This window comes from Fringilla coelebs (assembly GCF_963513975.1).
Source record: "Fringilla coelebs genome assembly, chromosome: 2".
Classification (NCBI taxonomy): Eukaryota; Metazoa; Chordata; class Aves; order Passeriformes; family Fringillidae; genus Fringilla; species Fringilla coelebs.
Window position 1 is genome coordinate 16,592,566 of NC_140029.1, and position 144,179 is coordinate 16,736,744.

Genomic DNA, 144,179 nt, shown 5'->3' on the forward strand with positions numbered 1-144,179 from the left:
TAATACTGAGTAAGTATTGATTCCATTACCTGTCTAAAATTTGTGCTTAAGTGCAGCTTTACTTGAGAGAATGTGAAGAAAATCTAAGCAAACATAGATAGCTGCTTGTACCTGTTGTACATAGGTGTCTATTTTTGTTTTCTTGATATTCCAATGGGATTGTGAGCTGTGAGTGAGTCCTGTTTACTCCCTTTGCTGAGTGAATGTACGGGGACAAATGAAGTCTTCAGCAATTATCCACTGCCACTAAATAGTGTCACTAACAGGAAATGACATTTGTCATTAACTGTTCAGGACACTGCAGCTGGCTTTCTTATTTGTCTGGATACATCTACCTCAAAGAAGGGTGAGTAATACATAGTTATTCTTTTCATGTTTTAAGGAAATCTTTAGACATATAATTTGATGGTCTATTGTGATATTTTTTAAGTGTAAATAATACCTGTAATTTCTTTAAGAAGAAATTACAGGTAGGGACCGGGATACTGCTTCAAGGAGTCTAGACAAGGGAGATTGTTAACCAATTTTGTGAGCTCCACATCTGCAGGGCATTTAAAGTTTTGTTCATTCCCATTTGAAAGAAATAGCCTTAGGCACCCAGCCCTAGTGCTGATTGCTTTTTTCAAAGATTAAAATCTTAAATGTAAAGGACTATACTGTTTGTATTCTTGAAAGTGGAAGACATGCAACATAAATTGCTCAGAATGAGATTTTTCTAGCGTGTTGGAAGAGCCAGAAAAGCCCATATAAAATTGTCAAAGCATAATAGAGCAGTGGGTAAATAAGAAGCAATGTTAAATTTAAGTGTTAATTTAATAAGAAAATAAAATAAGAAGCAATGTTAAATTTAAAGTTCCAGAATAATTCTTTTTTTACTGTGATTTGTGCTTTTGGTATATGAGGGTGCTTTTCCTGGAAAATTTGTACATCTTCTTTGGAGATTTCTTATAAGGGCAACTGCTCTATTATTAAGTCTTAGGAAGCTTTAATATTAGTTATATTCAGTTAAGTTTATTTTTGCATTGTAATGATGACTGATAATGTGTGCATAGAGCAGCTTTCCTTAAAATGTCCAAGTGGAGGGGCAATTAATTTGTTGGGGGTAAAGTCGCTGAAAAGTGAGGCAGTTGAGTACTTAAGTGAACTGTAGAGCTTTTTAAGAGTATGCTTCTGTGTAAGTACTATTTTTGTACCTTTATGCACCTGCTGGGTGTCTTTGATGTGTGTGGGCAATGAGGGCTGAGGGTGTGCACCCAGCTCCTGCTGCAGTGCTGGCCATGGAGCAGCAATGCTGCCTCGCTCCTGGGAGCAGCAGCAGATCATCTGGTGAGTCACCTGCTCAGTCCAGGTGTGTTTCTGTAAACTGAGCACATTGCCAAAAACTTGTGTTCTGTATCTGTGATCTCTTCAAGTAGATTACTGTCATTTGGGATGGGAGGGTGGCTTCAGGTACCTGAGCCAACAGTGAGCTGGCTCCCCTTTTATCTGCAGCAGATCTATACAAAAGAGTAACTAGTGCATAAATGGTGCTGATGACCATCAGAGGTACTTTTATCTCGTCCTTGTTGGTCTTTCTGCTTGGTCAACAATGGTGTAGGTCTGGAGGAAAGTCAGGAGCTGCTTCATAACCATTCAGAAAGCAGCAGCTGCCTCTATTACCCAAGTTATCACTTTTATTTATTTGGTCTTGCTCTGATAGTTTCTTTTATATACAGTGGACATTTGACCTAAGTGCACACAGCGAAGCCATTTGTCGTAGAGGGTATATAATGTGTTACACCCTTAGAAGTGTGTGTCTGCAGGATGTGCTGTGTACGTGCCCTTAGCAACTCTCTGCCCAAGATCCCTGTCAGAAGAAGCTTTAGTTTTTATGTCTTTTGGATAGGACCGAAAATTCAGTATTTTCTTATGTTGGATCTAAATGAAGTATGGATTTCTTCGTTGTGATGTTAAGTTCCATGTCTCTCTTGTTTCAGCAGTCTTCTTTCAAGACTGGCTCATACTAAGGCACTAAGGCAACTTCAGCTAAGGCACCAGCTTTCTGGGTAGTGGTTGATCAGTTTGGATCCAAGCTGGTGCAGTACTGTTGGTGTGCTTATTGGGGTTCTTATGTGTGCTCTCTTCCTGCTCTTCTGAATTTCTTACAGCACCTAATATCAAAGTGTTTCTGAAATACTACACCTTTAGCAGAATTTTAGTGCTCTTTCATGTGTTTTAGCAGGGTGATAGCCTTTCTGCTTCACAGGTAGGATACTGTCTAGATATCTTATGTCCCAACTAATCCTAAAGTGCATTTTCCTTTTTGGCTTTGTAAGAATAATGCTGTATCCAGTTTAAGCATGAGCAGTGTTTTGGACAGATTACTGTTGTTTTTTTTTTAACCCAGAAGTGGTTTATATTCTTAATATTTGTATATTGTCATCTGTAACCAAGTAAAACATTGTATTAAAGGTAGATGTGCTGTTTTGATCATTTTATTCTTGGTCTTCAACTTCACAAATCAGGTCAAATTCAATTTAAGATACCAAGGGAATTCTGTCATTTTCCTTTCCATCAATTTTCATAAAAGGGATGAACTTCTTTGATGGAAATCTAAGTCAGTTGTCCTCTCGAGGAAATACGAGACTCCTTTTAGTGTAGGGCGAAGATGAGGTTGAGCCTTTCATCCTCTACCATACATTAGTTCAGGGAGCAGCTGAAGTTTATAAAACCTGTAAGAGAGTAGCACCATTTTAATGAGGTGCATACCTAAAATGAAGCATGTACCATTATTTATGTACTGTGTGGAATCTATCAGAGATTAACGCAGGCAGGTTCAGTGGAAGGAGTGCAGTTTGTGGGGCACTTTAAAAAGCCCACTTTAAAAGGGGAGTTTGTAAAAGTGAGTCTTGTGCATAGAGGAATGTGAAAGGGTATCAGAGCTGCTAAATTTGGTGGAACTCTTTATTGTCACTAACGTCTGTCAGGGGCTCAGAGATTAAAAGGGCTGCTGCATGTTTGATGGCACTTCCCCTACCAAATCTCTTGTATGTGTACCCTGCGCTGGAGCGGTGTAAAGAGGTAGACAGTGGTTTTTTTGGATGGTCAGATGATATGAACTGGTTTTAATCCCAAAATAAGCAGTGTTATGGTTAGATGGAAAACTCTGAATATGGTTTGTAATTATTTTTCAGCTTGTTGTAGGAAAATACTACCTAGTCTGAATATTTCTAGTGCTCAATAGTGTAAGCACTCAGTGGAGGAAAGAGGGGAGAAAGCAGAAACAGCAGAAAGGAGATACTCTGCCAGTGTCCTGGGCCTGAGCCACATACAACCAATGACACAGATGTGCTGCCATGCTGAGGAGGAGGTGGAGGAGCTTGCCCTGTTATGGCTTGCTTCACCATGGTATTTTTTTTTTAATACGATGGGGAAGTTGTCATAGAAAGTGGGAAGAGAGATATAGATTTGCTGCAAATTTTCCTGATGCTTTGAGTCTTTAGTCATCTTCTGTTTTTGAAGAGTGAGGCAAATAGTACAGCGGAGTATTTGCAGCTGTCTAGTCCTTTGAGCATTTAGGAGTTGTTATGTCTTTTATGACCTGTTAGTGCTTTGTTAGCTGTAGAAATGTCTAGCAGCACTGAATGGTCCTTTGGAATGGCATTTGGTGTGATTCTTGTGATTGTCCTGTCCAGGGACAGGAGTTGGACCTTGGTGATCCTTGTGGGTCCATTCCAACTCACAATATTCTGTGATTCAATGATAATATTTGTCCAACAGATGGACAAATATTTTTTGTGGCATTTGCATGAAGATCCCTTGTTTAGGGGACTTTTTGAGCTGGGGAAACAGCGCAGCACCAGCAACAGGTGAGTCCAGTGCCTGGAAACTACAAACAGCTCTCTGGGTTTTGTTTTTTTCCTGCAGAAACATTGTCTCCACAGAGGAGCTATCAGGAAATTGCTTGAGGGTTGTTTAGTTCTGGTTGGTTTGGTTTTGTTCACTGACTGGACACCAGTACATGGCATCAGTGTAGTTATTCCATTAAATAAACCAGGCTACACTCTGGAGTGTTGCAGCAGCAGAAAAATGAGTTGAGGCAAATTGTGTCTTTGTTAATATATAGTGGCAGGGAATCCCAGTCAGCATTATGTTATTTGGATTCTCAAGTGGGAGAGAGAAACAGGTATTTTATGCACTGGAAGAGGATGGTAGCAGAAGTATGTTGCTGCTGGTGTTGAGTAGGAGGGAGGGGAGACAAACACGTTGTTCTGAAGCTCTTCTCATGCCTTCAATGAAAAAAAAAAATTGTGCATGCTGTTTGACTTCTGTATATTTCTTCATCAGACTACAAGTAGATGTGTTTCTCTGGATACTCTGTTGTGAATAAAAAATCTGGACTTTGGGGATGAATTTGCTGACTGTGCGCTGTGTGGACAGAGCTCTGTTGGATCATAGCTGAAACAAGCTTTTACAGTCCTTTTCCAGTGTGAAGGCAGTGTAAAAGGGAGGAAGGCAAAGTTGCCTAGAAGGGTGAAAAATTCCCTTTGCCATTGGGCCTCTGTCTGTCTTTTTCCCCCTTGTTTCCTTATGCATTACACTCTGACTACTGCTGGTGCTGTTGCTTCTTGTCTGCTAAAGACAAGTGCAGAAAAGCTGTACAGGATTCTTTAGCACTTGCTATGTTTGCAACAGCAATTTCTGTTCTCCTTTGCCTGCTGTATTTACACGGTGCTAAAAGTAAGCTCAGTGCCTTGCAGAATGAATAGTTTGAGACCTCTCTTCTGTGTCAAGGGAGGCTGAGCTGAAGACAGAGGAGATGTATCTGAGTGTAGAGACAATTTCCTGCAGGTATGTAGCTCTTAATGCTAATCCTGCAGGTTTGGTTTTTGTTTTTTTTTCTTTCCCACAATTTAATTAGTTTACTTTATGAAAAAAAAATGAGTTAGTTATTTGGACAAAGCCAGGTTGAATAATGATGGTGAATGTTTTCAGGAAGAGTACTCCAGGCTTGAAGGGGGAAGTAGAAAACAGCACAGAGGTTTTGGTGTGCTGAATTCACCAAAATGTTTAAACAAATTGTCAAAATCTTGTGCTACTGTAAATATGTACTAGTAAACTACTAAAACTGGCAGTTTTGTTTAAGATAGAAATGTAAGCTATGTTTTTAAGTCTATTTTAATAAATAAAATTTTTATTTATTTTAATATAACATTAAAATACCCTTTCATGTGGGAAGGTTGGCATTTTAAGAATATTTAAAGCTGTTAATGGCCAGCCGCTTTGCTGAACTGCTGACTTCACACATACCATTTCCTTTTTCAGGTTTTTACAACCCCACATCTTCTGAGTTTTAAAGCAGGATGGGGAGGGAGGGAAGGAGAAGAAAAGCTTTTTCATTTTTTGTTGGTAGCCATAGAGCAGCTCTAAACTGCAATTTAAAAAATTACTGTCAATTTAGTAAATGTTATATCTCCATGACATTAATTGTTTCTGTTGTGCATTAATACAAGCTGTGCTGTTTAATTTGGAGACCTTACTTCTCTGATGTTCTCATGTATAAGTATTATTTCATGTTTCAGGATTTTTTTGGGACAAATCATTGATCCAAACCCTGTTAGTGTTTCTTTTAAAAATATGCAGTGCCTTACTCTACTGAATAACACAGTAGGGTTTGAGAGTTTAGAGAGAGTTTTGCATTCTTGAAATGTATGACTTACTGTAATTGCAGTTGCTCATATTCTAAAGCAGGTCGTAAACTTACCTGGAGAGAGAGCAGAACATTTACAGGCAATATTTTACTGCTGACAGCTTAAAAGTTTGTTTATGCTAATCACTTCATAAATAGTGAGCAGTACACCACTGGTGACTTACCGAACAGTTTTGCAAGTGCAGAAAATTTCTGCTTGATGTTAAAGAAAATGACATTACAAAAATATATTTGTAAAGCACTAAGTACTCACTGGCTTTCTTTAACAACTTAAGAAATACTCAAGCTTAGTTGTTGTAATGATATATATGGCTAGTTAATATTTGCTGGTTTGAAAGCCTGTGAATTTGATTAAAGTCTATCTGTCTAGCTTTGCTTTTAGTGACTAGAGGAGGTGTTCAGATATATCAGTTTATTGAAAGTTGAGCTGTATGAAAATATAGAAGTTTAATTTCCTTTCCTTGAAAGAATTTAACTTTTTTTTTTTTTTTTTTTTTTTTTAATACAAAGAATGTGAACTAAGAGGGATTCCATCTTGGATCAAATTTCCTGTCAGAACACCAACTGATTACGTATTTGTGTGCATAAATGAAAGAAGACCTGATTTTTAATGTTTGGTTCAAAGTCATATGTGTGTGATGCTGAATAATACTGAGTTTATAAATGTGAGGCTTTTGTTACATTCTCTAAAGTTCTGATACATTTGTGTAATTTTTTCTTCCTTTAGCCTTTGAGATATTACTTCTCCATAATGATGCCACAGTATGCACTGAGAGGTAAACTGGCTATCTCTATTAGAGAAATAAGGAAGTATGCTGTTGTGTCTTCAAGTATACTGGATGAGTCTATATGCTGGGTAGTTTGCAGGAAATTATTTTTAAGTATTTCAAATTTTATTTAATACTGTATATTATTTTAAAAATCCTTTTAAGTTTTTAGTCCCTTAAAGACTTTTAAAAATGGTATGAAGTAGGGTTTTATGTAAGAGACAACAGATGAGTAGACAGATGATTAGGTTTAAGGAAAAGATGTTCCAGATTCATGAAGGATAGCTTTGAACTAATGCAGTAAGGTCACACTGGTTTGGGAAGTGACTGGTGCCTGTAGGTACACATTCCCCATGTGTGGAGCCTGGAGTGGGAGCTGTGGCTGCTGGACTGTGTGTCCATGGAGGAGGCTGCACAGATCCTTTCCTTGAAGGGCTCTGTAGCACTGGCAGTGGCAAACAGCAGGGAAGAGAGGAGCAGGGAGCGAGGCCAGCAGTTGTAGCTGATGTCTTGTGTGTTTCTAAACGTAATAGCACATGAATGCTGATGGGGAATGCAAGCGTAAGACTTGTATAAATGACAGCATTGGCTGGGGGAAATATTTCTTAGCTTACACTCTACCTATTTTCTGTCTATAACTGGTTTTGCTGTTCAAACTATGTGTAATTCTTTTTCACCCTTGCATATGGAATTTTAATCTTGAAGCATTTGTAGAAGAAAAAAGGGGCAAATACAACTCCTTGTTCACATTAAGCTTGAAAAATGTCTGCCTTTATTTCAAGCTAAAACTGAGAACTTCATTGATGCTTCCAAGTGGCTGTTTTGTTAGATTCCTCCTCAGTGCAGTGTATCTGTGTAAAAGAATAGTCTCAGTCCTTATCCAGCAGAGATTGCCCATTGATGACTGTGCCACCCATGAAGATGCCAATGGTGAGGTCTGAGTTACTGCATTTGTACCATTGGTAGGGTCAAAAAAGCTAATGGGCTTTAAAATTGCTGGCTCTTTCCTGCCTTAGATGCATACTCATTGAGAGAAAAACCTGAATCTTTTTTGTGTGGACTGAACCCACAACCTCCTCTTTGCTTAGGCTTCTTTTAAATGTTACATTTATCTTCATAGTTCTGTTGTGTGTTTTTATGAGCAAGCATGCTCTCCAGATAAACTTGCACTGGGAAGCCCTAGATAGGAATGCATATTTTTTTTCAGGACATTTGGCGTACTTGAGTGCCTGGCTAACAGAAGGATAATGGAGATGCATGGCAGGCAAAATAAGGAGCAATTTTGACATTTTCTGTAGAATGCTACCTTCTTGGAAATGCAGCAATGAGTGCCCTTTGAGTAATTCTTTCAAAACAGAAAAGTTAGGCAGGAAAAATGTTTTCCACCCTGTTTTCTGACACCTGGTATTATGTACTAGCAATGCAGAGAAGGTAAAGACTTAGGCTTGTCTACTAATATAATGCTTTCTGACAAAGGGCTTGCACAGTGGGAGGTGGCTAGTAGAAGTGATTTGGGGATTAACAATAAAAACTTCAGTAAGGAATTAAAGGCAGATAAATGCTTTCTGTCAGATTTTTTAAAAAGGAATTCATGTAAGGGATGGAAATCAGAGAAAGACTGAAACTTGGTTTACAGAATGAATTGAGACATAAGTGATGTAAATAATACACTTTAGGAGTGTGGATATCCTTTGAGTGCTCTTTGGATTGAAGACATTTTGATGATTAATTCAATAGTATCCTAGGTTTGTGGACTTTTTTTTCCCTTGTTTTTTCCTTAATTTGCAGCAAGTGATTTCTCACTGGATTCTGTACTGACAGTCCCCTAAATACTTTGGTCATTTTCTGTCTGTGACTGACAACCTCTGTGCTCATCTCAGTCTTTATAACTTTGGTTTTCATTCTGGTGTTTTGTGCACTCTAATGCCATTGCACTTCAGCCTTGCCATTGCATTTCTTTGTTTGCTCATATATTCCTAACCTTTTTTTGTTTCATTTTCCCCTTTATTTCTAGAAGCTGCTCTATTAATTTCTTAACCCCATCTTTCTTATTCAGCTTGCTTCCTAAGGCACATGTACAAGAATGCCTTGAGATCTGTCCTCGCTGTGTAATTTTACCAGAATGTGCCCTGGAGGCGTTTGCCCTGTGTTTGCTGGTGGTTTTCTTTTCTATGTTGGGTGTGCTGTGGGTTGAGCCAGGCTGGGGATGGTGAGTGCGACATAAGGGACTCTGTCTTGGTTAGCAAAGGGCACAACTGCCTTGCTTAGGTTTGCCACTTAAGTATGTGAGGTGATGGAAAATAGTTCCTAGATCTGCCCCTGCAGAAGAAGTTCCTCTTTGTTTCAGTTTGGCCCTGCCCTGTGTTTGAGGTAACTGGTTTTAAGTTTGCTGTGGTTCAGCAACATGTAGTGGTTGTTAGATAGAGGCTCAGAAATACCATTCTTGAATGTTTTCTGTGACAAACAGTACAATCAATGAGCTAATTTGATAGAAGCTTTAAATTGAATCCTTAGGTGTAACTGAGTTCTAAGTAGCACCTCTTTGAAACAGTAATATATTGTGTTCCTGCAGTTGGATTTGCCTCATTTCAAAGAAGCTCTTTCAGAACTTTCAGTTGTCTTATATTTTTAACAGGCTGGTGGGCATGCTGTAAAACAGCCTATCTGGTACAACACAAGCTAATGAAAAGCTGGAATCCTTTTTATGTTCTCACAGACGCTCCGGTTGTGCTAAACTTGATGACTATCACTGCAGGGTTGGAATCTTTATTACTGCACCAAGTGCAATCTGGTACTTGGAACAAAAAGATAAAAACCATTCGCTGTTCTAAAGTAATCTGTAAAACCAGTTACTTTGACTCTGCATCACCTTCCATGATTTATTGCTTGCAGTGGAAAAGCTTTGAATTTTTGGGGGAGTCTGTGAAAGTATAAAGTAGTTCAAATTTATTTGATGGCTTAAAAGGATTTCTATTCTTAATCTTGATGATCACTTATACTATGAATGCTATTGTGTAGCAAAATCTGCTTATTTTATGGTAGTATTCAGTTTATTTATAACTCCTTTCAAGTCTCAGCCTTGAGTTTTTGTAATAACTGTCCAGCATGTTCACAGACAACACACACATGAAATAAATTAATCAGTCACTGGCATTTTAAAAACCTTTTAATTAGCTTTAGCCATGGTCTTGCACTGTATAAAGTTTTCATCATCTAGTCCATCATCATAGTGCTTTGAAGTTTCAATAAAGGATCACAGTTTCAGGAAAATAGTCAGCTGTATGATACGTCTCTTTTTATAAGTGTTATATATGAGTATTTTAATTTTATTTTTTTTTTTTGCATGTGAGTAGAAGAGTCAAGAAATTCCAAGTAGATAACCTGCTTTTCAACTGTTATTTCTTTTGTGTCACAGTGGAAAGATGTATCTTCTAAAAATGTTACCTTTGACAAAATTAATTGTGGAAAGAGTATGCACATACTTAAATTTAAAAAACTCCTCAAGGTTTTGGCGATGTCAGCTTTAAATATCATGGAAGTTGCTTGAAAAGAAATTATCCAAGAACATAATTCAGAAATTTGAATATCCAAGAATATAATTCAGAAATTCAGTAATAATTTACCCATTATTACTTGAAAAGTTAATGGAGAAGGATAACAAACTTGCTGGCTTTGTTGCTTCAAGGCTAGATGCTTTAAATGAGTTTGACTTGAACACAGTCAAAGTTCAAAATACTAGATGCTGGAGTAGAAAATCACAGTAATACACACAAAAAAGAAAGTTTGTTTTTGCTGATTTACACTAGTTTAACCAATCTGCCTCTTCCAGTTTCTAAACCCTACAAGAATGTGGCTCATTGCTTTTATCTGCAGTTAGCATTTCCCTAACACTTCTCTGTGCGCTGTTACACGTCTGTTACAAATCATAGGGCAGGGCTATCAGTGAGCACTTGGGTCTTGTACAGATTTTTTACATTAGTGTTTTGTTCCCTCTTCAGCTGTAGTTGTGCAAGATAATGTGTTTTACCCAGAGGTGTTGAAGCTGATGATTGTTTAACTCTGTGCAAGTGAGGCAGGGTGAGTAGGTTATGTATAAAGAATCTTCCATTTTTCAGTAATGTTTCTTGGGGGGGGTGAAGGAATAAAGCACATTTTATATCTTGCTTTGTTTTAGAAATCCACAGAAAATGCAAATCATTAGAGAATGAACTGTCTAAAACAGGGAAATGAAAGTTTGCATTGGTATTTTTGCTACTTTTATTTGACTGTTGTTTCCACACTACTCTCCTACAGGTAGTTTGTTAAACACTTGCAATTTAAAACCAGCAAGATAATTATATACCAATACAAAAAAGTCATCCTTTCCAAAAAAAAAAAAAAGAAAACCCAAATGCCAACAACAACCTCCCCCCCTAACTTGTATTACTGCTCCACAGGAAACTGTTGTGCTGAAAGGAAGAATTAACTGGTCTTTCAACTTCAGCCTTTTTATTGTGAGAGGGGAGATCACAGAAGTGTTACCATGGGGAGAACAGCAGCGAAAGGTAAGGCCTGGTAGCTTTAATCCAAGAGAAAGAAAGTGGGAAACCTGTTAAATTCTGTTTTTGGAACTGGTGGGATATAACATGACAATTTACCATACTGTTAGATTAAGGAAGACAGTTTGTAATATCTTCTGAATATAGGTAAGTTCAAACTTCACATTGTTTTAGAATACATATGCTAAATTTGGCTGTCTTATGTTCTACAAGTTTAGTGAAAAGAATTCTGTCCTGTGACAGCCTTGAAATCATAACTGCACTCTGAAATTGAGGAATGTGTCTTGATGTGCTGTTAAATAAAACGTAGGGCTTTATTCTGGAGTTGCCTATAATTTAGCAGGATAATAACTAAGTACTGCAAAGAATCAAATTTTATCACAATGAATGGCATTAGCAACTGTCTTTGAAGATAAAATTAACATCTTAAAAGAAATTCATCCACAAGTACACGGTGTGCTGCAGAGGTGTGATTTCTGCTGTGTCATGTCTGCAGATGTTAATTGTGAGTTCAGAGCTAAAATAAAGAGTGAGACTTAAGAGGAAACAAGAGTGTTTTGGCTGGTGAAACAAAAAAATATATGGAGAGCAAAAGATCCACTCTCTGAAACCATGTTGTTGCTGCTTTGGAAGCTTCCAGATTGGTAATCCTCCTCCATAAAAGGCTACTAGCACTTCTGTACTTTCCTTAAGCTTACCACCTTCAACCCAAGCTGCTTTATGTGCTTGTGTGTTCCCTTGGTAAATAATTGTCTTTTGCTAGAATAGATTTTCTGTAATGGCAGGAGTCATCTGTTTAATTGTTGCACCAGGAGTTTATGGAGGAAGTCTGACCCCTTCTCTTGTAGGTTTTCTGCATGGCTGTTGTCTAAATATAGTCAAAGAGACTGGCTGTTCCAAACAGATAAGATAAGAATCCTGCTAGGGAAGCACAAAAAGAAAGGAAAGGAGAAATTTTCATATTCAGTCTGTCTGGATATCCTCAACTGTGTGCACTGAGGCTTGGTGAAAGGTGCTCACAACCCTGTGTAGTAGGCAGTGAGAAGAAGGCCCCTTCCTGAGCAATGGTAAGTCTTGGGCTTGTTTTAGTAAACTTCATTTCAGGGTGAATGTGTGGCATGGGAAGAGCAAAAGTTTTTGTCACCCAAAGGTATTTCACATACATCAGGAAAAGACAAGGGGTTTGTTTGAGAAGAGTGGTATCCTGCCATGTTTTGATGACCCAGAAGAGTTGAAGACATTGAGGTGGCTGAGAGATAGCTGCAGAAGTCTTGAAAGCATGACTATGAACGTCATTTTCCCCACAGTGGACAATGAACAAATAACAAGCCTTAGAAGACACACACACATGCCTTCCCTACATGTAGCGCACTATTCTGGGATGAAAACTACTGCTGTTAAAAAACATGATGTTTGCCATCCTTTAGACAAAACAACCATCTAGTTTGCTGAAAGCTTAAGTCTTGTAGAAAGAAGTTGTAAAGTTGTAAAGCTTCTCAGGCAAGAAACTGGAGTTCAGTATGGGAGGAAATACACCAGGATTATCTTTGCCCAGAGCTTTACCACTGCCTTCTCTGATTTTTTTTTTTTTTTTTTTTTTTGTCTTCACAAGTTAGTCAGGAGTCAGGATAGCTTTGTCCTTTTTTTTCCCTTTGTCTCTAACTTCTTAAGTGATAGATGTGGTTGCTCTTGCCTGTCTTCTGTTGAGTAATCTTATCAGCAAAATTCTGTGGTTACAGATAGGATGGAAGTAGTGTAAACACGTGGAGTTTTGAATCAGTAAGCAGAAAGCACTATGTTAAATAATCTTACTCTAATCTTGGCTTGTATCTAAAGCTTTAGCTTATGAAGTTCACTATAGAAAAGAAATTGTTGGTGAACAATATAACATGTTGCTTTTAAAATTCTAGTATATGCTGTACTCTTATCTTGCTGCCCTAAAAGAAAAATTTTTCATAGGGTATTTAGCCTTTGTATGTCATAGGCTAAATATTTATAGATACATAACAAATATAAAAATGCTATTACTTATAAGTAATACTTTATTTTCAAAGCTTTTTTTGAAATAGGTATCCTGTTCTTCATTGTTCTTTTAGAGAACTGAGTAGCATTTGATTAAGTCCATTTGATTAAGCAAAATTTCATTCTAGCTCTTGTTTTGGCAAATGATCTAACACATACTGTGTTTTACATTGAGAAATAAACTGAAACTTTTCCCTTTAGAAATGGATGGGGAAGATAGATGATGAATTAAGCTGACCTATTTTTTTTTGTTAGCATGAGCTTCAAGACTGTAGGACTAATAAGTCTCTTCTGTCTCCAATATATAAATAGAGTTCCTATTTTCAAGTAATTTTTTCAGGTTTCAAGGAATTAGCCATTGAATGTGGCAAGGAGCTGAATGTGCAACGGGATAAAAAGAAAATACTCTTTGTACATTACATTTATTTACAGGTACATATTCTGTCTTTCATTACCTCATTTTTTGAGGTTTGACCTCAAAGTTTGACCAAGATGAGGATCATGTACAGAGAGAATCATCTTGTTCAGCCCAATGATTTGAATAATAGCCTTCTGTCTAAATTTTTTTCTGTTACCTTTGGAAACTACATTTGTTAAAATATAGAATATTAAAATTTCAAATATTGATTGGCATGCATTAAAAAACTCCATGTGTTTTTAAAATATTAATATTTATAAAATTGGTTTTTAATAAAGTATTACTTTATTTATAGTTTTTTAAGAAATAAGCCATATTTTTTTATCCAGCCTAACTGCCAACATTGGAAAAAACATAGCTGAAAAAGGCTGGGAAGTATAGACTGTGAAGTAGTGACTGTGAAATGCAGACTGGGGAAAGTTTTCTGGGGTGGCAATAGATAGATAGAGGGTGTCTGATGTGGAAACAGGTTGCTGATTCTTCCTGCTAGTAACTTTGCATCTGTTTTTGCAGAACACTCCATCTTTGTAATGGTATTCCCAGCTTCCCACTGATGAAGGTTGGAATGCATAAAAGCAAGGGGATCCTTTGAAAGCAATCTTGGTTTTATTCAGGCTTATTCTTGGATGCTTCTGCATATGCTGGGTTTATTTGTGAGATTTATTTGTGCATTTTAAAGAGGAGATTTCTTACCATCAAAAACCAGCGATAGTGGCAGTGCTTTGTGTTTCCTGTGAATGAAAATGCCTCCACCTCAAATGAAATAGTTGTTTAAAATGCTATTGAGAAATCCACTTAATAATAGAATCATCTCTTCTTTTCTTGTATTTTTCTAATGGCTGATAAGAAAAATACATTTCCAGGAGTGTTTTGTTTCCACTTTCATATTTGCTATGATATTTTTGAAAGAGGCACTAAAGCTAGCTGGTACAGGGAATAAATAATTCATGTAGTGATTGTCAGCAAGAACACATGTGCTGTCCAGGCTACAGTTTTTTCACATTCTTTCACCTGTTCTTGATGTCTCTCATCATGAAAAGCTGTCATCTTGTTTTTAATCTGGCACTGTTTGGTAGATACTCTTTCACGACTCTGTCCTTTCAAGCTTTGGGTGTTTGCAGGAAGCAATTATTCTCTTCTTTCAGCGGAGTTCCACTTGACAGACTTACTGATTTCCTTTTTGGACATAGTCAGATTGGGAAGTTACTTGTTCTGCAAGCTGACAGCCTGATGTCTGCCTTAGTACTGTGACTGTTTGTGGGCAATACTGACTGAGGTTATAGAATGTGGCAAAAGGCCCTGCCATTGATCGCTACCTCCCAGTAGAAAATTAGCTGGATGCAGCTCAATCCCAAAGAGGCTGGATGAAATATATTTTCATAGGATGTAGGATGGAGAAGGTGAACGTTAGCCTTGCATCTTTTCAATGTTATTGAACTAGTTTTAGCTTTATCCCTTCTGAGATTCCCACAGGTAGTTGTAGGGTATCCACTTGTATGGATTAAAGCCCTGCTGCTGAGGAGGTACTGGGGTTAGAGCTCTGTAGGCCCTGTCCCAAATAATTTCAGCAGTTCCATCTGAAGTTGACCTTCATAAGCATTTTTTTTTTCAGGAACCTATATAATAGAAAATTTTCCAAAGCAAACTTCTTCCAAAAGAAAGAGCATGCAAATCAAGAAAAAAGATGAAGTCAAGGAGTAAACGTAGCATTTTGTTTCCTTTTCAAAGGACTTGGAGTTCTGCCCATGTCTGCTTTAGGAGAAAAGGGTGATATTTTTGCAGTATATTTTGAGCAGTTATGTAAGCTGTGCATTGATTTTGTAGGACTGTGAGATCTGGATTATTCTTGGAAGGTGTCGTGGTCCTGAGTACACTCACAGGCTTTAATGACCCTGACTCACGTGGGGCCTCCACTTCCCTGCCCAGGCCCCCATGTCAGCCCCTGCCCCAGTGATGCTCCAGCAGGGCCAGTCTCCACAGCCCTGGCCCCATGTCCCATCCCAGCCCCAGCCTGTCTCCTGGGACAGCACCCACTGCTCGGGCTGTCCCCAGTGCCACCCCCCAGTAGCTCCTGGACAGAGTGATGGGGTGGCTCTGGATGGCAAGGCCCTGCCAGGCTACCCCCCAAGGGTACCCTGGCCATTGCTGTGCTCTGACCAAAGGAGCATCACATCCTACCAAGCACAGAGCGAAGTGGATGGCTTATCCTCTCCTCACTGAGTGGTAGGGCAGGATTTTGGGACTGGTGACAGAGGACTGTCATGACTCAGCTCTTGCATTATTTGGCAATTTCCTGATAATGAAAGATGTGAGATGGAAGTGCTGAACACCACACGCTGCTTCTCAGTAATGGCAAGCAAGAAATTATTTACTTACAGAAAAGAAACTGTTAGGGCTTAGTTTTTTCTCCTGAACAACTCATTGTATTTCAAGTGTTTCTGTCACCAAATGCTTCACATTCTAGGTCAGGAGTGCTTTTATTTCAAGAGCAAGCCAATCAGTAACTGTATACTTAAAAGTGAGTGAATACAGCTACTAATAATTGACTACTAATGCAATATTGCAGAAAAAGTGAGCTTTCCCTTCACTTGTACCAGTTCAGGCTCAGTGGGATAACCCAAGGTGTGAGCTTGGCACAAGCCTTACAAGAGGAGCAGCCCCATTCTCAGTAGTGAGGCATTTGCAGACCAAGAGAGTTATTCTCCTATGCAGATCTTGATAAAAACAAAAAAGCTTTTTAGAGCTGAAAATGTACTTGCATTTTTGTAGTGGGGTCAGTATCGTATTTGAATTGCACTCAAGTCCAGGAGTGTCAAAAGCAGGTCACCAAACAATGTATTTTAGAAGGAATGAGTGGAACTGTCTCTCTCAGTCTTCTCCATTATAGCTGCCCAGCTCTCCTGCATCTCCCATCCATGCTGAAATCCATCAAAAATGAAATATGGCAGACTGGCCAAGATTAATGATAGAGAAGGTAGATTCTTCTGAGTGATTCTTTTAAATAACTGATGTGTGCTGAGATAGCTGCTTTTACTATTTGAGAATTTTATATTGAGGATATTGAGTATTAAAGGATCTCAATATAGAATGAAATCTTTAACTCAGAAATATGGTTTTAGGATGGGTTTGGGTTTTTTTCTTTGTTTCTCAGTTCACAGTGATCTGTGTATAACCAGATGCATAAAGATACCCAGTGATCTTTAGGATCTCAAATTTTGTGTAGGTTGAAGTAAAACTGTTTAAAAATAGGACATGATTGCTCTCTATGGAGCTGATACTCTGTATTCTGCAGCTAGATTTATTCTAATAATTGATATAAAGTAGTCAAAAGCTCTGCTTTTTCATGCTGTACTTTTCAATATATTTTGAAGGGAAAATAGTGTGGTGATTAAATTTACATACCATTTTGATTATGTACTGAAATTAATAAGATAAGTCAACAAGATATTCTGTATTGTTTGAAAGAATTCTGTGCTGTGTTGGACATAGTTATGATGTGAATATTACATTTATTATGTAATGGAATCTTGTCTTTTAGATTCAAAGAATATTAGAAAAGAGAAAGATGGAAAGAATCAGCAGGCAAACAACCCATCTTTAAAAAGTGGTAGGTATTGCAGCTGTCAGGTTCTTAGTTAAGGTACTCTTAAAAGAAAAAGTGTGTCTTTGAATTGCACTATTTTCTGACTTCTTTTTTTTGTTGGAATCTCTTGGGTTATTATGGTGGGTAGTTAAAAACATACCTTTGCTTTTGTCTAGCTGTTAGGAAAGTATGTTTTGATATAGAAAGTGATGGTTGAAACTGCTTGAGTTGAACCTGCTAGTTTTACTAGCCAAATAAGTACTCTTTGTATGTATAATCAAAGATGCTGTGGGAACTTCATTAATTTTAAACTGTTACTGATTTGTCTGTTCTTCTCCTCATGTATTTCTCAGCTCATGCCTTTTCTGCTGCAGTTACCTGTTGTTTCCTGGTGCCAAAAGAAGGATTTTCAGTTTAACAGTCTTGAGTTCTTAGGGTTGCTGACTGGATTAAATTTCCTGGGATTCTAATTTTACTTTAAATAATTGATGTGCAAGCAGAATTTGTGGGGTTTTTTTAGTAAACTGAGGAAAAGTGCACACTTACCAGAAATGATATGAATTCTTGGCTAACTTAGCCTCTGCAATGCACAGCAGGTGCCATGAGGCAGTGTATACATGAGATTGCTGTCAGGGTAGCTTCTGTGGTGGGCTGCAGTGAGACAACAGCAACATCCTTAGATATGCTTTGCATGTTCACGTTGTTTGTTTGAATTTGGACAGTGAGAAATGTCATGAGCAGTATTGACTAAAGTACAAAATCTCTTCAGGCGTTCTTAAAAAATGACACTGAATTATTTAAACTCTCACTCTGCTCACTTTTCTGTGCCCTCTGACTCCTGATAGATGGTCTGGTTCTTCTTGGGTCCCTGATCAAACATGCCAGGATACTGACACATTGGGTGGGTAGTTGAGGTAATGACTTTGCATAAAGATACAATAGCAGTCATAGAGCAGCCTTCAGCTGTCACATTTGCCAGAGCTAATTTTTTCATTTATTGGGATTCTGGCCATCACAGAATGGGTAAGGTTGGAAGCAAGCACTGGAGGTCATCTTAGTCCAACCTACTGCTCAAGCAGGATGCCCTAGAGCACATTGCTCGGGAAAACTGTCCAGAAAACTTATGAGTATCTCCAGAGGAGGAGAATCCACAACCTGTGCAGGCAACCTGTCATCTTTATTTGTCCCTGTTACTTTGAGCCAGAAAAGGAAGCATATTTGTCTCTTTTTCTCTCTTCTGCAATGTAAAATGAGGTCCAGTCAAACTGGACTCAGTGTGTCTGTTTTAAATAATGTTGTCTGACATGACAGAGTGCTGTAAGACACCACCAGCAAAGTGCTCTTCATATGTGGATAAGATAACCATATTTCATGAGTCACTGGAAAATGTCCATGCCTCCTCCTGCAGTTGAGAGCAAGGTGTTGAAAAAGCTTTGTGGAGAAGCAGTGCTAAGCAGACAAACCTCATTCTGTGTTCCATGTTCTTGACTTGGTTTGTGTTGTTATCCTAGTGTCTGGGAACTGAACTTCTCATGAAATCTAGGCTCAGCTTTGTCAGACAGACAGGAGTTTCTTGCAAGATCTCTGATTTTCTGCAGATGAAATAATTTTTATTCTGTGTTGTTGCTTGTTGGTGGCAAAGGAGCAGAAAGAGCCTCTTGATGCTAGATGAAGATGCCATACAATGCTTTGGGCTAGCAACTAGGAAGTCTCCAGAGTTTCCAGGGGAATGTGTGATAGGAAAAGTCAAAGAGGAGATACAGAGGTGTGAGAAGAATGGGTTAAAAAAAATAGGCTGAAGCAAGTAGAGAAGGACATGAGGAGGAGAAAAATTTTAATTGAAGGATCACAATATATACAAGAGGTACAATGTATAAAGCAGAGTATGAAATACCTTACATGTAAACTGCTGCATTTGAAAGAGTGTGTGAACAAAAATTATAAGGAAATCTCATCTTTGAAGAAGAAAGATTATGGGATGAAGACTAGAAAAGAGGCATCTCCATGTCCAAAGTCTCATATGGGTGCCAAGGGAACCTAGGGGTGATCTGAGAAGACATGACTTGTTCCATCTGCCCAAACAGTATTAGGCTATGGTGATACTGTATTATATTAACCTGAATAAACCACGACCTTAAACCTTCTACCAATCTGCAAGTGACAATTCATAGTTTAAATCTTTAGTTAAAATTTTGTAAAACTTTTTACTTTCACTAAACTAGAGAATTACATATGGTGAAAAAAGATGGGGAGCACTTCAGCGAACCGGGCATTCACTTATTCGTGGCAGCAGATGTGACACGTCCAGGGGTGCTGAGGCAGGGGACTGATGTCACAAGGAGGCTTCTCGCTTCTTTTGGAGAACTTGTAGTGATTGAGGAAGTTTCACCATGGCTGGAGAATGTCAAATAGTACACACTTGTCAAGAAGGACAAGATGGGAGCACTTGGGGGGAATTACAGACTGGCCTGCCCAATCTGTCTTCAGGAAGACTATAAAGAAAATATTTCTGGAAGCCATTTCCAAGCAAATAAAGGACAACAATGAGGTTAGGAACAGTGGAGGTGGATTTGTCAAGTGTGTGAACTGTGCATGCCATTTGTGCTTAGTTACTCTGGAAACAATAGAGAGCAATGAATGTTCATGTCAACTTTAGCAAAGCTTTCTCTACAGTTTCTGTAGCATCCCTTCAGCCAAACTGGTGAGATGTGATTTGGATAGGTGGATGAAAAATTGACTTGACTGTCAAGCTGTGCAAGGACCACCTGTCAGATAGCAGCTAGTGGCATTTCTTAGAGGTCAGTACTAGGCTGATGCTGTTAAAGCCTTACTGTCAGATGGGGACGATTGGACAGAGCGCACTGGCAGAGCAGTTTGTGGGTAACATCTAATGGGGAGGAGTAACCAGTAGGCTGGAAGGCAGGACTGCCCTTCAGATGGACTTGCCAGTGCCGGGGAAATGGCATGGCAGGACCGGTGAATGCCGAGTCCTTCTCGGCCGCGGGCAGAGCGGAGCCGTGCAGCAGCCCGGGCGGGAAGCGGCTGCCTGGGAAGGAATTTCGCGGGAGAGGCGCCGAGCCCGGCGGGCAGGCGGAGAGCGTGGGCCGGCAGCGCGCCCTTGTGGCCAAAGGGCTGCACTGCAAAGGGACCCTGCGGCAGCGGGCCGGGAGGAGGCGTCCGCGCTGCTTTGGGAATTTGGGAGACTGTCTGCAGAGCTCTCTTCAGTTTCGAGCTGCACAGTACAAGGAAGGCGCTGCTGTACTGGAATAGGCTGGCTTGAAGTCCTGCAAAAAATTAAAGGAGCCGGAATGCAAAAAACTGGTGCTGAAACCAGAAGGAATGTTTCTTTTTCAGCTGAAAGAAAACAAAGCTTATGGGAGAAGGCCATGCTGTCTTCAACTACCCATCAGTGGATTGAAAGGGGACGGAGCCAGGCTCCTCTCAGAGCCACTGTGGAAGGAGAAGTGACAAATACTGGCTGGAGCATAAGAGATTCCTCCTTGGTGCAGAAATCTTCGCATTGAGTCTGGTGGACCCTGGAAGAGCTGGAGGTCTCCTGAGGCCCCTTCTAGCTTGAGTTACTTTGAGATTGGCAGGTTTGACAAGAAGTGATAGGGTATTGATACAGCATTGAAGAGAGCATCAAGGGTCATTGACCCGTGGGTCAGTGCCAGTAATGCAAACAACTGTGACATGAACTCAGTCCCTTCATTTTTAAATTAGTCAGTCTTTCTACCATTGTTTCTTGCTTTGAATCACTGTTTAAGAGCCTCACTCCTATGTGGGTTTTAAACTAATATTTTTTTTCATTTACGAAAGGTTCTAGTGACCTTCTAGTTTGGGTTTTGTTTTGTTCCATTTCCAGTATATGCTGGTTTGCTCTTCAGCATAAAATTTTCTAGTTTTTACTTTCCTGGTGGGTTATAAAGTTGTGGCTGTTGCATAACGGTCTTTTCTTAAGCTGTTTTATTCAGCCTGCAGATTTGAGTGTGAAAAGAAATGCAAATTAAATTATTTAGTATGAGCTAATTTTCTTAAGGATTTCTAGTTGTCAGAAGCTGCATGTTTTCAGGTCTTTAGAATTAGAAATACGTATAATACAATTGCTTCTTTACCTGTGCACACTGAGAATATGGAGAAGCTTTCATGTAGATATTTTTTCAATGTGCTTATCTTTCTAGAGATGTATCTTACATGTTGCAAACATACATGTGTTTCCTTTTTCTATAACTGCAGTAATTAAATGATAATTAGCCCCATCTCTGAGAGCTTGGCTATAATTTAATACAGTGTATCTTCACAGGTGGAGAGCTTCTAATTTTAACTCCAGGACATTTCTGCTTGATGCAAGAGCTTTTGATAGCCAGGATTTAAAGCAAAGAGCTAGGCAATGTTTTTTTCTCTTGGCTTTATGTGTAGTTGGCTGCTTACCTTCTCTTTCTAGTAAATGTTCTGTTACCTTCTGTGTTTTTCTAGTAAATGTTCCCTTGAAAAAAATAAAATTGTTTCTTTCCCTCTGTATTTTTGGTCACATCACAAAATTTACCATCCTGTTATTCAGATAATTTGGGAAATGTTCCTATATAATTTTTTGGAGGAGGTGAATGACGGTTTGTCCTGGTAAATGCGGTTTCACTGAAGTATTTATATTTGTACAGTCCTTAATGAGGCTGTGCATGACTTCAGCTTTTACATCATGTTAGATCTGAGACAGCTGGGACACAACTAATGTTTTCTTTTGTCTAGATTTAATTACATAGACTTAGGTACTTTACTAAGGTAAACTCTGATTAGTTTTTTTTTTCTAAATCAGAAGGCGACCTGAAGTGGCAGCTTTATTATTGGAATCCAAGAAGAATTTTTATAAGATAAAACCTTGCTATCAGTTCATAAAATTTAATTTTTGCACCCTCCTTGGCTTGTTAATGAAAAGAGTGACGAATCTGGAGGCTGCTTTCTGGGGAAAGCTCTGAAGAGCTATTTCTGCCTTCCTGAAATACAAATATATGCTTAAGTTAATGTATCCTGCCTTTTGTAAGTAATACAAGATCAGTTTTACTAAGTAAATGTGTGAATAAAATTTTCATTCCAAAATAGGTGGAATTCCAAGATGTTATGTAAAAGTGTCTTTGTTACCAGCCTGCATATATTCCAGACCACAAATTAACAGCTTTTGACATTTTACTGACTTATTACTGACTTCTCACATTGCTGACAAACACATGGCTTCTGCGGTGGCAAGGACAAAGGACTCTTACACTTGAGTCTGTTTCACGAAAACCCAGGATCTCAGCAGGCTGAGGGGATGTTCCCTTTTGCTTGAGGCACTTGATATTGTCAGCAGAATGCTGTCCTACTGCAGGAAGACTGGGTTTGAGCCACCACACATCTTTAAGAGAAGCTGTGTGCAAGTGATGGAAAATGCTGCCAGTTTCTGGTTGTTTCTCTGTTTCTCCTCTCTCCTGAAAACTGCAGACATGTATTTAAGTGTCTGTGCCCAGTGGTGTTTTTGGAAAAATTACTGGCACACCTGGAGCAAGCTCTCCATTATCTCCAAGGCTTTTGCATTAGGCCTTGTGAGTGGCTGTTGCTGAGCCGCTGGGTGGCATCACTGCATCATTTTGGGTTCATCAGTGCTTTATTCTTCAGGAACATCAGAAAGATGCCAGCTGCCCAAACAAGAAAAATAAGCAAAAGAGCTCACTCAGATAATTTAGTAACAAAAATATTACTTGTGCCATTGCAGCTTTTCTCTTACACTTTAGATTAAAATAATTAATATGCTTGCTTGTATCTTTGATGTTGATCCTTCATATTTTTCCATTCATGCAAAACTGGTAACAATAATTAAATGCAGAATCCACTTGCCCATATACATAAACAATGACACTATTAACACTGGAAAACATCCCATGATTTTATTACTTAACATTGCCATAATGTTTACCTATCTATGCCATATTGCATGATATTCTAGAAAAAGAAACCTTTATGTGACTTCAGATAAAAAGAGACAAAGATGCAGTTGGAAAGCTGTGCTAATCTTCTTGATTTCTAGTGGATTGTGTTCATAATATATATTTCATAATATATATGTTCATAATATATATTTCAGCAGTATCCATATGTCTGTGTTTTTCAATGTATATCCTCTCAGTACTCATATGAGGTTATCATATCAACCCTGCTGTAAGGGGAACTATAATATAGCAAGGCTAATGTGATTTATAAGAACACTTGGGAGATCCTTATGCAAAGAACTGAATTTAGATATTCTGACCTACATCATTTTGCATGTGGAGCACAAAAAAAAGAAGGAAGTTTTATATTAATTTTGCCTGTTGTGTGTTCACCCCTATAAATTAACATTATTTTTGAAGCTCCTTCAAGGTCTGTATGTATTTCAAAGGTGGAGTTTTCATTTGAGAATGATTCTGCTCTTCAAAAACATGTATTCTACAAGATCTGTTCCTTTCTTTCCTCAAATTTTCATTTAATGTAAATTCCTTTTTTTGTGTGTATATATATTTTTTTATCTTGTGTCTTCCAGAACAGTTTAATTGGGATGATTATCTGAAAGAGACTGAATCAGTAGCTGCTCCGCTGCATTGTTTCAGACAGGTATGCCAGATACTGTTTTGCAAGTGTGTGTCTATTGTATGCCTTTTGCAGGGTGATCCTAGAAAAACTTTCACATTTAGACTGCTTGCAGACTTCCCATTTGACTTCTTTTGATCTGTACTTATCAGTAGCTTACAGTTTTGGCAGTTACTAGCTACGGAAGTTTTTTCATTCTTGGTTTCTGCCTCAAGCCAAATTTTGAGGGTTTCATTAAAATTGTTTCTTTGAACTCTGTTTTCCTTAAAAAAAAAAAGACTAGCTAATGAAAACAGATAGCCTTGTCAGTGTTCAAAAATGTTTTCTACTTTTTTCAATAATCTTAGCTCTACCATGGTTTTATTGAGAATTAAAAAATTGGCTGATTGTCAGAGGAGTCTTTGCCCCATTTTTGAAAGACTTCTTTCAATTCTGTTTAGCTATAAGATGTGTATTGAGTCACCACTTTTTTCTTGGGTCTCTAATATGTTTAATGTTGTGTCTTTCTGAACAGAGTGCTTTCTACTTAGGGGTAACAGATACTAAAATTTTAAAAAATCAGGTGGAATATATGGGAATACAAAGAAAATACTGGATTTATGATGAAGGGTGTTTAATGTCCTATTTTGTATTACTCTATACCCTATAAGTTTGATCCCCCCTACCTGATGGTTTAGTATGTATTTGCACATGCAGTTTAAATCTGTTACCTTGTGTAAGCTAATGACCTCCAGTTGTTCAGTGCTCTGGAGATTGAATCGATCTTTTTAGGCATCTTTCTGTCTGTTTTCCCAAGCTGAGGTGTATCTTGTCTGTGTAAAGTTGAATAGGATTCATTTTGGTCTGTGTGCCCTCACTGTGTTAGGAAAATAGTTGCTAAGGAATTGGATTGTTCAGGTTCATAGAAGTGTAATAGGTGTGACAGGCAGTGCATGTCTAGTTTAGTGGCTTGGGCATGTTCTGAAATTGTTTTCTAGGGTCTGTTGGTGGTCTGATTGTACTGTGAATGATACTGGCCTCCAGTGGGGGCCCAAATAAAAAGCAGCACGAATTGAATAGTCTGAGGAGAGGAACCATCACTCAGTGAGTCTGAAGCAGTTGCAGGAATGGAGAATTAGGAGAGAGAAACACAGGTGGTTGGATTTCCTCCTGCTAGATCTTAAATCTCAGCTTGCTCTTTGCAGACGAGGATGAAGGGCAAGGAACCCCTCTCATGCTGCTTTCAGTGAGAGGTGGCTAAAAACACTGATGTCCATAGCTCTGAGTGGAGCTGCAGAAATTAATTTCACAGTATGTGTTTTTCACAGGGCAGACATCTCAAACTCCTCCTGGGTAGAGGCAGGGGGTGGTGTGTTGTCCCTGGATCTTTCTGAGGTTGATGCCATACTCACAGACCATAAACCACCATGACCAGAGTGTATGCTCCCAAGGAGTGTAACTACTGCAGAAAGCTGCTCAAAAGCCTTTCCATGTGCCTTTCTTGCGTCTTCCTCTCCCCTAGTAATGTTCAAGAAGTCTGAACTGAGCAACCAAATGCCTTGAATAGAAGTGCTTAGGTGACAGAGATAAATCCATGTGACCTGGATTGCTTAAGTAGTGTGTGAGTTGGAAAGAAGAGCTTTAATTTATGTGCGCAGCAAATTTCAAAACAATTTCTATATGCAGATTTTGATTTTTTTTAAGAGTCGATCTTTAGGTAGAAATTGACGTGCAATGGTGATAGGTGCAGAGCTAGATCCTCTCACTACATAATGTGTGCAGATTTTAGAACCTCAAGTGCTTGTGCTTTACCTAGGACTAATTTGACTTTTATTGGGTTACACATGAATTGTACATGTCGTTATTACTCTGTGTAATGCAAAGAAATACACTGCTGTGGCCAGCCAGAAAATAAAGTGCAGCAAGAAAATTAATTTGACAATTACATCCAGAATTTGTGACCTGTGGGAATTTTAAAAGTTTAAATTCTGTAGTAATTAAAAATTACCTGGGGAACAATAAATTAAAGCTTCTACCATAAATTAAGACACCGACAGATAATGGAAATTGATTAAAGTACTTATCTTAATTTAGAAGGTATATTATCTGTTGCTTTAAGTTGTTTTTAATAACTACTTAAAATTTCAATGCACTTGATATTCCTTTTTATTGCCCTAAAACTTTTTTCCCAAGAAGTTGAAAATTTTAATTGTAAAAGCTCAGTCCCTTGTGGTTTGAGCAGAACTTAAAGCAAAACTCTTACCAAGTGAGGGTTTGTTATTTTATTTAAAGACAAACTAGCATGGAGGACTTACCTTTTTAGTAGAATGAGCTGTTGTCTTGAGTTGTTGGTATTTAAACAAGCTCACCTTTTCCACAAACAAAGAAGCAGATTCCCCACTTTCTCAATTTCTGTTGCTTTTCCTGGTTGTACAAAATAACAGCTTGACAAGCAATATCCTGAAATTGAATTGCCCTTTAAATTTAATATGCTCAGGCTTCCCTTTCAGCCAGCCTGCTGTCTGAGTTCAGCACTGGCAGATGCTCACTGAATTTTGCTCGCCTCTTTGGCTTTTGGGCCCAGGCTCCTCCAGGGCTCCTGCTGTTGATCTAGGGTGTGTTGTAAACAGTGCACCTGCCCAATATAGCTATTAGAGCAAGGTGTATTTTAGACATTTAAATGTGGTGGAGAAAAAAAATATCACTAGGACTTGTTGCAGGAGCAGATTTCTCCTGTCTTTTCCTGTGCCCACAGACAGCTAAGTGCACTGTGCCTGCTGTGGGACCCCCCCCTGCCCTGGTCAGGCAGGAACAAGGGGACGCAGGAGTCCTGTGAGTGTGAATGCCTATGGTTTTGGGTATTCTAATGTGCCTCCTATATTAGATGTCAGACTGTGTTAATCTGGATAGGGTAGCTACTGGGGAAGGCTGCTTGCACTTCTGGGTGTCTGTATTCAAAAACAGCTTTGTACTGAAAAGTTGCTGGAAAGAGTTTCCAGGGTGATAGGAAAATAGTCATTATCTCCTAAGAGAAATTTCAGTACTTTACTTATTTACATTGTTGAAAAGGTACTGAAAAAGGATAAGTTGTAGCTTTTGGTTTTATTTGCTAAAGTGCAAAAATAAATTAAATTATAATGTTGACCAAAAATTCCATCAATAAAATTTAGGCTGGAAATGAGGAGACAAATGAAGAGAATAGTGAGAGTCATTCCATCCCAGTTAGTGTTCATACAAAGTTTTAAACATCATTACATGTCATTGGCCTGCAATATGACAGAAGGCAAGTAATCAGACTGCAATCCAGTCAATCTCTGCCTGTAGTGTGTTGGTACATGAGTAAAAAATGCCCTCTTTCGTTCATCTTTAGCAGGTGACAGAAAGTTATTCCTAACAACCAAATCGCATTTTTCACATTTCTTTTCCCTTTGCTAATTAAATTGGCATTACATTGTATGTTTGTGATTATATTCAGTTCTTTACGAATAAGCACAAGCTACAGTTTTTGTCTTAGTATGGAAGTTTTATGCATCTTTAGAACTGTTTTCTTTCTTAAAAATGTTAACACTAACTCCTTTTTCTGTCTAATTTCTTTGTAAGCTTTTTTTGATACAGAAGGGTCCAAATTTGGTTTAGATTTCCAAAATATTATTACAATGAGGATAATTATTTCTTTTGAATTGGAAGCTAATAAACCTTGTGGTTGGGATTTTCTTTTGGATGTGTCCATTGGTTTGTGTTTTGGTTTTTGGGCTTTTTTGAGTTGAACGTCATGTTTCCTAATGTCCTTGTATTCTGTTCACTTCACTCTTGGGTTCATATCTTCATAAAGATTCCCATGTTACCCTACTTTGCATCCTTATATTTTTAGAAATCAATTATGCTTATGCAGTTGGTAGGTTATCCAGTTGCCTTTTCTGAGTTGCTGCTAGACACTCAAAAGTTTAAAAGCTTCTTCGTATTTATCATTTTGATGCCAAGCTTGGAGGGAATAAAGCTGTCTATTGATCTGGCTGGTAAATTTAGCAGTATTAACAACTACAAGAAAAAGTGTTTTACCTTTCATTGTAGTCTAGAATTCCGCCTACGAACGATTTCAAAGTTGGTATGAAACTGGAAGCGCACGATCCTCGCAACGTTACCTCAGTTTGTATCGCTACAGTCATTGGAATCACTGGTGCCAGGCTAAGGTTGCGGCTCGATGGAAGTGACAACAAAAATGATTTCTGGAGGCTTGTGGATTCCTCAGACATACAGCCCATCGGGACCTGTGAGAAGAAAGGGGGCATGCTCCAGCCTCCGCTTGGTAAGTAACAAAGCTGCTCAACAAATGTGTGTGGAGTATTGCTTTCAAAAAGTCAAATTTACCCTTTCATCTTGGCAAATTCAATGGTATGATCAGCTCACCAAGCCATTATTTAATTGAAAAAGAGGTAAGTAAACTAATTCTGGCTAAGTGAATTGTGGCTTTTTCTTATTTTTCCATTCTTCTGACATAAGAATGAGCAGTTTTGTTTGTTGTTGGTTTTTCTTAATAGGCCTTTAATATTAAATGTGCCCATTCTGTAAATGTTCCCTCACACACAGCCTGCCTTGTGTATGTGTATACAGTGTTTTGTTGCATGATGCCATGCATGCTTCTTTTGGGAGCCCTTGGAAAGAACTGGAGAAAGCCAAATTGCCCCTTTACTCTTCATCAGTGCATCCGAGCAGCTCACAAGAGGGCACTGGCTGCTGCAGGCCTGGGAAGCTTCGGCGGGGCTGCTGAAAACACGCCCCTGCAGGGCAGTCAGGATGTTTCCTTGGGCAACGAGCAAATTGATTTGTGTTCTAGGACAGGCAGCATAAGGTGGGTTAGTGCAGAATTGCAGCCTTCTGCTCTGAATTTTTAAACTGAGGTAGTAAAAGCAGCACTCCAGAGCTCTAGCAAACTGCAGGCTTAGACTGCCTGATATTCTTACTGCCTCAGATCAACATATGTTCAGGAATGTCAGATCAGTTTGTCATGGCTGGTTTGTGAGTACAGTGAATGCTTGTGAACAATGTATAGCTTTCTTAGGCTTAGAAATATCATGCAGAACTTCTTTTGCCTTCCATGAGCAATATGAGTGACAACATTGTGTCTCCTTAGTGAGGAAGTTTATAAAATTGGGAATTCTACAAAGCAATTCCTTGTTACCTGGTGAATGGTCAGAGGTAACTTTGACTAAACTGCTGGAGGTAGTAAAAACGTGACATTGCCTTTCTTTGCTGTGATTAACTTGTATATTTAAATCTGCATTCTTATACCATATTTGTCAATAGCTTAAACTCCTATGTATGAAATATTTGAAGATTTCACAATGATCTGCAAATAGTTTTGCTTTTAAAAAAGAGGAAGAATAATGATCAAAATTTACCCGAACACTCTCTATCCTTTTATCTTATTATCTTCTGTGATTTTTAGAAGATGCAAGAAATAATAAAAGTAATAAACTGTAAAATAATAAAAAATTTCTAATACAGAAATTGGTTGCTGCTGTTTTTCCATCTTACACTTATGAACCTACTTCTGGTTTGGTGCCATCAGTAATTCTTAGAGAATTCTTACTGGAGGTTTCGTGAGGATAGGTATGTATGCCTTCTCTCAGTAGCCTCTCAAAAAGCTTGTCATCCTGCTTTGGAAGCAACTTCAGTTTTTCTGTTTGAAAGATGAAGAGAAAAGTATAATTTCACTACAGTATGAATCTGGATTTGCTTGTAGAGAAACAGACACAGGGACAGTTGACAGAACCATTAAGACACTTCACATAGATTATAAGGGCAGATTTTTGTGCTGTTGTGGTCCTTCAGGAGCACAAGAAAATGAATTCAACCAGAGTGCCAGTCTTGAAGAATATTGCTTATGATAGATACAGTTTGAGCCAGAAGGGCTTTCCCCCCCCCCCCCTTCTTTCAATGAATATATAGAGGTTTTGATTGAATACACTAGAAATTCCTGACATCAGGGAAAATGTTGGGTTTTTTCCTAAGAACTTTCTCAGTTTAACCTCTCAGAAGTTCTTGATATAACCTTCTAGAATGAATGAAGTGATACCAGTATAAAAAATGGAAGAGTATGGTGGTTCCTTCAGCTGCACACATGCACAGGGTTAAAAAACACAGCTTCAGGAGCACAACAGTTTTTAAAATGTGTTTCTAAGGCAGAGTGATGAATGGAACAACTCTGGTTATGTGTGATGGGGGCAGTTGATTCATTAAGAGAAGAAACTTTCCATGGCCATCAGTAGAAAGGTTGATGCCTTCTCCTCAGATACTGTTTCTTATTCTTATGTGGTCAGGCTGCCTGCAGTGCAGCACCTAACAAGCAGCTGTTTCCCTGCGTTCAGGCATGTAAGTTTACCTGCCCTCTGAACAATTGCTGATTATTCAGAAAAGAATGTGAGTGCCACTATTTTGGCCCTCCTGCCCTAGATTTTTCTAGAGATAGGCTGAGTTCCAGCAATCAAACATTCTAGCATACCTAGATAAATTTTTGAAAAAGCCTTTTTGGCAGTTTTACAGCATCCTGTTCCTGGGTAAAGCTGGGAGCTAATTGGGTGTATAATTACCTCCTGTTAGACATTTAACCAAAGGATTTTTTTTTCCCTTAGTAGTAGGGAACCTTCTGGATAGTAATGTTCCACTTCTATCATAATAACTAACTAAAATAGTCCCTCCTACCTGATTTTTACATGGCTTTAATTATGCATGTTACATAAGGGTTTTGAGAAAGTGATTATTGCAGCAAAGTGTTTCTGTTCCAGCCTTTGTTTTCCATAGCTTTTCCACAGCTTTTTGTTGTAGAGAGCTTAACTTCCTGAGCAAATTACAATGCAGATAGCAGTTTCTCTGGTTTTACCAGGACAACTTAAAGGCCAAATGAAGTTAATTGAAACTGTTGCTTAGTTGTCACTCCTCTGTCTTGCTTGTATATATTTTCTGAGCTACCTAGTTGGAAACTACTGTGTTTCAGTAACCACACATGTTCAGGTTTCATGAAGACTCTAGTATGAAACCAGGCCTGACAATCAGCTCAGTGGTCCCTGAGTTATGACACCATTTATCAAATGGGAGCTCTGCATTAATTTAGGTGTTGAATAGGAAGTTCTGGCTAGTAAACTGTTTATTCTACTGAAGAGCTCATAGCTTAAAGCTATGAGCTCAAGAACCACTATAGCATATAATCAAATTTTAAATGAGTGAATTATTTAACTGATCAAGAATTGCAGATATGGTCCACCTTTCTGGTTACAGATTTTTAAGACAATTCTTAAAGATCAGTTAGGAGGGAACTCATGAGCTCTTGGCAGATTATGGTACTATTTGCTTTGTGGAAAAAATTCCAATTTGCTGTATTATGTCTGTTTCTCTGCAGAACTGTTCCAGACATCTAACTGCTAAAGAAGCAGAAAAAAATGTACAGTATGTCTGTTATCTTACTCATTACTTTAAAACATTCATTTGGAAAGCAAAGAAGGCAAAAGGATTTTTTGTTTCCTTTGTTTTATCTTTTAACTGGAAAGTGGTTGATTGGAGGGAAGATTATCTGGAATAAGAAGGTTTTCAGACAAACCTTTGTTCTGTTTGAAAAAGGTAGTTAATCTAAACAAATTTGGTTGTTGTTTATGATTTTTATTCACTAGTTAATGAAGAATAATGAAATAGAAAGACCATCTGGTTATGTTTTTCAATATGATACATGATTTATTACATTTTTTTTGGTTCACTCTTCGGTATGCTTTGTTTTATGGCTACTTATGTACTTATTTTAATGAGAGAAGGAGAAAAACAATTGCACTGTTTTTTTTGGCTGTGGTTTGGTGAAACAAGATTCTCAAAACTCAAAAAGTATCTTCTCAATAAATGAGCTAGAACACAAGCTAGGTGCTTGTGCCAGGGAAGTTCCACGGGACCAGAGACTCTGTGGGACAACCTAATGGTCTTCTGTACTAGAACTTGCATATCACTGAATCCTAGAAATTAATCTGTAGTGCCTAATGTTATGATGAGTGATTTTGCAGGTAAGTCACTCAGAATGGAAATGAATTGCACAGCTTTCTGCAGTGACAGTGACCAGTTCATTTCTTCTTAGCTGCTTCTATTTTGGCCAAGTCTGAAATACAGGGAATGAGGCATTAGTGAAACAGACTTTTTATTTTGTATTTATTTTGTATAATGTATTTTACAAACTGAAAGTAAGGCTGTTTGTTTGGTTTTTTGTTTGTCCTCAGGGTTCCAGATGAATGCATCTTCTTGGCCAATGTTTCTCTTAAGAACTCTCAATGGAGCTGAAATGGCACCTGCAGCATTCTTTAAAAAGGTAAGAAGAAAAGCTTTTCTACTAAACAACTTCCTATCAATTGGTCCATGGTTACATTTTTTAATCAGGATACTAAGATATGACCCTGTTGTCTGCAGCAAACAGGGGGAAGGCAAGACTATTATTTAAAATTTCTTTGAACTGGATTGACATGCTATGGAACCAGACAGAAAGGAATCTGCTTTTAGTCCTTAGAGAGGGCTGTTTCTTTTCCTGAGCTGAGACTTCAAAGTATGGTGTGTTACTTAGAAAAATTGTGTTTGCTCATTTTTTGTCTCATGGATTTTAGATAAAATGCATATCACATTTCTTAACAGCGCTGTAGTCTTGTGAATGTGCACAGGAGTAAAAAATATTAATGGGGAATGAGACCCATTGGAATACAGTAGTGCTTTGAAAGGTTTTGTTATTCATTGGGCACACACTCATCATTTAAAATGTAGTGAGAAAGTAGTTGAAAATAGAAGAAAAAGCCATTCAGTTTTTTGACTCTTGAGTAAGTTACTGTGAAATATGGAAAAATTATATAAAAATAACAATAATATTAAAATATTTCGGTTTTTTGTTGAGATGATAAAACCTGTTGTCATACTGAGTGTGTTCTTTTTGGATACTGAGATGTATGTCAGCAAATCAAACAGTTGGGTTTAGGCCTGCAATCACATCACTTGGTGTTAATATAATTATAATTTTTTTTTAGATAAGGTAATATACATTTTTTGAGGCATGATGAGCCATGCTTCTCTGTGCTAGCCTGCAGCAGATCTGAGATGGGCTTGGATAATAAGGTACTTGAGGCTAAGGTGGTAATTTGTGTTCTGTCAGATCACAATTCCTGCTGTGGAGGAACACTTCTACCAGTTACATTCACTTGATTTTTGTTTTTCTTTTGTCCTCTTGGAATTGGTCTAAGGCCAAGTGATTTAACAGAGGCCTATAAATAATGTCCAATGCTAATGAATTTTTCATGGATTAATTGAGAGGTAAAGCTTTTACCAGACAGTTATCAGTCCCCAGAAATATCCATGCTCTGCAAACCTCTTCTTTATTAGCATGTAATAATTTCATTTTAGTGTCTTAGCTGTCTTGCTGCCCAGACATAATGTATTGGTTGCAACCTATTGCTTATGTAAATACTTTTATCAGGGTCTTTCTGTCATGGAGAATTTTGCTAATTATCCCAGCTGTGTTTTGGGGGAATAGAATGAAGATTTTTGTAGTACAGAAGAGCAAAGGCAAATTTGAAATACGACTAAGTTTCCTTGAATGTGTTTCTATAACTTCCTGAGAGTAGTGACTGTAAGTAGTAAGAGTGTTGTAAGTAGTAAGAGTGTTGAGGGAATAAAAAAAGGGCTGTTACTTAGTTTTGTTTTTTTTCAAGAGGTCATAGAAATACAAATATTCTACCGTGTTTATTTTTGTAGGAACCACCAAAACCTGTGCCAAACTGCTTTAAAGTTGGAATGAAACTTGAAGCTATAGATAGGAAGAACCCATACCTGATTTGCCCAGCAACCATTGGAGATGTTAAAGGAGATGAAGTGTTTGTTACATTTGATGGTTGGAGAGGAGCATTTGACTATTGGTGCAGGTGTGACTCTCGAGATATTTTCCCAGTCGGATGGTGTAGCTTGACAGGAGATGCATTACAACCACCAGGGAACAATGGTAAGATGACTAATAATATTGCTTAATTGTTTTTCTCCTCAATTACAGCAGAATTTTAAAAACCAGCTGGCTATATGCAGATAAGACTGAAGATTTGATTTGTGAGTAGCAGACAAGGATGAAATGTTGTTGAGTTTTCTTTATGCAGCTTAAAGCTAATAGAAATTGCTGGGAAACCGTTTTTGCCTGTTCATAGTATCTCTGGGAGCAGGTTTTATTTAATACTGTTAGGAGGACTTCTGATGACCTCTAATTTTTGTGTGCTTGTAAAGAATCTTGAACTAGATTTGCTGTTTGTATTATTGATAGATACATGCTCCTGTTTAGTGATACTAATATATTGGCTGCTGCAGCACTTTGTTATGCTAACTGCTAAGTAAAGTAGCCTTTGCTTCTGTGATAATTGCAGGTCTAAACTATATATTTAATATTTCTTCTTTCATACTCACAAAATTCTGTCTTGCAGCTTCCTATTCTGAATGCTTTGTCATCCTCTTGCCTTTAGGGATGTTTGTTGATCAGGTGATAGTGTCTCTTTAACTAATGGCTGCTTTATAATGAGTAACTCTCTGCCTTAGAAAGAAGGGAAATAGCATGAAGAGGGATATCCCTCAGTGTAATCCCTTTGCTCCTCTGGAACTGCTTGTTAGGTTTCTGTAGTGTAAGGCTTTTCTGTCAAACTGTTTGAGCTTTTCTATCCTCACCCCATAAAAAATGTCAGGAAGAGAGGTTTTGAAGGAGGGGAATAATATTTTAATTAATTTCTTTATTAACCAGAATTATTTGTTCTCAGTGAGAATTTTCATAGCTGGTGTTAGGTGAGTAAGGGACAAATAGATTGGTGTCACAGAACTCTCACTTGGAAGTAGGAAAGGAACAGAAGCAAGAAGGCAAGAAATCAGTAATGTTTCCTGGCCTTTTCCATCATTTTTCTCAGTCTTTTGCTAGCAGATCAAGAACTCTATGGAAAATCTAACTGGAATTACCTAAAGGCACCTCTGCATCCTTGCTCTCACCTGGCTGTCTGAAGTTGCTGCCAGGGGTCATAGTACCTGGAATCACATTTAGTCCATTCTGGCAGATTTCAGCAAAGAAGTAACTCTGTACTGTCCAAATGATCTGCTGGTACAGACCTGCAGTGAGAGGGAAGGGGAAAGGCAGGTGAGGATGATGGACATTGGATCAGAAGTCATCTAATAGGTACCACACTGACCTTAGTCTTACTGTTTCTGTGCTCCCAGTCTCTAAAGTGTCTTTCTCAGCTTCTTCAGCAGGGTGACCTTGTCTTGAGAGATCATGAATGAGATGTGTTATTACACTTAAGTTAATTATTTCTTTACTGTGGGGGTGACTGAGCACTGGAACAGATTGCCCAGAGAAGTTGCAGAGTCTCCCTCACTGGAGATATTCCGGAGCTGTCTGGACACAGCGCTGTGCCATGTGCTCTGGGATGACCTTGCCTGAGCAGGGAGGTGGGACCAGATGACCCACTGTGGTCCCTTCCCACCTGACCCATTCTGTGATACACAAGAGGGGCTGTGTAAATAAGTGGCATAGAATTTTTAAAACTTATTTTTGTCATAGTTTAGATTACTGAGTCCAATTTCATCTTCTGGAAAGAATATTATTAAATTGTTTAGTCTACTCCAATTTCATGCTGGAAAGCCAGCATATTTTGAGGTAAGACATCCAGAATTTTTTCTTGCCTGACTAGTGCTTGATAGAGCTCAAGGTTGTTTGACAATGAGTAAAGCTGGTTATGTAATCCAGTTCTTCAGGTAATAAGCCAAACAAATTTCAGACTTGAAATACCTATCCAGTTAGGATACTATTGCTTTGTAATGAGAAACAAAAACACTCCAGGCATTAATAAAATCTGAAGCAGGGTTCTTACAGATTTGTAGTTAAAATTGAGAATTTTGGACATGTAATAGAAACTGAGTGCAGAGAGGTGCAGGCTGGAGTGATTTTTATTTGTGTTTCCAGAAGTGAGGCCACAGTTAACTGCAGTTTTCTTGAAATTGTGTATTCATTTTTTCCCCATTCTGAGCATAAATAATTTGTTATTTCTATTTTGCTTTGTGTTGTTATTTTTATTTATGTTTTATGTTTGTATGTGTTATACATACTTGTTGAATTTACATATCTGGATGAAATATTTTTTGCTCTCAGGTTAGGTTTTTCATTGTTATTTGATTGCTGTTGAGCCATTAAATAACTGCAATGACAATCCTTTATTAAGATTTAAATAATAGCTTCAAGAACAGTATAATCAAGTAATTTGAATTCAGAAATATGATGATGTTGTCAGAATTCTTCATTACGTCACACTAACATTAACTACTCCTGTTAAGGGAGAAAATATTACAGGTACTACATTGTAGGAATTTCCTTGGAGTATTGAAGTGTTATTCTGGTCTGGACTTTTTTCCTGCTGGCTACCTCAGTGTTTCTGGCTTGAATTTCTGCAATAGAAAGTGAAAAATAATTGACTTAAGAGTGGCTTGAATTCCAGAGTGAACATGAAAAGTATTCTTGATTTTTGTAAAGCTGAAAGCATTTAAAGGTGTTAAATCACTATTTAGAGGGCTGAAACAAAAAGCCTCAGATTTTAGTGACCATGCAAAGCCAGTATCCTGCAATCTAAGTATAAAAGTGATAAATGATGCTTTAAATTTCACTCGTACCTAGGACAACTATTTTCTGCCATGAGATGTATTTTGGCGTCTAATTTAACCTTTGAACGAGAGATTAAATGCAGTAAGGGAGACAGTATGCAAATTAAGGAAGATTGTATTTCAACTGTCTACTCTCTTAGCCTTTTAGGACACCCAGAGAGAATGTAGGACCTCTGCTGAAAGCAGATGTCTGAAGAAAAGCGTAAGCACATAGGAGACAGGTTTGCTCAAGTCTTCCTAGTATCTGTCCATCTGCAGCCAAGGTCCTTCCAAGCCCAGAATAATGCTTTTATGCTGATTACCTTCTCAGGTACTTAGTAGAAAAGAGGAGGAACTTGATCTAACCTGTTCAATTATATACTGGAGCCATCTGAACTTTAAGCACCTACAACATCCTTTTTAGCACCTATAACATAAGGCATTCTCTACTTGAGTATAGTTTTTGTGGAAAAGGAGAAATTCCTTTTCCTTGCTGGTTCTTTCATTTGTTGTCCTTGGTTTCTTGTACTTCAGTACTTGCACAGGAAGATTTTGGTTTTGTTCTTCAGGGATCAGTTTTATTCCTCTAGTCACCCTTGTTCTTTTGCCCTGTTTCCTTTTCACTTATGGCATTTTTGAGCTACTGGATTGATGTCACCTTAGACAGCACGAGTTCTAACGCCATTATAGTGCAACGATTGCACATCACCAGGGCTTCATACCTCCTTGAAGTTTCTGGCAATGCAGCTCCTCTATGCACTTCCTACTCCTTGTAGCAGTCATCTGACTCCTCTTATTCCAGGTCCCACCAATCCACTCTTTTATACCACTTGTTCTTATGGGCTACAGGTGTGGCCTGTTGAGATCAGTCTGCTTCTAATCTTTAGTAATTGGTCCAGCTGCAACTCATTGGGGGGATAAGATTACCTTCTATACCACCTTCATTTACCCATACTGTATCCCCCTATAGATCCAGAAGTGCACAAAATATGGGAACTTAGTGACCTAGTGGTGCCTTCTGTTATGTTTGCTGTTCCTTCCATGATTATTCATAAATTGGTATTTGGGATTTTTGGACTTAGACTGATATTGTGTGCTTCCTTGGAGTGAGTACGAATGCAAAATAAATTCAGTCTTGTTGTTTTAGTGTTGCCTTCTGCATTTGCTCATTCTAAAATTTGGTCATCTCTTGGGTGCGTGTAACTTATGCTTTTGATATACTTTAAGAAGGATTTTAAAGTTTTATGTCTTCTGCATGTTTTTTTATTCACTCTTTTTCTAGGCCAAATGTATTGTACTTTTCTCTTTAACCCCAATAGATTGTAATTTTTACTTTACTCTGTTGAATAATAGAAATCTGTTACTATACCCAAGAATATTCTTGATATTCATGTGTTGCTTTGTAGCTTGTTGTATTTTGAGGCTTATGATTGAAGTAAGCAGCAGGTGACTGGAGATTGTCCAAACAATTTCTATTTGCTGTTTCTGTATAAATTCATTTTACTGTTTAGTTATTACATGTAAATGTCAGTTACTTAGGCAACCCACCTTTTTATTTATAATAGAAGTAAAACCTTTTTCATAAAAGAGAGAAAACAAAAGAACAACTGGGGACAAGCCATGTGGGAAACAATAAGTAGTTTCACCTGCAAAGATTGATTTCAGTATTAAGTACTGTCTATCATTTAGATGTGAACAGAAAGAGGAGGATCAGTTTCTACATATCCATAAATCCCCCCAGCCTTATGAAGCTGGATTTTTGAAGAAGAACTCAAAAAGTTGGAACTGCTCTCTGTGCTCTAAAAATTTGGGAGGCCAAAGGAAGATGATAAAATGATTTTAAAAAACCAACCAAAACCATGATACACTGTAGCTTTTACCATTAGTCATATTCTTTCTTTCACCCTCCTGTGTCTCCCCCTTTTCCACACCCTGTGTCCCATCGTTGCTTTTCTCCTAATTTAGTGCATTTATTGGCAGTGAGAGCAATCTTCTTTCATTATGCTAATCAGCATGTTGATGTTAAAGGTTTCCTTCTAAAACTGTCTGCAGCAAAAGAGCAATACAGGCCCAAGCACAGATTTAAAAATATCTTATTTGCCTGTTTTATGATTTCTTAGTTTTATTTAATTTTCAGTCATTTTCTCAATGTTTACTTTGTGCAGATTTTACTGAGCTAGATACTAGAGATGGTCTTCTCTGTTGTTGATGAAATTATGTGAAAATAAGCTCTGTTATGTTTTCAGCTGAGTTGTGCACAAATGTGCAACATCACTACAAATTTAAGTATTTGCCCTGTTTGCAGATGAAACAAAAGAAGTGTTGAAACTTTATACAGAGCTATAGTAAGATCTGTGAAGATTCTGTGATGTTTGGAGTAGCCAAAAAAAAAATTCAGATGAGCATGGTAATTAAGTTTCATTAAAGAAAAAAAAAGTGAAGTGGTAAAATTTCATGCTGCTGGAGGTTTTATTTTTCTGTCAGTGCAGCCAGCCTCTTTTCATGAGCAGATCACAGTAGTTAGGCACACACAGTAAGCAGATTTATGCTGTCTTCAGAATTGTGCATTAAAATCTCTTCGGTGCTTTAGGCTAAAACCTGATTTGCCACATTCTCTCAAATGTTAAGCTTTTTTTATTTGGTATTAATGTTTCTTGACATCTTGCAGCAAGGCTTGGGTTGTGCTGCTACAGGGCAGTAATCACTTAAGAAAGAATAAAGGTTTTGCCTTTCCCAAAGATGTGACCTTATTGTAAGTCTGCATTCCCTGTCATCTTACCATGTTTATTTATAAGGTAATTGTAATTTTCTTGTAAATTGGAAGTACTCCAACACATGTATTTTGACTGTTACATGGACTTTTTTTTTTTTTTTTTTTGATGTGCACTTGTTTGGGTCTTATTGACATTGCAGGTATTTCATTATAGTCTAAACAGAAAGTTGTACTACTGTACAGACCTCCCACCTGCAGCTTGAGTAATAAAAGACCCTATTCCTGTGGGGACTAAGCAGAAAAGGGTGTGCCAAGCCACAGCCAATGGTTGTGGTGCCCTTCTAGTGGATGTGATTGAGTAGATATTTTCCAAATCTGTGTTAGTAACTATAAGCTATGTCCAGAGTATCAGTGCTGTCATTCACATGCTGAGACAAAACAAGTTGTTGCATTGCACTACCTGTGCTCTGTGGTGGTGTTCGCAGGGGTCCCAGGATGAGAGAAGAGATGAGGATCTGACTCTATGTTTCAGAAGGCTTGTTTATTATTTTATGATATATATTATGTTAAAACTATACTAAAAGAATAGAAGAAAGGATTTCATCAGAAGGCTTGAAAAGAATAAGAGTGGAATGATAATAAAATCTTGTGACTGTCTGCACAGTCCGAGACAGGTGGACTGTGATTGGCCATTAATTAGAAACCACCACGTAAGACCAATCACAGATCCACCTGTTGCATTCCACAGCAGCAGACAATCATTGTTTACATTCTGTTCCTGAGGCCTCTCAGCTTCTCAGGAGAAAAAATCTTAAAGAAAAGATTTTTCATAAAATGTGTCTGTGACAGTGCTCTGTGTGTCTTTTTTCTTCCCTAGAAGCTTGTTGCATTGTATTGTGTCATTTTGGGCTCGCCTTTCATCCTGTTTATGCTGTTTGGGGAAAAATAATGGTTAAACCAAGGCAGAATCAGTAATGATTGGGTGAAAAGTCAGGTTGTTAAATTTGTACCCAGTTTGTAGAGCTGTGCCTTGCTGGGCTTATTGACAGGTTCATCACCAGCACATCTAAGTTCACTTCAGGTAACTCAAGTTGATGCCGTTTTGATAGTTCAAGCTATTTGCTTGCTCTCTTCCTTGTCTTCCTTCCTTCCAGATTATCAACAAAATGTAGGGATTTTTTTTGTTGGGGTTTGTCTGGTTTAGGTATTTTTGCTAATGTGGTTGCAATGGCCATGCTTGTTGAAAGATGAGTCTAGAAGCTGGCTTTTCACAGTTCTTGGTTTCTGGGGGCTAACTGAAAAGATCTTCCAGGAGTCTTCCTTCTGTTTTGCCTGTAACCCCCCAAATCCCACATATTCCATGCCCTATCTTACCTGAGAGAACTTGGTTTTTTTGGTGATGTGTGAAGTGATGAGTGTTAGTTTGGTTAGCAGCAGGGTTTGATGGATCTTAAACAGTGTTTTCAGTGGTTGCTTCTATAGGGGCTGGCTTGCCTACCTCTTGAAAATGTGGTGGACTGGGAATGGGGGTGAAGGACTGAGGGACTGAAGGTGCTACAGTGCTGCCTGGGGAGGTCACTGGCATAGGAATGCTTTTTTTTTTTTTTTTTTTTTTTTTTTAATTCATTTCTGTCTTACATTGCTTGGCAGCCTCCATTTTACCTTTCAGTCCTGTGTAAGGTAGGCTAAAAATTTTCCCAGAGACTTTTTTTATTTCTTTTATTATATTGGTAACAGAAACTAAAATCTAAAAAGAAGAAAGTTTCAAGCTGTAGTGTCCCTGTCTTGCCAAGGTGGTTGTTGAAGTTTCCAAGTGTGATGTTGCTTTTTAGATAGCAGAATAATGACTTATACCTGATTTTGTATCATAGCAACATATCAATTAGTATCTCACAGCTACCTCATAACCAGAAGTCATCCAAACACAGATAGGAAGAGGTGGAATGTATTACAGATAGTTATGCTTTTGTATGGCTCTGTTGTTCAATTGAGACATAAGGACATAAATTTTTATAATCCTTGGCAGTAAGCTGTTTTGAAAAAATTGCTAATCTTTTCCACTTCCTTTGCCAGTTGTCAAAACTCTCATGATAATAACTGACTGTATTAAAGAAGGTTAGTTTTATAGTTAAAACTCCAGGCTAGAACTCAGCAGATATGTTTCCATTACTTTTCCTGTGGAATGCTCACATGGATTTAGAGTAAGTTGCTAAACCTCTTTGCCTCTTCTTTTTTTTTTTTTTGTCTGTACATGACAGAAGGACCAAGCTTTTATATTCTCAGAAGAACTGTGTTTATATATTCGTGGGGCATAGGAAACAATACTACAGTACAAATAGAATAATTTATCTCTTGAAAGAAAACCTGATTTTCAAAGTGAACTACGTTTTTTAGTGGCATAATTGGCACCTTCACCTCAGGTAGCAATTCTGTGTTCACAGAATGCACAGCAGTGAGCCCCTACCTTGCTTTGAGTAATTTCCCATCAGTTGTTTTAAGTCTTGTCTTGTAATTGCTGTTCTGTGGCACTAACCGAATGGGAGATTTATAATGCTTAAATATTACAAATCTGAACCCTTTTTTCCCCCTGCTTTTCATAAAAACATGGAGTGAAACTGTCACTGCTGATTATTTGAGGGAATTTTACTAATTAGAATTGCATGAGAATTCAGGCTTTTGAGCTGTCATCTGTTCCATCCCCTTCCCAAATACTGGAGGTTTCAGTAGCTTCAGAATTCGCAGTTGTCTTAAATATGTTACTTATTCTGGCAAGAGATCTTGGAGATAACATTCTGGGGTCAATTTTGCAGTTCTACCTGTGTCTGGGAAGTTCTTCTGCTTCTGCAAGCAGAATTTGGCCCTTGTGAGGTGTAACCTTTTGAGTCCTTTTCATGCAAATGGGCTCAGTTGATTGCAGTGGGTCTGCTTGTTTCAGCGAGGGACTGAGTTGCAGCCGTGCATCTCCCGGTTGTTTTGTGAGTTCCAAAATACAGGATCTGGGGTTTCTCTTCTATTAAATGCAGAGTTCCCAGGTGTTGGGATTCTCACAGAACCGTTTGGGGGAGGAAAGAAAGAATGTTTTGAAAGAGAAGTAATTTGAAATCTTGAAAGCTGTGGGTTGCATGAAGGGCTAGGTACCTATAGCTCACACAAACGTGGCAGTATGACTGGAGCTCTGTGAACTCTGAAAGTGCTGCTTAGTTGCTAACATTTCTATACTAAAGTGTATCTGTGTAGTGTGACCTCCGTTCTTCAGTTATTAAGGGTGTCTGTACAGGTTTTGGCTCTAAATGAGATATTTGGGAAGAAAAGCCATGCAATGCATCCCATTCCTGAAAGTGGAGCGGTGGATATTTCTGTAGATGAGCAGCATGACACAAATGCTTGATTTTGTTTGTGCAAATGAGAGGGCCTTTGTGATGCAAAGCAGCATCCTCAAAAGGCAAATGTGCTTTTTTGGTTGTAAATATCCCAGCTAAATACTGCAGTAATTGCAAGCAGAGCTTGGCATTTTTCCTCTCTATTCTCTTCATCGTTATATTTTAACAAGTTCTCATGAGACTATTAAAATGTCTTAGTTTTTGGAACATGTGGCCTAGTGGGGATAACTCTGTCTACAGATGCAGTGGGTTGGCAGCTTGATTTTGCATGTCTTTTCATTTCCCTCCAGATCCTGTGACCCAGTGTAACCTTTGGTCTCCCTCTGAAGGCCGGGGTGAGGGAAGTAAGAGCAGGTGACTGATGATCACTGTCAATACAGCCTGCAGACAATATGGGAATTACTTCAGCAGTCTCCCACTCCCTTGTGCTCCCCCCATCTTCTCTTAAATCAACAAATGCAAATAGCAGCTTCCTCATTTGCTGCTATCTCTGGGATGCTGCCCAGGCAGCATGGGCTTTGTTGTAGTCCTGCCTATTAAAAAAAGCAGCTTCAGCCCTAGGCAGAAGGAAGAATACCAAGTGGGACCTGATTCCCCCCACCCCCTTAATGGTTAATGCTGCTCATATTTGGTCCTCTGGCATATACAGGTAGGAAGATGCTGAGATAAGTTAGTGCTTGATGTGTGTGGTTCAAGAGGGCAGCAGGAAGTGGCTAGAGCTGTTTGCATTGTTACTCTTTGTCTGGTAAATGTCCTTCTGGAAGGGAATAGGGATTGCCCAGTGTCCAAAACTGATACCTGTGCCTCCTAGAACCTGTTGACTTGAAAGTAACGTGTATTTAACAACAGCTATGTCTTTACTGTGGGAGACTAGAAATGCATTTGCTAGATTTCAGCATAGGCAGAAGCACAAAGAATTTGTAAAACAACATTTCTTTACAAGGTCATGATTGTTTTGTTCTATGCATAGTTGTGTGGCACAAATAAATAAAATAGCTGCATTTATATTGTTGTAAGTATAATATGTAGTGTACTGTACAGGATACAGTTGATATTGTTCTGCTTTCCAGATATATACAGCTTAACGTGAATTATCATTCAGCAACTTAGGAACATAAGAGTAATGCTGTGCCAGCATTTGGTTAGAATTCTGTTCATCTTATTTTGTCATTGCATATGAAAATATGTTTTGGCATACATAAATAAAAGGAAAGTGATTGCTTTGTACATCCAGAAGGTGGCCCTTCTCAGATACCTCGGGATATCACGTCTGCATTTGATGTATTAGGATTGTGACCAGCCATAATGAAGAGATTTCTTCTGAACTGCCATTAAGGAATATTAGATTAGTAAGTGAATCAGGCAAATAGCAATGTATGTAAATGCTCTTACTGCTTTAGAAATGTGTGTCAGTAGTACTTGTATTTTATAAGAAGTCTGTGTGCAGTGTGTATTTAATCTTAGTGAATTTGGAAATAGTGACATTTTCTATTGCAAATACTGAGTAACAGTTAACTCCTGAATAAAAATACAGGGTTAAAGAAACAGTTATAAAGCAAGGTGCTGGACTGTTAAGTTGAATATGATTCATAGAGCTAGACACTAAAATTGTTACTCAATCTTTAAATATTTTATTTTCTCAATCTGTCATTTCAAAAGTATCTATGTGTTTTATTTTTTGTTTTACTTGCTTACCAGAAAGCTTCAACATACTAATATTTTCAGGGAAGAAAGGTTCCAAATTCACAAAAATCCAGAATTAACAGCCCCCTATGCTCCATTTCGAGTATGAATTAGTGCTTTGAGCCAGGCACTGATGACCAACACAGTCAAAGCCTGCTTCAACTCCAACTTGCAATACTTCTCTAAGTTATGTCACATTAAATTTATGGTATTTAAGGTTGGGGTGAATCACATGAATTCACGATCAGCAAGATGCAAAAGGCTGTGATGGGGGCAGTTTGACACTAGAAAGCTGTCTGATTTTAGTATAAAGGTTTCACATTATTTCAAATATGTTGTGTGTTTCTTTCCCATACCTCTCAGCAGAGGTGGTTTGATGTCAAAATATTTCCCTGTTTCATTTCCCTTCTACTTAGCTGTCCTGCAATTTATGCATCTGCCTGCCAGTGGTTGGGCCAACAGAATGGAGTATTTGTCAGCCACAGGGACTTAATAGTTGCTTTTTGTTGGCCACAGGTGCTGCTGTAGCTGGTTTATTGAGGGTATCTCCTCATGTTCTGTTTGGCAGCCTTTTGGTGGTCTAATCTGTCCATTGGGAAGGGAATTGTTAAAATAAAACCATCATTATTTCAGAGAAGAGCGAGTTGGGTGGAAAAGACCTGTTCACTAGGAAATTTTAGTTTAATGAAATCTGGTTACATTGTGGAGCCTCACACCAGATTATAATGCTATCACAGCATATGCATATTGGAACATATCCAAGTGGATATCTGTTGGGATCCCATATTGAATTGGAATGGGAGATTAACCCATCTCATGGGAGAAAATCACTTCAGTGTTAAGAATGAAGAAAAATTATACTTTCTGTTTGATTTTTGGAATCTTGTCTTCAGAATGGCACCAGGTAGAAAAATCTGGGTATGGTTATGTGAGCTTACCTTTTTAAACCAGCATCTCAGACAAATATTCATTAGAGACATTTTGCCTGTCACCAGTTTCTTCTTGTCACTGGGATGATTTTCTTTGATGCTCAAAGTTGTTTTGTAGCTCCCTAGAAGTAGTTTGCATGTCTTGTAGTTGTGGAAGCCGCTCTTAGCGGAAAAGGGATGTAATATAAGCTCTATAATTGATGAAGTATTTTTGAAAGCCTTCTTGATGAATGGCACTTTATAAATATTGTAATGAAATTATGGGAAGCATTTATAAGGTGAGTGGATTAATTCTTGGGTTTTTTCCCAATTTTTATTTGAATGTTTTTCTCTTAGGAAAGTCCCTGTAAAAGAATGGGTACAAAGAGTTCTCTCTTTGGCGTCAATGAAGTTCTGTAGTTTCATGCCAGCTACTTAAGTTCAAAGTAAAAAGTATATTCATTTTACAATGTAAATTGTGCAGTACACTTTTATTTTTTTAAGCCTTTGTTAGAAAAGTTGCTTTCCATTGTTCATTTTGAGGTTTTCCCCCCCTTCCCTTTTGTTTTTGTTTTTCCTCAGTTTCCATTACAAAGAGCAGTGCAAAAATGCAATCTTCCCCTTCCAAAGTGACCCGGCGTTCAATGCAGTCTCCACAGAAATCTGCTCCAGTACCAGCGCAGCGGGGCAGGAAACCAGGTCGGGGCAAACCCCCTGGACAGTCTGCAGTTCCCAAGAAGGGCAGGTCTCCTAAAAATATTCCCCTGACAAAAAGCACCTCTCATACTGAAAATCTTAAAACAAGGAAAAAAAGTTTAAAACCTGGAAAAAAGGTTAGTCCTTATCTACTACTTTACTTTTTATTGCAAAATTTTGCAGTGAGATTTTTTAATTATTATTACTTAATTTTCTATCTTCTCTTCAGCCTTCAGGGCTTTACTGTTTTTAGCAACTGATTACAAGAAAAAGTTTAGAATAGCTCTTCTGGAATATTTTAGTATAAGATCCTGTGGATTATTTTATTCCCAACAAGATTACTGTTTTATTTATGGGTGAGTAATTGGTGTTGAAAAATGCTATTCTGAAATAGAGAAACAGGGAAACATTTAAGCTTTTTAGTTTGGGTTAGTTTGTTACTGAACCATATATAGAGCTTGCATTTTTGGTTTGGTTTTTTTTTCAGGTTTAGAAATAAAGAATTTATAACAGTGAGGACTTTATTGTGTAATTTAGGCTTTTTAAGCATACAGCTGGATTGGCCAAATGAATCTTGTGGAGACTCCTTAATCCTGGAGCTTCTACTAGCATGAAGCAGGAAGCTTCTTTTTCTCTAGATGTGGGCCTAATTCTGCCCTTGTCTAAAAGGCATGATGCCTTTCTCCCTGCCCAGCTGAGTCAGACCTGGAGTGTTGGCAGCTGCCTCCAGCTTCAGCTCTGGTGGAGCTCTTTGGTCAGGTACCCACTGGAGCTCTTTGATCAGGTACACACTGTCCCCTCACCCCACTGACAGCAGCACTGGCAGATGAACAATCTTCAGGGAGCTCATCTGGTAGACAGCTAGCACAGCATCCATCCCTCCTACTTCCTTTTTTGTTTGCTCCACCCCAAAAAAAGCACAAATGCTACATCTGCTGCAAGGAAGAACAGGATCACAGCAGGGCAGACTTAGGGCAATTTGAATTGCCATGGAAGTACAGTCTATTTTCTGAGGTTTGCTCATGCACAGCAGGCTGTCCAAGAAGAGTAGCAATCCTGCAATGTCTTTCCTCAGGCAATTTGAGTCTGTCCTTGTGCTCCTTCCTGCTTTGCATTAGCACTCGTGTGGAGGTGGGGGGCAGTGCTTTTTCCTGGTGTTTTTGGGTTTTATTTTTTGTGTTCATTCCCCTTTCCTCTGAACAAGAATCACAAAGTAGAAGTTTTGGGGCTTTTCTCCTCCAGTCTGTATTGGTGTGGGCTGTGGGATCTGTTCCTAATAATGCATGGGAAGAGCTGGAGTAATGGCAAGGTGGCGATTCTCCCTTCCAGTGACTGTGCTGATCAGTGTGAAGTGCTAGTGAAGTAACATTACTAGAGCATAGCTGGAAGCTCTAGTATGAAACTGGAAGCAGCACTTCATTGAAATGATGATCACAAGATAAGGAATTAGTTTGGGGACCAAAAATTGAAAGCTGAGCAATCTTCTCTGCTGCCTGCCCCTTGCCTCTTACTTGCTGTATAAAAATGCACAGCGCCAGGGATTAAAGAGGAGAAAGGTGCTCCTATCCAGGCTTAGCTGGTGGGCAGGGTGCTCTTTGTAAGTCTGGACAGGGCTTTAAGGGACACCATGGAACACAGGACTGTCCTATCTTAAGGTCTTATTCAGGTGTGGCAGGATGTGCACTTACATGTAAGAATTCTAGCTCTCATTAAAAAGAAATGGAGAGGCTTTATCTATGTTTTGAAACAGTAGTTGGAGGCCTTGCCTTTAGAAGAGGCTTCTGGGCCCTGGGTGTCTGAAGGTGTCTGCATGGAGCATTGACACCTGGTTTGTGTGAAGTGCTTGGAGGTACTGTTTGGGGAATGGGTGTTAGTGCTGACATACCCTGTCCTGGGGCAGCAAATCTGAGGTACCTCCTGATTTCCTCTCTGAGACCAGGCAACAGAGAGGTTTTGCAAAATCTAGGTTTGATACATTTAATTTGGGATTTTTGCTTTGTTAACTTCAGCATTAAAAACTTGAAAAACTAGCTCCTTTCGAGAATTCACAGAAGGCTGTTATTGCTTTGGTAAGTGGTTAAATTGCCAAGATGTTATACATGTGTGCAAACTTTTCTTTGGACTATTACACCTGTTACCATAAGGGTAAAGAGAGGAAATGGGGCTTTGTGGGAGTTCTGCTGACAGGGTGTGTCTGACATGAAGTCCAGCCATACAGCCTGTACACCTCACAGTATGTATGCAAATATGCAAGTGGTATGTGCCTAGAGGCTTGAAAGTGCTTTTTTTCTTCCATTCACCCCCACCCCCTTCCCCCCAGACTGATGCAAAAAAAAACCCCTCTCCAGATGTTGCACTAAATGGTTGTGCTTCAAGTGTGAGCTGGCTATTTGGTGTATTTAGGGACATTGGTATCTGCCTGTCTCTCTGCTGAGTTTGAATTTCTTTGCCCCTTTAGGTTTGTTATGTTGCAGTATTTATCATTTTGCAGATACTAACTTTTGTTATACAGCTAGAAATGTTGAGCTGTTGCATCATTTTTCTCCTTTATTTAAATTTTTTCTAAGCTCTGTGAGTAGGAGATGCATGTTGGATTTTGTTTTCATTTGTTTCTCACAGCTTGCACTGTATGTTTTTACTCTTCCATAATAAAGAAGGAACCTGTGTACATCTTTCTTTATATTTTAAAAGTACACTTTGCAAAACAGTGCAAAGAATTCCTTTCAGAATTTCTTGAAGAAACCCCTTGGTCTGAGTGTGGGTACCAGCCCTAAATTCAGCTCCCCAAAAAGAGTTTTTAAGCATGAGGATGAAGCTGCTGGTATTGTCCTGGTGGTAGAAGCTGTGAGCCCTGCACTCTGCAGGCAGACAGAGCTGGTGTGCCCTCCCAGCTGGCAGGGGCCAGCCAGAGGAAACCATGGTGCCCAGCCCTGCTGGGATTGTGGCCTGTCTCATGAAATAACACTGCCCATCATGGGGGGGCTGCAAAATGAGAGCTTCAGCTGAGCAGGCATGGCGTGCTATATTCCCTTCTGAGGGAGAAGGTAGGAAACAGCCAGCTAGTCTTACCACATGTGTGCATTGGTGTGGAGAGTGGATGGTTCCTCTTATTGTAGTGTTTGAATTTTGTTTTCATTCCTACATTTTTTCCCATTTCCTTCATCTTTTCCCTCAATTTGACCAATATCAATACCAAAAATGAGTATTTTTTTTTAGCATGGTAAAAGAAAACTGCCCCCCCGGCAAGAATCCCTGCTAGAGGAGGCCTTCAGGAATGTTGGACTTGAGATCAAAACCTCAATCTTCCCAAGTGCATTTTTTTTCTCTGTATTAATGATGGAGACCTTTCTGTCACCCAGTGTTAAGATAAATGGTCAGTTCCTGACAAGTACATCACTACTTGGTTCTGCGCCCCCTCATCTCATTCACAATGCAATGCCGAGCCTTGGCAGTCTAGTTCTTATGTTCATGGTGATTCCACCCAGTGCCATAATGTCAGGTACTTCCCCCAGCCAAACCTCTCTTCTCCGAACTGTAAGTGGCACAGAATTTTTTTTTAAGTGCCCTGGATTTCAGAAGAAAGTTACTTTCTTCTTTCTAGGTTTTGTGAAGAAGTTAAACACTGCTTCTTTTAGGAAGGTGTACATTATGATTGCTTTCTGCATGGTTTTCAATACATGAAAAATAGGCTGCTTCTAAAAGTGTAGAGGATGAATACTGCGAAATGGAAGAGGGCTTAGCCTTCCTTAGCTGAAATTTTACTTCACTGCGTATCAGTTTTCATGGTAAATCCTTACTACATTGCCAAAGTCTCTGCTGCATTCAGCAGTGTCAAGACCTTGGGTAGTCTCTTACATTCCTAATTTTTGCTAGGTAAGAGAGTCAAAAAGTAATCTGTTCTCAGGCAGGAATAAGTGGTGAAGGGAAAAGTGATGAACTCCGATTTATTTTTTCTTTTATTTCTATGTATTTTCATAGCATGTCAAAACACATCACTGATCTCCTCTCTGGTGACCAGTGACAGGACACAAGGGAATAGCCTGAAGTTGTGTCAGGAGAGGTTTAGGTTGGATATCAGGGAAAGGTTCTTCACCCAGAGGGTGGCTGGGCACTGGAAAAGCCTACTCAGTGAAGTGATCACAGCACCAAGTCTGATAGAGCTTGAGAAGTGTTTGGACACTCTCAGGCACGTGGTGTGACTCTTAGGGTGTCCTGTGCAGGGCCAGGAGTTGACTCAATGATCCTTTTGGGTCCCTTCCAACTCAGGGCATTCTGTGATTCTGTGAAATGTCTTCCATGTGCACATTTCTTTTCTAAACCCCAGTCCAAGCCAAATTACAACAAAATTCTCTTCTCCTCAGGTAGAGAAAGTAATGCACATGTAATTTTGCCTCTAAATCTGTAAATTGCTGTGCTCTGAACTCTGGTTATCTGTCGTATGATAAGCTGCAAATAAGTTTGCTTTGGGAAAGGAAAGGGTATTGGCAACCAGCATGACTAGATTGTAACTATAGGCTTGTTTGATATTTTGCATGAAGCACCTGAAAATTCCTGAAAGTGGTTACTTGAGAATTTCAACGCCTTTGAAACAAGCTGAGGAAAAATACAGGTGCATTGTAATGCCGATGCCTAGCTGTGACTTAGGTTTTTAATGGCAGTACATAGACAGCCCAGCTAACTTACTTGAGCTGAGGTAAACCCAGCTGGAAGGGCATGGACAGGAAAATACTCCAAAATACCTCTTCCTAAGATTTTTAGGAGAGTAGTGAAGTAGTATATAAAGCTCTTTCTTTTCCCACTTTCTAAGTAAAGGTGGGTTCTTTTTTAATTCATTTGTCTTCCACTGCATTACTAAAGTAGCTGTAACTGCAAACTGACAGTTTCTGGTCTTCCTTTCCTGAACCTTCCCTTCTCTGCTGTGTGTGGTACTTTTCTAATAAGGAACCACACACATTCATTAAGATGGTAACTGATAGCAGGAAGGTTGTACAGACTCCTTAAAAAACATTAAATATTTTGACTCTGATTATTTTTTTTTCTCTTAACAGAAAAAAATCTTGCCTGAACAACTGACTCCTACATCTCTTTCTCCTCAGTCATCTCCTGAGGGGGAAAATGGCACTGCACAGATACATAAAGATGGAATCAGTTTGTCTGGTGCAACTGCAGCAGTTATATCCACAGGTAAAAAACAAAGAAGTGTGTGAAATGGCTTCCATGTCAAGCAGTTTCATTTTTATGAAGAATGTGCTGCAAACTTATTACTGTAAATCATTATCCAGCTGCCTTATTTTTAAAGATATTTATAGGAGCCAGAGTTACTTTTCAGAACTGGTATTTTGATGCCCACATTATAGCAGTAAGTGCTGGGGCATAGGGATTTTTGATAGATCTGCTAGACCTGGCAGTTTGTTCCTGTGTGAAGAAGGAAACTGTACAGTTCTTTCATGTCTGTCCTACTCCTTGTATGAAATGGGAATAGATGTACCTAAAAGCCCATACGATATTCTGATCCAATACAAGCTGTACTGTAATGTTACAAAATGGAGATTTTATCTCTGTATAGCCTTACATGAAAAGAAACAACTCTGTTAAAACCCAGAAATGGCAATCAGAGGAAATACATTCCTCTTTCCTCATGTTTGATTTTTTTTGCCTCTAAATATAATGAAATGTGTCTTGAAAAGAATTGGCAGAAAAGAAATAAGCCAGTAAATGAACTAACCCATTGAGGGACTGGTAACCATATAGTGAAACAATTCATATATTGTCAGCCAAAATCTCAGAACTTTCTAAAAACTCCATAAATTACCATCATTTTGCTTGTGTTGCTTTTTTACATTCAAAATCTGTTTTTACAATAGAAGTTGTCAGGCTCTTCTCACGCCCAGTTTCAGTCATGGATGAGGGGAAAACAAGTACCTTTTTCCTAGGAAAATAAACCTTTTGCAAGACAGTTGTTGCTGAGCCCAGACAGAAAATGCCAATCTATTACTGTTGATTTGTAGCTTTGATTATTTGTACAAATAAGTTTCCTTCAATTTGCAGACATCAGAGAGTAAACAGATATGCACGAAGACATTACATCATTAAAACTCTTGTAGAAATACTTTATTTTTAAATACTTAGGGTTTTTATCTAAAATCAAACTACAGTTCAGAAAATATGTCAGTCCTTTGTGTAATAGACTGTTTAGATTGCTCAATCACCACAGAGGCACATATTTTCATTAAGCTGTAATAATGTCTTGGGTGCATTCATGGTCATGTGGCAACCAGGATGAACAGGGAAAAAAAAAATCATCATTTACATGTTTCCCATGTTCTTCTGCCTTGTTTTGGAGGACAGTTTCACATTGTCCCTTTAAAAAGGAGTTACAAAAGTACTATATGATTGTTTTGTGCTACGCTTTAAATCACCTTAGTGTTTGTAAAGCAGTGTTTATTTAGCAGACAAGCCACATTGTGGTGTGGAAATTCTGCGAGTGGTTCAGGTCTTCTGAAGCTACAGGCCTTCAGTAGCCACTCTGTGTGATGTATGTGTTAGTGCCATATGGGTGCTGCAGGATGAGCATCAGTGGAAGGTATATAATATAGGGTTCTCTTTGTTGCAGCTTCTCAAATAGGAAAAAAATTAGGCAGTAACTTGTTTGTAGAATTGTGACTTGGTAGTTCGGAGTACTTGCCAGTAATTTGTACTTTACTGGGACTAGTGTGTGAGCAGAGATTAGTCAAAACACAAGCACAGATCATGTCAGCTTTGCTACATTAGTGTGGTAGAAGAGGGCTTCAGAAAGCAGGAAAAAAAGTGATTTTAGGATTCAGTCAGGAGAACCTTGGTAGATGAGCACTTTCTGCAGGCTCTGAAAATGTGTGCATGCTCAGCTTCTTGAGTTGACCAGTATAACTTTTCTGCAGGATTAAAACTAAAATGACAATTTGCAGTTCTAACTTGGAAATGTCTTGGTTCCTTGGCATTAAATATGGCTTGTACCTTTTCAGTGTGTGTTTATGTGAACAAACATGGAAATTCTGGGCCTCACCTGGATAAGAAGAAGGTTCAGCAGCTTCCAGACCATTTTGGACCTGGTCCTGTAAATGTGGTACTTCAGCAGGCTGTACAGGCTTGTGTGGATTGTGCCTATCAAGCCAAAACAGTCTTTGGATTTCTGAAATCTGGCCATCATGGAGGGGAAATGATAACTGGTATGTGAAGATGCTCTGTTTCTTTTGTTTCTTTACTTGTTGAACTTGAGGTGGGGCAGAATAACTGAAGTAGCTGCAATGAATTTATATCACTTTTGTAGCTGTGTAAACACAGGTGTGAACATTGATGTATGATTTATCTTACTCTGAGTTCAGAGTGATTTGAACAATTCTTTAAATTTAAATTAATATATAGCAATAGCAGTGTTTAAATTACAAATGCACAATACATTTAGTTTCTTACACTAAGTAGAGCTTGTGTACCTCATTTAGCAGCTGTAGCCAAACATTTGTCAAATAAACTTGCTACAAGTGAAATAATCTGCTTTATTAATTCAAGTCATTCGCATAATCTTATCCATGCATGGCATTTGTGATCTTAAAGCTTAACCAAGTGGGTGACAAGTCTCAAACTAATCTGTTTAGCTTCCAGGCAAGTGATTCCACATGTTAAAGTTGCTGCTGCTTCCCTTGCCCCATTCTCAGAGCTGCAGCAGTATCTTAGGTCACTCTTCATCCACCTATGTCACCTATTATGGAATAGGTTTATTTCTCTTACATATTGATGGCAGGTCTGTAGATAAATTATCTCTATGTCTCAATCTGAATAGCTGCTGCTTGATATTTTTTCCTTCTAGACTAGGAAATATTCTATCTATAACAGTTAGCACATCAATTCATAATTCCATCAGTGGTGGTAAAAGGCCTGGTATTACTTTAATCTCTTTATATTAACACCAGATATGGAAGATGATTAGTAGAAGAGAGGATCAGTTAAGTAGTCATAAAGATGTTGCTGTCTAACTGTATTTAAAGAGCAGCACCCCAGCCTGTGTGTGGCAGAGCTACAGTGAGCCTTGTCAGGCATTCCCCTGAGTTCGTGCACAAGATGGATGCTGCTTCTCCTCTGTGTAGGAGAGGTTTAATGGCATCATATATATGTGGTTTTGAAACTGGAACTGCTTTATTTTTTCAATATATATGAACATTTGTTATATTATTAATACCTTGCTGTACCTATTTCAGACAAGTCAGTTTTCTGGAGCAAAATGCCCTGAGACGTTCATTGCCAGTATTCTGTTTGTGATCAAGGGCTAAATCACAGGCCAGTGGCATCTCTGGGCTGTGACTGAGTAATTGAAAATAATAATTTCAAACAGGAGAGAGAAATTTCAGATTCCTTATGTAGTTGTGGCTTGTTTGCATTCAAAAATTCTGTACAAAAAGGATTTACTGTTGTGCACCTGGCTTCACCCCAAGGCCAGTGATCTGGATTTGAGGAACCTGGCGATGTGGACTGCTCTGGAAGCAAGAGTCCTGGTCTGGCTGATAGTAAGCCACAAGCCACCGGTGGGTTTCTACCGTTCTTGAGCTCTTGCTTCTCCTTGGCTTGTCAAACAGGTAGCTGAGAAGTGGCTGAGCAAACACTCCTTGTCATTTTATCAAAAATTTGTATGTGATAAGTTTTGTGAAGCGTAAAATATGACTTAGATTAATGTAGCACATTACACCTAGCTGTGCACATGAATAGCAAGGAATAAGAGGGAAGCAACGGTAGAATAAAATAAGGAAATACAGTTGTAGCCTGGGATTAGAGGGTGGCTTGTTCAGGATTGGATTGGGTTTTTTTTTAAACTGTCAAGAAAATAAAATGCTGTGGAGAGAATAAGCAAAGAAATCTAAGTCTTTTGTGAACTGATTCTTTTATAGAAAGTATTATACCTTCCATAGGAGGCAACGGTGTGCCGATGAGGACATGGATAAAATAATCTTGCTAGAATACATGGAATAATTAGTGGGTTCTTTTGCTTCAGCTACCAAAGAAAATAATTGTTTTTAATAACATTAAATTTAGGATTTTTCCATCTTTTCTTTCTCAAACAAAAGCACAAGCTATGTTATTTTTGCTTAATGCATAAGCATTCAATTCAGGCAAATTAAACAGAAAGGAAATTAAAGGCTTGATTAGCAAGCCCACTAATGGTGGTGGTTTCAGCCCCTCTCTTCTCTTTGTAGCACAGAGACTATGGTGTTTCATGGGATGAAAAAGATTGAGGCTCAGATAAATTTTCTCAAGCAGCAAATTAAAATCAGACTCTAGGATGAGTGTCATCACTATCAGAAAAACACATTTTTCTTGATTATTTTGTTCTCAGTCTTTTTCCCAGTTTGAACCTGGTATGTAAAACATATTTAAAGAATGGAAGGTGAAGAAATGAGTATGACTCTTCATCCTGAGGGCTGGGGTTGCACATGCAAGCTCCAGTCCCTGTTTATATATCATTAAAATTGAGGTTATTGTACCTCAGAGGTACTCCTTTTTATTTTTTCCCCTAGCATTTATCTGGGAATGCTTATGTTTTTCCCAAGAAGAGTAGACAGTTGAGCCTGTGGATCTGGATCTCACACCCTTGGTTGGAGTTTGTGTGGGTGCCCTCAGGTGTTAAGAGTCTGGGGGAGCTGTGTTTGCGCTGAATCTTTATTTGTGGATTTTCCTCATGGAATGTTTTGCTGGAGCAGTCACAACACCTCAGCTGTTTCTTGATTTATCCTCTTGACAACTCTGAGGAACATTGTTCTTTTCAGTGTGTTTTTTCAAAATGAGAAATTAAGGGGTATAGAATAAGTCATTTCCCCAAAGGCCGTATAGGAAGATCCATAAGGCTATTATAGAACATTTTAAATTTCTGCTGTAGCTGACTTCTACCTTACAGTTAATTTGTCAGGAGGTCAAGCTATGGTAGGTCTCACAGCCCATTTGCTCTTCAGAACTGGTTGAGTTCCAAGCAAAAATTTGCCTTTGGAGACCCCTTTCCCAAACAGGATGTAGAGGACCTTGTGTCTGAGCTACACGTGGGACTGTTAATCATTAGCATTTCATTTGGACACTGGAGTCTGGAAAAAACCTAATAGGCCATGGAAGCACTCAGTGTTGTAGTACTGACTCTTAAACTTCAAGCACTTGCACTGGTCAGTTTGTCATGAAAGCAGTGGGAGAGGCAGCACACTGTTGTTGATGCTGGCTGGTTAACTTGCATTAACTCTAATCAGAAGCTTCCTTGCATCAACAGTGTAAGTAATTGACACTTCAGGTTTCCTAAAGAAGCCTAAAATATGCTAGACTTAGGCATTTTCTTTGGTTTTGTGTATATCATCTGTCTTTTTTGTAACACAATATGGAAATATTCCTGAATTCAGATCTGTGAGTAAAGGCTTTCTTGTCATTTCTGGCTTTTTTTTTTTTTTTAAGCATCTGCCACCAACAAAATGTGATCCTTTAAAGCTCTGCTTATCATTTGGAAACTTATGTTAACAACAGAAAGCTGCATGACAGGCTGAAAACCAAAAAGACAAATTGATGCATAAACCTGGTGTTTATGCCTCCTCTTTTCAGCCCTAAGCTTAAGTTGCAAGTTTGTTCCTGCTTTGTTCTAAAGTCTTCCTAATCACAAGTAACTAAAAGTTTCAGCTGATGTAATGGTAATTATTTATCCATGTATCTAGAGTATTGATTCTTTTCCAAACCTTACTAATTTTCACAAAAAAGAAAAATATCCTCAGCTGCCACACTGTTTGAGGGCAAGGAAAGAGATAACAAGGAAAAGACATAGGCACATGTCCAGGCTCTTTGTAATCACTCTGTTTAAAAGACAACAGATCCATTTGTGGCTGCTGTGGTATCTCTGCCACCTAACTCCTGTTGAAATAAATGGGTGCTTGACCACTGTAGTGTTGACAGCAGGATAGATTTCTCTAGGGATAAAATAGCAAATGGCAAAACAATTTGAGTCAGAATTTCAATGGTAATGGATGCCAGCACCTTACCACAAGTATTCTCCATTCAGTTAGAAACTGAGAAAAAAAATACTAAAATTGTTTGTTTCATTTCTTTAGGGATTTTTTTTGGCTTTTGGTTTTTTTCTTTTTTTTTTTAATAAGTGTTTGGGCTTTTTGTTGATTTTTTCTTGGAGGATTGTGGGGTATTTTTTTAGCAAGTATTGTAAAAGGTCTTTCTTGTGCTATCTCCTGTGGTGTGATAGGTGGTGGAGAGCTTGCTACTTTATAAGTGATGGAAATTCCACATAGAGTTTCAGGGGTGAGGGAGTTGTAATTTTTGTTATACTGGTGTGAATCCAAAATTATTTTATTAAAATAAGTTCCCATAGAGCAAATTTAAACTGACATGGATCCCATGGAAGGTGAAATCATTGGATAGAAATTTTTTAAACTATCAGAATGATTGTTTACTCCTCTCATGTCTTGCATGGTTTAAATCAAGTCTGGTTGTCTTCTCCTTTAGGTTAATGATGGTGTTTTACTATACTTCATGATGCTTGGGGGGTGTTTGACATAATCTTCTTATTCACAGCTTCCTTTGATGGGGAAAAGCATGCCATCAATCTTCCTTCTGTAAACAGTGCATCGTTTGTCCTACGCTTCTTGGAGAAGCTGTGCCACAGTCTGCAGTGTGATAATCTCTTCAGTAGCCAGCCTTTCAGCCCTTACATGGGATGTGCCCACAGTCCTATGGAATATGATAGGAATAAGCCAGGTACTGTTAAACACTTGTTATTTTCAGGTGCTGATATTTCTGAGAAATTTGGTGACTTCATGAAATGCAACTTTTTGGTCTTTCTGTGACATGAATTGCTTAAAATTTATACACTTCAGTGAATTGGTTCCAGTGTGGAAGTGGTTTGACAGTAATGGATAGGTCATACCACATGTGCAGAAATAATTTTCTTCAACAAACTTCTCCTGCTATGCAAGCCAGAAAACATATGTACCTTACCACTGTGATGCTGCTAAAAAGACAAGCTCAAAACTTCACATTTCATTTGTTAAATTTATGTTCGGCTTATAAACTGAATTTACCAAGTGCCTGTCTGTGAGAAGGTACTTCCCCTGAAAGTACAAACAACACAAGTACAAAGTCTTTTCTCTCTCTTTTTACCTTACTTAGGAGTGGCTCAAAAATTTTACATTCTACTATGTACAGTCCAGTGATCTAGTAGAAAAACTTGTGAAATTGGCTGCTTGTGAAATTTTGTGTGAGTCCAGTACCTTTGCTGCACCAGGAATGCAGAGTGAAGGGGAGATGCAATTACTTGCCTAAGATCTCCTAACAGGTTGTTTGTAGGATCTGGTATTACAAGTCCCAGGTGAAGCCAGGAGTCACAGCTGAGATAGCTTTGTTGTCAAGACAATTTCACAAGATTTATATTGGGAATGAAGCTTCCTCAGAGCTCTTTGATACCTGAGTCTGTGTTCTGGGTGCTGCTGTAGAATTTTTTTTCCCTCTTTCCAATGCAGAAATTATGTTTATAATTCTATCTATTGTATGAAATTTGTTAGTTTTAACTATTCAGGAAGCTAGACAGGGTCAAGGTTATTCAGCTTTGAAATTTTGTATTGAAGTAACTGAGTCTGTGTGACACAAGAAATGGAACTCTAACCTGGTGAATGGCTGATGTCTGTCTTTGCTTCTGTCTCTGGACTTCGGCCATGAGCAGCTTTATGCTAGAGTAACAGGTAGTGACTTTTCCTCTTCACAGCCAAAGAAGAAATACCTGAAAACAGGAGTGCTAAACGATACCCTCAGGACTCTCCACCATACACTGCTCCTCTTTCCCCTAAGCTTCCCAGAAATGATGCTCATCCATCTGAAGGTAATTACATTATTTCAGAATTATATATGAGGATTATTTATGGTTTCAGTATTTCCAGTCAAGAAAGGACTGAGTACAACATATGTATCTGGTTTGTCTCTAGCCTTTCACAGGTCAGGGTGGAAGTATGTTAATTATTGATCACTGACACAGATTTTGCACTTAAGGAAGATCTACTGCAAGTTCCAGCAGTGCTTCTCCTAAACCGACAGCCTTTTCTGTGAAGGGGCTCAGGCGCACAGGTGACAGATGAAGCCTCCTGCTCCATGTAGGGCTACTGAGCAGGAAACTAATTGTCTTGAAATGGGTTAGGAGGTAAATTGGAAGCAACTCTTAACTCCAGGCTGGGTGCATTAGGTGAGTAAGGGCTTGATGATACAATTCAGCTGAGTTTATGGCTGGCTAGCTGCCAGTGGAAGTTGTGCTGCTCCTGCTTTCCTTGCCTCCTTGTCCCTGCACCGAGTCCTAGCCCACCCCCTGCTCCTTTTCCCTGGCTGGGTAGTGAGCTGAAGCAGTGAGCAAATGCACAGAAAACAGTGCATTTGCATTTCTGTGCAAATGCACAGAAAACAGTCTTGTTTTACTTCTCTGGAGTGACTCTCTGTGGACTTGGATGAGCACAGGGAAGGACTGAGTGGAAGGCAGCCATGGCCAGGGGAGCAGTGTGGCCCCCCTGTGACAGCTCACTCTTAGGTTGGTGTAGTTCACAAATGAAATAACACTTCTTTCTGTGCTGCAGCTCAGCTGCAGTAACTGAGCACTTGTCTAGTCTTAGTCTGCTTCAGATGTGAAGTAAAGCATCTAGGTTTAAAGTCAGTGTGAGAGACACAGTAAAATGGTTGAGTATTTGCTATTCAACTGGTTAAAACATGGTAAGCTGATGATACTGACTTATCCCATCTGATACATACTTTCTCTTGCAGCAAGATACATGCACATCATTTCCAAGGGCTTTTTTGAAGTATAATGGGGATTAGTATTTTTTTCCTCCTTTTTTTCTTTCTTTTTGTTTGTGACCTTGAAATGATTTTGTATCTATTGCCCTGAGTGAAGGCAGGATATCTCTTCTGTGCATATCAAAAAGCCATAAGACTACAGTTAAAGCAGAAAAGGATGTAAAATTGAAATGTTCCAAATGATAACTTATTTAAAATTATATGTCTTATTATTTTGTATATATATAACATATTCACATCTTTACATTTCCTGTAGCTGTTATTATACACAGTTCTGCATTGATTACTGACTTCCGTGTCTTCACAAAAGAAGTTCAGGTTTAATTCCAGAGATACATTATATATCTAAGTTATATTTCTGGTACTAACATAATAAGTGTGGAGCACTTAATAATGCTCACATGAAGTTGTTTCATTTGGAGCAAACCAAATGTTTAAGTAGATCTGCAGTATCTTGTAAGAAATCTTACTCAAGTAAACATGAGTGCACATACTGCTTTTTATTCCTTGTTTGCTAGCGAATCTTCTACAGATGGAGTCAGGGTACCCTTTAAAATACTTTTTAAGATCACTAGTTCATTTTTAAATGCAGTTACTTAAATAAAAAGTAATTAAAGTAAGTGTTTTTCCATACTTTCAGAAGTTTGAATTTGTACTCTGTGTATTTTAACAGGCAGAGTGTTCTCTAGTATTGTGTGTTTCCCATTAGGACAATGTCCTCTGCTGAAAATCTGGAGGCAATTTTGTAGCGGTCGGTCATGGCTTGGTTAACAAGAAAGATCTGCCCCCAAAACGTTCTGGTTCCATTGAGACAGTTGTCTTAAAACAGTTGTTTTGAAATATCATTTGAAGGCAAAATGGAGTCATTGTGGGAAAGTCTTTCAAACAGCTCGTTTTCCTTCTGATCTGCTCAGGGATATGCTTTGCAGGTTTTGCTGCCTTTCTTGCTCACTAACAGTTTCTTCTTAAAGTTACGAAAGATAAAGAAGGAGGGAGTGGGGAATAACTCAGACTTCCTTCCCCTGAAAACAGAGTGTTCCTACTACTGTGTCCAATTACATCATTTTGTTATGTATGAGACAGAACAACTGGCTTCTAATTCCCAGAAGAGCCTCAAAAAAACAAAACATCCAGTTCCTGCTAAGGCTTCAGTGCCTAAACAGTCTGCTGTCATCCCTACATTTGAAACTTAAGGCCCCTTACTGGCCTTTCAGTAATCTGCCCAGAGGTCAGGCATTCTGCAGTGGAACCTCCCATCTCCTTCCATACCCCAGCAGCTCAAAATGCCGAGGTAGGAGAACTGTGTCCCTCCGTGAATTGCAATGCTCCCTGTCCTAGATGCCAATTTGGCTGCATTTTGTTTGTAGAGAAGCTGGATGGATGGATTAGAAAGTGCATTGGATACTATAGCTAATGAACAGAAAACCTTACCTAAAAAATGAGGGGAAATATGCCAGCTTTTCCACCTTGTGTATGAGTTTAGAATTCACAGTAAGATAAATTCAGATGCTGATATCTTGGAGGAAAAAAAGCAGAATGGATCTTTCCCAAACCACGTATTTCCTTCAGGATATTTAACATCAGAGAGAAACCTGGAATATAACTGGAATGAATACAATTAAGTTCTTTTGCAATACAGTCAATTTTTAACATTTTTTTTCTACAGAAATCTTGACAAATATAATGTAAACCAATTATTAAAAAAAACCCCAAAACCCAACCTACTACCAGATTCCTGCTAGTTTACCATGGAAACTTTAAAAATCTTTTTCCTTATTATGTTACATGGAGTTGGTACATGCTATAATACTCCAGTTGAAACTATCTGCTGGGGAGTGTTGTCTCAATTGTTCCATCCTACCTTTCAAGACTTCTGAAATCTGAATGTACAGATTCAGTCAGTTAGACCTTATGCTCCTTCATACAACTTTGCTGTGACAAGATAAGGTATCAGCTCTGCTTTTCGGCCTTGGACTGAGATGTGGTTTCATTCTCTACAGCTCTAATTTTCCTTTGGTTGGCTACTTTTTCATTTTATAGTGTGCATCATTTACTTCATCTTTTAAAGTCTCTCTGAAATTCTGTGGAATGATACCTTTTGGTTTTAATCTTGATAAGTTGCTGAGTACTTCTGAGAAATATAGAGGCTTTTATTTTCTTGTTTGTTTTCTTCAAACAAACTCAGTAGCTTCTTTGCTTTTTTTGTCATTCAGGTCTGACAAACTAGAAAGTTTTGCAGTGGTTATTTTGAAAGTCAGTTGTATGAAAGAGAAGGACTTGTATCCATAAAAGCTCCTTTATTCCATGACTATCAAATTTAGTAAAAGATGTTACATCACCTAGCAGATAAGGAGTCCAGGAAGGCTGTACATAAAGATGCAGGAGCAGGCTGTCCTCACATGCTGAAGGACAAGCTTGCACAGAAGAAGACTGTCCTGGCTGAACAGAAAAGTTTGACTGGACCTCAGGCTAAAAAAGGACTTCAGAAGAAGGGGAAGGAAAATTAAAAGGACTACAAGAATGATATTAGGTTGTTTGGGGCAAAAACTAGAAAGGTTAAAGCCCAAATAGAACTTAATCTGGCTACTGCCATAAAAGACCAGAAAAGTTTTGTCTCATTTTTCTCAGCAATCAGGGGAAGGCTAAGGAGAATCTCAAGCCTTTATTGGATGTGGGGGGAAACAAAGTGATTAAGTTTTAGGAAAGCTGTCTGAAGTACTTTGTGCCTCCTTTTCTTCTGTCTTCAGTACTAAGATCAGTTGTTCTCCATGTACCCAGCACCCTGAACTGAAGGGTAGAGCTGGGAAGCAGATTGAAGCCCCCACAATCCAAGCGAAAATGGTCACCACTTGTGCACAAGTCTCTAGGACCATGTAGGATCTGCCCAGGAGTACTGAGGGAGCTGGTGGAAGTGCTCACCTCCTTGCACTCACCTTACTGTGCTCTACAGTTACGTGACAGGAGGTTATTGGGAGGTGGGAATTCATATCTTCTCCCAACTAACACTTCTCCCCAGCGATAGGACAAGAGGAAATGGCCTCAAGTTGCACATGAAGAAGTTCAAATTGGGTATTAGGAAAAGTTTCTTCACTAAAGTCTTGTGAAGCACTGGAACAGGCTGCCCAGGGTTGAGTCACCATCCCTGGGAGTATTTAGAAGACGTGTAGATGTGGCTCAGTGGTGAACACAGTGCTACTGGGTTAACAATGGTCATCGTGGCTCTTTCCAGCCGAAAGGATTCTGAGGTTCCATTCTGTGATTCTGTGGTCTTGCCTTACCGAATTCACTAAGCAGGGAGCTGACTCTCTGAGAGCCTTTAACTCCCTTTCAGGGTTGTGGTGTTTGAAGGTCAACATAGGCAAAACAGTTCTTCACTGTACACACTTTAAACAGGATTCAGAAAGAGAACCTGAAAGAAGAACCTCAAGCAAGAGGTTCAGAAGAGAACCTCAAGCAAGCTGAAAGCATGCTTGAAAAGGTCACTGGGTTTTTTAGGAAAATACTCTTCCTTTGGTTTTAATTGGGCATTTGACCCATAAATTCTTGAAAGTTTTCATATAAGAAGGGTAGTAAAAAGGCTTATTTCAGGACTTGTTTTGCAGAACATACCAGTTCTTATTCCAAAGAATATGCTGCCTCAGTAGCATATGTTTTATAACATCAGTAGAGTTATTTTCAAGATGGTAGTGTGGGGCTTACACTTCTGTGAACCTGTTAGCTATATTTTTCCAGCTCTTAACTCTCCTGCCAAAGCAGCATTTGCTTCATACAGATTTGTACATCATGCTTCCAACTTTTTTCTTATGCTAGATACTGGTCTGATGGAAACAGAGGGGAATATCTATGATTGCTGGAGAATGGAGTGGTGTTCCTGTTGATTAGGGTTTTTTCCCCTTACACAGCATGCTTCTCTCAAACAGACCTGAATTGGGCTGAATGGGAGTGGAATTTTCAGTAATCAAGCAAACCTGGCTCCTATCTCATGGCCCAGGGAAAGGGACATGCTGAACTACATTCAAGTTGCTTCAAATCAGTATTGACAGACTTTAAAAAGTTCACAAGTCTTCTGAGTGGATGTTGTTTTTCTTTCGTGGAGTATAAATTCGCTGAAAAGACATAAGAACTAGAATTTTGTTACACTCCCTCCTGAGACTTCACTTCTTTTTTTATACTTGCTCTGCAGGTTCAGTAATTTACCTGTATCTGTAGCTTTCCAGAGTCTGCAGTTAGAGACCTTGAAACCCTGCCCTGTGCAAAGAGCTGTGTGAAGATAAAGCAGGGTGGTCAAAACATGTTACATTAGTGTGCCATGCCAGACACTCAGCCTTCTGTGGCTTTGTCTGTAACCTCTTCCCTTTTTAATAACGGCACCTCTGTCTGCACCTGTTGGGGTCCAGAGATATTAATTGTCCACTTGTTTTCTTTATGAAGTTGGTAATTCCCTCTTGCTGTTTAGAACTTACTAAACAATTGTTAGTTAACCTGAGGGGTTTTTTTTGCATTAATAATGTCTTGCAAAATAAATGCTACAGAATATTAATGGTTGCCTTTTAATGATATGTTTAAAAAGCAATGAAAATTCTTGACTAAAATTATTTGATGTGTCAATATTTACTGCAGACAATTTTATAAAAAAAAAATTCCTCTGTCATTTCCCTGCTCATAGCTTTCAGTAAGTACAACTTGATTAATGGAAGAATGTCTCAAACTTGACATATTAAATCTTTTGCTACTAAAATAATGTTTGAAAATACAGTAAGAGCCCAATGATTAGTTGAGGAAAAGGTACAAACATTCAGAGTCAGTGACTATCTCACAAGAGATTGTTAAAAGGATTATAATCTGGTAGTACCTTCAAGAGAACACAGCTAGGCCTTAAGTAACAAAGGTGTAATGTCCATCACTTTGAACATATTGGTTCTTGCTTTTTCTGTAGCAGAAACATTGCCTATAGAGGAAAACAGCACTTCCAAAGAACACCGATTTTCTGAGGATTCTATGGATTCTGCACTTAATTCTGTAAATCCCTCAAACCCCGCCTGTCGAAATTCCACGGAGTACCGCCCTTCAGGAAATGCTGCATATTACAGAAATTCCCATCAGCCAGCAACTGCTACCTCAAATTCAGCCCCAGTCCTGCGCAGGCTGTCCCTGAGCTCAGCTGGGAGCAGTGGTTACTATGAAGTCAGTAGGAATCGGATACAGAGGCGGATTGAAGGTATGCTGTTACACAAAACCTTCCAGAATATGTAACTGCTTCAATTAACAGGCAAAGTTATGAATAAAGAAGTTCTTTGCTATTGGAGAGCTTGCATATGGAGTGAAATGTGCTGTTGCCAAGCGTGTCAGGCTTGCTAACATAACTGCAAATAGAGAACTTAAGCCTTTTAGTATTAATAGTGTAGTGCAAGCCAGGGAAGGTCTTTGCTGCTGCAGCTTCTTCTTGCTGTTGTGATGGACCCTGCAGCAAGCCAGAGCAGACAGGGGATAGCTATATGCAGCTCCTAAGCATCTTATCAAATATTGCCATGTTGCTGAAATACAGGGATAGGGTTTCCTACTGTCTCTCCCTCTGTCTGCACAGCTTCACTTGCCTTTGCCTCATTCCCAGTTAATAGCACCTTGGGACCCAAGAGCCAAGTACAAGTAAAACTAATCCCTCTAGGTATGTCACAGTGCTAATTTGTGCTGCTGTAAATATTTGCAGTTATAGAAGTCATTTAAAGACAAAAGGAACAGTTCAGTATTAGTAGAAGGGAAATAAAGCATCTTTTCATTTTAATGTATTGCAAACAATGCATAATAAATGTCATAAGGTAATATTAAAGTGTCTTATGTGAAATGAAATGTGTTATCCCTGTACAAACTAGTGATACTTCTTCCTTTCACAATATTTTTGTATTAAAAGCTGCAAGTTCCACAACTGGACCGGATTTGAATTCACTAAAAAGGGAACCTTCAAGAATTTTGAATAAGGATCCTTCCACTTGGTCAATAGAGGAAGTAGTGCGTTTTGTGAAAGAAGCTGATCCACGGGCACTGGCTCCACATGCAGAACTCTTCAGGAGACATGTATGATGCTTGTCCCTTCTGTTCTAGTAGATTGTATCATTTAATCTCTTAAGATACAACTTTCATGTCTATCAGTCTATTTGCAGCTGCAGGTGGAACAGACTCTCCTGATATATTAGAGAGGGGTAGAAAATTACTTTTCTACCTGAAACCCCTCCTGCAGTATATTTTTTCTGTCTTTCAGTCTTGCTAGACTAACATAACTAGCCACCTCTTTCCAGTATATGTGGAATAATGCCAACCTGGAAGTGCCCAAGTTCTAATGGCCAACATCTGTGGTACCCCTGTCCTCCCTGGTGCCTCTAGAGACAATGGCATCTCATGTACAGTGCGGGGCATTCAGTCCCCCTCTTTTGGAGACTCAATCTTCTAGAGCAAAGATGATGTTACCCATTGTTAGCTAGGCACTTGGTCATTGATACTAAAATTCAGAGAACTGAAATATTTAATTAATCTGTATGAGAAAACAAGGGTTTCATAGGTCTGACTAGATATTATCTTTAGAGACAGAAACTGTTATCAGTTTGCGGTAGGTTTGATCTCCCTTATTTCTTGCTGTGCCTTTCTGTGGTAGGTTGCCCAGAAAAGAGCTGCTTTCTTATTTTATTGCATATGTGGCCCTCCAAAAAGAGATTGGCTTTCTCTGTAGTAGTATTTCACCTAATGTTCTGCTCCAGCTCCTCCTAACAGTTTAATCTCTGAGTAAGCTGGATTAGAATGAAAAATCAAAATAACCTCTGATGTAGATTCCTGTCTTATATTTTATTCTTAGTTGTATAACAGCAGTAAATGTCAGTTGTTTTGTCAGGTTTATGTTTTAAAAAGTAAGACAGAGTGTTTCTCTTTATGGTGCTTTATGAAGCTAATTGCCTATCTGTGGTGTGTAATGATACTAAGAGCTTAGGACTGTCATATTTCAGCAGCTTCTCAGTCAGACAGTTGAAATCTGACTAGGTTGTCCTTGGTCTTGATCCTGACAATCTCTGTGGTTCAACGCGGAAATAGATCTAATTTCCCATATTTAGATGGTCTCTAGCCCTTTCCTCCATGTGACCATTTGCACACACATGCCAAAATCCTCCCACAGCTGTTTTCAAGGTTCAGTGCAAGGCCTCAGTGCTTGGATCATTTAATCTCTAACTGCACAGACCTTCCTTTGCAGCTTCTTTTTATTTTTTCCCTTGACCCGTTCACTTTTTTTTCCTGGTTGGAAACTCTAATTCTGAGGGCTGTTTGGTCAGTTTCGTTTATTTACTATAACTTTCTTTCTTTGACATCTCAAACACTTAATCACACATTAAAAAGCACTAAAACAAATTAAATTTCAGTGGTCATCTGTAAATTCAAACTTACAGTTGCTGTTTTATATATACTACATATATTTTTACTACAGTATCAACAACTGAAATGTACTTTCCCGTTTTACCGTGCAGCTTGTTAAAGTAGTTGTGTGTTGTGTTTATTCTCTTCCTTCTGCAGGAAATTGATGGGAAAGCACTACTCCTACTGAGGAGTGATATGATAATGAAATATATGGGACTGAAGCTAGGGCCTGCCCTAAAGTTGTGCTACCACATTGAACGACTTAAGCAAGGGAAGTTCTAGCCAGTGGGGATACCGCAGACGTGAGTTCGGATCACACCAAGCTCTCAGGTTCGCAGCCATCGCCTTGATTTGAAATGCTTTTGCTGATATAAACCTCTATTTTTTGAAAGTGGCCTCGAATTGTAAAAGAGACATTCAGGATAAAGGGGGGAGGGATTTGTATTGCATTCTAGTATTTTTTGCAAAGTCTTTCACAGAAAGTTGGCAGGGAAGGACAATTGATCATACTGGGTGTGGGCAGGTCTGGTAACAATGCTCTCCGAATCCTGAAAAGTGTGTTCTGTGTTACAGGCTTCAGCCAACGTGTTCATATCCAGAACCAAAACAGCTGAATCCCAAAGGGAAATAATAAATTAAACCAGCATCAGGTGTTAATATTTTTTACAGGGGTGGCTGTAAACTTTTATATTGCAAGAAAATCTTAGAAGATTTCATCTCTGTAGTGAATATTCTGGTCTTTCAGAAGAGAGGAAGGGTAATAGAAGAGAGGGCTTAATACAAGTATAAGCTTTTATAAAGTGTGATTATCAGTCCTTTGGGAAGTTATGAGGACAAATGTATCATATATTGTCAGTTTAGGCAGGCAGTAAATATTTCTGTTTCATGGAAGGCCATATTGGCTGTATAAACAGCCATTTCTGAGACAGACTGATTTCACTGGAACAATGCATCCACATATTAAACATTCCATCTTTTTGCTAAGTTTGGCATGGATGTGTTCATGCTTTTTATATGTACACGTGTATGTGTCAGGGAAATACATACTATATAAAAATATACATACACACTGTACATATATTTTCAGTTTTTTAATGTGTACTTTGCACTGTGCCAGAGAGAACTGTACAATTTATTGGGGTTTTTTTACCAGTAATTTTAGTTGTGTATTACTTTCATTAGCACCTGTTTAATTTGTTCTTGGAGTCAGAAGGTGACAAACAATCAAAAGGTGTTTTTATTCATACAGGCAAGATCCCTGTACTATGCAATACTCCTGGTTATTCATCCCTTAACTCTGAGCCTTATATTCTGATATATATTTGGAAAGACACATTTGGTTCCAATGTTTTGGGTTTATATTTCCTGTGAGGAAGTGCTACTATGTAACTGATAAACCTTTTTTTGGGTAAAATTGGTGCTGTTTGTATAAGCTGCAAGAATGAGTGGTGGTAATAAAACAGTTTGTTGTCACTGCCAGTTGTAAAATACATCAGGGACAAGAAAATATACTTTCTGTTTAGGAAACTGAATGTACTGTATGTAATAGTCAAGTGATAAAACTGTTTGTTAGGGAAGGTGTAGACCTAAAATGGTAGGATTTATTATATTTCTTAATGCCTTTTTATATGAAAGCATATAGTATAAATGTATTTTTTACAAATTCCTTTTTTGAAAATGACTTTCTTTACCCATAGACTGATACTCATCAGATTTCAGCAGAGGTACTGCTAGAAAACAGTGAATTTTGTGACTCACAAGTCCAAGTATTTTGTTATTTTAAGTGACTGCAATACAATTTCAATTCAGAAAGTCATTTGGGCCCTGAGAATTGTTTTTGTTATTACATCATTAGACATTTGACACTAAAGTTTATCTGTACGATTTGTTTTGCATATCTTTTGTGGTGCATGTATGCTTAGGTGATACAATACAGGCATGCTCTTTATAGTAAGAAAACGTCAAGAGCATTGATTGAAGAAACAGAGTATTTTCTCTTGGTGTTAGAAAAATACTGGCTTCACTTTCATATGGTTACCCCAAAAATTATATATTAATGAAAACATCCTGCTCCACATGTTCAGTATGTTGTTTATACATAGGAAGAATTGTAAACTACTTCTTCTATGCTTTATTATGCTGAATTTGGGTACTTCAGCATAAAAAGATGCCATACAATTTAAGTGAAGATAATTGACTGAAAACAATTTTCATTTTTTTACATTACCCTTGACATAAGAAAAACAAAGATGTTTGAATTTTCTGCTTGGTCTTTTGTACATGGCACTATTATGGGTATAAATATTTGTTCAAGGCTCTCTGTGTACCCATGTGCACAAAGATAACTGTGATGTTGCTGTACCAGAATTTCTCTGTGTGCTGTTGCGTGAGTTTCAAGCATTCAGAGTCTTACAACAGAATATATTTTTTATTCTTTATTTTCAGCGGGATGTTCTTATCTAGCAAGAAAAATAAAATAGTTTGTTCATTGTTGTAACTGTCTGTTCTGTTTGATGCCATGTGGATGGATGAGTGTTCTCTGCAAGGCAGGGGTGACTGTCTGATCTGGCATTTGGCTGTTCTTGACAGTTCATGGAAACATCTGATATAAGGAGGTTTTAATGAAAAGGGTAAGATCATTCCAACCTTGTTCATCTGAAGCAATTACTGCTTGAATTTGGGTTGTTCTATGCTTTTAAAGTAAGAACTTAGCTAGTTATTCAGCTATTTTGTTCTGTATATCTCATTATCCAACTTAAAGCTTATAGAATTCTCATATAACCACTGAGGGAAAGAGGCTGTGCTGTGTTCAGATAAAGATATGAAGTATTTAAAATCAAAGCAGTTAATGGCAGTAAGTTTGAACTTTGTAGACTTCAGGCTTTCTTATTTCTGTGATACAGGAGTCTCTTGTTCCAGTGACTGTTATCAGCAATCAGCCAGTGCCTGAGAAGGAACTTGGATTGGGTTAATGGTAACCGCACAACTGTCACTAGCAGTTGATGAAAATTGGAAGTTGGCAGTACCAGTAGTCCAGAGGCATTTTGCATCTGATCTCTCTCAGAACATACTTAGTATCTTTTTGGTGTGTATTTGATATACAAGACAATATTATTTAGTCTCTCTGTTTCTCCAAGTTCCCTTTCTATCAACATGGATTCATCTGTTTATCTGCTTCTGTGACTTTTGGTCACCTTGGAAGACAGTGCCATAACTCCTCAGTGCATTGTGGGAGTATTAGAAATTAAGATGCTGCTGCCTGGGAGGACTAGCAGCTCTAAAAATTATTTTTGCAGAACACCTATGCAGCGGTGGAATTGAAGAAGGCTGGAGGGTAGTGGGTGGCAGTATACATATTGTAAGACTTTTTCACACATCTGTAGGAATGACGGTGAAAGACAGCAATATCGTGTTACCAATGTTGGATTGAAGGATGGAGCATCTTCCCCTTTTTTGTTGCTTTGCATAAAGATACACCACTTTTTATTTCAGGTGGTAGACACAGGCACAAAGATGTTCATCTTATTACTCATTATATTGGTATAAACTCTTCCTCTGCAGTCAGGGATATAATTTGCAAAAAGTGGTGTTAGCCTTCTCTGGAGCTCTGACAGTTTTATGTGAATCTGTGGATGTGATTATATAAGCCCTGAACATGATACAAAAATTCTAAATTTGAGTATCTCAGGTATTTTTGTAGGGGAAAAATGAGCCCTGGGTGGGGATGACTAAAATCTTAAACTTTTAACCTAATCAGATAAAAGTTTCTTTGTGCTAGTCTTTAATTTAAGCTGAAATTCAGAGAATTGAAATACGGGTACACTGAGGCAAAGTTGCTATTCAGTAATTCAGCCTTTTCCATGCTCTATGTAATGAGGTCCCCCACCTCATTCAGCAACGGGCCCAAGTTTTCCCCAGTTTTCTTTTGTTAGTTATACAATGTTGTCTATTTTAATGCAGTATCATGGAGAGAAACACATTTTAAAAGGGAATGATAGCAGTATTTTTTTCTTTGATTGGCCAGCTAGTTACTTAATAGAGTAAAATGAATGAAGAGGTGTGAACCTCTTCTGAGTAATGAGCGTCATCATCTTTTTGTCGCTCTTTCTGCCGAGTTGAGGCTGTGTAGATTTACACTGGCTTGGCTTGAAGAGGAAAAAAGAAAAAAGAGAGACCTCATTGAGATCAATTTCAAAGGTCATATATTCCTCCTCTCTATCTTTATTACATGTAAAACCGTGGGAGTGAGTAAAAAGTGCTCATTTGGAACTGCGTAAGAGTGATGCAGGGAGGCAGAAGCTGATTTCATGTCCGTTTTAGTGGCGAAATGATTGCTGCTTTTTTTCAAGCCTTGATTATAATCTTTCACTCTGTAAAGCTTACTAACTAGCCCATAATCCTGGGATTGTGTTCCCCGACTGTCAGTGTTCCTGTTGTTTCAAAGGTCATGCAGAGCCATTTTGAGACTTGTTAAAATCTGAAGAGTCTGTTGTAAACTCAGTGTTGTGAGTCTGCAACTGTATACGTAACATCTTGTATATATATTTAGTTTTTTAGTGTGAAAACTGCAGATAGGGTTGGGGGTTATTTAATGGTGAAGTATTTTGCTACTTAGTTCTCTGATGGTTGGTTCTAAATAAATCCTCATTATTGTGGCTGTGGTAGATGATGGGAGTCCTGTGAGTACTTAAAATATGCCATTACAGTGATCCAGCGGGCTTTTAAATTCCTCGCTTACATAATCATCCATCCCTGTCCTAGCAGATAATTTTGATTAGCTGTAATTTGTCCCATTTGAATCAGAATTAGCTTCTATCAGCTCCAGAATCTCCCAGTCCTGCTGTACATGCTGAGAGTCCTGTGCAAGCTGCTTCTCCTCACAGCTTTATGGACCACTGCTAGTTTTATTTCAGCTTTCATTAACTGCAGGGGAATTGTTTAGCGCTGACAGGGAAGGCTGCACATCTCTACTTATTTTCTTTTTAAAATGCACGAAAGCATTTTCATCTACAGAGATTTAATTTCCAGCTTCCAAAATCTAAGGCCTTTGAGGACAAACAGCACAAGCAAGCAGATGCTAGCACAAGGGAAGGGGAGATTGCATCCCATGTTGTCTGAACAGACAAGCGTGAACAGATGTACAGCTTGAAGCTGGCTGAATCCCTCTCTGCCAATGGTTCCTTTCTATTTGTGACAGCTGGAAGAAAATGAATATGCCACAAAAATACCATGACAATTGCCATTACCCTGTGTTGGCTGTCCCAGCTCTGTGGTCCAGATCTGGAAAGACAGACTCATCTACCCTCCCAGGCGGATGCTGAGGCAATTGGCAAGGCAGTGGGAAAAAAACGTAATGAATGGTGGTACACCTTAGAAAGTCTGGTGTTCAAATGCAAGAGGTCATGATTTTACTGAATTTTTTTCCCTTTCTCATACTTTGTTTTTTTCAGTAGTTATGGAGGCACTCTGTTTCCCTAAGCAATTGGGCTAATGCTGTCTAGTTTTCCAAGAGTGAGGTTTTCAAACAGGTCTGAACTCTTCCACAACTTCCATCTCTCCATACTAGTGCTGCAGAACATGTTTCCTTTTGTTGAAGGCCCTTTTGAGGGAAGGATCTTCCCATGTGCTGCTTAATCCTGCATATTATGAAAAGTAAGGGGAGAAGTCTGCAGCTTTTGCTTGCTTTATCTCTGATGTACCAGTGATTGCTGCTGATTTCAGCCCTTGCCTGGGGATGTGCATGGTACTCTGTTATGAACAGATGCCTCTCACCTGCACAATGTTACTCAAGATACGATCTACAAAGTGCTTTTCTTTTTAAGTCCCTGTGCTTATATAAGCAAAATTGTGGGGAGGGAGAAATTAATAAATAAATGCTCAGATTTAGTCTACCCGTGGTTTCTGCTTGTACTTTAGGGGTGAGGTGGAACATAATTGCTAATAATTGCTATATTGGAACATAATTGCTTATTAGGTTCAGTGGGTAATGGGACAGGGGGCAGCTTTAGTTGGTTGATTTGTTTTAGTTTGGGGTTTTGTTTTTTTTTTTTTTTTTGTTTGTTGTTTGTCTGGGTTTTTGTTTTTTGGGTTTTTTTTTTTTACCTGACTGCTATATGCTGTTCATTTGTTTTCAAAAGGACAGCTCAGCAGAAGGGAGCATATTACTTTCATACATCTTTGCATTCACTGTAATATACTAATTATAATTGCCTGGGTGGTGTTTGGCTACAGGAAATGAACAGGTTGGGGAAAGTTTAAATGTTTTGAAAGAAAACAGAAATGCAAGGCTGGGATGAGTGATAGGATTTGCTTGCAATAAACATGGGAAGGAAAATACATGGAGAATGAAGTAATGGAAAATTAGGAAGGAGAAAACCAGGTGGATATATCAAGATAAACTGTTTCAGATTCACAGATGACTTGTGCCTTTGACTGTTCATGTTAAGCTGGGATTTTTAAGGGGAAAGTTAGGAATAAACATTTTTAACCATGTCAGAGATGTGAAGTCTTATCCTGACATCCTTTTATCTGAAAACAAGGGAGGACTCCTTGTAATTCCCATCCCAGTTTTTGGGACATGCACGCTCTGTCCTTAAATTGTTTCTTAGATGCTGCTAACAACTCACTCTTGGTATGACTTCTTTTAAAGCCAAACCCGTTGAGGAGCCAAAACCTGGGAACACAGGCTTGGGTTTGACTTAATGTAACTTCATTTCTTGACATCACAGTTGTCCAGACTCTTTGTGAATTTAGTCCATGGGGGTTGAGGGTATGAGTGATCTGACCAAATACCAACATCTGCTTTAAGAGACTTCTTGACTCTACTGGTTTTATTAGCCAGTTTCTATCGTGGGAGTCTCAATACCCATTTCAACTTTAGCACATTACCTAATTCCCCACCTAAAGTGCTCTTCATTGCAAGTAAGCTGGAACAATCCTCTTACTTGAGTCCTTCAGTGGAAGACCTAGTTGGCATTGAGAAGCAAATGTTCAGGTGCACATTACAGTAACCAAGCAATGTTGGCCAGGCCCCATGTTCTACCACACAAAAGGTCTGACTTTAAAGTCCAGCTGTTCTGAATATCTAGCCACAAATCTATCCATAGAGATTTTTTGTGCTTTCTTAGATCTTTGTTGTTGCACAGAATGCTGTGGCAAAAAGCAGACAGCAAGCACTTAAATATTTTGTTGGTGTCTTTAAACTCCACTCTGACCCCCGTGTACACAACTACAGGTGGTTCTAGGTGAGTGTGGCATATGCATCACTGGGCTGTAAGGTTGAGTGTGGTGGCTTTGTGCCATCATGGCTGAGCTGTGGAGGGTCCCTGAAGGGTAGGTACATGCTCTCTTATGCTGGATTGTGCTCTGTGGGCTGAAAAAAGACTTGTTTTGAAACATTTGTTTAAAAAAAAAAAAATCTACTTGTTACCTTTATAACTTTGAATGCAGGTAAGGTTGGGTTGGGGTTTTATTCCTCCATAAGCGAGAAATTACTTGTGTGTCAGAAAGCTCAAGAATCAATAGCTTTCCCATGCTTATTGGTGGTACTTCTAGGGGTTTCACTGGGTACATAAGCTCCACAAAGAAGCACCTCTTTGTTTTGTGTCCAGTGGACTATCCTTGGTCTGTGAGACGCCAGTCTGGGACAAATAATGGCCTAACTTTGTTCCTAAGCAAAGAAAGATGGGTACTCCGTTGATGAGGATGTGGTGGGAAGGATGATATTGAAGCAATGCAAAAAATGTGACCGTTTTGAAACAGCTGTGGCCTAAGGAACATTAGTAATCCCAGAGCAAGCGGGGGGGACACAGGGTGATGCAGGGATGCAATGTGTCTGTTACCAGCTTTTCACTGGAAACACACTTCCAAACAGTGAAAAAATGATGTTCCACTTGGAAAAAAGTAGAAATAGTCATTCCTTCCAGATGCTTGATTAGACTGTACCCTGCTGTTTGCTCTTTTAATTTTCATATCTTAGTTTGGAAGAATCCTAATCATTTCAGTACTGGGATATTATGGTATTATTCTAAGAGAGCTTGGGGTATATGGGCACAAAGCAGTACTAAATATTTTAGTGATTAGTAATATTTCTACTCAAACATGAAGAAATGTTTCAGATGGTTCAACAACAAAACAGATTTTCCTAACAGGATTGCAATACCATGATTTTAACAACTGTGGAAAATAGGTTTTCCACACTAAAATTAGAGGATTTGCTTGTGTGTGTCATACTGCCCCAGAGTACTCTGAATTGAAAACTTCAGCATTAGGGGTATGTAGTATAGTCTAAGAAAAATGCAACTTTAAATAGGAGGAGGAGGAAGCATTGGGAAAAAAAAAGTGAAAGGTGAGTGAAAAAAGCAAATTGCACAAATTCACATTATTAATGTCACTGTGTCAGGCTGTTTGCCTTTGGGAAGGCAGGAACAGACCCCAGAGGAAAGCAAGGTCCTTGACTGAGCCCTTCAACATGTTTTTATAAACTTGAGCACAAAAACAAACTAAAACATCTGGCACCAGGATATTATGCAATGTTGTTTTATGCTGTTTTCATTGTCTAATATTCTTCATGAGAACTGTTAACAAGTCACTTACTGTTGTCGGATCACAGTCCCAAGTTGCCTCTGTGCAAGTGAAGGGGCACAGACTTCTCTGATTCATTCCCTTCCATGGTCAGCAGCCACTTCTCTGCCAAATGATTTCCCTTAAACCTTTCATATGCATGTGTGTGAAGCTGATTCTTGAGCCCCTATGGGTCAAACCGCTGCAGGGATGTGCAAGGTAGTGTAATATTCCCAGTGCTCTGGGAGGCCTGAGCAGAAAATGGGTAGAAGTGGTTTAAAAGTGAGCAGTGATCGTGAGACATCGTGGCATATCAATTTTATAGCAGATAGGAGTGTGGGTGGTAGGAGAATATAGGTCACACACATTCCCTCAGGCATGGGAAAGGCAAAACCAGCTACCTTTGCCCTTCTGCTTCCCTTCACATTTCTGCTGGGATGGTTTTGCTGCCCCTTGTCCCCTGCTGTCAGGGCAGGAGGAGCAGGAGGTTGCACTGCATGTGTGCGCTGCATGTGTGGTTTGATATACATGGTCTCCCCCAGCCCTCACTTTTTGGCTGCCTTCAGCCCAAGAAAGCATGGCCCTCTCTGGGCTCAGAGCCTGCTTTTCTCCCCACTCTCACTGAGTGGCCTGAGCTGTGTCTTTGAAGCTGACACCCTTTTTTTTTCTCTCTGTCAGCAGCTCACAGCCAAAGGCCATCATTTTGCTTCTCCCTTTCATTCTCTGTCTCGCTGCTTGCTAACTTCAATAAAGGTGCAATACTAACAGGATTGGATCTTGTCTCAGCTTCCATTGCCTGCTTTCCTCTCCACCTTTCCTGCTTTCCTATTCTCCACCTTTTCCTTGCACTTACAGTTGTCTGTGCCTTACCTGACTGTTTGGTGTCCTCCCAACCTAGAAACTGCCCAGTCCAGGTAAGCTCCCTGCCTGAGAAGCTGCTCATTCTTCTTTTGGATTAATTTATTTTGCTAACAGCTAACTCCATGTGTGGAAGCCTTAGGTGTGCAGCCCTGGTCCTGAAGCTGTGTTTCAGGCAGCACTGGGAAAAGGCTGTCCCTGTGTAGGAAAGCTGGAACATCTGAGCACTCCTGCCCCCGAGCCTGCCCTGTCCCATGGCTTTCATCTGAGATGTGCAGCCCTTCTGCCTGCCTTGGATTTAGTTTCTGGGTTTCTGCAAAGTCCCTTCCTGACAGGGGGAAGAGAGCAGCAGGAAAGGTAACACAACCCTGCAAACTTCTGCCCTCTCACTCACTCCCTAATAAGACCCCACACCTAAAGTCCAAGTCACATGGAGACTGGAGCTGACAAGGGGTGCCCCTGAGGGCATGGCTCCTCTCTCCCTCTTTTACCTCTTGCATACACTCATCACTGTAAAATGTCTTCCTCCTACCATTACAGCTTAATGACTTTCCCTTCAACTTCACTAGAGGTATTAATGTCTCCATTAACAGCCACCAGAAATGGAAGCTCCATATATCATGAGTGCAGCCCCATGTTCTTCTCCTCATACAGAAGTTTCAGCAGCAGTTAAAATGTAGCCCTGTAGAAAATTAATGGCCCAATATACAAAATCTGTAATTGCTGCTAGAGGCGAGGAGGAGGAGGTGAAAGTGCTCAATCTTGGTGTAATTAAGCACTTTGTTCTATGGCCGCTTCTCCCCCATGCTGATGGGATGTAGGACTTGTGCTTCATACACGAGGGTGGTGGGAGGCAAGTGGTCCCTACTTAGCATCATTTGCTGAACAGAGTTCAGCAGCAGGAGAGGTGCCAGTGTGTGGCTTCTCTTCCCATGGCACAGCCTTGAAGCTTGGGGTTGCACAAAACGGCAGCAGGGTAAGGGAGTGCCAGCTGTCCTAAGCCTTCCTGGGAAGATGCCATTGAGACAACTCCCTCTGCCCCTGCAGTTAAGGCAATGGAAAAGCCAGGCAGTGGGGTGGGTGAGCCCCTTCTGCTCTGCTTATCCATTTCTAGGGGAGGGGCTCCAGCCTGTATCACAGGCTCTGGGGATGTTGGTGGCAACCAGCAGTGCCAGGGAGCCTGCCCATCCTGGCCCTGTAAAGTCAGGGGGGCTGTCCTGGGCTGACAGAGAGGGATGTTGGGATAATTGGAGCCTGCTCTGGTTTTCCTCAGCCCTGCTTCAGAAGGAAAAGGTTGCAGTTACTCCTCCAAGGGGCAAGATGCAGTGACATGGCTGCTGGTCTGGTCTACTGTTACAACCAGCACCAGTTGGCTTTAAACTCAATTTGTTGTCCCCAGGCATTGGGTGTCTTGACAGTACTCGTATGGGTTTATAATGTTATAAACCTGATTTAGCCTAATTTGTTGTCAGGGTTTCTGGAGCCTGTGGTTCAATTCAGTTAAACCAGACCTCTGTGTGTGCAGAGTGGGCTGGGAGGTACCCTCAGCATTGATGCTCCCAGAAAATGCCTCTGAAGGAGAGGAGGGAAAAGCTAAGCCCCTGCAGCCAGTGCCACCAACAATCTCTGCCTGTCCCAGCTATCCTGTGGCCAGCAGGAGGGGCAGCAGTGGATGGATGCCCTCTCTGCCTGCTGAGGATGCTGTGGGGAATGACTGACACAAGGACAGCAAGGACTGGAGAACTTGGTGCAGCAGATGCCACCACCAGTGTGAAACACTTCTTTAAAAAAAAAATTTCTTTTGAACTTGCTTCTGTCAACTGCAAAATAAAAATGACAGCAGCCAATTCAGTGACTGCCTTATTTTACTGTGGTATAGCCCTGGGGAAAATTCACATTATCAGAAGGTTTTTTTGACACTCTAGAATGGGCAGGCTGAGATAGAAGCGGACAGTGACAACTGGGATGGCCATCCCAAGGGACATTGAAATCCTCAGCCTCTGTACTGCAATAAACAGATGACATATTTCATTAGCAGTTTCTTGGAAGGAGAAAAGTGAAGTAGCTGAGTATTTTCAATTAGAAAAAAAGATATTTAAAAAAAATACAGTCAGATGACTAAACATTAATGAATCCATCAACACTTTACGCTCTTCTGAACATTGTCAGTTCTGCCACCTCAGGGAAAAATAAAAGGCCTTAAAATACTTAAAAAGCAAGAGTTTGACAGAACAGATGCTATCCCTATGTGAAAGTCTTCCATTTCTGTATTAAGCAAGAATGCAGTGATCCTTCAGCCAAGGACAAGAGAAACATAATGCCCTTCCTAACCTCATAGTGCAGATTCATTTTCCAAATACTGAACTGGTGTCTGCTGCTATCAAAACTTGCAGCAAATTTTGGCATGATACTGGTGCCTATGGGTGTGAGTAGACTTGAGGCACTGAAGCTGCTCCTTTGAGCAACTTCTCATTGTGTGAACTACTGCAAAAACCTTCCCAAAGCGTCCAAGAGGAGTCTTAGAAATAGGCTGGTGGCAGCTAGGCAAAGGCAGGCACAGTTAGTGTGTGACAGCATCCAGCTAATGGCTTTACAATGGCTTTTTTTACTTAGTCCTGGTGCCCTGTCAGGAACACTTAATTTGAAATTGTAACAAAAGTTTTCTACGGGTATAGCCACAAAAAACGCAGCGCCCTCCAAAAACTGTTCTCCTGCTATCCCGTTTGTCCTTCTGTCAGGATCTGTTTTTGCCAGTGAGCTGTGTGAACTTTGAAGCTGACAGACAGTAATTCACCTCCAGCTCATTTCCACAGACAAGTGCAAAACTGTAACCTAGCAGAACTTTATTTTAATTGTACATTCACATTTCTGCATTGACGTGGGCAGCTTTGTACACTGCCGAGTGATAAAAGTTACACAGCTCTGTTCTTTTATGTGCATTGATTTCAGCAATCAAAGAAACGTAGAAAACTAACAATAAACAACTTTTTCATAGAGCTGTAGTCAGGCTGGGAAAAATTATGTGATTCTTTTTTCCCCTCCTGCCCCCTGGCAACTGAATTCCCTTGACTTTTAGGCTTTTCTATTTTAAATGACTGATAACATTACTTAAGATGGTTTGCTATGGGTGTCTCACAGTGAACCTGTCTTAGGTGTGCACCAGTGCACCTGTCTTAGGTGTGCACTGCCTCTCACTCCTCTGGTAGCTCATTGGGTGTATCATTAGCAGCTGTTTTGACATGCTCTTCGATACTGCTGCAGGACAAGATAAATTTTCTTAGCCTGCTATTTTTTTTAACATTTTAGGCTCATCACAAGTCAGTTGCGGTGCTTTACAACTTACAGACATTTTTCGTGACCTTTGTAGACTGAAAGTGATTCGGAAATGAGAGAAGAATGCCGCAACCAATTAGCACGTACAAACATTTATTTTGAAATTTCCATTCCGACTGTTATGAAGAGTTACATCATCAAAGCACTTTATGGCAGTGAAAATAGCTCTTACCCCTCTGACTCATCCATTACTCCATTAAAGCTGAAAAATGTGCAATCTGCTTGAAAAATAGGTTGCTTTTTATTCAGTTTCCCATGAAAAGTCAAAATTTGGTAACCAAAAAAAAAAAAGAAACCAAAAAAACAAAAGAAAAAACCAAACCAACCCAGCTTATAGGGCCTCTACATCCAATCCTCTCCCTCTTCCCCCAAAAATAACTTACAAAGATAGTTTAAAGTTTTAAATGAGTTTAAAACCGAGTGCATCTTTTTTTTTATTACTTTTTCTTCTTCTTCTCATAATAATCTTAAAATTCTAAAAACCCATAATTTACTTTCTTGGAAAAAAGGCAGCCAGCCGTTGCTTCTTGATTGGAAGAATATGTATCTCCGGCGAGTTCATTTTCTTTAGCTTTACGCTCCTGTTTTTGACGGGTTTCCTGAGCGCCTCGGCGCTGTCCCGGGGCTCGGGCGGGCTCTTCACATCGTAGCACTGCAGCACCGAGTCCTGGGGCAGGTCCCTTTTGAAGGAAAAGTTTTTGGTGGAAACCCCCGACAGGCCCTTGATCTTGCCGCAGAAGATGGTGGGCACGGCATCCTTGACGGAGACGATGACTTTGGCTGTCTGCGAGGTGCTGACGATCTCGATGTTGTTGCCGGCCTTGGGCTCGCAGCCCGCCCTGCCCGCCTGTTCCACCAGCCACTTCTGCGGCTGCCGCAGCAGCTCAGCGGCGCCGCCGCCCGCGGCCCTGCCCTCCGCCTTGCCCGCCGCCTCCGGGGGCTTGCAGGGGCCGAAGGGGGCGGCTGGCCCGGGGAGCTTGTCCGGGGCGGGGTGGGCACCGACCTCGGCGGTGGTGGCGGGGCCGGAGCCGGCCGCCTCCCCGTGCGGCCCCCCCGGCTTGCGACAGGAGGCGAGGGACAGGTCCAGAGCCCCGTCCTCGGGCGGCGGCGGCGGAGGCGGCACCGCCTCGCTGGCCCGAAGCGCGGGCGGCCCTTTCATGGAGAGGTCCAAGGCCTCGTTCTCACCGCCCATCTTGATGACAGTGTGACGGCTCAGCTGGGGAAACTCCCGCGGGTGGAGGAGCTCGAAGGGCTTCGTCTCCTCCTTCTCCAGGGGAGTCTGGGTGCCCTTGCAGGAGTGGGGGGTGAAGAGTGGAGGCTTGGGTGGGTCGGGGGCCGCTTTGGCCTCGGCGCCGTGGGGCACAGGGATGGGGACAGGGATGGGGATAGGGATGGGGACGGGCAGGGGCACGATGACGGGGTAGGGCACCAGCAGCGTGGCAGGGGGCACCAGCGGGGAGAGGGGCGAGCTGAAGGCCTGCGGTGGGAGGGTGGCGTAGTCGGGGGCCGGCTGACAGGGGGCTGAGCCCAGGGCGCCCTGCGAGGGAAACAGGTCCTGAAGGACGGCGGCGAATCCCGGCGTCTGAAAGACCGGGGGCAGGACGGGCTCCTGCGCCTGGCCGGAGGGCTTGGGGTCCAGGAGCTGGGGCTGCCCAACGGGGGTGGCGGTGCCGGGGAAGAGGCCGGCGTGCAGGGGGCTGGCGGGGCAGGCAGCGCCCGGGGGCAGCACCAGGGGCGAGTTCAGGTGCTGGAAGACGTGCTGCTCCAGGAGGACGGGCAGCGGGACGGGGCCCTGGGTCGTCATCACGTAGGGGGTGGCGGCATTGGTGGCTGGCATCTGTGGGGCTGCGCTGCCGGCGACCTGCAGGTGGATGGGCAGGACCACGGGGCTGTCCCCCAGGCAGATGGGCTGCAGCACGGTGGCCGCCACCTTCAGGGCCACCCCGCTCTGCGACTCGGCCGGTGGCGTCAGGATGGAGGGCGCAGGGACTGTCACCAGCGGGGAAAGGGCTTTCTTCATCAGGTCGGCCGAGTTGATGTTCCAAGCCTCTGCTGTGATCAGCTGAGCCACCCCATTTTCCAGCTTGTTGTTGGCCATCGCCGAGGGTGAGTTGGTGACATCCATAGGCAGGTTGGGGGCATCCTTGTACAGCTCCTCCATGTCGCAGGGCTTCTTGGGCTCCGCCAGCACCACCTCTACATCGCTGTCAGTGGGACCCGCGGCGGCTCCACGCTGCCAGGAGCATCAGCACCGACATAATTTGGCCTGCAAGCCAGAAGCATATTTTAGGCACCACATAAATCTCTTCCCTAACATAATATTTGCAATTGCCTTTAAAGACCCCGTCACCAAAGAAAAGCCGTTAAACGTTTCCACACTTCAAGCTAACGGCTCCATAATACCGTGTACTATATATACAGAGATGCGGGATATACATACAGCCCTGAGTGTTGTGCGAAACATTTTGAGAAACTTATATTTAGCTGTAAACATGGCCTTAAGGACTGCCTGCATCCAAAAAACCCTCTCAGTACAGCCTGAAACAAGGACTCAGGATGCCCATTCCACATTTTTAAACACAGCTTCACATAATGACAATGCACATCAGAGTTGAGTGACAGCGTGTTGTTTTAACTCAACAGAAGCCCCAAAACAAACATTTCTAAAAATATTGCAGCCAAGAAATATTCAACTATTCGTGAAGGGTACTTCATTGCCCTTCAATACTTGTCCCTTTTTCTTCCTGAAACTGCTGTATGCAGGATCAGAAAGGAGCACAGCCATGCAATGGCAAAGCAAAACCAACCAAAATTCCAGTGTTTATCCTGCCACAGAGCTAGTCAAGAGACAGCAATGTGAACCAGGCCCATTAAAGACTTGGAGGGGAAAAAAATGAAAACAACTTAAAATCCAGTTTGACAGCCCAATTCTTCATATCAACCAAGCAAATGGCAATTAAAAAAGGGCAGGGATGGTTTCTGTTCATGATTGTGGTGTAATATACAGCCTGTTTCCCCTGAAGATCAAAACTTCCCTGCCTTGGGGAAAAAAATTCCCAAAAAATCAGCAAATTAATGGCACTATGCATCCATTTCTTTCGAAGGATAAAGAATTTCTGCCCTGTGAGCTGCTGCCAGCAGACTTTGGCTGATGCCTGACTACTTAGCCTGGTGCTGCCCATGCCTCTCCCGAAGAGTGAAGAGAATCCTGCCGTAGTAATAATCACCATGGAAACTTGTCCACTTTCAACTCTGTTACCATGGGGAAGCACCAGCACACCCCAAATGTACATTTTTCACCAGCATACAGCTGAATCCTACTCCCCAGGAGCAAATGATGTGCCATCCCCACTGCCCAGTACCCAGGACATGGGAGCAAGGCACTTCCCTATGTCCTGCAGACACAGTGGTACTGGGATGCCAAGAGATGGCAGGGAGGGCAGCCCCATCTGAAACTCAAATTGTCTGGGTGAAGGGTCCCAGCCTGGGGATGTGCCTGAGAGCATGTAAAGAACTCCCTGGTGCTGGCACTTACAGAAATTGTTTGCTGGCACAGATGTTTGTAAGACCAACAAACCTGCAAAGAGGTCAAGAAAAAGGGGGGAAAAACCAAAAACCCACAAACAGAGGCTAAAAAATGTCCAAGGCAAGGAAGTGGGAAATCTACTAAATCTTTCCTGACACCTGTGAGTCCTTGGATTTGGCAGTGAGATACTGCAGCAAGCACAGGACTACCTACAGAAATGCCAGGAGCTGATAACACAGGCTGGTTGGGTGAAATGCTAATAATTTATCAAGCACATCTGAGTTCTTAAAAAAGATTTTTAAAAGTAAACACATGAGTCATTTATGTCCCCCTCCTGCTGCTGGCTTAAGGAGAGTAATTCTGGATTTTTCCCATCTCATGAAATGTTCTGCAGAAAATATTCACAAATATAAGGCTGGGGTGTTTTATTTGTTTGTTTGTTTCCTTTTTTCCACCTTTGGCTGAGAGATTACAGGAAGGCAGAGATACCCAAGCACTGAAAACAGGAGCAAAAATCAAATTGCTTATTCAGAAAGTGACAAATATCAGTAAGAAAACTATTGGACCAGTGTTGTTTTGGGAAAAAAAAAAGATAAATAATTGTTTATAAAAATAAAGACTATGATGAGACAGCTCAGCAGATTAAGCTGAAAAAAACAGACATCGTCATTTCTGTTACGGAATTAAAAAGCCATTTTCTCTGCTCTTACATAATCTCTCCCTCCCTGTTTTTCAAATGACCATTTTGGTGTCTGCAGTGCACACCAGCATCTTTGCTCCTCCAGCTGCTGCAGCACAGCTGAGTGTTCTGCACATGACATCGCCTCTTCCCAATGTTTCTGTTTGCTTGAGAAGTGTGAGATTGCAGTGTTTTCATAGAGAATTAATGATCTGGTGTGGACAGGAAATGACCCCCTGTTCCCCTGGCAAAACCATTAAACACTGAGAAACAGAAAAATTAAGATGAAAATTATGCTGTGTAAGAGACTTGAGGGATTAGCATGCTGTAGGGACCCATGGAGACAGATCACCACTGTAGATGAAAGTATAAAACATAATAAAATTCCCCCACTGCTGCTTTAAAAGGTGACAGGGCTGGAGGCAGAGGAAATACCGAGATGAGAGGAAGAGGAGCTCATCTATCACCCTGAGAAACCATGGAGAAAAGCTTGTAAGCTTGGCTGCTTTTTTTCAAAGCACAGTCAAATATTGTTTTCCACACTGAATCCTATATGTGCCTGGGATCTGTAAATATACATTTTTGGGAGCCAGGCCACTACCTCTGGGAGGGCCCCTCTCTGTGAGAGGAAGGACACAAAAAAGGTGAGGTGCAGCCCTTGGCCCAGGTTTATGGGTTTGGGATGGGTTTTTCACCCCCTCACTTTTCCTACATAGAAGTGTACCTTTCTGTACTTCCAGTACACCTGCTTCTAGAGCATGTCATCACTACAGAAAAAAAAATTAACATATATAAAAATATATATACATACTTAAAAATATTTCCTGATCCTGCCCACAGCCTGCAATTCAGCAGTAGCTGGCTGCCAGGTACAGTGGAGTCCAGCACAACTTGATCCTGCTCCCTGTAAAGCTATTTTTAGTTTCATTTGGGAGGGAATCCCAGGGCTGCTAAACACGTGTTAGACTAAAAATCTTTTATCAAGGTCAGTAAGCAGGCAGAGAGAAAAGGATACAAGTCTCCAAGCCTCAAATGAGGAAACTTTTAAGATCTGAGATCAAGAGACAGACTAAAGTTGTCCAAAGGTGTTTTGTAGTTCCTGGACTCCTTTTTTTATATACTATGTACACAGCATACACCATACAAAACCCTAAACTGTCATAGAAGTGAATGAAACAGAAGCAAATTTTCAGTATTGGTACTAACAGTGATAGCTATACTATACTTCTGTAATAAAAAATCAACCTGAAGCATGTGCTGGGGTTTGGGGGGTTTTGGGTCTTTTAAAATTGCTGCTTCACTACACATAAATTATTCAGTTATCCAGTTTTAAAAAAAAGTTTCATGTATTTAATATACATAAAAGAAGGTAATGTAATCTACAGGAAATGCCTTAAGTTTCCTCTGCCTATCATACCTCAGTCCTGGACAATCAATTTCACTTTCCCTACTTATCTTTTTTATATTTAATTTGCTGTTTGTTTTAACTGAAAAGAAGCTTGGAACACTGAAACAAGCCCTACTGTAAATAACCCGAGCTTTCCCATCAGGGTGCTGATAAAAGCGAAGTTCATGGCACTATGCAATGATGTGTGTGACTGTACAGGAAATGGTATCTTAGCTATACACAAATGCTTTGGAAGGGTAGTGATAACTCCAGCTTATTTTTTTTATCTCCTGCTGATGGCTGTGCAAGAATTTTCTCAGGGCTGCTGTGTGCCTTCCTGTGGGGCTGCAGCACAGCTCTCCCTGAGCTCTGCCTGCTCATCTGTACCATGGCTTGTACCTCCTATCTACACAGAACTCAAAATATACTGTGCACACCATGGGAAAGGATTATATGCTCCCTTTGTGGGATGCCTAGCTCAGTATCTCCTGGAAAAATAGGGCTTCCCTTGAGTATAAACACAGTAACAGAAAATTAAAAATCTTGACTTAATCGAGCTGCTTGGGGACAAAATTATGGTCAGATATGAACTTCAGTGTTTTCCCAAAACTCGCTGCTTGATGTCACTGATCCAACCAACTACAAATCATCTTCCATGCTTCTTTGGTCTCTATAATTTCAGCCATAAACAAAGGCTTTACCATATTATTGTTGGTGTTTTGTTAGAAAAAATGTATTTGAATAAAGTGAGCTTTCATACACCAAATACAGGGAACTACTACTACACAAATAACACACAGGTGGGATCTCCCACATGTGGAACCCATAAATTATTTCAGCAGTGTTTGCCTCTCACATTTCCCTCTGATTCACCTATTCATTTAGGCACCTGGGACTGAGAATCCTGGTTACCCCGTGTATGCTTCTCGTAGTGTAATCCTCAAGCATGAAAGGGCAAAGGAGTAATCAACTCAAAGCTGGTAGTGAGCTTGCCTTCCCCCTTGTGCTGCACCATTTGTGGTGCTGTTTTTAATACACCACACATGTCAGTTGGGTGCAGAGGCACCATGAGGCCAGTGGGGCCAGTCCCCCTTCTTCTTGCAGATGGTGAATGCCTCCAAGGTCTCTGCAGGCAGAGCAGAAGAGACCCACAGGGTGTTTCTTAAAGCAAGCTGGCCTTCATCCTCTTGCCAGCTCACAGCTGGACCCCAAACACAGTCCCACTGCCTCTGAAAAAGGGACTCAATGACCACTGCTAGGTCATCACAAAAAGGGAGTCAGTGGGCATGCACTTCTCTGCCTCCTCTAAGGGGCACCTAGGGAACATCCCAGTTTAGCTCTGCTCCCTTCCACCTCAGTCCCTTGACTCAAGCACCCAACAACTAACTCCCTGGTAGGATTTAGGAGGTACCACTCAAAATCAATGGTGGGCAAGAGAGAAAGGCATTGGAAGGATGGACAGGATTCACTCTGGCACCAGCGAGAGAGAAGGGAGGACTACACTAGGGTATCATTGCCAGTATGGAAGTTACACCCACAGCCTTTGCTGCCCATCCCTCTGCACATCTTCTGCTCACCCTCCACATATGCACTGCCTCATGGTACTTTTTACTCTACAGAAGCTACACTGTGGAGGATAAGCTGAATGCTGCCAAGGGGCAGTTAAAATAAGCACCTCACCAGACAACTTCAGAAGATGCTAGAGAAATAACGCTCCAATGCAAATCATGCAACAGGTTTACTTTGCACTGCTGCATTTGTGGATCCTTTCAAGAAGAAAAGCTATTTGTACCAAGGCTCCCATCCAGGCTGTTAAGCCCTGGGGAAACAAGAGAGAAATGAAATCATTACAGCAGTGCAAAATGGCATGTTATAGATGGGACATGGACAATATGTATACACTGCTTCAGCACACAGCACGATCATTCTCAAATGCAGCAGCCTGACTAGCTGATAGTACTTTGGTCTTTTAAATAGTTCAGTTGAATAAATACCACGGCTGTCTGCCTATTGCACAGGCTAATTGCCTGCAAAGAGCACGTTAGAGTCATAGATTTGCTAACTATATTGCTGTTGTCAACAATTTGTAGTTAGCAATCCATTCTAGGGAGAAGTGAACTCACTTTTTTCTCGTTTAAAAACAAATCAGAGCAATTGAAAAAAAAATCCTATCATGGGCCTGAAACCAATGCCTTCACTCCCAAGGGCAATATATACAAGACAGACAGTAAGTGCTGTGGAAGGAATAGAACACTTTCCTCACAAATTTCAACCTGTACTGAATTTTTATACCCAATTTGAAAGCCCCACAAAACCCCCTACATTTGCACTGGAAACTGTGACATACCCTGAGTGTAAGGGAGATGGCACTTGCTGCTGTACTCCTGGATGCTTTTTCCCTTTTCTCTTATTCCATTCACAAACTATTTCACTAACTGGCTGTAACACTTAACTGATGGGCTCTGCTTCCAAAAGGACCACTGCTATAGTAAATGTTACACCATATACACTATTACATGTAAGTCAGAACTATAAAAACAGAGCTACCTTGAAATTATTTCAGATCTTGCTATTCCCAAATCTTCAATATTTCTCATATCTGCAGCATAGGCCTGTTCCTGGGATCTCTGAACCATCATGCTTTGAGGAATCTTTCACCAAGTTTCTGAAAATAAAACCTTTACAGTCGTAGTTTATTTTTTACCCTTGGTATTTTACACAAACACCTGCACAGCATCAACTTGCTTACCTTCCAGTGAGCTGAACACACTCTAAGGTGGAGACAGTGCATGGAAATCTGTATTCAATCTGACATGTGGAGGACAAATATAAATTTGCCAGCCATAATTACCGCTGAGTCATGTGTTAAGTGATGTCCCTTCAACCCAACTGGGGCTTCTCACTCCATGCAGCTTTTGTGCTCCCAATTTCTGTTTAAACTGGGTAGACAAGTGGCAGTTTTTGTGACTGTAGAAGAACCTGTTTAAATCAGCTTTCCCCCTATACAGCTGGCTGTGTGCAGATGTCTCCTTCAGAGCATGAGGCCCCTTGGGATGGGGACATCAGCAGCAGCAGCACTGTGCTGGGACAGATGTGTCAGTACCCAGCCCTGAGCACCTACCATGAGAAGGTGCTGCCTGCACAGCCCTGGGAGATTGTCTTCTCACCAGCACCTTCCCAAAAACCAAAATTCCTCCAGCAGAGATGCTCTAGCCCATCATTTTTGTGGCTTGTGGTCAACTTGGTGTCCACCAGGACACCCATGTCCTTTCTTGCTGAGCTGCTTTCCAGGTGGGTGGCCTCTGGCATGTACTGATGCCTTCCCCAGGTGCAGGGCTTTGCACTTCTCTTTGGCAAACTTCACAAGGCTCCTGTGAGCCCAACTCTCCCAACTCTCTGGATGGCAGCACAACCCTCTGATGTATCAGCCACTCCAGCCAGTCATGTGTAATCTGCAAACTTCTGCAGGTACACTGTGCCCATCATCCAGACCATGAATGAGAAGGCTGAGCAGGGTGGGACCCAGCACTGACCTCTGGAGTACAGCCCTAGTCACCCAGCCCAACTGGACTTTGTGCTGCTGGGCCTGTTCCTCCAGTTTCCACTCCGCTGCCTGCTCCTCCAGCCCCCAGGTCAGCTGTGTGTCTGTGAGGATCTTATGGGACACGGTGACAAAGGCCTTCCTCAATATCAACTGCTCTACTCTCACTTACCAGGCTTTCTTCTCATATACTAGGTCAGCTCCCCACAGGGAAGGAAAACTGACAGTGGATTGCAAGTCTAAGAATGTCTAAATTAAAACTATATGAGGGAAAAAATGAACTTACTCTAGGGATCTGTCTTGCATCAGAGTTCCTGAGATTTACTATACCTTAACCTCCATGGCTCTCAGGCATGCTGTGCACCCATGTATTTACTTTTGTAGTAGGATCATAGGAAGAATTGCATTTTTAGGCTCACAAAGTGAAGTGCATGATTTTCCTATGGGAAAAAATATTTTGAAGATTTTTTCTTGTCATTAAATATCCCATTTATCTGATTATTTAGTATCATTTTCAATCAAAACATTATATTCGCCAGCAAAGCAAAGAAAAATGAGCTGGTTGGAGTACACAGAGCTAAACAAAACAAACAAGAGAGCCCTTACTTTACAGTAAATTTTAAAACCCACACATTTTGTTTTCCCAGCAATCAATACACCAATGATAACAAGAGGAAAAGGATACCAATTAAACATAATTGCCAGCCCTGCTTCCCCCAAAACCTGAAACAAAAAGCACTCAGTGTCAGCCTAATAAAATATTTGTTCCTTTCCCAGTCAAGTGCTTTATTAAACAGCCCATAAAGCATCTCAGTTCTTACAAAGGATTTCCAAGTTTGATATCAGTGAAATGACTTCAAAGCCTCATTGGTTCCCCAGTGGAGGTTTGTTCACTGCTCTGTGACACTCGGCTCCCTATTCTGTCCTGACTTTCTCCACTGATCCCTGGCACAGATATTTTTACCACATTCACTTGATCTTCTCCAGCATCGGATGAGCATCAGTGTGGCAAAGGCTGCCAGCCACTGCTCATCTCTTCTTGTTGACTGTTTTACTCCTGGTAAGAGGGACAGGGACCCTGCCATAGATGTGTTAACAGGTCTCAGCCAACAGGGTGGTGAGGTAAAGTTAAAAATCAGTTCTTAAATTGCTATGCCACTTTTGCAGGCAGATCATCTGACTTTTCCCTGTTATACAAAGATTTTGACCCCTTTGTCTGTCTCCCAACTAGGCACAAAAGTGAAGCTCACCTCGAGGAGAAAACGAGCTTCACCAGCTCACACCCTGTAAATGATGTGAGGTGCCACTAGTACCACACCTGCCCTGAGACACCCAGCCCCTTAGACTCACTGCAAACCCTTTCCCATCCATTCCTTACAGCACACCAGCTCTAGTTAAAAACCACTTTTTCTTGGTGCAGACAGGGCCGGAATAGGGTTAACCTCAGCTTTATTATAAAGCCATGGGGTTAGAATAGCAAATTCCAACACTTCTGTAACTCATCTTAAATCAACTGAAAGCCACATTTTCACACAGCCTCTCATCGTCCTTATATAGCCTGGCTTAAAAAAATAAATAATGAGAAGAAAAGCAAAACCAAGTGAAAACCAGAACCTTCCAGCTCACAGATCCTTTCTGGTGACATATGAACGCTCATGCCTAAGAACACAGTAAGGACATGCAGGTGATTACCCACACACGTGTGTGCCACCCAGCTTGCCACCATGGGCTGAAAGGGATGAACACTTTCTGCTGCCCATAGCTCTGGTGGCTCTCATGACACTGATATAGTCCCAAATGAGAAGATGTAGAGATGAAGAGCTGGCAATAAACAACAAACTCATCAGCTTATCTTCTTCTGTGGGACAGGGTCTCATTTGGGAGCACAGGCAGATACAAAGGTGCAGGAGTATTGGACTGCTGCCTAGGGAGCCAAAGGATAGAGGAATCTTCCCTCCCTCTGTACAAAACATGGTTATTTAATGCTTTGTCCTTCCCCACTAGCATGAGGAACGAAATGCTCCATCAGCTTGCCATTTCAAAATCAAGTTTACGCTCATAGTTTCAGATTTATTAGACTGACTCTCCTTCTCTCCCTCCCCATCACTTTTATAAGCCAAGCTCAACATTTCATCAGCTACACAATGGCACTAATCCTCAGCAGAAAGTATGCACACAGCAGATTTCAAGCACTGATGCATCACCCTGTCTTGTAATGTATGTATGGAAAAAAGTTTCAAGAAAAAAAGGCCCCTTATTTTCATCCTTGCAAAACTTTTAACCACTGCAATAATTTTGTTTATAAGAGACAGAAAAATATGACTTCTGTGATTTGATTGAAAAATGCAGCATTTTTTTCTTTGAATTTCACATCATTTTACACATGCTTTCCTCACAGCATTTGTACCAGGTGTTTCCTGGTTTGACTTTGAGGGGAAGAGAACGGACGTCTTCTCTCCACCTTGCACAAGATGTCAGATGAATTCTGACTGAATTTGAAACACCAGCATGAGATGCAGCACGGTGGCACTGATGGATGTAACAAGAAAGCCTCAAAACCTCTCAACAATGACCAGTTTTGTCTTCCTAGAAGCCTCTAGACTGAGCTGGAAAATATGCCTCTGAAGATGGATCTGACCACAAGTAGTATGCAAATAACAGAAAATACTGAAAATATGTCATGTTCCATCTCAGTGCCACTGAGACTACCACTGCTCAGTCAACCAGTCGGGTCATCACAGAATCATAAAATATACTGAGCTCAAGAGGACCCATTAGGATCACTGAGCCCAGCTCCTGGCCCTGCACAGAACACCCTAAAAGCCACACCATGTGCCTGAGAGCATTGTCCAGATGCTTCCTGAACACACCCCAATAATCCCCTCCCTTGCCCAGCTGGCCATGCTGTGCCTGATGCCCCCCCAGACACAGCTGGCCCTCCTGGCTGCCAGGGCACTGCTGGCTCATGTTCAACTTGGCATCGGCCAGGACCCCCAGGGCCCTTTCCAGGCACTGCTCTCCAGCCTCTCATTCCCCAGTCTATGCACAGAGCCAGGGTTGCCCTGTTCCAGGTGCAAGAATCTGGCACCTGCAATTGTTAAACTCCATGTAGTTGGTGACTGCCCATCTCTCTAATTTGTTGAGGTCTCTCTGCAATTACAGACTGCAATAAATTGCATTACCTGTAGTGCCTACAAACGTCCCACATGCACACGCATACCAGCAAGCACTTCTGTCGTGCCTTTCTCCTTCATCCACTTGACTGTGAGCTCTCATGGGCAGCAGTCATTTTGGCACATGATTGGCACAAAGCACAGACCTCAGCTGGATTCCAGTTACCACTGTAGTCACTCAAGAGGATGAGTGGACACACAGCCACGCACACCCTCACTAAGGTGGCACAGGCTGCCTTCGCTTCCAGAAGAGCTGCTGGCCACTCCTTGTGAGTGCATTCCTCCAATGTGCCTTCTCCTCTCTCTTCATCATGTTTCTCTGCTGCCGGAGCACTTCTAGTCAGCCTAATGTTGTCTGACTTTTACTAATTTGATGCTCTATGAAGGAAGATGTTGCAGCCAGTTCAACGTAGTCTTCTCCAGCTGCTTTGGTATCCGAGCTCTGACCGACACGCTGCTCTCAATGCATGGAGGTGAGGCTATTCCAAACTATGCCAAGACTACAAAAAAAGTAATAATGCTCTTTGTCATCAGGGGTCCAGACTTGGACTACTCAGAGGAAAAGGGCTATGTTTCAGGAAATGTAGGCAGGGCAACCAGTCCTGTAAAAACAGCACTGCTATTGCAGTAAATAGCATTTTTCTGATTCTGCAAACAAGTCAACATGAACATATTTTGCAGATGCTTATTGCAAAAGGAAACAAGGTCAGTCTTGCCCATACTTTTCCATCAAACCTTTGGAGAGAACATACATCATGATGAGTGCACTATACCAAATTTTGTTATTATCGTCTCCCCTACCCCTCCCCTAATGATGGCTGCATGGTTCCAGAAGAGAAGCACGCTGCTGTAGGATATAGAGCCCCTGACATATTTACTGCAACATTTTTCACCAGTAATTTCCACTGCAATGTGTGCTATTATGTGTTCAGAAAAACTTAGGGAAACTGCAGGATACATAACGACAATTACATCTTTCCCAGATGAGACTACTACGTTAATGGATCGGCGTCATCCATCACCATAGATCCTAAGTCCTCTGGGGAACGTCACCAGCTCACTCCAATAAATCTGACTGGGAGATTTCATATTTGGCTGTTCAGCTCAGCCTCAGGAAGCAGTCTAGCAATGCAGTCCACAGCATGACTGTGGCTCAGCTCTCCTGGTGAGGTGATGTTACTCTATGGCAATGAAGCTCTGGATGTAAGAGGTCCTGCACTCCAGCATGTAAGGGCACACAGGGCTGCAGCCTGGCATTAATTCCTCACACAGTCAGCTCTTCAAAGAACTGAATTTTGGTATCCATGAACAGTAGACAATGGAGGAAGAAAGTTTACTGTGTAGCTTCATTCCTTTACCACCAACAACGAAGAAAACAAAATAAAAAATAAAGAAGAATAAAACTAACAGTGAAAAAACTCCAAACAGACCTGCCAGCAGGCTGGTGCAGTTCTTAAGTAATTTTTTTTTGCTGTCAATCTTCTTGATTCTTCAGGCCACCTCAGCAGACAGAGCAGACTGTCTGCCATGAGAATGTAAGGTGATGCTCTATTAGGGAAGACTCACAGGCTCACATACTGCTCACAGGCTCTGCCTTTAGGAAAGTCAAACAAATAACACACAAATAAAAGCCTCCATGGCTGTACCATGTCCTATCTTATCCTTGTAATAACAGGAGGACAGGGCCTGAGGCTGCTTCCCCTTTCTCCTGCACTAATGCAAATCCAGCCACAGAGCAAGAGCAGGCTGGGGGGAAGGTCAGCCCCACAGAAGCCCTTTTGAGAAGCAGCTCTGAGCAAGGGGGTCTGAGGGCACTTTTGTATCTCCTGTTTTGTGCCTGTTCTGTTTCAGGCAGTGATACGTTTTCTTGATACATTTTTCACATAGCTGGAGCTGAGAGTTTTCTTGTACTGTATGGAGTGGGGAATGCCACAGCACTGCTACTCCCAATGGCTTAACCATTTTGAGTCCTCTCTTCCCCAAGGCACCAGCTCTTCCCACTGACCCCACCCCACGCTGGATCAATGTCACAGGGGATGCACGTGGTCCTTCTTCCTCAGCCTGGCTATAGAATGAGGCGGCACCAACGCCAATGCCTGTTCCCACTAGGATAGGGCCGGCACCAAACATACCCTTGGAAATGGGGACAGCCTTGGGGTGCCACCGGGGCCTGTCCAACCCTCCCTGTTCCCAACTCCAGATCTTAAACAACACCCAGGGTCTCAACCCCTCCCATGTCTCTGTGGGTGCACTGGTATGGCCAAGGGAACAGGGATGGACACTGAAGGCTTGAACTACTGCAACTCCTGCAGCTCCAAGTCCCTGACAGAGGCACAACAGAGCCTGGGAGATTAGCAAACAAGAAGGAAGTAATTTTGATTATATAGTAACTTCAGGGAATAAAAACTGCCTATAGCCTGTGTAAGTTGTGAGAAATGGCACATGCTCCTCTTGCCTCAGGCAAATGCTTATGTTGGTGGCAAGCTTGGCTATGAATATGACACCCTTGCAGAGAGAAACAACAAGAGCACCCAAAACGTACAAAATATTCTGTATTTTCTTGGTGGGGTGTTAAGGAAAACAACTATGTTCATTGAAGAGCCTGCTTTTGGCACAGGGGGTAGGCAGACACTGCCTTCAAAAGCTCTCCCTCATCCCTTTCAGTGGGACAGTCAGCATCTGGTCTCTGCACTTACCCCTTGCTCAAGGGGTGAAGCCGATGCTGACCAGAAGGGCTGCTGCACCTCTCAGGTCCTTTGCATGGAAAATGGGGTTCTGTCCCACACTACCCCAAGAAGCCCTATGGCTCCAGCTGGGCTGTTCTGTCTAGGCACCCCACGTGCAGGGATGGGTGGTCTGTGAGGTACTGAAGCAGTGTGTGCCAGGCCACTGCGCTCCCAGGGGCTGCTGCTGGCCTGTCTTTGCCCAGGATGGTGGCTGAGGGAAACCAGAGGCGTCTGCAATATGAGATGCACAGCAGGAACAAGCTGCACCACTACAAGGGTTGAAAAAGAAGCCCTGAGAGCCAAGGTGGCAACCAGGAAAAACCACTGTTTTTACTGCCTGGCAGTGGACATGCTCACGCGCCAAACTGTTGGTTGAGCTGGGTAAACATCTGGGCAGCACAAACCAGAGGAGACAGCTGTCCCCTGGTGAGCACAAACCCTTTGCAGCCTCAGCTGAATCCTCCCTGAAAAGGTGTCACGGTCCATAGCTCAAGAAGCCAAGCAGACAGCTGCTGGCCATGGCTGCACAGGAGAGGGTGCCCACCAGGGCACGTATAGCGACCATAAACTGTCAAGATGTGCTCCACAACAAGAAGGCACCAGAACTGAAGGCCCTGAACTCAGCACCCACAGTTCTCCCCATGGGCAGGACAGGTCAGGCTGCAACAACCAGCTTTCCTCTCTGTGGCTGGCTGATGCGACTGGAAGGGCCATCTTTCCCAGAACACACTTTGTGCAGGTTAACTCCAGTGATCTCCAGGGATGGCAGCCCTTGGATGGACCTCACTGGTGAGGTCAGTGCCAGCACCCATCGCTTCCCATGGAATGCTGCCATGGTGAATGCATCCCAGTGCACACTCATCTTGCCACCCCCAGGCAACCTCCATGTCCAGTGGAAAGGCTCCCCCAGAATGCTGCAAAAGCATGAAGAATCAATAAAATACATTGACCTTTTTATCTGACAATAGCAATATTACAGCTCAATGCTAACCAGAGTAAGCAGGAGAGCATACTGCTACCAAAAATAAATTAAAGGAGAGGTGTGGGTCTTTGAAGATCCCAAAACACCCAGTACAATAAACTCTGCCCAGTCCTTACAGTGATTAAGGGCAATTCAGCCCCTGCTCTGGGTGAAGGTTTCTCCAGGACCCAGCCTCCAGCACATGTTTGGGTTTAGCTGTCTAAACAGACACTGAGGGATTAGGTCTCTGTGTGTCTTCAACGCTAATTAAAGCTTATTTATTATCCAGTTTTTCCCGATAGTGTATATTTCTTCTTTGTATAAACACAACCGAGGCCAATGTCTAAAAAATCCCACAAAACCAGAAGTGGTGGAAGGTCTGCATTTTTCCAAGTTATGGGGTGCGAGGACACCCCACAGGCTGTCCTGCCGGCGCCTGGCTCTCCCTGTCCAGCAGCCACAGCCACAGGGTGCTTGCCACCACGCAGAGCTGAGTCTGAACACTCCTGAGCTCCATCCATGCTGTTCACGGCTTGGGCAGTAGCTAGCAGGAGAAGTTCTGGTCACATTTGCTCCTGGAGCAGCTGTGTTTACATTCAATCAGATCTGAACGAGGTAGCTAGAGCACGCTCCAACAGCAGCGTGAAGTTGGTACCAGAGCATCCTGGACAGCCTTTGTCACACACTGACACACAAAATGTGCATCTGGAACAAGGGGCAGTATCCCCTCATTTCATCAACCAATTTTTAGGACTCTAGAAAGGGCTCACCCATATAACATTAAACAAAGCCCTTTGGCAACATCCTTGATACAGCCGGTGAAGTACAACTGTCTTCTCCAGACCTTGGCTTTGTGGGGCTGGTGGGCACTGCGTGGGTTTGGCTGGAGCTAGAGCCCAGACCTTACATCAAAAAGCCACTGAAGCTGCAGACTCAGGCACTGAGGAAAACAGAAATGCAACCTTATCCTGGTTGCCTATATGGTCCTGACAGTGTGGTTGCATTATGATACATTCTTAAACACAGTTATCTCTTTTTTAAAAGGCCTTGTTATGATGCAAAAGGTCATCCACAAAGGGAAAAAGCAATTTTTTTTCATAGGCCTCTTTGCGACTTTTAAGTTTCTGACTCCAAACTAAGCAACACTTATTTCATACAGATTTGTACTAGTAATATGTAAAATTTAAACTGGTCTGTGAATCTGCTATTAAAGATATAATGCGATTTGTTACTCTTGTAAATATTGAACAATTTTAGTCTTTCTCTTGCTGTGTCTTACAAAGGCAACATACTGTAGTTTCAGTAGTTGCATTTTTAAATGTGTTTATCTGGGTCACTGCTACTTAGAGCATAAGAAGATTTAGTGAAGCCAGTTGAGAATCAGTCCAGTGCAAAGGAAAAAAGTTCTTTAATTAAAACTGAAAGAATTATATTGTTTGGAGGGTGAAGATCTCAACATTATCAAATTAAAGTCTTTGGACTGATTCAAGAAGAAAACAGACCTACAGGCAATTTCATTCAAAAGGCACTTAGGCTTTTGGGGACTTCTGGACTCATCACAAATTATTTCATATAACTGGAAATTTCAGATAGAGAAAAGAAAACCCAGAGCATTACAACATTAGGATTTTCTTTAATTGTATGATGTAAAATCAAGAATAATGAAGTGATTCCCAATTTGTGGTGGTCTGTCTGGCTGACTTGGAGCCCTGCTGGTGTGCGTGCCAGCTTGCCCTGAGAGGCCACACTTCTGTCTGTGCAGTGGCCCTCACACAAGATGGGAGAGAAGAAAACCTGTTTTGATGGCATTGCTCCCAGATCCTTCTACTAGAACAAATAATCTGCAAAGAGAGAAAGCAGGGAGGGACATTCAGAGGGCAGTAGCAGCACCAGGCTCTGTGCATTTACAATGGTCCTAGCTTTCCACTGTCTTGGAAAATACTCTAAGGAAGATGTTGGTCAGGAAAGGCAAAGCTGCCACTCATGTAGGAAATGAAGTGGGAGGGAATGACCTGAATGGCTGAGCACATCTGTGTGATGCAAGGCAACATCCCTCAGCATCACACTGCCCGTCAGTGACAGGGAAGTGACTCAGAAGACAAGAGCACTTCAAAGGTTCATGGAATATTGGTTTATTTTAGCTGAAGCCCGTCTGCCACAGAACAGGGAGGACTGCAAGCAGAAAGCATCCGCTCCGCCTCCTGTGGCTGCTGCCGGAGGGGTTCATCCTGCAGGAACAAAAGCCTTCCCCCTCTTTTCCATTTCTTCTGGTCAAGGGAGGAGGGCAGGCTGGGAGATAACCATCACTGCTGCTGCTGAACTGCAGCCAGAGGACCCTGACACTGCACCAGAGTGGGATGAGAAGTTCAGCACCAGCCCTAATTTGCCCCATGGTCTCCAGGAGAGAAAGCCGAACAACCACCCATCCATCAGTAGGGTACTGGTGTGACAGAAACATCAGGTTACAGCAGCTGCATCACTCTGATCCTCAGTTAATTATTGTCCATATCCAAACAGCACCTACACAGCAAGGAAAGGAATGAGCATGTAGTCAGCAGTTTGATCCTGTTATTGACAGGATGCTAACAGAGGGAAATAACTAAGTACAAAATATTTCTTGTGTCAGAAGCAGGTAGGAAGGGTGATGGATTTTCTTCAGATTATTGATGGCAAAAAAGGGAAAGACATAAAGTCTCAAAACCTCGAAGTTTTTATTTACTTTGTTTCAAACAGGGCCAATTTTTACCAGGTTTTTGGGGGTTGCTTTTTGTTCATTTTTTTTCAGTTCCTTCAGTCTATTCCTTGTTGACAGACAACGCACCAGTTATTCACTGGATATGGTGATCTACAGCTTCAGTTTTTGGGGTTCCCATGTGACTGCAAGAGGGTAGTTTCTGACAATTCAAGTCCTGCTGCAGCAGAAGTCATCTTACAGTCAGCAGGGCCAGCTACAGATCAAGACTCCAGAGGAATAAAAAGCTTACTATCTAGCCCCCTAGTAAGAGAGGATTTATTTTATCATATTGTTTTTTAGAGATTTATCACTTCCTTTACCTTCCTCCATTCGCACAGTGAAGAAAATCTGGTTTAAACATGTGACAGGCATGATTTCCATTAGAGGGTAAAATTGGGGGATAAATGAAGAAAAAGGGAGCTATTATTAACCCAGAGACAATCTTTGGGCTGATGAGTGAGCACTAGCATCTGAATGTAAGTGTTTTTCAGCCTATTTAACAGATCAGGTTGCCACACCATTCTCCAGATGATCTCCTATCACTGGAACCCCTTTCCTTAAAAACAGGGCTATAAGAAGTAATGAAATGTTGTCTGGGTTTGTGCAAGCAGGCATAACCACTTTCTCCACAAGTGCCTTGGAAGTCAGCTGCTGGTCCTTATGGAACAGCACATTTGGCTCTAACATCAGGTCCCACGGGTTGTGAAGCCCTACATTCAGCTCAGTGGAATTTTGGTGCAACAGCTTCAGAGAGCTGTATTGGATCAACCCCAGAGATGCAGATACCTTTGAAAGCAGGTCAGACACCAGTCCTGTGGAGACCAGAGCATGCCCCAAAAACCTGAAGCAAGGAGCAAAAAGAGAAGGAAGGATGCAGAGTTCTGACATCTGTATCACAGAACTGTGGGGACCTCTGAGTTGTCTCCAGATCAAAGGACCACTTGATAGCAGTCACCAAACGCCTTCCAGCAGAACACCACCACTCATCTCAAACTTCACTCATCCTTCCAGGAAAGGCCACTATGCTGACACAGTGGCCCTCATGATTTATTCCTAGGACTAGCTGCAATAGAAGGAAGTGGTAGCACATGGAAGTGTGGCATCAGCAGAGAGTTTGGGGAATGCAATTCTGGGGATGCACATGATGCGGCTGTGAAAAGTGGAGATGATGCAGGGTACAAGACAGAATTCTAGGCATTAAAAAATTAACCAAACAGAAAACCCAAATGAACACCTTCCCTCCTGCCCCCCCCCCCCCCCCGCCCCCAGACAAAAATATATAGGGAAGATGAAGAGGTGAGTGGAAGAAGAAAACCTAGAGCTGCTGACCCAAGGGAAAAGATGAATGAAGCTGCAAAGAACACTAGAAGTAGAGGTGGTGGAAAACTGAATTTGTTAGGGAAGATACAGAAAGCAGGGACAAATAAAGAGCTGCTGTGCAGTGCCCTTATCTTGAAGAAATAAGACTCCTTGAGGGATGTCTACTGTGTTTCTAAAACAGTTGACAAAGATGGCTGAAAAATCCTTCTGAACACAATGGAGGAAGTGATCTATTTTCATAATTCTGAAAGCTGGAGAAAGCTTGTCTTGATCATACCACAGAAAGCCAGACCATGTAAACAGGTGTACTTGGGCAGACCATGCTCTCTTACAGGCCTCCAGGGGCTCTCCACAATCCAGCTGTGAAGGTCTGATTTGGACTGAATGCTCAAACGAAGTGACTGGCAAGCACTGGAGTCCCAGTGTGAGCTGCAAAACTGTTCTCAGCTAAAATTGGAGGAGCTGAATTTGTGTGGAATAAAAATATATTGAGAACAATGTTTAAGGCTCTCGAAGAAAATATTTTATTTTCTGCCTGCAGTCAATCCCATACACAAATCTCCCCACAGTTTGCCTTCTAGAAGGAAAGAATACTCCACTGAAGCCATTCCTAAGCAATAGCATTTCTTGTGATGACCAGAAATCAACTTTAAATTTATGTTGTCTCTTACTAAGCCATCAAGAAATTTCTTATCATTGCCTTGAAGCCACAGATTCCTGTGGTCTGCCTGGACCCACTTTGGGCTTCAAATTCTCAAACAGCCACAATAATGAAGACTGTTATAAAATGTGTGTTATGCTGCAGCCAGTAAATACCACAAGCAGCATCCTGAGATTTATGACACAACGCTGTAAGATTTTACAGACAGCCTTCAACCTGAGAAATAAAGTAACTAGGGGAATAGAGTCTGAAAAACAAACTAAATTTTTTCCCAAGTCAAAGCACAAAAGAACATGAAAGACCCAAAGAAGAGTCAATACAGATTTTCAATTTCATCATTTTGATTTAATAAAATTCTTTGGATTGTGTTGCTGGCTCAATACAAGCATAGAAATTGTAATGGCAAATACTGTACTGTGATTCATGGACTGAAAACTTGTCTGATTTCATTATGCTGGTAAATGTAACACTGCAGACACCTTCTCTTGGAAAGCTATTTCTAAATTGCTACATCAATATTAAGATAATCAGAATTGATATTTACCTTTTACAGGAACAGCATGTGTCTATATGTCCACATGGGCACATACACACAAACTTAAATATTTTTAACATTTCTCCATTTTTTGGATCACAGGAATACATGCTACAGGAACTGCTGATTTATCCCAAACCAACCTATGCAGTTGTAAGGTACCCAATCCAGGACATTTTTACTGGTTTTACCCTTTTCTCCCACTGAAAGTAATTCAAACAGAAGTACCCAGCAGAAGTTCAGCTGAATCATTTGTGATCCCAGACTTTGGAAGGTGTAACTTCACCTTCAGTTTACAATGATACAATTGATGGATAAATCACTGAAGCCCTAAGATACACAGTATTATTAACACTTATGTTAACTCCATTTATATTTTTCAGCTGGAATAGAGCACAGCAAATAATTTTTAACTAAACTTTGCCTTTCACTCATGGTTTTGCAACAGAAGTACAAAGCAGTGCAATAAGGCACATTTCAGGCACCAGAGCCCACATAGAATTGTTGACAATATTTGTAGGACAGGAGGCTGACAAGGAAGCAAAGGATGTGAAGCAGCCCCAGTGAAGGAGGGAGAAGCAGAAGTGCGGAAGCAATGTGAGGCCAGAGAGGTACAAGGATGTCCCTTCACAAGGTGGAGCCTAGTGTCCCTGCCGATCCCTGCCTTGATCTGTGGGGATCCTGGGGAATGCCTGGTGCCACACACTTCCCCTGGCTGTCCCCAGAGTGGTGCCTCTGCAGCACATTCTCCACAGCTGGCTCACACTGCCCACAGCTCACACTGCCCATGGATCACACTGCCCATGGATCACACTGCCCATGGATCACACTGCCCATGGATCACACTGCCCACAGCTCACACTGCCCATGGATCACACTGCCCATGGATCACACTGCCCATGGATCACACTGCCCAGGGCTCACACTGCCCACGGATCACACTGCCCATGGATCACACTGCCCACAGCTCACACTGCCCACGGATCACACTGCCCACGGATCACACTGCCCACAGCTCACACAGCCCATGGATCACACTGCCCATGGATCACACTGCCCATGGATCACACAGCCCATGGATCACACAGCCCATGGATCACACTGCCCATGGATCACACTGCCCATGGATCACACTGCCCATGGATCACACTGCCCATGGATCACACAGCCCATGGATCACACTGCCCATGGATCACACTGCCCATGGATCACACTGCCCAGGGCTCACACTGCCCATGGATCACACTGCCCATGGATCACACTGCCCACACCCCTAGACCTGAGGGCAGCAACCCTTCAGAGGGGGCATCTGAAAAGGGACTCCAGAGGGACAGGAAAATGTGGATGGCAACTGAATCTCCAAGGACATGGATCTGTCCTCTGCAGCAAGTGGAAGCACGAGGGCACGTCCAGCCCTCATAAATAAACCAGGCCACATCCCCATTTCTGCTCACCATTGCAGGAGCCCACAGGGTGATCCTTCGCCTTGTCCCCCTCGATCACTGTCACCAGGAACAACTACTGGCACTTATCAGCAGAGACATCTCTGAGAAGGAGTGACTTCAGGACACAGTGTCCTTCCCTGGTCCCTTGAACCCTTGAGACAATTTACAATGCTGTCACTCGTACATATTCCCTCCTCATCGACACAGTTCTTGTCTCTAAATTTAACATTCTGCTTTCTAAACAAAAGTCCATAAGAGTTCTCAAAAGACCTTGATGATAAGCCCTTTTATTGATATTCCAGTTCGCTTTTCAAAATATTTGCAGATTATAGGATAAATGATGTTTGCTTTTATCCCCATTTCAGGAGATAACGGTTGGGTAACTTACGATATCCGGATGAAAATTTATTGGTTAGCACTGGGGAAAGCAAATCCTTCCCAAAATTAGCCTTTGACCCAGTTAGCCTTCCATAAACAAGCAATGATTTTAAAAAATCCTCGTCAGATAAGATGTTTGCAGCCCCAGCATCAACTAGCATAAATGTTAGAAGGTGTAAACATAACAAAGCTACATCAGCCATAATTTACAGCCCCAAGACTGAGGATGAAAAACTATGGAAAACTTCCCTAATGAAATGTCAAAGCCAACTAGCTTCACTACAGCTAATCCGCAAATCTTGATGACAGCGCAGATTACCCAGCCTGCTAAACTGACAAGTGCCCAAGGAAGCTCATCTCCCAGGGATTACACCTCCTTTCTGTTTGCCTTCTTCTGAGTTATGTGGAAGAGCCCCAGAGGAAACAAGTTTCAGCTCATCTATTTCCTTCTGAGGGCTTTCAGTACACTGCCCAGTCTTAAAGCATCAAGCAACAACAGTACATATACACACACAGAGACAAGAGTCCCAAATATTGACATTACTGTGCAGTAGGCCAGTCACCCGCAGATGCCAGGCAGAAAGCTGCTGACAGATGCTGCACCATAAACCTCCCAAGAACCTTCAGGTTTGGCAACAAAATCCTCTGTTCCCCATTCACGCTGCCCTGATGCTTGGATCTAAATAACGCCCAATATGAGAGATTTATTTTTTTCTCACACTGGCTATCTATAGAAAATCCTTTTTTGTAAGTCTCTGTTGTGCAGCTTCTGAATGTCAGGCCCAGCAAATCAAAACATTTTATTGTAATTTCATATTGTTTACTTTTGCGAGGCAGGATCTTGGCAAAGACGAGTGTTTCCTCCAGGGACAAGGAGGATGGGGCTGGGAGGAGGGGAGGACAGACGGATGGAAGGAAGCATTTTAATGCAGACTTCCTCACTGTCTGCTCTAATGGGGACCTGGCTGAAATACAAAGGAAGAGGTAAGTAAGAAGACCTTGGCTACAAATGTAGAGATGCCAGAGAATGGGTGTGAGGGTGCCCCAGGACCAGCCTGCACAGGCAGTGACAGCAGATCAGGGAAGCAGCGTGACACCAGGGAAACACTGCCAGCCCACCCACCCACCACTGCCCCTCAGCAGGGTTGGGAGGATCCTGGGGTCCCCATGGCAGGCAAAGGGCTGTGGCCAAGAAGGAGCAGGGAAGGACAACCTTGCCCAGGCTGCTCCCACTGTGCTCCCACACATCCCAGCAAAGCCAGCGTGACCCTGGTATCCACAGATACTCCTGGCTCCTTGCTCAGACCCTCCTCCTCCTTATACAGCCCCAAACTGTGGGCAGGTTTCCCTCCAGGAAAGATGTACCCAAGTACATACTTCTCCATGAGGATCCTCCCACTATTCCAGGATGGAGAAGAGGAGGAGGCTCCTTACAGCCTTCTGCCCAGGGACACTGGAAAGCACCAGCGATTCCACCACATGTATGTTTCGCTTTGTGTTTCCAGGGAGATTTGACACACAACATTCAAAGGTTTGGGTAAGCAATATTTAGGTTGATGAGAGCTCATTTAAGTGTTTTATGTTTGGGGAACAAGGCATTTGAAACACACCACATAATGTGAGTCTCCTGCTGAAGTGATTGTCCTCCAAGAAACCTGCAGGAGATGTGGATGGTGCCAGGACAGCAGTGTAGTTGAAAGCAGTTTTATTGACTTTGTGCTGTCCCCAGCTGTCCAACTGAGAGACCTAGACCACCTCATCTTCTTTAATCCTGGATTCTTTGGGCTGCTCCACATGAGACAAAGTCCCAGGACACATGGAAGGAGCATGATGCCTTGAAGTCATGACTCACCCTGACCCCAGGACCACCCGTGGTTGCAGACTGGCAGACTCAGGTGACAGCTCCCTGCCCCTGCTGGGTGCCTGGCAAAACTCAGCAGAGTCGAACTGCTAGCTCTCTTCTTGGCATAACAAATCTCCCTGTCCTTCAGCATCGCCTCTCCTTCTGAAGCCTTGTTTTGGTAGAAAGTGGTTCACAAAGACCTTTACACAAACTCACCCAACGACAACTGCTTTACTGCGTAAAATGATTCACTGGTGTTTAAAACTCCCACAAACAGGAGCCCTCACTGACTTTATGACCGACTTCCCACGAAGGCACTGAGGCCAGCAATGGCTAATGCTCCATCTGGCATCGACTCCCTGTGAATATCTCTCAGCAATAACAACTGATAGCAGAGCTCGGAGCCTACACATCATCCTCCTGTTTGTACATAAATTCCCTTTAAAAGGATTTCAGCATCCTCACGCTGCTTCTTCCCAAGCGTTCAGGCTCTTAAAGGCCAAGTCAGCCAGACAGAATGGTGCCACGCAACTCCAAACAATGCGGGACAATTTTTTATTACAATACACGGCACGATTCTTTCTAAAAGCACTGCTAGTAATATGCAGTGTGTAAAAATACACATTCATCATAAAGAGGTTAGATACTAATTCCTGCAGCTTAATTTTTTCTTGAGGGCACCAGACCATTTTTCAATTAAGGCAGATAATATTATTAATCATAAAAAATTGCTGATGTGTAAAATTGTTTCCTTTCTGGCTAGCATCGGCTGAGGGACATCGGACATGACGCCTCTGAATTAGTCTAATTTTGTGGCAGAATGGAAGCTGTACCATCCTTTTGGGTGAGGATTCGTGCTGCTCCCAGCCTCAGCCATGTGGAAAGGCTTGTCCCTCAGGCAGCACATAGACCAACATCTCCACTGCATCAGGTGCAGGCCGGTAGCAAGGGTGCCTATGGATGTAGAGTCTCATGGAAGATACAGCACTGTCAGCCATGAGGCACAACAGCTGGCATCAATGGGCAGCTCCATGCAAGAGGGTGCTCCAATGGTCTCCGCTGCCTGAGCATTTCCAGGGCACCATGTTTCAACACCCCCTGAAGAGAAAGAGGTTTCTGCCCACTCCCTCAATTTTCTATGCTGAATTTAGTATTATGGGACTCTCTGGCGAAGTCATCAGTGCTTTCTGTTTAATGTTTTTTCTCCTTTCCTCTGCTGCTGAATGGATTTGCCTTATTCTGACCAAAATAACTGCACACGTTGCCTTCAGGTGGGGCTACCAAAAGCAGAATGGAGGAAAGAGAATTTAAGAAACAACCCAAACTCTATAAAATAGTAACCTACGAATAACAAAATCTCTCTTTACCATGCAGTTAGCAAGGGAGACTGCTGGACTGTGACTTGGCAGGATCCAAGAAGATGCTGCAGAGGTGAGGATATGCCAGCATCCTGCAGAAGGATGGCAGCTCACTGCAAAAGCACACTCTGGTACCTGGCCCTCACCCTGCTGAACTGGGGGCCTCTCAGATCAGCCCTGCTGTGACTCCTCCGCTCCACCAAGGCCAGATTATTTCAGGTGGACAGGAGGGGATGGGCACATGCCCTGGTCTTGCTCCTGCAGCAGCCAGCATGACCTCTAGGAGCCCTCCACAGGACACAGAAGCACCCAAGTGAGGAGTAGGGCTGTCCCAGGCTCCTCTGTGCTGGGGCCAGGAAGTGAACCTGCAGCAGGTTTGCTCAGGATGATGGAGCTGGAAGGAGACAGCCTGGTTCCCGGCTCCACGAGCACTTCCCGTGTACTCCGGTGGCCCAGATCCAGACGAAATGCCTTCTTTCCAGTCATGTGTCCAACCCTTTTTCCATCTATGGGCAGCTTCCCTTCCACACATCACAAAGTCATATATCCCCTGACTTCTGTTGAGACTTTGCATCCCCCTGCTCACAGGACCTCCCAGGAGCAGCTCATGGCAGTAATCTCCTTGGCAGCTCAACCCTTTGCCCATTGCCTGGAGAACTTTTGGCAACACTCCCAACTTGCATGCCCTTGCCATTCGTCTCTTCCCTCCCCATCTTGTTTCTCCCCTCTCCTGGAAACTGCAGCCTCTATATTTTTTCCCCTACAGTGACCTATCTTCTCCCAGCAGCAGAATTCCCCTCCCAATTTTCCCACACACGATCAACTCCATAATACTATGCCAGTTATCTGCAGCCTTATGTCTTTAGTTTACTGACATCACCAAATAGTTTCTTATCTGCGTCTGGTATTATTTATACACACATATATATAAAAGGCCATCTTCCACCATCTTATCGACTGCTGACTGAGAATAAATCATGCAAGGAGAACAGGCCAGACTTTGGGACCACCTTGGGGAATACCCCACCCCACAGTTGTTGCCTCTTGGCAAACCCAAGCAAGAAGCGCACATTCACTCTGAAGTCTGAGGAGGCAAATCACAGACACAGAAATGGTGAGTTTCAGCCAAAAAACCTCCTTTCTGACAAGAGTCACTGCTATTAATGTGACTAGGCTCATTAAGAGTGAGAACTGGAAAAAACTGCAGGATGGAGTCTGCGTGTGCCTCCTGGCTGAGATGTTCAGCTGTACTTTTCCTTGTGAAAGGAAAACTACCCCTGCACCACAAAAGCAATAAACAAAGTGGGATTACTGGTCAGCAGCTCAATGGATACTACTTCCAACAGCCCTGTCAAAAGTAAGTACTTACTAGTAAGTAATTACTTATAGTACTTATAGTCAGTACTTAGAGTTAGTAAGTACTCATGACAGTAATTGTTACAAGCAACCGAACCACCAGAGAGAGATTTCCATGGTATCTCTACCCATACATACATAAAATACCAGTTTGTACAAATCCAAAGTATGCAAGGTTAAAGCTAATGGGTAAGCTTTGTTGAGCATCTCAAAAATCAAATTAACTGCAATCGAATTCATGGCACAACTCAGGGTTCATTTCATTACTATCAGAAAATTCAATCTCTGAAATCTTACAATATTAAGCTAAAGCAATGATCTTTCTGTAAAGTTCTCTCTTTTTTCATTTCAAGGTGAAAAAAAGCTGGCACGCCTGGGGAAGGTGAGAGTGATGATTCCCAGTAGATACTCCTGAAAGCTTGGCAAACATTTAATCAATTACTGTTACATAAAGGAAAGGAGAAAAACCCCAAACATCCTTTCAAACACACACTCAAAGACATGTTGCATTACAAATTCTACCTCTTACATCTATTTCTACATCATGCCTTTTCCTGCACAAATGCATATATAAGCATAAACACACAAGCATATGTAGGCATATACATATTACAATTCAAAATACAAATCCATTAGAGAGCTAGTTAAATCTGCTCATTGCTGCAATAACTAATCATATCTCTGTGCTGTACTGCAGGTGGGAAAAGTCAAAAGTTCATTGCATTAAATTCAGGCATTTCCCTTTTTTAATGAAGCTGCATTTTTGGTTTATTTCACAATCTGCACTCTTTAACCTTACTGCAAGACCTAGCTGTAGAATACTCACTGCAATTTCAGACTCCTTTTTTATCCCTCCTCTTCAAGGTTTCCAACTAGGTTTCTCTGCGGGAGTCAAGTGCAGTTTTAATAAGGCAGATGAGGCAGGGCTTCTCAACTGCTTTTGATAGAGGTGAGGTGGTCAGCTCTTTATTGACTTTCTGCAGTACTGCAGCTACAGACTGTACAGACAGTCTTGCTTTATGAGCATGCACCAGGCAGAAGGAAATGGGCCTGGAAATTTCCAGCCAGCAGTGTTTGATGCACTGCTTGAAAAGCTGCACAATGTGCATATAAAGGAAACTAGGGACAGCCTTTTCCCTTGTTGTTGTTGTTGTTGCTAAACCATCAGGCTGCAGTTGCTACATGTACCTAGGAAAGCCTGCTCAGGAGCCATTTTAAGAACTAATACGTCTCAGGAAAAGGAAAGAAAACAACGCTGGTTATTTTGTGCACATTAGAGAGTGCTGCATATCAAAGATCCTTTTATAAACACTTGGAAAAATCACATGGGAGGTAATAACCCACTAAATTATTGTACTGTCCTTTTCTTGCGCAGGCAGCCACGGCACATCCACACTGTATGCAGTGCACAGCTGCACTGATATACACACATCCTCACAAGGGGATGTGGAAAAAAGGAAGCAATCATGGGCTGGTATCATGCACTATTAAGGTTTTATTGGTACCAGCATGGAGCAACTGCATCACTAATTAATGGATGCACACAGGCTTTACACATCATTCCCATCAAGTGGCAATAAACCCAGGTAGCCTTTTCCACCCTCATTCATAGATTACTTGAGCTATTTACCCCACTCCTTGTTTTTCTGGACTGCACATTCCCCTCTTCCCTCACCATCCCACATCTATACCAGCAAGGCACACCCTTGAATTCTGCTCTGACGCAGGGGAGACAAACATCCACGGCCCCATTCAGGAGCTTCCCACACGGTGCCACTCTGGACCAAGTCTGTAAGATCAGACAGGGTTCCAACTATGCAGACAGGAGGTTTGGAACCCACCTCCAGAGATGTGTCCACAGATGCTGACACGAAATAACCATTAAAATCAGGCTTGACATCTCTCTGTGCCTCTTTTACTCCCTGCCCCAGGGGAGCACAGCAATGGTGAGCGGATCAAAGACAGCAAGAAAGTTCAGACACTTTGGTGATGGCAGCCCTACAAAAGCCAGAACAGACTCCAGTGCCTACAAAAATATACCCACACAGGGCTGCACACCCCAGCTCGCACCCAGCTGCAGCAGCAGCAGCTGCAGCATCCTCTGCCAAGGACAGGCTGAGGGAGCCAGGTCCCACCTCCAGCTGAAGCACCACACCTGAGCACCAGCACTGCTGCAAGGTACACAGCACAGTTTCACTTCTTTCAGCTAATTGCAAAGCTCTTGGGGATTCTGAAAATAAAGCTATTCACACACATGGGTTCAAAAACCTTACAGCTACAGTGCTCCTATCAGAGGATATACCCACACTGCAAGTAAGACTTCACTATGTGCTTAAATTCTACTGACTTAGGGAACATAAGGATTTGCTTAACTTTCATCATACCAGCCATTTGTTTTACAGTTACCTGGATAATATGTCTTGCCTTTTCATGTACAGCCCTGAGCTCCTTCCACAGTAAGGTATTACTTCTTACACAGAAATGGAAAAGCAGGTAGAAACTGAGGCATTTTTAGCCAGCTACCTGAAAACCATGGACAATGACAGGCAAATGATTTTGCTGCATGCTGCAATGCTATCTGAGGGCTCCTGAATTTTCACCTGTGAGATAAGCATCAGTGAACAGCTACAACATAGTCCTTAAAGAAGGGTAACAAAAGGACAGTAACCCATAGCAAAGAATATTTCCATACTGTGTTCGGCATTCTATTTTTAAAAATGCAGCTACAGAGAACAGATATCCTGTGAAATACCAGATGTTAGAATCTCACCACACATACACCACTATAATTCAGATGACCTTGCTGAATTAGAAAGCTAAGCATTAGATAAATGTCTCTCTCAATGCCTGTCTTGAGCAGGGAAAGGTTGTGCTGGTATTTAGTTATCTGTTATCTGTTTCCTCCCAGCTGCCCATCTGCAGTTCCTCCAAAGTGTGTTCTTACAGCACTTCAGCTGGTTTTTCCAAATCAGATGCTGCTGACATTGTGAATCTTATGAATCTTCTTTGCTGACAGGGATTAGATACTGGTTCACTTTAAGCCCCCAAACTGGCAGAAGCTGGAGACTGCCCTGGACCTGCTGCCAGTTTGTGCTCGGGCTCTACTCCCAGTAGGCAAGAGATGCTCAGGGCTTCTGGACAGTCATGTGCAATACATTGATTTAATCAAAATTACATGCCAGTCTCACTCTTTAAAGCAAAACTCAAAGAGTCAAACAATTAATTATTGTTTTAATTCTTAAGATCTCAAGACTTTTCTTTAATTCTTAAGATCTTAAGATCTGCATGTGTTCAAAATACTCTAAGAGAAGAAACAGACTGGCACTGTCTTTTGGTCTTTTGCTGGTAGCAAAGCAGATTATTCCTATCATGTTCTGCAGGGGTGCTGTCAAATGCTGTTTCAGGCTATGGGCCAAAACCTACCCCCAGCCCATGTGCTCAGTTCCCACTGGCATCAATGATATCTCCACCATGGACTGACAGTAGTAAATGGGCAGAGATGTGCTGGCTGCTCAAATAGCACGATCTATGTGCTGAATAATTCATTTTAAACTGTTGCACAGATGTCAAAATGTTATTGCTGATTTCTAGCCAGCAGAATGGGCGTTTCTTCTCCTGATATGAGTGTGTCACTGCCTGTAATGCCAGAGAAGATTTGGGGGATGTCTCAGCCAGACAGCAAAGCCCATACATGGCATGCCTATGAACATACAATTAAAATGATCACTTAAGGCCACCTTTCACTCTCCTTATTAGGATTCTCCGGCAGACGCACTTACCCATTGCCTTCAAGAAGTTTCAAAAAAGCAGCTCAAAACATGGCATGGTTACATATGTGTGAGGGTACTCTCCAACAATCACTTCAGCCCTTTGGAGTACGAACAACTTAAGAGTCACGGATGAGTTTGGAAAGCAAAGTAAATCCAGACAAACAAAAAATAAACCCCTGCCTCTGTAAAGTGGAACAAATAAACGTATCCTACAGAGTTTGCCAGCCTAGCTATGGAGAGAACTCCATGGTACAAGCCAAAGATCCTCCTCCTCCCCAGAGCCAAGGAAGAGAAAAGGAGTTTTTCTGTGTTTCTTCGTTCACTAAACCTGGAGCAGTCAATATGGTGCACTCTGACATTTTCCAGGCACTGGCTTCCCCAGCCAGGTGGGCTCAGCTGCTGATGGCCAATAGCCACCTCCAGAGTGAGGTGGGAGCCCTGTGTGCAGGTGGGCTGGGGGTGACAGGAGAAGTGGAAGGGAAATGGGAGAGAGCCAAGAGAGTCATGGGTTTTGAGCTGAGGTCAGAGACCAGGGATCCCTCACACAAACCAAACAAGCACGTGCCCCCCACGCCAGCCCAGGAGCATCACTACTAGGGATGCATCAGCTAAAAAGGGGGATTTTTCATGCTCCTAGATGGGCTTCTTGATGTCTGCTGGTCTGTGTGGAAACAGACCTTGGCTTAATGAGGTCTAATTTGTTTCAAATCCATAGGTTTCTTTTTAATAATTAACAATCCCCATCACTCAGCAAAGTCATTCCTTACCCCTGACTACTTGCTATTAGGGATGAAATTTACTGTGAAATACTGTTAAAAGGTGGAAAGCAAGTGACATAATTCATGTTTTAATTAAAAAAAAATATATATCACATGAAGCCGGAGCTATAGATGGAGTACTAACTGAATAAGGCTAAAAAAACCCCACTCCAACCCAACACCTACTCTTCCCTATTACCCACTTTATTCTTGTCCTGCTATTTGAGTTCTTCTAATTGACTTCTCTTACTGGATGCTCTATGCACAAGCCATATTTCAGTTCTTTGCTCTGCGATTCCAGGAACTAGAGAACGCGTCGGCATCATTACCATGAGCATTACACACCCTCACACAGGAGGGTCCAGGAGCTACAATTAACACATTAAGAAATAATAACTGCCAAGGGAGCAACAGAAGATAAACAGCATGGAGCTGATGTAGCAAGAATTCTGCTTGGGAATGGGCTGTCTCTTGGGTAACGGGCAAGGGAGAGGAACTGAAGCGCTGTGCAGCACTGCCCATTTACCAGAGAAAACCCCAAAACCAGTTGAGCTTTTCACACATTAATTTCTTGAAATTTAATTCCACTAAAGGTGTTGCTGAATTTTATTACTGGATTTAAACTAGATTTTGAAGGAATCTGAAGGCTCCTGTTCTCAAAGAAATAATAATCATGTCCTGTTCCAAAGTTTAAAATTGGTATATGTTTTCTGGTATTTGAAAACCTGCCCTGAAGTGCTATGGGCTTGTCATTTTCTTGTTCTTTTTCAGTAGAAGTGAGAAATACTTATTTCTTTTACCTATACATTAGGATATATTTATTAAAAAAATAACAAAAATACCTTTTTCTACTTGTCAGTATCTATTTTATGATTGCCTGGTTTTTTTTTTTCTGTTTGGCTAATTTGTTTGGTTTTTTTTCTAAATTAATTTAAATAACTGAGCTATTTTCCCAATTTTCACAAGAGTTTTTAATGAAAAAAAAATTTAGATTCCAGAGTCTTTCATTTAGAGCATCCACTCTGAGAATGTTTTGTGTGAGTAGTCCTGCAGAAGCTGCACAACAAAAGCCTGCAAGAGCGTGCCAACCATTTGGATACCTATCTGTCTTCACCACTGCAACCAACAGAAATCACGGAGCACGCTGCTCCCTTTGGGCATCAGTCTTGGCTTTAGCTGCTGCTTTCAGGTGGCCCAGCCAAAGGCCTTAATACTTCTCAGTGAGATGAGGAGCCGAAGGAACACGATGGCACAGGCGAGGTTTATGAACTGCTTTGTCTCGCGTCTCTCCCACCTTGGGGCTGCACAGTCACAGAAATCCCAACAAAAATATTGCCACTAAAATAACAGCCTTTCCTACATTCATCCACATCCCTGTGCAGGAAAAGGGAGGCAGAAGAGGCACAGACACACAGGGTAGGATTAGCAGCTCTGCTCAAACCCAGCTTTTGGGAAAGAAGGGGGTGACGCCTGTGACCCACGCGGGGCTCGGGCGCGGGGTTCCCGTGACAGGCGCGATCCCCCCACTGCCCCCACGCACGGCTCATCAGTCAGCTCAGACATCTCAGCAAATCACATGGCACTTTGTAAAAACAGAATTGTTTTTATTTTCCAATTCTTCGTGTTTTGTGTAGAGGGCTGCTGTGTTCAAGCGAAGTGAATAAAAGCATAAACAGCAAGCACCATCTGGAGAACATTCTTCCAGCACGCTGAGAAATAGCAGCCGCCTGTGCGCTACCTGCTATAAATAAATGTCATTAAAAAATGTCCAAAAAATTGTTTGTTCCTATCTGATGGAACTGTAGTCAGATAAAATCTTCATTAACCCTGTCTTCAGGTACCCAACACCTTCAGAGAAAAAACCTCCGAACAGATGTAGATATTTGTCTCTCTTTATGTTAATATGGGTATTACTAACAGAATAGCAACCCTACACATTATTCTGGTAACACAACAGAGGTTCCAACTTAAGCGTAACATGTGAACAAAGCATTGAAAATCCAAATGCTTTTAAAACTGTACCAGGTTCACAATAGGGAGATATCTCTCAGCCCACTAGCAAGAGAACAGGCAAAATTATTCATTCTCCAAACTGATAGTGTATCAGTCTGAATGGAAAAAAAAATACCAAGAAGTCCATAATTTATTTTCAGTCTACACAAAGCCACATCTCCCTCTCTGCTGACAAAATACAGACCAAGCTGGCTGTGGGGCTGTGATGAGGCTCTGCAAAGGGTTGGAGTTTGCTGTGTTTGTTTAATCACTGCAATTAGAGCTATGCAAATAATGGAATTGTTTGCTATAGTGGCAAGGCTGGGGTAAAAAAATTAAAAAGAAATATTTGGGTTGAGCGATTTAAAAACAATTTTGGTAAAATGAAAAAATTAAACTGTCTAGTCTGTTCTGCTCAGATTCAACTCAGAATCCATTCAGTTTGAAATGAAAAATACATTTTCACACTGGAACAAAGCATATGAGCAACTGCCATTTTTCCCTCTCTTTTTTTTTTTTTTTTTTTTTTTGTCAGACAAACATTTTCAGCACCCAGAAAAGGATGCTTAGGAGAGCTTGCTGCTTCTTGGGGAGGAAGGAGAAGATTTGCCTATCCCTCATTCCACACACATTGGACACACCTCAGACTGTTGTACAGGTGCAGGGCTGAGTGCTGCATCTTTCTCCCTTGGGGAAGCTGCTGCCAGCCCTTCTCTTCCCCCATGCCCTGCTCTGGGCAGCTGCCCTGCCCAGGGAGCCCAAGGGTGGCAGGTAGGTATGGGAACAGCAGCAGATGTGGGTAGATGTGGGTATGGGAACAGCAGCACTGCCTTTTCTTGGTTCCACACAGCTCAGCCACAGCTGGCACTGGGTGGGGGACTCTTCCCAGAGCACACAGCCCTTGTGGCCCACATGAGGTTGGGGTGAGCTCTGGGACATGGTATGGGGCTGAGTGTCTGGAGGCTGACACAGGATGCAGTCTGAAGCCTCCCTGATGAGCCACTAGCCACCAGTAAGAAGAAGGATTTGGAGAAATTTTCTCCAAAATTTGGTTTTCTCCCTTGTTTTAAACCCTCCTTATATTGGCAGATGTCACGAAGAGAGAGGAGCGAATCTGTCTTGTTCAACAGCATCCACAAAGACAAGTTTGGTCCCTTTCACCAGAGAGTGTCAGAGATTCCTGAGGCACAGGGCATATCACCAGCACAGCCACCCACCATCATGAAAGGGCAAGAGTAGGAGTGATGGACATATGCAGATCCAGTCCTTCCCTTGAGCTTTGTCCAAACCCAGAGCAGCTGAACACTGGTGTGGTCACAGAGCAGCTCTGCTAAAGCCTGGCTTTTGGCTGGGACTGGCCACCATTCCCACTGGAAGCCAAGTTATCATTCCCACTGTACTTTATCCTCTGCTTTCATTGGGACTCAATGTGCAAGGAACTGCACGAATGGGGATGAGGGTCCAGTCGCTTCCCTGATGAAATCATCATCTCAAACATAGCAAAGGCAGGAAATGATAATGTGGTTAGAGTTCTCATTAGCCATGTTTTCCTAATATTTATATTTTAGCTACTTTTATTTACAGAGTCCACTCACACTAGTTAAATTATATACTTTGCAAAAGAATACAAAGGCTGACTGGAAGGGAATACACCGGACTACTGAATTTTTTAGGATTATAATGATGATTATTATGATTAACCAGCCTTGATGAATAAGATTTTGTCAGACCAGGTGTGGAGGGAAGGCAGGTGGTGGGAACACGGCTGTCTGTCCATGCAAGCCCGCATGCATGCGTGCGTGTGTATGGGGGGGAGGGTTGTTCTTTGTTTTGTTTTTGCCTTTGGTCAAATTCAAACAATGTGCAGTAACAAGAAGTAAATGTCATTTTCCTCCCATCCATCTTAATTTGGCATCCATTTTAAAGCTTACCTTTGACCTTTTAAAATGTTAATACACTTAGGCAGATAAATAAAACACAAACCTCCTGGAAAAATTAATCACACCCATATCATGATGCTGGTCTAAAAATGTAACATCAGTTATTTTCCTATTTAAAGAAACATTTGTCCAGTGCAGATGCAGTAACTATGCTACAATTACCTATTATTTCTTTTTCAAACAAATAACCACATTAAATGCTATAGTAAAACCCTTTCAGCATAACCAGCACAACCTACAATGAATCTGTTTTGTTGAGCAACTGCCTAGAATCACAGAAAGGGTCCTGAAATGGACCTTGAGAAGTGTCCTAACCCACCCCTCAGCCCCAGGCAGGGCCAGCTACATCTAAACCATTCTTGACAGGAAACCTTATTTAGATTTCCTTTAAGTAGCAGCCTTAACTAGAACTGGGGAAAATTGCAAAATTCAAAATATATACTATATACACATCCATGAAAATAATTTATATATGAGTATTATGTATGTATAAGAAAATACAAAGAGACAACCCTGATCTAAATGATAAGTCTCCCTCCTCTGACCACTTCATACCCTCTAACCAAAGAGTCCAAAACAGGAAACTCTAATAAAAATACCTCCTTCCTTTTAAAAAATAAAAGTCTACTCAATTGAGAACCTCAGCTCCTTGGAAATGCAGGAGCATCTCATCTCAAGAAAATCAGAATTATCAGGTCTCAAAACATTTGGGTCTTTATGCTGAGGAGCAAAGAGCTCTTTAGTTCCACCAAAAAGCAAATACAAAGTAAGAGTGGTGACCAGCCTTTCCAGGAACCAAAGTGAGTCTAAGATGTCTGTAGCCTGTTTGTGATCCAGGGCACCCACCTGGTCTCCTGACCTGATCATTTCTGGTGGGAGGCTGCACTAGGTCCCTCCAGGACAGTCACTGCACAGCTCTGAGGTTGCATGCTGTGAATGTGGGGATCCATGGCACACAGCCTTATGCTGCTTCCACTTTCCTGGCTGCAGCACTCATGGCATCCAAATTGATGGTTACCCCATCAATTTAATACCCCCCTTAAGAGGACAGAAAGCTGTGGTGACAGCCAAAATGCATCCTAAAAGAAGTGATGATTTCATAGCTAAACACAGCTGTTACACAAGAATCTAAAAAAATCAGTTAGAGACCTAAACATCAAATCCAAACCAAAGGCAGATGCATTTCCTTGGTGAGCAGGGAAGTAAATTCCTTGCATCTGTTTTCTTCCACCTACCAACATTACTTTGGTTGTAGAGCAATTGGAGCATGGTCAAGCAGTTTTCTGCAAGATGAACACAAGCTTAGGCACAAGGGTGAGGGGAGATGTGAGGCACTGAGCTTGGCACCACCAGTCCTGTGAGAGAACACAGCCTGTGATGTATCCTGCACACACAGTGCAGCAGAGCTCTAACCCAGAGCCCAGTCTGTTCTGTCACAGAAGCTTTGTGAATCCACCCTAAGCATAGATGGCTTCTCCAGCCACGAAAAGGCAAGAGGTAACTCCATCCATCCCCCAGGGTCCAGAGATGAATTACAAGAATGTCACACGAGAACAGAAAGGCTCTTCTGTGTGTTCCTTCTTATAGCATCTGCTTTTATGTTCCTACTTCTTTCTGGCCTCCCCTCAGCATCCCACAGCCTGCAGAGCAAGCTTTGGCTATGTCAGAAGTCCTCTTCCCCCACCTTTCTGCAGGGCAGACCTCCTGGCTGAGAGCTGCCTCAGACCTCCAGCCCCACCACCAAGGTTGGAGATGAAGGCATCTATTATTCAGACAGTGATGCCTGACTTCTTGGTTAAGAAAATCCTGATTAAAAAACAATGTGTTGCCCTTCCTGTTTGCTTTGCAGTGGCCTTGTGTAGATCCAGCTCTACAGCAAGTCATCCATCACCAACAACAGAAAGATGTGTATCATCCAAACACAAAAATACTTCACATGTCACTTTATTTTCTGTGTCTTCCATTCTCACTGCCCATCTATTCCAATGTTCCTCATTATCTTTTCTTTAACCTCATTATTATAGATATATATGGAACACCTAATAGTTTTCTTTTAACCAAGGACCATTTTGTGCAATACTACCACATAAGCTTCAAAGCCCATCAAATTTAAAATAAAATACACACACTGAATTCACATTTCTCACTTTGTCACTCCCAGCCCTTTATTTCTTGATTTTTTTTGCTTACACACCACAGAATGTACATGTGCCTTTGTCACACTGTTTGTGAATAGTTTATTCACCATATTCTGATAATCACAGATTAGAACTTCAGTAATACTCATCTAGTTAATTAGTTTATTTACTAGGCATAGATTAATAACTGATGAGCTACAAAAAGTTGCTATTGTCTGAGTCAGTCACCAAGTAACTAACTTGGCCATTCAGGCAGGGAGAAGTTTGCTTTTCTGAAAGGTGACAAGTAGCTATGTAATGACTTCCATTATTTTCTCAATAAACTCAGAGAAAATAGGACACTGCAGCTAGAAAAACACAGAAAGAGAAATTAGCTGCTACTGTCATTAAGGATTCAGAGACTGATAAAGAACAGTTGGTGCAATGCAGCTGGAGAGGCTTTTCAGAGTAAAGTGATTATTCTCTAGCCATTAACAAATTATTTTTTCCTGGACTAAAAGACCTGCACTCCTCCAAATAACCTGGCTTTGCTATGAGGAGCACACTGCCAGGGCAGGCAAGAGTCATTGCCCTCTTGGCCCTCCTGGTGGCAACTACACTTCCACCTCTTTGTTTCCATGCCACAGGAAAAGCACAGAATAATTAAAAGGCTGAAGCACATGCAGACATTGGAAGGGAGACTGGTTTTCAAAATTAGCCTGGCCAAATGAATTTGGAGCTGCACCCAGAATGTCAGGGACCTGCACTTTGTAACCCCACTGAAGCTTAGTGAGGAGTCACAGCAAACTTCCCTCACCTCTCTTGTCATTCAGAGCTCACCCCCAGTCATCTGCTCAAAGATAACACAAAGATGAGACATTTGGGGACACAGTCAGTCAGTCCTGAGGCTTGTTCTGACATCTCTGTGCCTGCCATGGGGCAGGTGGGGGGAACCCAACAAGTCAACAGCAGCTGCCTTCCTTTGCTACAGTGGCTGCTCTCCAACCCCTCTAAAGGGAATGGGAGCAATACAGAGACCTTGAAGCGGCTAAGCTGAAAGACACCTCTTTTTCTGAAGAGTGTGGAGGAAACAGGAGACCTACCTCAGACTCTGTTTAATTCTTGAGAACATTCAGCCTTCTGATATCTTTGAGAAGCATTTCCAATAACTACATGTGCAAACTGAGATCAGGGATGAGTGGTGTCCCTCTCAGGTCCATACTGGGACTGGCATCCTTTAGTAACTCCATTAATGGCACAAGCAGTGGGATCAAGGGCACCCTCCACTCTTGTGAGATCCCACCTGGAACACTGCATCCAGCTCTGGGGTCCTCAGCACAGGAAAGACATGGACTTGTTGGAGCAGGTCCAGAGGAGGGCCACAAAGATGATCAGAGGGCAGGAGCACCTCTCCTATGAGGACAGGCTGAGACAGCCAGGGCTGTTCATCCTGGAGAAGAGAAAGCTCCAGGAAAACCTTACAGCATCTTCCAATACCTAACGAGGACCGACAGGACAGACTACAGGCACAGATGTTTTAGCAAGGCCTGTTGCAATAGGACAAGGGGTAATGGTTTTAAAGTAGGGTCAATTTAAACTGGACATAAGGAAGAATTTTTTTACTGGGAGAGTGGGGAGACACTGCAACTTGCCCAGAGAGGTGGCAAATACCTGGAAACATTCCAAGTCAGGCTGGACAGAGCTCTGAGCAACCTAATCTAGTTGAAGATGTCCCTGCTTACTGTAGGGGGGTTGGACTAGATGACCTGTAGGTCCCTTCTAAGGCAACTATTCTACGATTTTATTACCTAGGAAATACAAAAGGATGCTGGAAACAGGTCCTGCTCAGAGGGATGCAGTCACTAACACCCAAAGCCAGCAATTGACTGTGGAGCTGCAGCTTACACAAGGGTCCCCAGGACACCCAGCCACCTGCAGGACTGGCAAAATCCTGCAGCTGTGACCCTGCAAACTCACCTCATCCATGTTACAGCACTGCTCTGTACACCAAAGGACAGCATGGCTAGAACTGGGTGGGGGTGGGAAAAAAGGAAAGCCAGAACTAACAAGCTACATTAAATCACCCAGCAGAGCAACTCCTCCACAGAGTGGCCTATTTACAGAGTAGCTCAGTGCCCTGGGAGGGATGGGCAATACTGCAAACCCAGGAAAGGAAATTCCCTAGGAGAACTGGGACAGGCTAACAAAGATCCACGCAGCCTAGGACCTCTCATAGAGCCACCTCTTTTTTGAAATCTAGAGACTGCTGGGAGGATTTAGGCCTACAGCTTTGAACATAAGATAAGGAAAACTTTCTCATCCTGAAAATAGACTGTGAAACTAAAGCAATTGCTGGGAAATGTTTCACTGTATTGTTATTCTGTAGATGCTGTTTCTGGAGGCAGGACCCAGCACAGCCTGATCTCAAAACAAAGCCATCCGTGGCTAGCGCCTCACATCACCAACCATCTCCTTCCTCTTGAAATAAAATAAAATAAAATAAAAGCAAGTACCCCCATAAATCATTCATCCATCCCAGTTTCATAACAAGAATATTTGTCAGCTCCCATTTTATGTCCCTTTCTCTGGCTGCCTGTTCCACAAAGCCACCATTTCAGCTGCCTGTGCACGCAAGACCAGCAAGCACACAGCACCACAACAGCTCCCACACTCCCATCCTCCTGCCTGCAAAGGATGGCCACCTCTCTTCCACAAACCCTCACCTGCACTGCCATGGATTTTTCAGGGGATTTTCAAAAATATATTTTTTTTTTTTTACCAGTAGCTCTGGGGCACCCATCAGAGGTCCTTCAGCTACCGTAACAATCACATGATTTATGTAAAAGTAATTGAGGTTAAACTATCTGCCACATCAAACTCTTCACATTTGGCCCCATCTTTAGGACCTAGAAACATCTGAAATAAATAAAGCCGTGTGTCATTTAACGGGGTCTGGGCTTAATTAGGATCATTCTGGATTTTATGGGAAAAGCTTTGTCCTGGCAGCTTTACATAGCTAGTCTATCATTTGTAAGGTTATCTGCTTTTTTTATTCCTTTAGTACCTACATCAAAATACTTTTCCACACAGCTTTACCTTTTTTTTTTTCCATCCTCCAACCAGCCGGATGACAACCACTCCTTATCTTTGGCTGTCTTCCATGCTAAAATAAGAATGCCATTGTTAGGCCGAGGGAGCTGCACCCTTCCACCTCCGTTCCCTCCCGCAGCACGCAGCCGGCTGCGCAGGAATGCCCCAGCTTCCATTTGCCGGTCATTTTTCTCTGACATTGTTGCAATTTACCCTTTAGCTATAATTTCTATTTCTAAGTCACACCAGGCCTCTCGTGCCACGCGTTTTTGTAGCCTCAAGTGACAGCCCGTGTCCCGCAGAGCTGGTGATCCTCAGCCCACCTCCAGCGGCACTGCCTCCCTGGCTGGCCGGCACGAGGGCGAGCACGCAGCCAAACACAGCTCGAAGGACGCCGGGCGATTCCATCAGCAGCAGGGAACGACTGGATTAGAAGAGGGGCAGGATTAGAGATTGATGAGTTGCTGTGAGGCTGCTACATCTGTATGACTGGCTCCAGCAGCAGTATTTGAATGTCAAACTGCATCCCTTCGGAGCAGAGAGGTACCACCTATGTTGGGTTTCAGACTGCTGTGTGCAAGGCAGCTGGTGGAAAGTAAGGGGCATGAATTGGGGTCTGAACACACAGCCCTGTACAGATGAGACCTTGGCAGGTCGGGCAGAAATGAGGAGAGAGGGAAACATGGAATGATTTGCCCACAGCTACACTGGCAGCTTGAGTCAGAGGCAGAAACGGGAGCCAGATTTAAAAAAAAATTAGTTCCTCATGTAGGAGATGAGCCAGCAGCCTTTGTTACATCTAAATGTATTTCCCCCCCTGTAATTCATACTGCTGCAGGCTCTGCACAGTGAAGTCAAGCATCCTGAAGTTGTAGTGTGCTCAGTGTGACCTGCTGATTGCACATGCCAAGCCTGCTACACAACCAGCTCCATTCTCCAGTCCATGCCTACAGTGCAATCAGTGCATGTTGCAAAAGCTTAACGCTTGCTTTTTTTTGGTAGGAAGTGACCAGGACCCTGCAAAACCCTTCACTGAAGTGATTTCCAGCCTGACCCAGATAGCTCTGCTGGATCGCCTCCAGAATTTAGTGTATACACAGGAACTCAGCAGCGCTCTCCAGTCAACTCAGAGTTATTCCCTCTTCAAATTTGGTTTCAGTCATCTCTGAAGGTAAAAGAGACTTCAGCATCCCCTATTGGAGCTCCTCACAGAAATATTATAAAATTTATCAAATATGCCAAGGACAAAATAGTGAGGATGCATTAATTGATCAGGTTGCTCTAGCAGAGTGGCGCAGGAAACCACCCTGCCTATCAGCAGCCTCCTCTGCTAGTTACTGTAGTTACATCTGATCAACCGGGGCCACTCACGGCGTCATGAAATGGAAGGAAAGGCTTTTCAAATTTACATATTAAAAAAACAAACGGAGGTGTGCTGATTTCCGTCCTATGGAGTGTTTCAGACATAACATTAGTAATCAGCAGCGTATATGTGAGGAAATTTTTACTTGGAATGCTAAGTGATTTGCTAATGATAAATGACATGAAAGGTTACTTAGAAAAAGGAAAAACATTTCCTCATCAAGTTTAAACGGAAAATACCTGAAGAATTAATGGGCAACCAGATACTCTTTTCTCTTTAACAATACACCCCCATTAGACAATATATATACTTTGAATCCCGCATTTGAATAATTTTTCTTTCTAGAAAAATAATTGTGATGGAGAACGTGTGAGAAAACTACCATCAACAGCGGTAAAGAAACCAAAGCCGAACCAATCTCTCAAAAAAGAGGTGTGTTGTGGGCGAAGTGAGCGAAGGAGAATAATTGCCCTGCAACTCCTGCCCAGGGCGCTTGTACCCGGGAGCATCTCCCCGGAGGGATGCAGAACTTCTGGAGCACGACACTTCACCCCGGCATTCACCGCCACGTACGCCCGGACCGCTGCGACGCCGGCGCAGATGACCCACGCCCCGCGACAGCCTCATCCAGAAAAAGCCATGAAGGGAGCCGCAGGTGACAGTCCATCCGCCTGGCAGACTTCGCCAGGAAGCCGGGCGACAGCGGGAGGAATTTCTGCCCCAACTTCGGAAGGGTAAATTCTCCTCCTGCTTCTCGCCTGTGACCGGCTACGCGAGGGACCCCAAATCATCCCATTACCGCCCATCTTGAAATCCATCCTGCACGTTTCTAATCTCCTTTCCCCGGAGCGCGGACCGGGCGCCGACCGCCGCCGCGGCCGTGCCGTGCGTGCTCTGCCGCCCGTGGGGCAGGAGCCGCGGGGGGCGACGCGGGGCTCCTCCCCGCGCACCCACGGCCGTGATTTTGGAGAAGTTGCGCAGGCAGGAGGAGGAGAAGGCGGAGGAAGGGCGGGGGTGGGGTGGGTGGCTCTGCTCGTGCGGTCACGGTCTCGCCCCGTCCCTTTCCCCGCCGCGGTCCCTCCGCGCCCCCCCACCGCCGCAGCCCCACTGCCGGGACAACCCGCACAAAGCCACCGCCGCCACCACCGGGATCTCGCTGCGCCCGCTCGGCGCCACCAGAAACAATAGTCACGGGCCGAAGCGGGGACCGCGGGGCCGCCGCCCTCCCCACGGTACCGCAGCGCCCGGCCGCCGGTGGGAAGAAGGCTCGGGGGGGGTGGGATTCCCGCAAAACGCCGCCGCCCGGCCAACCTGTCACCGCTCCACCCGCCCCGGGCCGTCGGTGCGCATCCGCTCCGCGGCACCTACCTCCGGTGGAGGGTGCGGCAGCCCCTAGCTGGGCTCCATGGGGCCGCAGCCGCCGCCCGCTCTGTCAAGCGCGGCCGCCGCCGCCGCCGGGGACGCGCCGCCCTGCCCTGCCCGGTACCGCGTCCCGCTCCCCCCGCGCCGGGCGGGCCGGGGCGGGGCGAGCGCCGGGGGCGGGCCCGCCCAACCTGCACCACGCCCGCCAGCGCCGCCCCCCGCCCGCCCGCGCTGCGGGCCGTGGGCAGCGCCGGGCCCCGCGGAGCCGCGCCGCCAGCAGCGCCGAGCCCCGGGAGGATGCTGCGGCGGGCAGCGTCAGCCTCCTTCATAAATCTCTTGGGTTCTTGCTCCTTGCTTGCTTGAAGTTTTGACCTTGTCTCCTCTGCGTTTATCTCGGATTGACCACGATTCTGACTTCCTGTTTTTCTTTATTCCTTCTCCACCTCTTTGCCCTTTTTAATTCCTCCTCTCGCCCGCCCCCCCCCCCCCCCCCTTGTCTTTTCCATCCTCGCTTCCTCTTGTCCCCGTTTTCCCATCAGACGCTGAATATCCCAAGCCTCTTGACCTCAGCCTCTGGGCTTTAAAATGGTTTTGTCAAGGGCAAAAGAGTTTTTTGTAGGTTTCAAATCGCTATTAAGTGGCGCCAGCAGCTTATTGGAAGGTGCGGTGCATTAAACTAAATCCATGGCTAGTATTACATAATATGCCCTCGAATGCACATAAAAGATAATTGTAATTCCATCTGGATTTCTGTTGATATTAACAAACCGCTCAAGATTTCCTCTTGCGGTTTAATGGGCTTTTCAAAACCTTTGACTGGTGCTGGATCAATCAGATTATGATTTAAGAAAGGGTAAAGCACACACACTCATGACATCCTAGGAATTAGTGAAAGAAGAAAAAAAAACTTAGTAGGTCATCTGCCTAATCCATCTTCCAAAAGAGAGTAGGAATGTCCCCCAAACGAGAATTTATGGGCATTTGTCTAGTTTTCTTTCAAATGCTCCAAATATGTGGCTTCCTCATTGCCCATAGGAATTTAGGTCAAGCTGCCTGAGAAGGAATTTCATAGCATCTTGGGATTTAAAATCCACTACTGTTATTCCAAGGTGGTTTATTTGGTGTTGTTTTTTTTTTTTTTTTTCCCCAGACAGCACAACTGTACAGTTGCAGTTGGTCATTTATTTCTTGCCCATCATCATGGAAGGATTTTGGCCATCACTTTCCCTAGGTTGAGAGCCCAGGGACATGCACAGCTGAGAAAATGTCAGCTTCATGCTCAGCATGGCCAAAAGAGTGACTCAAATGTCAGGACTTGTTAGGAGAGCAACGAAGAGGAAAAGATTTTACACTGGAAAATGCGTGCTGGACCTGTGCTCTCAATACTGCTGGAATTCCAGTCTCACCTTCTCAAAAAGGACAGAGCAGAGCTGTAAAAGATTCGGAGGAGGCCAGCAGTGATAATCCATGGCTTGAAAGGGTTTTCTAGTTAGGTACAAGCACACTGGCAAGAGGTACCAGAGGGGAGATGTGACAGAGGTTCCTCAAATCTTGAGCATTGTGGAGAGGGTGGGCAGGCACTGGTGGCGCTGGCTTCCAGCACAAAAGGGAGAGGCCATTAACAAATCACCTGACTGTACAGAGGTGATTCTTCTTGCAAACACAGCTGTGGAGCCCTTTGCCATCTGACTGCAGGCAGTTATGTCATTTTGAGGGGAAAAATGAATGAATTAACAGGAGAGAAATCCACAGAGAGCAACCAAATCAGAGCTTGCTCAGAAAGGTCCCTCCATGACAAATGGCTCATGGCTGGGCTTGCTCTGTTTTGCCCTTTCCCCTTGGTGTATGTTGATAGTCACTGCTCAGCTGCCAGTAGTGAATACACCTCTCAGATTTAATGTCACACCTGTGTTAGTTCTGTGCTGCCCACAGCTTTCCTAATGCCCTTACTGCATAGATTTGAGTAGTAAAAGGGATGAGTGGCTTTCAGTGGCAGAATGTCACTGCTGAACCAACGTGTGGCATATCATGGAAGTTGGAATCATCAAACACACTGAAAAAAACATCATTATGCATTGAGTCACTGAAGAGAGAGAGTACTGGTTGCAAAGAAGTTTCTGTCACTCTTCTAAAATGTGACAGAAATAATCAAATCTAGCTGTGGCCTGGGGACAGTGACCTTAATTTAAAATCAATCAAAAATCCCTCTCTCAATGGCAGCAGATTGTCCCGTGTGCTTTCAGACTGATGCCCTCCCAGACCTGCCATTGTCAGTGCTGTTATGCAAGTGAGTAAGCATTGTGTTGTCTCCTTGTCTTCTCCTCCATGTCTTTGAAGCTGAGATAGCATGGTCTCAAACTTCTCCATGTTTCTGGCAGAGGAATTTTTTTTGTGCATTAATTTATAAATTTTTACATGTATGCCTCAGTATGGCTGCTTTATCCCTGCAGCTTTCTCCAGAAGTCTGCTAGTTCAATATTGTATCTTTGTACAAAAATCTAGCTCTGGTGAGGTGGGTTGCCACACAGGAGGCAAACTACAGCAAGAATGAAAATGAAGGAGCCCAAATTATGTAGTGAATGACCTTGATCAAGTGACTCATAGTCATAGTCTTTTATGGGACTGATCCCATAGGCTGTTTTCACACTGTTTGTGCAGGATCATGTATTCAGGTCGATCAGATACTCACCATTTGCCTGTGATGCTGCTCCACCTCCACCTAAATCTCAGCACAAATTCATGCATGTGGCGCTCCTCAGCTCCCATATAAACTGGGTTGGGTGTCTCAGGTAACTCTGTAGAGAGGATCTGCATGAACCTGGTGTGTTGTCTGTGCTGATAAATGTGACATCTTTCCTTTTGCCAGGCATGTAAAGCAATCAGCAGTGCCATTCATCTCAGCCTATCACTTGATCACTCTTTGATCCCAGGATAGTACTATACAGTAGCAAAATTAATACTGCCAGGTGTGATTACTAACACAGCAATCCAGGATGCATTGGAAGCTTTAAATTCTGCATAAGCAGCCACACTGCAAATGCTGGGTGGGGAGAAGTGACAGATGAGTGCACACACACTGTCTGTTGGGAGCATTCAGAGCACAGCAAGAGCGCTCATTGCACCTAAAATGGGGGTTCTGAGCAGATGCAAGATTCATAGTGACAGAAGTAATTTTCAGGTTTTCCTCTAATAATATATAGGCAGTAGTAAGCCTGTGGCAAGTCCAAATTGAGTACTGAGCAGCTTTTAAATTGTTTAAGGCATTATCTATTATAAGGAAGTTTATAAAGCTCCATCTCCATTATTTGAGTTTTCACAAGGTCATAATCCACTTGACCCTCGTGGTTTATTTCATCACTATTGTCCCTCAGAGGAATTATAACCTTTACCATTTCCACTTGCTAAATATATCACGAGGTTTTAGTGATATTGTCATAAATCACCAAGCTCAGCTTTGTTGCTTGTAATGTGACCATAGTACGTACTGGTTTTGATGCAGTGATTGTCAGCCTGATCTGGTTGTAGTTCTTTAATTATTTTATAATGGGAGGACCACATGGAAGCAGATATGAATGTGTATTTGATTTTCTTTAACATTTAAAAATTGCTGTTTTCTAAAGTGGTCTGAACTTCAAATGTGGGTTTTTTAGGCAAAGTTTCGGCACTCAAACATGGAAATTGAAATCAAGCACAGTGACTTCAAGAACAGTATTCTCACAACTGTTTCTCTTTTCAATTAAATGTGTGAGCATTCATTAGAAATCATATGTAATTTGATCATCCTGAAAGCATTTAGTGAGAAGAACAAAGGTATCACACATAGGCAAAGTTCATTACTATATGGATTTTTAAAAGGATAAGCTATAGGGAAGCTAATGGGAATTTTGGATAACAGTAATGCATATAACTATGCCGCTTTTTACATTTCAATCTGTTTTCTAGCAGAAAGTTGGTCCCATGTCGCCCCCCAAAAGTCTTAAAGAGAATTTGCCATAGCAAAGATGTGCTACGGAAGCCAATCTTCAGTTGCACTTAAAGATCAGCTTGCATCAGAAGAAGCTGGCCTCAGAACTGTTTTGACAAGACATACCTTGTTAAGCAGTAGTTGGGATCCAGTCAAGCTGCTTCTGACTCCAAGAAGGATTAACCATTGCTATAAATCAGGCTTACTTGCTGGGACTTCTGGGATCCAAAACTTCTTTGCAGCAGCACCTACAGAAGTTTATATCTGTCTGACAGGATATTGTGGGGCAGGTCTGGACATACAATACCCTTTCTGGTGATGTATGGCAAAACTCCTTGAACCAAAAATCTCTCATCTGATGAAACTGTGGAAATCTGTCTTGGGGGAGGAGGAGAAGGAGTAGTTTTCTGTCTTTATTCTTAGACCCTTCCACTGTGGCAAAAGGAAGAATAGGGGTGCACTTCAGCATATCCCCCCGCCACCAACCCACAGGCTGGTGTGGTTGTCTGCAGTGTATTAATTTACATCTGAGTTAGTCACTCTTCAACCTTTATGGTCAGCCAGGAGAAATAAGCACTTTTAGGATGCAATTCATTTGACCTTTCTTAGACATGTACTTTAGGAAGAGATAAATCACTCTCCCAAGTGTCAGTGTTTCTCTGTTGACCACAAAAGGACCAGAGAGTGATTAGTTCAGAGGCAGGTGTCTATATTGCAGGCTGTCTACAGGAAATTAGGCAAATCCCAGACAGATTTTTCTATAATGCTGCTCTTAAATTCTTTCACAAAGATTTTTATTTGTATATCACAAGTATAAAAAATCACATCTTTTTCTCCTTATTTTACATATTTTTATTTTTGAGAAGCATTGAATTAGCAGAGCCTGCATGCTGTATTGCTGTTGATTACGTTGGTGCTCTGTTCAGAATTGTTTTCAGCTACCTACTGAGAAATTGGCAATTTTTGCACTATTTCACCCTGTGAGTTTCACCAAATATTTGTCTGATTTAATGTAAAGGTGGGAAAAGGGCACATTTTACACCAAGGGAATGAATACAGTATTAGAAATACCTCCCATCACTGTATGTGACTAGAAAGCAAAGATGAATATGTGCACTTTTTAAAAGATTTGATCACAGGGCAAGATTTTAAATGCTATTAGTAATGAAAATCCACGACAGTAAGAGTCACTGTACTGCCAATAAGCCCACTGAGCCCGTGTACAGTACATTGCAGAAAAGGCCCAAGGCTCAGATGTCTATCTCCATGTTCTTGTATTCCCAACAAGCAGTGAATAATGCATTAGTTTTGCTTCAAGCATCCTATTTTGAATATGCTTTAGCCAGAATTATTAGCTTTCATGTAGTGTATATTGTTAACAGAGGTCATGCTCTGGGCCCATCTAGTGCTGTCTCCAGAAGTGCCCTGGCACAGCACACAGAAACATTTTACTAGAAATTCTCTTTGTTGGTTGTCACCATGGGGTCCCCTGAGATGTCCAAATTACAAATACTCCAGATCCAGCTGAAGTCACTGAGAAGGTCCCTGCAAACACCCCCTGTCTTTGGCTCAGGCTCAAAATATTTACAGAGCAGAAGGAGGGAAACTTATATTGCAGTGACCAGGAGGATTCCTAATTTCTGTGCTCATATTGCTCTGTGGAGGTCAGCCCTTAGACCATCTGCCTCTGCTCAGGCACTCCAATGTGTGCGTTGGGCTGTGTTGAGAGCATCTGAAACTGCAAAAACAAGTAAATCCCTGTGGCTGCCCGTCCCCCTGCCTCTCCTCACCTGGCCAAAGTGAGGAGAGCCTGAAGAGAGCCTTCCTTAAACCCTTAGGTCTTGATGAGGGCCACAAGTGACCCAGTACTGTGGTGACCCTGCTCATCTGCTGAAACTCATGTGAGAAAGGGATTGCACAGCCCAGTCCTGGGGTGAGGCCATGCTCTTGGTTGCTCTGAAGCTGTACCATTCTCCCCTTCAGCAGCTGTGATGGTCTAAAAAGAGAATTAGAATTTTAGAGTTATAAAGAGAGCATTGTTTAAGATAAATGGTATCATTTGCAAAGGAGTAGGCGTTTGCTCACACAGATGTGTACACACACACACACACACACATGCACACATCCCTCAGTTAAGTTTCCACAGCTACCCTTAGTGCAACACAGCCAGCTGTTAAATCCAAAATAGCAACGAGTGCACATCATACGCCCTCTGTATTACCATTTGAAAGGGACAGTTCCTTGGGAGGATGGGAATTTGACAGGATATGAATATGTCTGAGACTCTATTAGGCACTAATTCAGCAGGACTGGCTGAATGAGATGAAGAAGCAATGAGGAGGAGAGAATCTCTTCAAATTTGAGCTGATTGGTAATTTTGATGAAAGCCCTTTAGTCTCATTCAGTGACTGTTAATTACCTCTGGAAATTAACAGTTATTTTTCTCTTCAGGAAATGTTGTTCGCCTGCCAATATAGAAAGATTAATTAAATTCTTCCAATGATGAAGGTGAAAGTAGGGTTCTTGTGGTCAGTGCACGTTTTGGCTGTAGATGCAGGGGTATCATGACAAATTCCCTTTTGAAAAGAGCAGTCCAACTCTTTCCTTTTGTGTTTTTACAGGAAAGTTAGGTGTCTTTGTCCTTCTGGGGTAAGGTTGGCTTTCATGTGCTTTCACCAGGAAAGTCTGGATGTGGGAGAGCTGTGAAAAAAGGGAGGGAAGTGACTAGGGTTAAACAGCCTGCAAGTAAATTAGGGGAAGCCTCTTGCAGCATTCAAGAAGAAATAATTAATATCGTGGACAAAGGTATTTCTGCTTCAATTGAAGGGAAACCCTCAGCTTAGACCCATCTATACAAAATATCACAAAAGTTAATTGCTTCCAAAAAGTGGTAACTTGAACCTCACATCCATAAGCTATGCCAGCTTCTCCTACCAGTTCTCATTATTTGATCTTGGCGCAGCCTCAAAAGCTGCTTTTGTCAGCACTAATGATGGTCCTTCCACTGCTCAAGAGTTTATTTCCAATATCCACTATTATGCCATTCACTCCTGCTACGCAGAATTTAAAAAAAAAAAGGAAAGAAAGTTTGAGGCAATATCCCAGGGAAACCCCTGTGCAGGGCTGGTACAGGCTTTTGACTGAGTTCTTGATTTATAGCTATCAAACAATTATCTGGGCATAGTTATTTAAAATCAGAAAACATCATGAAAGGAAAGGAATGCTCTGTTCCTCAATCTATTATTTTTCTGATGGGAAGACCTTGCATTAAGTTTTAATGATAGATTAAATAGATGGAAAGTCACTTGGAAGCCAAATGAGCAGAGAGATTTCAGGCTGCCTCTGTCAGGATCTCAGGGAGGAAATGAGGCAGCTGAGGAGAAGCTCAGCGTCAGGAAGAGGCAGACAGGTCAAACAGACAGGCTTTCCAGACAAGCAGCTGCAGTCAATCGAAGGCAGCAGGGCAGCCAGCTCCGGAGCTGCTCCTGCTCTGCAGGGCGAGCCAAGCCGCCCCGGGAGCTGCTCCCACCCTCCGTGAGCCCGGGGCAGGAGCTGGCATCACCACGGGAGCCTGCCAGGAGCGAGACAGCTCCGCTGGGATGGGATGTTAGTCTGCATGCCAGCCTTCCCACCTGCAAAAGCTGCCCGCCCCACCCCTCCATCCTTGTGCAGGGCTTCTCTGGATGCTGAACTGCAGACCTTGGGATGTTCAGGAAAATCCAGAATTTTGGATCTTATCCTGGTCTCAGGGGGAGTATTTTTCATGCGTTTTCAGGATCAGCAACAGGCCAATGCAGCCATGAAAAATACAACCTTTGCTTACCTGACTTGCTTTGAGTAGAGGGGATCCTGCTTGACAGAGGCATGGGATACCATCCTGTGGGTTTATCCAGCAGCAGCATTGGATTGAAGGGTTACACTTTGAAGATTCTGTAATGGATGAAAGACAAGTCTATTTTGGCTCTTGCCTGTTCCCTATAGAAAGTGAAGAAGAAATAATACTTGGCCATTGGCAAGTGTCACGCTAGTTACAGATTTTACCCCTAGTCCACCTTAAAGTGTGTTTTAATATCAATATATGAAAGCACAGCAAGAACCAGTATTTGTTACATTTTGCATAGGCTCTAATGTTAGAGGTTGCTTCCAACCAATGGTGGTATCTTTTGGATGTGATAAATTTGTAGATTAGTAACTTAGGATCTGTTCAACTGAATTCATGCTAGGGAAAAGCATTGCAAATTATAAAGACAGGCAGCAAGAAGTAAGTAAAAGTGATTTAAGCAGAGAAGATGGGATGGAAGAGAGTAAGACACTCACATGTGGAAAATGTCTGTTCAGTGGCCAGTCTGGAAAAAACAAAGAGAAAGAAGAAATTCTTCTATACAGTCTAGCCAACCTAGATCCCTCTTTATAGCTTTTAAAAAATGCCACACATGGAACAAATATATAATTTCCAAAGAAAAACATGGAAAGTCTCAGTTATGTTCTTATGAATGCTTTCTATTTCTTTCCCAGCTAAATAAATCTGTTTACCAAGTTGGACTCAATTCTACAAGTCGCTTCTTCAAAACTACATTTTTGGACAAATTTGTTTTTCACCAAAAACATTCTCCCAGCTTTAATAAAGAAGCCCAAAACCAAACAACTAAAATTCAATGGACTGGAAAGAATCCAGGATGCTTTGGTTCAGTCCTTGTAAAGCAGCAAGTTAACATTTTCTGTATGCTTTATGTGACTTCTCAGTATATGACTTCTCAGTCCTCCACCGTCTTTGTGTAGAAGAAGGGAGCTAAGGACATGGATGAATAACAGGTTAGATTTGTTTCATCTTGCAAGCTAGATCTTCAGCCTCTGGTACTGATATTAAACTGCCATGATTATAGTCACAAGACCTTTTTCCTCTTCTATGGCATACAAATCCAAGTGTTCCAAAGGACATTAAAAGGTAAATAAATAACTTAATGAACAAAAGAAATGAATGCTCATAGACAAATAGAGAAAATTGAGGCTACCTGGAATAATTCTGTCCTAACTGAACTTGCATTAGCTTTTCTGCCTTCATCTTAATCAGGTCATAGTAAATAGAAACACAGAGGTACTATGATAACAGCTCTCATGGTGAATGTGGTTTTCAGGGTGCTGAAGCTAAAAAGTGGTGTTTGACACCTAATGGCAAGTGAGAGAGAAAACATCTATTAAACATGTTCGATGACCAGTGTCTCCAGGTCCTAAAAGATATTGGCTTGAATGCCATCTTCTGAGACAGAGAGGAAGATACAGTGATACCACATATACATATGGTGGAAAGAAAGATGTAGTAAGCCAATATTAGCACTGAACAAATGGTTCAGAACTGAGGCAGAGATGCACATGCACATGTGCTTCTTGCTGCACCTTTCTTCCTCCTGTCCAAAAGTGTTCACAACATTATTTGCAATATCACTTGTCGTCAAGCAGCCACCACACTCTCTTCCTACAAAACTCAGGGACTGTTGGCCCTCTCTGGCTGTTGGGATTTTGTGATAGCTCCTACAAGAGCAGTCAGTGCATGAGTAATCCTGGGAGCCTGGCAGGCCGTGTCACCGTGATTCCACAAGACATTATTTTACGATGCAAACACATCCTGACCTCCAGAGCACTCGATATATCAAATGTGTAATGTATGCAGAAACAATCCCAATAAGGAAGAAGGTAAATAAATTTGTTATGATTTTAATGATATGCATTTTAAATGTCACTTTTGCTGAGCAATTAGGGTCTGAAGAGAGTGACCTTTGCACAGTGCTTAAATTGTCCTGAGGCATAGTACTCCTCCATGCATTTATTACTGCCTTGTGTGATGAAGTGTAGGTGGTACGATGCAAGTCCATCATCTGGGGGGGGATCTTTCTGCCTGCCACACAATAAAAGCAAGGTGGTGCAAACTTTTTGCCACAAAAATGCTGTGTGAGAAGCGAGGGATATTTATTGAAATGCACTGCATGTGGGTGCCCTTCAATACCCACATGCACAAATGTGGGCTGGGGGGGGGTCTCTGTCTGAAGAGCAGAGAACAAAGGGGACCAAATCACCTGCCCAAAGTGGGGCATTCTGCCTTCTCCTTGCTTCCCAGGTGAGCAGTGTGGAGATGGGCCATGCTGTCTATCTGGGTATAGGAGCAACATCATCTACTTACTCATCCCTACTGCTGGATCCTGCTACAAGCCCAGCATCTTCCAGAGAGTGTAGCACACCATCTGTTCTCAGGTCTATCCACCCTCTGAGTCATGTTTAAGATATTTTTTCTACTTACTTACACCAAGAATAGATGTTTTAGCCACTAGCACATAGGCCCACTGGTTTTTCATTAGCAGTTTCATAGGCAGTGTTTTAGGCAGAGGAGTGATCCCAAGGTAAGGCAGTCCCTGTGGGGTAGCTGCCACTGCAAAGGGAAAACAAAGCCATAGACAGCTGCTTCTACTTCCTGTGCATCTGCTGGTGGTGAGGACAGCTCATGTGTGGGAGCTACCTACATCCTAGGCCTGAGGCTATAAAGTATTAGCTTTGCAGCTGAGGCATTTTAGTATGTGACAAAATGCAGTTCAAGTAGGAGATATTAAAATAGAGGACTCTGTTTTGGCAAGGAAGAACATTACAATAATGTAGCAATGGGCAAGGTCTACCTTCCAACTGTGCCTTTGTGGGCTCTGGACACTGTCTGGCATCTGTTAGTTCAAAAACAGTGTGATGCATTACCAGAATGAGCAGCAGCTTATACAGAGCCATTTTTCTCTCTCTTCAGTATTTTTCCTTTAGTAGTGGTAAGAAGTTGGTGTTTCTCTGGTGGAGACTTCCAGGGTTGCCTGCTGGTCCAATAGGGGTAGGGAAGGGTCTCAAGAGGATCAATGGTTCTGCTTCATCAAGGACATCCCTCTGCAAAACTGGAAGGCCAACCCTAGCCAGGGGTAGTCAGAAAACCTCCATTACTAATCAATTCTTGGTTTTATTGCTAGCAAGGCTGTCAAGCACTGGGCAGATGGCTAATATTTTCTTTCACTATCAGTCTCTCTGTTGGATTCAGACCAATGATGTAAATATAAACAGCCCTGGCTCTTGGTCACTAAAGCCTCCTGCCATCAGCCCTCCCAGAGATATATTATTTAAATGAACCAGGAAAGTGGGTATCACTGAGTAAATCAAACCAATTAGCCACACAAACTGGAGAACTGATTTCTTTAACCAAGTATTCAATTTTGCCATCACTAACTCACATCCAAAGGGACTCACTTCCATGTTTACTGCATGCCTGGTGCTCTGTGGCTTTGCAGGGCGAGAGCGGTGTTGGAGTATTTAGGATAGTGTGTGTTTTAGGCCATCTGGCATGTTTGAGCCACATATGGAGCTTCTGCCACATTGAAATATTGAACAATTGGAGCCAAACGTGGTGGTCTTTCCAAGTCTAGCTGTATTACCATGATGTGAGCCCATCTCTGGGGCCGATTCCAGTGAGTCCAGGCAAAACTCAAATGATTCATTAACAGCTGAATAATGCTTTGTGCCACCTCTTTCCAGTGTGCCCATGTGTTTGATTTGCTGCCATCAATTCTGCCCAGCTCTGATGCATTCAGCCTCTGACCACAGAGCACTAAAGCCTGGTACAGCCCATGTGGGGATACATGTATGGAGGTGTCTACCACTGCTTCCCCACGAGGGAGAGTCACTTGAGGGACACAGTCATTCATGTCCTTCTTACCTGTCCTGCCCACATGGTGTTAGGAAAAGAGGGACTGGTCTTACCAATGACCCAACCCCACCATGGAGGAGCACTCATGGCTGCACACCAGCAGAGCACCTGGTTCCCGAGGGACACCAGCCCCTGCCATCATCCCACTCTGGACAGAGGGTGTTTCCAATGCAGCATGCACCTGCCTGCCTCATAACCTGTTCCTCCACATCCCTGAGACTGATCTTTCTTGAGCAGCAGCAGCATCAGCATCAACATCAAGCTTGATCCATTTGGGTTTGACCTTCCTATGGCAGTGGAAATGCCATTGGAGTCTACAAGACACGGGAGACCCTGTCAGGAACCCTGCTGTGTATTTATTTCCAGTCCCAGAGTAGGAAAAGGGGACTATAAGGGTAGATGATGAGTGTTTCAAGCCTCAAAATTGGTACGTGCTAGGCTTAATTGTTTAAAAACTGAGTTTCTCAAAAATCTGTTCCAGAGTGGAGAGACGTTATGGAATCTTTCCATGCTGAAAGGGAGACCCTAAATCAGAGAAATATGCAGTATTAATTGTCAAAATAGTTCCTCTAATCTGCGGCAGCCTGATTCATCTCTAGAACATTTGTCAGTAAGCACCAGTCCTGTATATTACTGGAGAGGTATTTAGTTTTCATGTCTTTCAATAGCATTTTTGCTTGCTTGTTTGCAAGTTCACATGTCTCAGATCTTTCCTTTTGTATTTTTTGGTTGGTTTGCTATATCAAATGGAAGTGCATAGGGATGGAACAGTGTTGGCATTGTTCAGGCTCTTACTGCATCTTGGAGCCAGTGTGAACCTATTGTGGAGCTGTGGTTTCAGACAACAGGGAGGGAAAAAGCTTCTACAGATTTCTGGATCATGCATTAAAATTTATTCTGAAATATTATCATGGATTAGTTTAATGCTGCTGTAGAAAAACTGTATTTCAATGACCTCTGAAAAGAGAAAAGAATAGTTCATAGGGCATAAATGAGCAGGGAGACTGCTAAAAAAGAAAGTATGCAAATTATATAGAGAGATATTCAATACTTTAATTTAAAATATTGAGTATGGAAAGGGAGTCTAGTCGGGGGGGATGTAGGGGAAGTTCTCATGCAATTATGCAAGGATATCCATGTTTTACATTTATAGTGTTCCACGGAATATCTGGAATTCAGCCTGTGCTGCCTTTCAGAGGTAAAATAAATAGAAGCAAAATAAATCAAGTGAATACAGTCAAACAAGGTTAACTTGCATCTAGACTTTTGAGAGCCTGGTATTTGCTTCATTTTTAGTCAGAAATTTCTAAAAGCATAGGCTTTTTTAATTAAAAAAAAAAAAAGCCAGACAGAGAATCTTTCTTCCCCCCTCTGGTGATTTTTCTCAACCACTTGTGCTTTCGCTGTGCTGCTGGAGTAGCTGGGAGACAATTGGAGGTTATTTTTAGACTGACTCACTCTGTAAAGCTGACATTTGTAGGTTAGGCGTACCAGTTGCCGACTGCTTCTTCTTCTGCATCTTCCTTAAATATTCCCCTTCTAAACAGTTGGACATCCTCCTCCTCCTTCCCCAGTCTTTCCCCATAAGTATCAAAGTACTAAACCCACGTTCTGTCTGTCAACATTTTCTGTGGAGCCGAGTTAAATGCATCATTTAGGAGGCACAGTCAGCTCATGTCCTCTCACACAGCTGGAAAAATGCAACAAAAGCCTTGCTTCTGCACCTCAAATCTGCTCCTAATGGAGCACAGCCTGCTGAGCATCCCTCTAAAGCTCAGAGGAGGACCAGGACATGGGCCATGCCTCAAGGCTGGATTCACATACTGGGGATCCCCATAAGACCCACTTCAACACATCTCTCCTTCCCATGCTCCCAAGAGGAATTTGGCTGTGCACAACCTACGTCCCCAGAGAAGGGGATGCCCAGGACCATCATGCAATGTGACCTTATTTCTAGGGGTTGCCTTTTGACATCCTTGTCCACTGAAGCTGGAGAAAATGAGCTGTATTTAAAAGTAAAATTGCTGGTGTGTTTTGCCTCTGAGGAATTACCCAAACGTGGGCATGCAGGCAGCAGCCCATGGGAGCTGGGGTGCAAATCCCTGGGATGGATTGTCACCAATTCAAGGAGCTGAAGATTCCCTGGTGTGTAAGAGACTCCACATTGCAGTTATTCATTGCTCTTAAGCCATAGCATTTAGCAGCATGGCAAATCTAAATCACTGAGCTTTCAACTCTGAACTCTTTCAATCTGCTGGAGTTTATGGAAACACAAAGACTTTCTAAGCCCAAGGATGGTTGGTAAAATCGGAATTCAACAGCAGATTAGATTATGAAACTGCCATTAACCTACTCTATATTATAATCTCAAATCCTTCTAATATATTTGCCATGCAGCAGTACAAACATAATTTTCCACTTAAATTAAGGCTGAACAGAAATCCTTTTTCCGGTGAACCTCTTTCTTTTCCTGATGCTTTCTTTTTTAATGAATATCTTCTTCTAAATGGCATTTTAAATAAATCCAGGCATGTAATCTTTTAGGACAAAATCACTTTTTTTTTTCAGTAGAGACCACTTGTGGGCCTCATGCCAGGTGAAATCTAGTGTGCAGTCTAGTGAAATCCAGCCTTGGGCGTCTTATGAAGTCAGAGCTCTGCTGCTCTGCTCAGGGCAATGCTCCTGCTGGGGTTTGTGAGCACAGGGTTGACCACAGACCATGCTCATGCCGAGTCACCAGGACCATGTCACCCTTTTCTGCTGTGATAATGCATATTCCCACATGGTCCATTCAGGAAAACCCTGAAATCTGCTTCCAAAGAGCTGGCTGGGGGCAGACAAAACACATTGCTGCTGGATCCACACCTCCTTCCATGTAACCCAACTGCGTGAGGTGCTGTATCAGAGACAAGTGCTATTCCCATGTCAGTAAAGAGGGTAGTAGGAGCATGACCCAAACTAGTGCATCTGGAGGAAGGGCTGCTGGGAGACCCGAGCAGTTCATCAAGGCAAGGACATCACTGAGGTTTAAGTAGTCTTTAGAGGAAGGCATGGCTGAGTGGGGACAACCTAAATCAAAAAAACCCACCTCACTATGTTCTTATTTTCTTAGCTCTGTACCTTCTTCAGAAATTAGGTCAAATAAAAATGCTGTTACACTCTCTCTGTTTTAATGAGATTTCTAAAGCCCCTGCAATATAGTTCTCTTGACTGACACAGGAGAGCACTCTGAGAGAAGCAGTTCATCACCCAGGTTGGTCAGAGTGTCTTGGTTCATGCTTGTAGAAGCCCAGGGCTGTTGTAGCTCTGCCAGTTTGGAAATACTCTGTCTCAGGAAGCAGCTCTGTGCTGAAGCCTGGGAGCTTCTCCTGCTCTCGTGAGCACTGGAGGGGAAACCTGAGCCCAGTGGTGGGAGTAGTGCTGTCTCTGTTCATTTCTCCAGCAGTATGCAGGATTCTGCCTGTATTTAATAAATGTACACCTGTTCTTTTATTTCCCAGAAGTGTTCCCCATGGTGCTAGAGACCCCACGAGAGCACAAACCTCTCCCTACAGTAGCAAAATAATATCATGAAGGTCATGTTGGTAAGGTTCCTTTCTCACATCACTACCACTGGTTGCCCAGAGACAAACCTCCTGAAAATTCAGATGCTAAAAGCAGCTAAATGAAAATCAAAAGCAGGAATTAAGAAGGAAGGAAATGTGTTAACTAGTTAATTAACTGATTGATGTTACTTTGTTGGTTCTTACTCTGCAGTCAGCACTGGTTCATTGAAATGTGCTTTCAAGAGAAATGATGCTAATTAAAGTATGTGACAGACTGGCCCAGGTAATAATTAGTGGGGGATGAAGTGACCATTCATTAGAAATTTTTTTGTCAGGCCTGCAGATAATTTGTATTTTTGTTTGTCTGCCCAAACCTTGGGCTACCTGGAAAGATCTTCACTAAATGTAGTGTCCAGATCCCCCCTGGCTTAAAAAGCAGCAGAAATCTGAGATACAACCAGCATTCATTTTCTATTATGCAAATACAGCTTCACAGTATGACACATCTGTAAAGCTTCATTTGGTTCCCCCCTGGCACAGTAAGCATCTGCAGCTTTAATGTCTTTGATATACTGTTTTTGATTAGATTAAAGATGATATTTATAGTAATTTCAGTAATGTCATTAGCTGTCACTGGAGTATCCTCCAACATTTTGTTTCCTCCATATGTTTTGCAGAAGGGATAATGAAATTTGACTGTCCTGCAGCTTGTGTATAATAGCCTTGTTGGGAGCAGGGTTCCATGGGATCAGGCACTATTCTCCAAGTGAAATTGCTGGTGATCTGGTGCTCTCTGTGAGCTGTGCATGGCAATCCTGCCCTCTGCCTCCCCTGTGTCTTTCCTTCCCCATCCCTCCCAAGATAAGGTCCCCTTTCCCATGGGTAGGCTGAAAATGTACTTCTTGTCTGTGCAGTGAGGTCAGGAGGGACAGATGGAAGGATGGATAGGTGGGAGGGTGAGACATGAAGAATGACTACAGATCACTATTATATTTAGCAGAGAGGAAAATCCTGGGGGTAGGACGACAAGCAATAAATACCTTCAGTTTAAGAGTTTAAACAAAGGTGGGGAATTATTTATAGAAGGACAGCGAGTGTTGGCCAAAGGTCAGGGAAAGGAAAACAGTTGAGACTTTTTTTTGGCGTAGGGAAAGTAACTGGTATGTAGCACAGTTGCCAAGACCAGAGGGGATGAGGAATATGTTTGTGGCCATGCAGGATGAGAAAGACCATGGGCTGGGGTTACGTGGTGGCAGTCCTAAGGGTGGGAGAGAGAAGGTGGACATGCAACCAAGTGATTTCTCTTCTATTTCCGATCCCCAGCTTCCTTCTGCAGAGCACAGATGCTGCTCCCCAAAGGCACTCCCACACGGCTCTGTGTAGTTATTTGTGGGAATAAACACTCCAGTTTTGGAATTGTTCTAGATTCACTTTCCTAAAGTCCAAAATATACTGTGTTACTTGAAAGAGTAATGCACTGGCATTTATGGTGGGCAGTGGGCACACTGGAGGTGAACTGCTATTGCAGAATTCCTCATATAAACATTAGCTCCCCAAGAAGTGGTTACTGAAAGTATATGTGTGAGTGACTTTATTTAAGTAAAAGAAGATTGCTTGACTTTGCATTAATCTTTAAGATTAATGATGCTGAAAAAAAAAATTAAGAAACTCCAGAAATATGTCCCAAAAGCATTTAGAGGGACAAAAAGAAATAGACAATTTGGAGTATTGCACTTAAAGGTGCATTCCCAAGTTTTGCATGCTGAAGATCTGACCCACTGTAACATCACCATCGGCAGAGGGGGTCCAGCCCCTGTGGGGAAGGCTGTAGAGAATGTGAGGGAGAGAGGTCTCACTAGTCTCTGGAGCACCCATGTGCCAGCTCCTGGGAGCAGCAGGGGTCCACACAGCCCAGTAGCCTTCCCTGGTCAGCTGGAGATGATGAAGATGTCACCTGATAGCAGCTGCAGTTGATCTGGGCATGGTGTCCTGAACCTTCCCAGGGTGGTGTCACCTTGATCAGCTTAGCACCAAAAGAAGAGATATTTTAATTCAGAACTTGCTGTGCCCCGCAGTCTAAGGCAATTTTTGCCCCTAATATGAACAGATGAAGTCACTGCTGGTTTAAAGGGGCATGGCACAAGCACATCATGAGGGGATACCAACCACAGCAGTGGGTCCGACCCTTGTATTCAGCCAGTGTGCTGCTCTGAGCTGAGAGCAATACTCTGGTCATAATAACCTTGGGTTGGTGCCTTTCAGCCAAGGAAGAGAATTTTGCCAGGTGACTGTAACGTGGGTTCTTCAAGCCAATTGTCTTTCTCTGGTTTCATACTAGCTTAAGCTGAGAACAAATGATTGTCTCATCGGTCTAATCAGAGCTAGAAAGTCCTTTCAAGCAGCAGTTCCCTTGGGAACAGCATATATGTTGCAATCAAACTGTTTTTCACCACTAGATCTTTTTACAAAGGTAATAGGGCAAACAGTGCTTTTTTTTTTGCCTTTTTTTTTTTTTGCAAATGCATTTTGCATTTATGACAATGAAAATGTAATTTGAAAATGCAAAATCAAAATCTCACTTGGAAACTGTCAAATACAGCTGTTTAGGTTTCTGAAAAACAATCCTTCCTTACAAATTCTGGTTCAAAAGATATGTGAATCATGCTTGTATATTTTCATATGTAGTGATAGGCATATGAAATATATTCGTATCAGTATATTTGAAGATACATTTATATTTTGCATATAGCCATTCCATTAACATGATGAATATTTTCATTTATCACCAAAGTCAGTTTGTAGGGACTGTAGTAATCCATATATTTATCTAAGATGTGCGGGTACATCTGTAGTTCTGTCTCCTGTGCTGCTGGCTTACCCCTTGCACTAGTCCTTTTAAACTTCCCATGGAATTTTCTACTCCTTCTTTTATTAATTTTTACCATTGAATCACCATCCCAGTTTCATCCAGCTCTGGTTTATCCTGGTTCAGAAGTTCATTTCACTGGCCTGCACACCTCTACCCTGAGCAAGCACCTTCCTTCAGTGGGCTCAGCCTGGGCAATTTGGGGCTTTCAGCCCAACACACTCAGAAAATGTGCCCACCTCTGATTAGCTCATGGCTACCTCACATTTTCCTGCATTCCCACCACACAGGGAGAGCATGAGCTCTTCACACTGCAGATCAGGGGTTTGAAAGGAGAAATGTTGATTGTTTTCAGATCCTTCAGTTCTCCATCCTGATTAACGTCTCATATGGAAGAAGTTTATGTAAAGCTGATGTTCACAGGCTCTGCATTATGCAATATCATTCCCTGCTAAGCAATTCTTGTCAACACCTATAGTCTGTTTCTTTGTTGGACTCTTGGTGAAAATTGCTGAAACTTGTGTTTTAATGTTCCTTCTCCTATTATTTATAATATAGTGACTTACAAGTGACAACTAACCAAAACAGTTCTTGGTAGATATTCAATTTTCTGTATATTTTGAGCATGAAGTTTTCTCTTTTTAAAGAAGAGGATGCTTAGCTTAACAATCTCAAAATGTAATTAAAACTTTAAAAAAAGAAAATTTTATAGCTGCCCTCCAGATGTTCTAAAGATTTCCTGTAGGGTAAAAAAGATGTAATCTGTTTCTAAAGTCCTCACAGCTTTCAACAATATTCACCATCTCAAGCTGCCAGAATTTACTGTCCGCCAAAGATTGACATTTTTGAGAAGAATAAGGAGACAATCCCTTTAACCTCATCTGTTACAGGGAGGTTATGAGGCAATGTCCCAGCCATACAAGATGTTCTCAGTTGCATTAGCTTTGTCTGCTATCAGTCACCCTCATCTTCTCACCCCTCAGGCTGCTCGGTCGCGTGTGTCATGGGCTGATTTATGAGTGTCCCTTACACAAGGACACCCTGTTGGGTAGCCTGTGGTGCATGAGGAATACCCAGGCTGAACTCCCTGGAAGGTGCTGCCACCCACCATCAACTCCTGTCTCTGTTTGAGGTTGGACTGTCCTTCCTTCACAGCCCTTTGAGCAGCAAGGCAGCGTTGGCTGCCAGCCCCCAGTCTTCTCAGCAGACTCACTGGAGCACCAAACTTTCAAGGTTACCCTTTATTTCCCCCTCAACAGGGTAAACCGAAGTTGTTTTTTAGGCAGAATCAATTGTTTTTGCAAGGTCTGATGTTTCCACATCAGCCTGCTCCATACAGGATCAAAGAATCGATGGTTTGGGTTTGACCTTACAGATCACCAGTTTCAAACTCCCTGCCATGGGCAGGGACATCTTCCACTAGACCAGGCTTCTCGGAGCCCCATCCAACCTGGCCTTGAACACTGCCAGGGATGGGGCCTGCAGATTCTCCTGGCACCCCGTGCCAGTGCCTTACTGCTCCCAAAGAGCATCCAAGGGCTTTTGCAGCCTGTGAATCGTAACAAGGGAACCTGCCATGGACAGTCTCAATCCCAGTTTGTGCCCACTCCCATTGTCTCTACCAGAGCTGTTCAGGAACCAGGATTTTGCCATTCTGCAACTTGCAGTGCAGGGGGAGGGAGCAGTCCTGAGCCCCAGCAGGGAGAGTTGCATCCTGCAGTGTCCCACAAAATCCAGCACTCCTCCAAAATAAATTGCAGGGCATCATGTTTTGGTGTGTTTAATTTCCTTTTTGTTTTCACTCACACACCAAATTATATTTGTGTATGAAAACAGCAAAATATATCAAAATTACCTGAGATGAAATTGAGCAGAGAAGGAAGATTACAATATTTTCTCATCTCACCAATATTGGTAATAACCCTACCCCACAAAATATTTAGCTGAACCTACATTTTGCCAGAGAACTATTTGGTCTAAAGAGCATTTTGCACATTTTTTCCCAGCTATTAGTCTAGTTTTGGGGTTTTTATCCCAGTCCTGATGAGCATGTATGTGTTTGGGATTATAATAATTTTGGGGTGAGCTCCTCAGCTGTGTGATGCAGCCGGCAAATGAGGAGCTCGGTTTGCACCTCGTGGTGTGCGCACGATGCCGCTGTCAGGATGCGCTCAGCGCCGGCTGAGCCCCCTTCCCCCGCCTCGGAGCCCATTTCAGAGCATCACCCCCAGACCCCCGCCCGGCGAAGGCTCCGGGGAGCTGCAGCTTCCCCGCCAATCTCGTCATCATCCAAAATCACACTGCGGGGAGGAGAGAGGGGGCTGTGCTGCGGGAAGCCGCTGGTGCCCGCGCAGGCTTTGGCTCGTTCTGGAGTTAACCTCTCTGCTTGGGCATCCTCCTCCGCGAATTGGGGAATAACAGCACGCTTCAGAGGGGCGGCGGGGTAAGG

The 144,179-nt window shown here is 41.9% G+C and overlaps 2 protein-coding genes across 2 annotated transcripts; one reads left to right on the forward strand and one right to left on the reverse strand.

Annotated features, from left to right (window-relative positions):
* Positions 1–10,891: 10,891 nt before the first annotated feature.
* SCML2 (Scm polycomb group protein like 2) lies at positions 10,892–67,146 on the forward strand (the record flags this gene model as incomplete). Its single annotated transcript, XM_084224051.1, has 14 exons — positions 10,892–11,000; positions 16,973–17,041; positions 23,568–23,638; positions 27,665–27,899; positions 31,846–31,934; positions 33,359–33,602; positions 45,526–45,776; positions 50,688–50,823; positions 52,641–52,844; positions 57,214–57,396; positions 58,400–58,513; positions 64,406–64,687; positions 65,378–65,541; positions 67,021–67,146. The coding sequence occupies exons 1-14, from the start codon at positions 10,979–10,981 to the stop codon at positions 67,144–67,146; spliced, it is 2,190 nt and encodes a 729-aa protein (XP_084080177.1). The 5' UTR covers positions 10,892–10,978.
* Positions 67,147–79,562: 12,416 nt separating this feature from the next.
* RAI2 (retinoic acid induced 2) lies at positions 79,563–123,776 on the reverse strand. The gene is made up of 2 exons (XM_084226479.1): positions 123,639–123,776; positions 79,563–81,883 (listed from the first exon to the last, which is right to left on the reverse strand). Exon 2 carries the CDS (start codon positions 81,776–81,778, stop codon positions 80,108–80,110), a length of 1,671 nt encoding a protein of 556 aa, XP_084082605.1. The 5' UTR covers positions 81,779–81,883; positions 123,639–123,776; the 3' UTR covers positions 79,563–80,107.
* Between the last annotated feature and the right edge of the window lie 20,403 nt (positions 123,777–144,179).

Bases quoted from the DNA above. Each gene is read 5' to 3' on its own strand.
- RAI2 (XM_084226479.1), bottom strand. From the start codon at position 81,778: ATGGAGGAGCTGTACAAGGATGCCCCCAACCTGCCTATGGATGTCACC.